This window comes from Canis lupus, chromosome 5 (genome assembly GCF_011100685.1).
Source record: "Canis lupus familiaris isolate Mischka breed German Shepherd chromosome 5, alternate assembly UU_Cfam_GSD_1.0, whole genome shotgun sequence".
NCBI lineage: Eukaryota > Metazoa > Chordata > Mammalia > Carnivora > Canidae > Canis > Canis lupus.
Window position 1 is genome coordinate 19,786,127 of NC_049226.1, and position 122,326 is coordinate 19,908,452.

General features: G+C 51.1%; 3 protein-coding genes and 1 long non-coding RNA gene across 10 annotated transcripts; 2 read left to right on the forward strand and 2 right to left on the reverse strand.

The window, feature by feature from the left end:
• The first annotated feature begins 28,729 nt into the window (after nucleotides 1-28,729).
• Nucleotides 28,730-40,259, forward strand: DRD2 (dopamine receptor D2). Its single transcript, NM_001003110.1, is given in 7 exon segments — nucleotides 28,730-29,014; nucleotides 33,121-33,230; nucleotides 33,735-33,871; nucleotides 35,032-35,222; nucleotides 36,212-36,298; nucleotides 37,821-38,148; nucleotides 40,066-40,259. Coding segments are annotated over 7 exon segments (1,332 nt in total).
• A 7,552-nt stretch (nucleotides 40,260-47,811) lies between these two features.
• On the reverse strand, nucleotides 47,812-60,841 carry ANKK1 (ankyrin repeat and kinase domain containing 1). 2 transcript variants are annotated; one of them, XM_038536136.1, is made up of 8 exons: nucleotides 60,372-60,841; nucleotides 54,376-54,670; nucleotides 53,066-53,217; nucleotides 52,776-52,825; nucleotides 52,047-52,202; nucleotides 51,249-51,367; nucleotides 50,590-50,626; nucleotides 47,812-49,685 (listed from the first exon to the last, which is right to left on the reverse strand). In XM_038536136.1, the coding sequence occupies exons 1-8, from the start codon at nucleotides 60,773-60,775 to the stop codon at nucleotides 48,379-48,381; spliced, it is 2,520 nt and encodes an 839-aa protein (XP_038392064.1). In that variant the 5' UTR covers nucleotides 60,776-60,841; the 3' UTR covers nucleotides 47,812-48,378. The 2 variants fall into 2 exon arrangements, with proteins under 2 accessions (XP_038392064.1, XP_038392065.1); XM_038536137.1 differs by having other exon boundaries at nucleotides 47,812-49,682; nucleotides 60,372-60,839.
• On the forward strand, nucleotides 60,130-72,043 carry LOC102156066. Of its 2 annotated transcripts, XR_005359275.1 has the most exons (7): nucleotides 60,130-60,236; nucleotides 65,657-65,739; nucleotides 65,898-66,046; nucleotides 66,364-66,475; nucleotides 66,575-66,651; nucleotides 68,981-69,095; nucleotides 71,529-72,043. It is a non-coding gene; the product is annotated as an uncharacterized LOC102156066 (long non-coding RNA). The 2 variants fall into 2 exon arrangements; XR_005359274.1 differs by lacking the exon at nucleotides 68,981-69,095.
• Nucleotides 72,044-76,166: 4,123 nt separating this feature from the next.
• Nucleotides 76,167-121,229, reverse strand: TTC12 (tetratricopeptide repeat domain 12). 5 transcript variants are annotated; one of them, XM_038536143.1, is made up of 22 exons: nucleotides 121,165-121,229; nucleotides 119,374-119,440; nucleotides 113,895-114,058; nucleotides 113,150-113,171; nucleotides 112,442-112,516; nucleotides 111,296-111,417; nucleotides 106,581-106,640; nucleotides 100,427-100,498; nucleotides 96,013-96,073; nucleotides 95,393-95,581; nucleotides 94,219-94,288; nucleotides 93,373-93,461; nucleotides 90,661-90,829; nucleotides 85,215-85,307; nucleotides 84,132-84,192; nucleotides 83,234-83,371; nucleotides 82,668-82,766; nucleotides 82,125-82,196; nucleotides 79,661-79,762; nucleotides 78,268-78,367; nucleotides 77,316-77,541; nucleotides 76,167-76,330 (listed from the first exon to the last, which is right to left on the reverse strand). In XM_038536143.1, exons 2-22 carry the CDS (start codon nucleotides 119,423-119,425, stop codon nucleotides 76,255-76,257), a joined length of 2,112 nt encoding a protein of 703 aa, XP_038392071.1. In that variant the 5' UTR covers nucleotides 119,426-119,440; nucleotides 121,165-121,229; the 3' UTR covers nucleotides 76,167-76,254. The 5 variants fall into 5 exon arrangements, with proteins under 5 accessions (XP_038392071.1, XP_038392070.1, XP_038392066.1 ...); XM_038536142.1 differs by having other exon boundaries at nucleotides 82,125-82,193; nucleotides 112,442-112,519; XM_038536138.1 differs by having other exon boundaries at nucleotides 112,442-112,519.
• Nucleotides 121,230-122,326: the final 1,097 nt, after the last annotated feature.

Below are 122,326 nucleotides of genomic sequence, written 5' to 3' on the forward strand. Positions count from 1 at the left end.
TTTTACAGTGCAGAAAGAGCTCAGAGGCAGCTCTGGCAGGAGCTGCAAAAGCAGACAAATCCAAGTCTTGGCAAGTGATTTCATTGCAAGTCAGTACTCCAAGCTTCCTTCTTCTCCCTTGTCATCAGATGCAAATGGGGCTTTTGTCCCAGGGACTTCCTGGGTGGTGTGGTCCTGGTGCTGGTGATGGTGGGAACTCCAGAATGGCCCTGGGGACTCAATTATTGAGCCTGGCAGAGGGGCAGGAGGTGTTGAACTGTCAACTGAGTGGAACCTTAAGGACTCTCAATCCTGTGGATTCATCCTCAAGTTTCCTGCCTAGAAACATACAGAAACACCCAGTCCACCGAGATGCGTTACACAGCACAGGGTTGTTGGTTTTATTGGTGGGAACACCCTTTCTTTCTGTTGCCTGGTGGCTTCTTATGATCGAATGAATGTTCACCAAATAAGGCAACCCACTGTGGTCAGCCCACTGTGGTAGGCATGGGTCCTCCACAGATTTTATTTACTTATTTGACATAGAGAGTCAGAGAGAGAGAGGGAGAGTGTGCACAAGCAGGGGGAGTGGGAGAGGCAGGCAAAGGGAGATGGAGAAGCAGGCTCTCTGCTGAGCAGGGAGCCCCATGCAGGGCTCGATCCCAGGACCTCATGACCTGAACTGAAGGCAGATGCTTAACCCACTGAGCCACCCAGGCGCCTGCAGATCCTCCAATCGCCCAGACCCACTGAGGGAAGAGATTCTATCTCCACTTTGCCGATGCGGTCGAGCCTCACAGAGGTGGAATGATTGGTCCAAGCAATGGCATAGTCAGGATGCAAAAGCAGCTCTTTCTGACCTTTTGCACGGCTCCCTGTCTACTGTCTACCTCTCCCACTCACATGTAAGCTTCGCAGGAAGGAGCATGTTATGTTTAGATCACCCCCCAGGGCCTAGCAAAGTGCCCACGGTAGGTACTAATGCATCTTTCTTAGAGGAAAGGAGTGCATTCATTTTTAGAATTCTTATAAAACTAGTTACCCCCATCCTAATTAGCTCTGGAGGCTGGTGCATGTTACTGACATCTTATGGGTCTCAGTTTCCTCATGGAAGACTCTTGGAGGATGGTCACCTCCCGCACTGGTTGGATCACACGAGATCGGCCTCCCAGCGCAGCAGCTTCTATGGAGGTGTCTGCTCTCAGGTGATGCCCATGAAGGCCCACAGTGAGCCCCGTGCTTTGTTCATTCTTTTCTTGAAGAGTGGGAGGTGGGGTCTATGTGGAGCCAGCATAATTTCCTTTTCTTTTTTTTATCGTGGTAAGAAACACATCATATAAAATTTACCATTTTTTTTACCCAACGTGGGGCCTGAACTCAGGACCCTGAGATCAAGACCTGAGTGGAGATGGAGTGGAGATGAAGAGTCGGTCGCTCAACCGACTGAGCCACCCGGGTGTTCCCCCATCTTAACCATTTTTTAAGTGTACAGTTCAATAGTGTGAAGTATATTCACATTGTTGTGTGACACACTCCAGAACTTTCTCCTTTTGCAACACTGAAACTCTATACCGATTAAACTCTAATTCCCCGCTTCCTCGCTCGTCCTTGAGCTGCCAGCCTTGACAGCCACCATCCCACTTCCTGTTTCTTGGGAGTCTGACCACTTGATACACCTCATATAAATGAATCATACAGTGCTTTTCTTTTCATGACTGGCTTATTTCATTTCACACAGTGTCCTCGAGGTTCATCCATGTTGCAGCATGTGTCAGACTGTCGTTCCTTTTAAAGGCTGAATTATATTCCATTGTATGTATAGATCACATTTAAAAAAATCTATTCACCCACTGATGGGACATCTGAGTTGCTTTCACCTCTTGGCTATTGTGAATAATGTTACCACGAGCATGAGTGTGCAAATTTCTCTGAGATCTGCTTTTATTTCTTTTTAAATATTTTATTTATTTATTCATGAGAGACAGAGAGAGGCAGAGACACAGGCAGAGGGAGAAGCAGGGTCCCTGTGGGGAGTCTGATGCAGGACTTGATCCCAGGACCCTGGGATCACACCCGAGTCGAAGGCAGACGCTCAACCACTGAGTCACCCTGGCACCCCAAGATCTGCTTTTAATTCTTTTGGATATAAACCCAGAAGTTGGACAGGTGGATTATATGGCAGTCCTATTTTTAATTTGGTGAGGAACCTCCATATTTTTCCACAGTGATTCCATCCTTTTCTGTTCCCACCAGTGATGCACAGGATTCCAATTTCTCCAAGTCTTCATCAACACTTGCTACTTTCTGTTCTTAAAATAGTGGCCATCCTTGTGGTGTGAAGTGATATCTCATTGTGTTTTCTTAATAAATATTTTATTTATATATTTATTCATGAGAGACACAGAGAGAGGCAGAGACACAGGCAGAGGGAGAAGCAGGCTCCATGCAGGGAGCCCCACGTGGGACTTGATCCCAGGACTCCAGGATCACACCCTGAGCTGAAGGCAGAGACACTCAACCACTGAGCCACTCAGGCGCCCCTCTCATTGTGGTTTTGATTTGTATTTTTTTTTAAGATTTTATTTATTTATTTGACAGAGAAAGAGAGAGAGTGCACACAGGCAGGGGGATGCAGCAGGCAGAAGGAGAGGGAAGAGCGGAATCCTCACTGAGCCCTGACTTTGGACTCGATTCCAGATCCTGGGATAAGAACCTGAGCAGAAGGCAGATATTTAACCCACTGAACCACCCAGGCGCCTTGATTTGTGTTTCTAATAACTAGTGACGTTGAGCCTCTTTCCATAGGTTCATTCATTCTTGGTGGAGCTGAACAAGGGGACCCCAAGCAGCTAATAAACAGGGCAGATATTGTGGGATTCCCACAGAAGTTGGCCTGGCATCCAAGGAGTCCTGATTTTTTTCCAGGAGATTGAGTGGACAGTGAAGCTTTTCTGCTTTCCCCTCCAGCCAGGATGAGGTACAGAGGATGCACTAATCTGCTCCTGATCCAGGCCACTAGGGTCTGACAGGGGAGGGGCAGCCATAAGTAGCCGAGGGAAGCTCCAGGGTGTTGGAGTCAGACACATTCGAATCCTAAGTCTAGCTTCTAGGTGTGACTTGGAATGAATTGCTTAACCTTTCTGAACCCTCATTTCTTCATCAGTAAAATAGATTATCGTGAGAGATCCATATGGCTGTGTGCTAGTAAATATTTTAACAACCAGACATCCAAGGACAAAATAATGCTGTTTGGTAGCATTTGCCAACTTCATTGCATAAATACTGCAACTGGGGCTGATTTCAAGCTTCCAACCCCACGTTGACTAAAGAGTCAGAAAGAGAGGTCTACACAGCTGGTTTTAGCACACCACTGGCCCCTATGTAAGGTGTCCCGCCCGGTATCGGAGATACGTCAGGTTCTCAGTGATGCTACTCCCCTCCTCTCCTCGCCCCACCAAAGGGACTCTGGGTGACCTAGGTAATAAAGGGAGGGTTCCTCAGTTTTCCATGTTTATTCAACAAATATACATAAAATATATACAACAAATATACATAAAACCCTGACTTGGGAACAGAGTATAAGGACCTAGAAGAACAGAGAGGGGATTTTTTTTTTAAAAGCATGTGACCTAGAGGTTTGCCTTTCGAGGCTCCAACTTGGTTAGGTGACCCTCTCATGTGCTGTTAGATCTGTCGTGTGACATTTTAAGCACCTCTGTACCTCTCTCTCCCACCGAGCTATGATTCCTGGGAAGATAATGACCATGTCCTACTTATTTCGGTGTCCACATTGCCTAGCATTTGGAATGTATTCAGTAAATATTTGTGAAATGATGTCATGAGCTTGATATCTACCCGAGGAGGCAAAAGTAACACATCTGAAATATTCAGAAAATAACATAGTAGTCGATCGTGATTATAAAACCTCATTTGATAAGAATCCTACAGCCTAAGGCATATTCAATTAAAAGTTAGCATTTATTGAGGGCTTCTGTTGTTCCGGCATCAAACTAATCACTCAACACATTATCTCATTTCATCTTCGCAACAACTCAGTGGGGTAGGTGCTGTTATTAGCATTTTCCCCTTTCAAATAGGAGTAGAACGAGAGAGAGCAATTAAGTAGATTTCCCAATATCTTATTGTTGATATTGTATGTGCAGAGCCAGGACGTGAATCTAAGGGCTTGATCCTTACTGTCCCATGAAGTAGAGAAAGCGGTTGTTATTCACATTTTATAGGTGAGAAAACTGGCTTTAGAGAGAGAACAAGAAGTTTCAGTGATGCCCAAAGTCACACAGCTAATAGGACACAGAGTCAGAATTAAGACCCAGGTCTCCTAATTCCCAGTACAAAAGGTAGCATAAAATGTAGCGAGGTAGGACACACAACAAAGGCTTGTGCAGAGAAGGGCAGCTAGCTACTGGGATGCCAGGTGGTCAGGGGAGCCTCCCAGAAGAAGTGTGGCTTGAGTTGAACTCTGGGGAACCAGGGTTGACCTGGATCAGCACATGTCACACCCCCCACCCTGTCCTCCAACACCCCTACCACACACACACCCCAGTGGCCTTGCCCTCTGCTCCCCAATGTGGAAAGCAAGCGATGGCCTTTGGACAAGCTCACCTCATCTCGTGGAGACCACAGGAGAGGTGCTTGGCAGCTGCTATCACATCTCCTGTTTATTTGTGGTTATTTCCCTAAAAGATCCACTGGCCTCTAGGCTGCCCGGCTGGCACTGGCATTTCCCATGGTCTTCCTCTCTGACTCCTGGAGTCAAGCTTCCTATTACTTGGAAAGTGCCCGTCTCCCACGTATAGTCTGGAGTCAGCTGCCTCACACGGAGGACAGTGGCGCAGCCCCAGCAGCCAAGCCTGAAGCCGTGAATCACCATTAGAGGAGGAAGGGTGTAGGCTGTCCTCCGGGTGGGGTGGGCAGGAGCCAAGTGTGCTGGTCTGGGGGGAAGCTGGGTACGGGAGAAGCCAGGAGCCAGCGGGGTTCACTTGGCCTCTTGACCCCCTGCCCCCACCAACCCTCACTGCTGAATCTCCCAGTGAAGGTTTATTTTTTGAGTCATGTACACTGTTAAAGTAATAATTTTCAAAAGGTTAAAAACATCTTTCTCAAACTATTACATGTCAAAGATTTATTGAAGTCATTAGTGAGGGAACCAGAGAGATGACAAAGTAGGTTCAAAAGAGGATACGAGAAATTGATAGATATCAGTGAAAGAAAGAAAGCAGCTGGGGTAAGATTGCTGAACTTGATACAAAGCTTATTAATGTCTTACAGGGCAATGAAGTCATAAAGTTTGGGATTATCTTCCCTACGGGATGGAAGTCCTTGTGTATTATCAATTTTCTCTCTGCAGCGTCTCTCACAGGGCTGGGTCCCTTAAGGATAGTAAACAGTAAATAAAGCTCTCTCCCCTAGAGAGTCAGATGAGCCTTAGGTGGCTTTGTGCTTTATTTACAGGTTTTGGATATATTTTCTTTCTTTCTTTTTTTTTTTTTAAAGATTTTATTTATTTATTCATGAGAGACACACAGAGAGAGGCAGAGACACAGGCAGAGGGAGAAGCAGGCTCCACGCAGGGAACCTGATGTGGGACTCGATCCCGGGACCCCGGGATCATGCCCCGGGCCAAAGGCAGATGCTCAACCACCGAGCCACCCAGGTGTCCCTGGATATATTTTCTTAACAGCTCAAAGGAATCCAGCTGGTCCTGTGCTAGGGGTTTTTTTGCCAGTTTCTGAGGAGCCTGGTCCAATTATGCATTCCAGAGCTGGGGAATCAACCACAGGAGGGGTTCAGGGACCCATTGGACCCACTGTGAGAAGGACGTCAGCTCAAAACCCCATTGGCTAGCCCTGGTGGGGGCTACGGTGATGTCGTGGGGCCTCTGGAATCATGTCAGTTCAGAGCCAGTGTATGCTAATCCCTGAAAACTCTGATTATTTCCGATCTCCAGTGCAGAGTCATCCTGGTAAAAGGCTGTTGATCCTTTTGGGAAAGGCTGGGAGAAAGATGAAGAGTATACAGGTTTGGCCGGGTGGCAGAGTTCTTCCTCAAGGGGACACAGCCTCCCCTTCCTTCAAGGCCTCTCAGTCTGTAAATCGGCTTGAGTCTTAGAACTGATTGAGGGGCCATGACTCTCCATTCAAGTGAGACTTCTTGAAGTCACCCACCCAGAACAACTCTTCCATTTGTGCAGATAGAGGAACAATCTAGGGGATGCTTGTCTATTTCTCATAGGGACACCTAGTTGATGCCAAAGTCTCTGTGTGTCAGACTGTTTTGACTGCCACTTTGACTCTGCTGTCCACTAGGGTCTGGAGGAAGGTGGGAAGTGGGGAAAGAGCCTGTGAGAAAGTGTTGAGTTGTGAGTTCTGATCCTGCCTTGGCTGCTAACTAGCTGAGTGACCTTGGGGAAATTAATAAGCCTCTCTGGGCCTGGTTTTTCAACTCTTAGAGAGTAACAACCCCATCCTGCTTGGTCAGAAGGCTGTTGTGAGCCCTTTGAAAACTGCAACATGTCCTGAAACACTGGCCCTTTGTTTAGCTTTGGTGTCTTAGATGATGTGAGTACAGGAGGCAAGCTGGGTCTGACCCACTGAAGTGCTTTGGCTCAAATAGTGACGCCTTAGTGGCCCACATTTTAAAATAAGGGGACTTCAAATTAAAGTTCAGATTTTAGTCTTGTTTTGAAACACTGGAAATTCTGGAACATTCTCTTATGGCAACAATAGGCCGAGGGCCTCCTGTAACTGGGACATGTTCTCCCCAGTTTCCCAGCCCCACCCACTCCATCACCCACAAGCACTGCATTTATTGAGAGTGCCCCCAGGTGCCAGGGGTGGTGCTCAATGCTGGGGATAGATACGCACATGAAAATGTGAGCCGTTCACTAACCGTGAGTATGAAAAGTGCAACCAGCAGGGCAGGTGCCAGCCTGAGCGGGAGCTCTGGGAATGGCTGGGTCTCTGCTCGCCAATACTGACGCCAGCTTCCTCCTGGGCTCTCAGCCACCTCACTCTGACTGTGGGGGTGACTTTTCACTTCTCTTTGTAGTCTCTCTGGCTTCAGGTTTTGGAAGACCCCAGCTGCCTCTGGGAGCATGTTCACTTGCCAGACATTAAGTCTAGTTCTGTCTTTTCTTCAGCTCCTGCTCCAGCTTAAAATCTCCACCTAGCCTCCGGGTAGCTCCCTGCTGCCAACACCATCGTGGTGCAGCATCTGGGAGCAGCTCCGTGTCCCAGTGTCGCCCTGCTAGCATGACATTTATTCATGTGGCCAGTTTCGCTGAGCACTCACTATGGGTATGTGCTCATTGGGAGAAACGTTATGCTTTTGAAAACCCAGCTTTGGCCCACTGTGATCTGTGCCTCTGGGAGGGACACCTGCAGAGCACAGCTCGTTTGCAGAGCACCAATGCCCACACCCAGTGAACATGAAACATTTCCTGTCTCTTCTGTCCACCTGCCCCTGAGACCTCCAACGCTCCTCAGCTCTATAATGAAAACTAGTTACGGATGTCATCTTGTCAAACTCTGGTAGTGCTGAGGGAAGAGGTCCCAGGAGCTCCTGTAGTCAGGGAAGGCTTCTTCTAGGAGGTAGGCTTTGCCCCATGAAGGGTCGGTAGGATTTGGACAGCTGGGAATGAGGGCAGGTAGGGAAATGGTGACATTCAAAGATGAGGGAAGAGAGAGGATGAGGCAAGTGAAAAGGTGGGGGTAGGGGAAGCCACAGGACCGATCAGCTCTAGCTAGAGTGTAGGCTCTCCATCAAAGAGCAGCGGGGGTAATTTAGGAAGGCTGATGGTAAGGGGCAATGAGCCTAGACTTTATCCTTCAGGGAAGTCATTGAAGGGAGTTCTGAGCAAGGCCGTGACGGAGCCTAAAGCTGTGGCTTCGGGAGGTGGGCTTGGAAAGCAGGTGCAGACTGGTCAGGAAGGGCAGAGAGGAGGGTGGGAGGAGAGGAGCCTGGGTTCCAGGCCGGTGGGCCTGTCTCATGACGCAGGCCGAGCTGGGCACAGCTCCTCTGCAGTGGCCAGGGACAGCTACTGGGCCTCTGGTCAGCCCTCCTCACGTCGGGAGAACCCGAATGTGGTCTGAGCCCAGGTCTCTCGGGAAGCATGACTGGGCTCGAGGAAGGCACAGGGCAGGCGGCTTTACCCTTGCCCATGGGTAAGGACAGTTAGCAACACCAGGCCCCTCTGGTTCTGCCTGCCTCACCCCCCCACACCACCACCCGGTTCCTTCTCTCTTGGCTGCGGCTGGGACTTGCGGGGTGATTAATGCTGCTGCCAAGAGAGCATCACGTTGCAATTACAGAGACACCAACTCCTTCCGAGGGGAAAATGTTGTGGCAGGGACTCCTGGGCTTATTAGAGTGGGGAGCAACTCTGAGGGGGTGCCAGGAGTCCCTGTGTTTCCAAGAATAGCCAGGGAGTTCCCCCAGAGGACGGGACACGCTCTCCAGCCTCAGCTCTTCTGGGCTGCAGTGCGGGCTGGAAACAGCCACTAGCCAGGTGCCTCCAAGGCTGAGCTACCCCCGGTTGAAGCCAGATCCCTGGGCTACCTCGGGGGTTAGGTGCACACGCTGGGCTCATCAGGGCTTGGAGAGGGTGTCAGAAGACGTCTGCGTCTTCCTGTCTCAAAGCTCGTTATCCCTGGTGACTCACCCACCAACTGTGTCTCCTGGCTCCATCTCATAGTGACGATGACTTCCCATCCTGAAGGTCCTCTGAGCATGTACTCTGCTGCTAGGCCCCACCTCTAGAGACGCCTCAGGATCCTTTTATGGGGTCTTACCCTTGTCATGACCATAGACACCTGCTCTAAGATGCAGTGGCCATAGCAGACAATTGTCCCCAGGCTGACAGGGGAGGATTCCCTGAGTGCTCCGAGCACCCTCCTTCCTCCACTGGCCCCTCAGCATGGGCCGGGCTGCAGAGTGCATCATCAGCGTGGGAGGGCAAAGCCTTGGTGGTCCCTGAGCCACATGTACTCATCAGAGGAGGAAACCAGGGCCCAGAGGTGGCAAGTGATTTGCTGGAGGTCACACAGCTGTGAATGCGGGGCAGGGCTGGGCCAGAGCTCTTCCTCCACAAGCCTCTGTGTCTGTGCATCTTGGTGTGGGTCACACTCAACCCCAAGGGCTCTGCCTTTGTCCCCATTGCCCTCAGAGCCCACATGCCCTTGCTTGGAAGCAAGGTGAACGGCAACTTTCCCAAGGCTGCCAGGCTCACGAGCTCTGAGTGCCCGGAACAAGGTGAGCCGTCTTTTTGCTTTTTTTTTTTTTTTTCCTCAGAGGGTGGAAGGGAAGCCTGGAGAAGTGGTAAAATTTCCTTTCTCTTGTTCTCACAGCCACTTCCATCCCCCCACACCAGGCATTCCGTGCAACGGGGAATGTGCCAGAAGTCACGAATTCGATAGGCAACCCGAGGGCGCAGGCCCCCGAAAGCGCAGGAGTGGGAGGGAATTTTATGATTTTAAAAAACAGCATCACAGAGCCTGTGTGACTGCCAGTGTGGCAGCAACGGGGACAGTGGGGAGCAGAACACGGCCGTGCGAGTGGGTCTCCTACCTCAGCTCAGGCCCCGGCCCAGGCCCCAGGTTTGTAGGGGCTGCTGTCCTTGGAGGGTAGAGCAGGACTGGGACAGGTTTGGACTTCCAGGGGCTGTGAAATGCTGCAGGGTGCATTTGCATGTGCCCCGAGGGCTCTTCCCCAGAGCCGCCTTGCTCAGCATCTGTGCCTCAACTTCCTGGGCCAGACCTAGGCCTGCTCAAGTCCAGGCTACAGTGGAGAGCAGAGGTGGCCAGTTAGGGCTTCTGTTACATCAGCCAGAGCAGGCAGGCAGGCAGATGGGGAAGTGTGCACGGTTCCCTTTGAACTTCCACTTTGGAAACATGGAGAGAATGGCTTGCCTGGGGTGACAGAGTCATTGTCATTGCCACAGACACCCAGTTCCCCAGTGGTACCAGCACAGCTCCACATCTCGGCAGGGCTTCTTCCGGATCGATGGTGCATTACCAGTGGGTGAGGCCAGCAGCTCCTGCCTTTGGAGGAGGCAGAAATCGAGGGTTTTGCAAAGCCAGAGAGGCCTGAGTGTGAGCCCCAGATCTGCCATCAACTAGCTGTGTGGTCACAGAGTCTTCAGCAGAATTACAGGTGGGAACAGGTGGCCCTTTATTCCAGGACGGTTAGCACAATGTCTGCACATATTAGCATGATACGTGGGTCAGGTTCTTCCCTGTTTTCACAAGGCCTTGCATCAACCTGCATTGTACAATGGGGTCACTGTACCCTTGTGAGGCTTGGCAGTGGTGCAGGTAAAATCTCTGAAGGTGTCATGCATTTGGGGGCTTCACAGCTCCGTGCGAAAGGGGGCACACCCAGGCTTCATGGCCACTGTGCCTACTGCCCACGAAGCCTCGCCTGCTCCATCTGCAGTGAAAACTCATTGTAATATTATTCATGTAATATTTACCTTTTACAATTGTTTTAAGAATTAGCAAAAAGGTGCATGTAAGTGTACAGCAGTGTTCAGTGAATGGCCAATAAGCAGTAGCTGCTGTTACTGTTACTATTACTGGTTTTGTTATTGTTAAACAGTTTTCTCTAGCACCAGCAGCAGCCCTGTGTCTGACCCTCTGTGCCAGGGGGGTGGAGACTGGTCTTCTCAGCAGAAATGACTGTAAGAGAAACTTGGATGGTGAGGATACCTGGGTAGTTAGGGGTGGGATCCACCAACCACAGGCTCAGGGAGCAGCTCTAGGGGCAGTCAGATCCGTCAGCAAGGACCCCAGAAAGTGGGGAGTGGGCAGGGGGAGCCCAAGACCTGGATGAGTGGCCAGGGGAGCTTCCTTTTTGCCTGGGAGGAGGAGTTCCAGCATCGTCACCTGCAGAAGGGAGCCATGGCCCAGCCCCTTCATACAGGCACCTGTGTGCCGGAGGTGCCTCCCACCTGACCATACTGGATGCCTATGTTCGTTGGAGATAATTTTAGACCTACTGAAGATGTGCCGAAATAGTTCAGCGAGTCCTGCCTGCCCTTCATTTAGGCTCCCCCCACCCGGGAGCTAACATCTTAGCTAGCCAGAGTACAGCTGTCAAAACTTAGAAAGTAGCATTGCTCCAGTGCTATTAACTAAAGAGCAAGATTGATTTTGGCAATTTTTCTGTTAATGCCCTTTTTAGAGTCCAGGATCTAGGATCCTGTGTTGTGTTTAGTTGTCCTGTGTCCTTGGTCTCCTCCAGTCTGGGACACTTCCAGAGTCTTTCCTTGTCTTTCAGGACCTAGAGACTTTGGAAGACTACCGGGCAGGCATTTGTAGAACGCGTGACACCTGTTTTAAACATTTGTGGTGGAGTGAGCAGCACAGGGCTGTACAGCCTTGCTTTCAAGCATTTCCACTTGCTTACATTTCTCTCGACGGCCAGAGCCTTTGCTTCTGCCAAAAATTCTGCCCAGTGGGATGAAAGATCCCATTCAGCTACAAGAGTGGCAGGCTGTTCATTTGTTTAGTGTGTCACATTTCCGCTGTCACCTCCTCTCTGCAAAAGCGTGTCCTCTTTCTGACTCACACCGTCCAGCTTGTGCTCACATCTGAGCCTTGGCTGTAGGGCTTGTTGCTCCATTGAGCTAGTGGACTGCCCAGGAACGATGGGGTGCCCCTGGTTCGACACCGCATCCCCAGTCCCCGATCGGCACTGTATAGGGAAGGGGCTCGGCAAGCATGCTGAATGAGGGAGCGACACCCATCAGCCCTCACTCACAGGTGGCCCCTGGAGTGCAACGCACAGCCATGCAGGTTATGGATGACTTGGGCATATCATTTTCTCAGAAGCCACATAGTTCTCCTGGTAGGAAGACTAAAAAGAGACAGACAGGGGGAGCCTGGGTGGCTCAGTGGTTTAGCATCTGCCTTTGGCTCAGGGTGTGATCCCAGGGTCCTGGGATCGAGTCCAGCATCAGGCTTCCCACAGGGAGCCTGTTTCTCCCTCTGCCTGTGTCTCTTCCTCTCTCATGAATAAATAAATAAAATCTTTAAAAAAATAAAAAGAGACAAAGCTAACATACTGGCCAGGCAACACAGTGGAGGCCCTCTTGTCCATCACAGTTGAGTGACCAGTTGAAGTAATTCATAATGAGAGGATTCATTTTAAAAATGATACTTCAAGCATTTCACTTCCTTGGAACATTCATGTGCTTCCATTAACCGAACTTTTGGGGATGTCTTGGGTCTTTTCTTTGAGTAGAGTCTACTGCTGGGAGTCTGGCCCCATTTATTTGTATAAGTGTTGCCATAATGTTTATCTACAACCTCTAGTATTTTCACTTTTAGAAAGCAAAGCAGATATTGAAACTTATAAAACAATACAAATGTAGACTCCTAGGTTTTCAGACTTTTTAGAATTATCTCATTCACAGAACTAGGCAGGATTTTTTTATTTTTTTAGCAATTTTTCTTTTTTTGTTTTAAAGATTTTATTTATTTATTTATGAGAGACAGAGAGAGAGGCAGAAACAGGCACAGGGAGGAGCAGGCTCCCTACAGGGGGCCCGATGTGGAACTGGATCCCAGGATCCTGGGATCACGACCGGAGCCAAAGGCAGATGCTCAACCACTGAGCCACCAAGGTGCTGCAGTGAATTTTCTTTATGAAATGCTTTCCGCAATGGATCCCACTTAGTCACTATGCAATTGCTATTTTGATTTTGAATTCATATTTCTTTGTTTATGAAATGGTGAACTAGATGAATGGCAATTAGAAGAACAGCTAGCATGAGCAGGTCTAGCAACAGATGTAACTGCCGGGTGGGCACACAGCTCTCCGGGTCTCCCTAGAGCGAGCAAGCTTGTGCCGTGGCCATCAGCAATGCTCCTTCCTGAGAAGGCAACTGGAGAATGATGGCTAATTCTACGTGCCAGCAGTGGAGGACATTGGAGAGCTTTTAAAGTGTGTGATCTTTCATCTCCACCTCGCTGTCATTTGTTAGGCTCCCACGCAATGCCTGGCAAGTACTAGGTGCTGTAGGAGCAAAAGAAGAATAAGGCGCAGACCTTGCCTTACGAGAGCACAGGGGAGGGGAAGAGATAGACAAATGAGAAGCACCAAGTGCAAATTGTGTGCTGTGAGATTGAGGAGAAAATCATGGAAGACTTCTTGGAGGAGGTGGCCTCAGCGATCATAAGTGAGTAAGGGATTTGGAAGAGGCAGAGACCACGGAGCATCATCCTCTCAAAGAACTCAAGATCTTGTTCTCTTAAATGGAAGCTGAAAGACCCAGAGGCAGCTGGGCCCACTTATTTATTGTCATCACCGTCCGTTCTGGAGGGGAGGATCCTTGGGCCTCCCCTCCACCAAGTAAACCCTGGAATATTTGTTCCAGGAAGGAGGAAGGGTGGGGAGTTGGTCTTCCCGCAGGGAGTCTGGCATCTTGGAGAGTGAGGAAGGCAGCCAAGAGCAGCAGGCCACCTCTCCCGGGTCCCCAGCAGCCCTGCCCCTCAGGCTGGTGCATGCAAAAAATTCCAGACCTCACTTTATGTCATGCCAGGAAGATGGGATGTTTTGTTTCAACCTGTGGTGTACACTCCGGTTGCTGAAGAGATTAGCACTTCCTGGGCGACAAATATAATTAGAGGATCAATCATAGAAAGGCTAGAGCGAAGGCAACCTTTGGGGAGAGATATTTGTTTTTACTGTGTCACTTTGAACATCAGCTGGCAGAAAGGAGCCCAAGGGAGGCTGTGTTTCAGAAACAGTAGGACAGGGGCCTCCCGAGGGAGGGCTGAAGTCTCCAGGCAGGGCTGGGGAGGGTTAGAAACAACTCTGCTCTGCTCAAAAGTTACCTGTGTGTTTCCAGAAGCCTCCCCAGCCTCCAGAGTGCCCATCTTCCTGCCACCACCAGCCTGGATGGTGAGGCTCAAGTAAGAGGATATTAGAGCGTTGTTCAGACACAGCCTTTGTAGTTCAGCAACGTATTAGCAGCTCTGTTACCCTGGATACTGTTACAAAACAGGGACTCAAGCTTAAATATATTCTGGGGCCTGGCAGTCAGTGTACACTGAGTGAAACCAGCTGAGTGCAGGGCTATAAGGATCAGTGGGGGCTGTGGCAAACTTGAAGGCACTGGGCCCCAGCTGACTGGGGCGGGACGTGGTGACAGGAGGAAGGGGCCTCTGCCAAAGGCTTGGGGCTTTGCCCTGTGCATCCTGGGGCACCCAAGGAGAACGAAGGGAGTGGGATGCTCAGGGTGGAGATGGGGCTCCTTCTCCTTCCTATTCTTCCATTCTTGGATTACAGACACAGCCCCTTCCCCATGAGTTGGGCCTCCCTCTGATCGGGGAGGGCCTCTGCCTTCTTCACTCGGTGTGTGCCCCGTGTAAAGGGGGCTGCCTCTACTTGACCCCAGCCTGGTGTTGAATGCCAACCCACTATTTCCCAAGCCTTGTGATTCTTTTTATAAGAGAAGCTAGAGATCTATTTTGATATAAGATCTCCAAATTTTAAATAGTGGCAATAAACTGCAATTTTTCCAACTATGCTCTATGAGCCCAACGAAAACGAATCTGCAAGCTCCGTGTGGCCCACAGACTGCCAGTTTACAACTTGGGAGGAAGGAAGGAATCCGTTAACCAGTGCTGTGTCTCTGTGCCTGGGCTGGTGGGGACCTTGGCAAAGTGGCAGGCAGCCTTGCCAGTAAGGATTTTACCAGCCTGCCTCGTCAGCCCCTCTTTCCCCCATGCAACAAAATGAATCGATTCTAGGTTCTCTTTCTTCCTTCCTTCCTTCCTTCCTTCCTTCCTTCCTTCCTTCCTTCCTTCCTTCCTTCCTTCCTTCCTTCCTTCCTTTCTTTCTTTCTTTCTTTCTTTCTTTCTTTCTTTCTTTCTCTTTCTTTCTTCTTTCTTTCCTTTCTTTCTTTTCTTTCTTTCTTTCTCTCTCTCTCTCTCTCTCTCTCTCACTCTCTCTCTTTCTTTCTTCTGATTCCAGGTTCTAATCAGCCCCAAATAGCTGCTGGCTTGGGGCTTATGGCATGTAACTCCTTGTGGGAAGGTAGCAAACTCTGTTTCTCAGACGCACCAGCTTGCACTTCTTGGATGGTGACTGTGTGTGTGAGAGCACAGGATTTGTGTGTGGGGGGGAGCCGAGGTGCCTTGGCATCGGCGGGTTATTTGCACAAAGCTGGCAGCTCGAGCTGATCCCTGCGAAGAGCTCCCCCCACCCCCCACCGCCTCAGTCATCACAGCTCCCCGTCAACCTGAGCCTCAGGGAGCTGTCACAGCCTCATTACTCCTAATTCATCTTCACTTAGTGCATCAAAAGGCTGATTTATCAAATTGGGTGGGCGCACAGGAAGTTTGATTAGCGACATTATGTTGTTTGCCATGACGGGCTCAGAAAACTTAGCTCATCTGTGTCCCAGGAGTCCCGAGATAAGACTGAAGTGTTTATGTTCTGCCTCAGAAATTCTCAGGATTGGAAGCCAGGGTGGCAGCTCCAGCCAGAGGCATTTCCTTAGTGACGCTCCCAACAGCCACCTTCTCCGGTGGGTGGGTCCCTCCTCTCCTCCCTCCACCCCACCACCCACAGGTGGGTCTCTTGGTCAGAGTTATCCATAGACGGCTGGGGGTGAGCGGGTCCCTGGGCCCATCCATCCTCCTCTGGCCAGCAGCTCTCCTGCCGTCTTTGCGGAGCAGAGAAGCCCTGGCCGTGGATTATTGGCCTCTGCTCTTGTCTCCACCACTGCCCCCATCAGGCTGCTGAGCCACAAGTCCAGAGGCTCAGTCCTTGCCTCAGGTTCCTGGAGAAGAAAGGGACAGGAAACCTTCCAAAAACATGGTCTCAGGCAGCAGCAGCCCATAAAGAAACCTAGCAGGTGCCCTGCATGTTGTGCACCATCCACGAGCATGTAACCCGCGGTGCGCAGGGCCTCACCAATATCCAGGGGAAAGCAAGTGTCAGGCCCCGAGCAGCCTTGTAAGGACAGGCCGAACGAGAACAGCGGTGGCCAGGCAGTGAGTGGGCTGGGTGGCGATGGCACATGTACATCTCTGCCGAGGACAGGGATGGGAGAGGTGTGAGTACCCAAGTTGGGTCACTTCAGGGGAGACTCAGGAGGGATACCCACAGGGCCCCCAGAATCGTTCTCCTTGAGCTGCCTTCGTATCTTGGAAGATGTGGTTGCTGGTGACGTGACTGTGACCACAGGGAAAGCTAATACCTGCCGTCACGGAGCCCCATCCACCAGCCAGGCGGAGAGCCGCGGAAAGCAGGGGAGACTGTCTAGAGACCTTGACGGCTATCTCGGTAATGAAAGCAACTGGCTGTGGGCACTTGGGTGGGTCCTTTCACTTTTCTGCATTTTAGTTTTTTATTCTGTAAAATGAAGAGATTAGATTTAAGGTTTCTTCCAGGAGTGAAATTCAATTCTCTGCATTTTTCCAGGCTAGTCTTCAAGAGAATTGGAACGAGTGCTGGCCTCCTCTGGGCCAGAGACTGTGCTTGATGTACCTCATTTAACCTTCAGAATAACCCCACAAGGAAAGTAGTCTCACCCTGTTTAGAGCTCTTCACAGCAGCACTGCTGCTCTCAATGCCCATCCGCGCCACAGACGCTCATTAACACCAATTAAGCTGGTAGCCTTCCCAGGAGGTGCTAAGGATGTGCACGGGATTGAGACAGCTTCTGCCCATCAGGCCTCATGGACTCATCAGAGAGACGGGGCAAAGTAACTACCAAAGAACACGGGCCAACAGCAGTGGGATGTAGCGAGCACCGGGGCTTTTTAATGAGAATGTTGGTATGATCAATGGCCAGAGGAAGGTCCCCGTGGAGGTGATCGTAATACGCTGTCTTATAGGACTTCGGAATTTGTAAGAATGGACTTTAGAATTTGTAAGACCCTCTGAAACATAAGCATTGTTTTGGTTCTTCTACCACTTGCTGAAATTAGGGATGTCTGCTCTCGTTATTAAATTACTGTTAATTATTAAATTGAGGATCAGAGAAGTGGTTCAGCAGAGGGAACTAGATTATCCTTCTGCAGCTCAGACATCTCCACGGTTAGATGAGATGACCAGTGTTGAGGCATCCTATAGCTGTGGCCGTCTTAGAATTTACCAGGAAGGCTACAGGCCAAGTAGGGCTTCTCTTTCTCAAAGATTCAGGGGGAAGTGTCGAGGTTGCTATAAATCCACATGGTACAGACTGAGAAGAGTTTGCCCAGGGTCACCTGCCAGGTACCCACACATCTCAGGGCTGGCTGGTGGGAACTTCATGTTCGGTATGACTGGGGTCTCTCTGGATTGTTCAGAGGGTTGGGGGCCACAGAGAAATTGGGGTCTCTATCCCCCAGGGCTCCTTACCACAGCCCTGGTGTGTTGCCTCGACCATCACAAGACTCAGCCTCACCTCTTTGGCGCCCACAGCCTCCATCTTAATGATATGAGCTGCTACTTATTGGGTATGTACCACTTACTGGCCCCTTCATGTGCATTTTCTTTTCTTTTCTTTTTTTTTTAAGGTTTTATTTATTTATTCATGAGAGACAGAGAGAGGCAGAGACACAGGCAGAGGGAGAAGCAGGCTCCTTGCAGGGAGCCCGATGTGGAACTTGACCCCAGATCCCAGGATCACGCCCCGAGCTGAAGGTAGCCGCTCAACCGCTGAGCCACCCAGGCATCCCCATGTGCTTTTTCTAAGTTAATTTCCCAACCACGCCATCGAGGAGGGAGTTACTGTTTCCATTTTACAGATGAGAAGACTGAGGCCCCGAGTGATGGCGTTGTCAAGGCCACACTGCTAGCAAGTGCTGGGGGTGAGACTGAAAGCCAGATCTGTCTGTATGATTAACAAACAAACCAACAAAAACAGGCTGCATGGACTCCTCTTTGTCAATTCCCGGGATGGAAAGAAGCGATTCTTCTTGATATTCTGGTCACTGCTACTTGGAAAAGCCTCAAATGCGGGCGACGGGGATGGGATGGGGGAAGGGTGTGCGGTGCTAGCGGGCACACAGCAGCTACCAGGACCCTGCCCATCACTTGGCTGCCCTTCCCGCACGCTTCTGTCATGTGGGAGAGGAAGTCGGGGGCTCTGTCCGTGACCCCAGCCCCTTGCTGCAGCAGGGAAAGTGTCTCTCTGTGGTTGTACCCCTGTCTCCCTCCCTCCCTCTGAGTGAGGTGCCAGGAGCCTGAGCAGGACAAGATGCCACCCCTGTTGGTGGGTCCACAGCCCATGGAATGGAAGTGGACACGAGGGAGGTGCAGGAGGAAGTCAGGCTGGCCTGGCCTGAGGGGGTGAGCCCAAGAGGCAGCCCCTGGGCTGACCCCCGTGCTCAGCCACACTCCTCTGCTGCTCCGCCTGGAATCCAGTACATCCCATCCTCCTCGGAGCTCACTTGGGCTGAGCCGCCTGATGCCCCGGAGACAACCAAAGTGTCATTTTCTGGAAAACATCGGTTGTCGGAGGGCACTGGGGACTCTGCGGAAAGTTGTGTGTGGCCCGGCCTTCCACTTCCCTCTTTATAAGACTGTGAGCGGTTCCTGTGGGGCCCTGTAGACACCGGTCTGAGACCTAACAGCCTGCTGGGGTGGGAGCCTGGACACGCCGTTGAAGGAACCAGGTCTGTGGCTGAGATAAAGGCCCCCAGTCCTGTAGGTGCCTGTTGGCCCTGGAGCCCAACGCCTTACCCCTCCACTGTCAGGGCTACGCCACAGCCAGACTCAACTCCTGGACCAAGGAAGGGTCTGGGTTCTGCAGGCAGATGGGTCTGTGTTCGGTGGGCTAATTACTTTCCTCCCTGTGCCTGTTTCTTCATCCGAGACACGGAAATAATGTCGCATGTCATAGGGCTGTGGTGCAGATTAAGAGAAATGAACTATGCACGGTGCTTCACACAGTGACGAGCAGGGAATAGGAGCTCGGTAGCTGTTGCATTTGTCACGACCTCCCGTCCTACCAGCTGAGCCACAGTCCTTGGGAAAGGCAGGACCCAAGGCTGGCGTGTCACCCAGCTTCCACCATGATCAGTGTATGGCTGATTTTGATTCATCTATCACCCCCTTATATTCTTGTCAAATAAATCCCAGGCATCGTCTACTTTCATCTGGAAATAGGTCAGTGTGCATCCCTAAGGACAAGGACTCTATGGAAATGGACCGGAATGCTACTGCCACACCTAAAAACTGTTACCAGTAATTCCTTAATATTGTCAAAATCTACCCTTCAGATTTTCAATGGTCTCGTGAAAGGTTGAGAGTCTTTAAAAGTTGGTTTCTTTAAAAAAAAAAAAAAAAAAAGTTGGTTTCTTTGAATCAGGATTCAGGTTAAGTTCCCCGCAGTATAATTGGCCAATTCGGCTTTCAAGTTTCTTTTATTGTATTTTTCCACAATCCGGATTTTTGCTAATTGCATCCCTGGCCGGAAGTTTTGCTTTCAATTGGTCTTTGAGGTACAGACACCAAATAGGTATTTGGGCAGGAGTCGTAAAGTTAAATCTGGTTGCTCCGTTGCACCCTCCGCCCCCCACCCCCGTTTAGGAAAGGGTTCCTTTCTGCTTCCCGGAAAAGAAATGTCCCCACAGCCCCCAGTGCCCCCCTGCTGGAGTGGGAGGGTGGTGGCAGGGTGGGGGGACATGGGACCCCAGGGTTCCCAGCGGTGGGATGGGGATGTCGGCTTTTATTTGGGTTCACCCGCTCTTTGTTTTTGTGAACAAGGGTGTCTTTTCATAAAGCAAAGCAATTTTCTGCCAAATAGCAAGGACTGTTTTTCCTCCTTCCAGAGCAATAAGGTTCAGGATTTGTCTCCCTCTTGGCTTTCAAGAGCATGTTTTCTCAATTCTTTCCTGAAATTAAAGTAAAGGTCAAGGAGGCTGGTCTGAGACCCGCCCTCGCTCCCCTCCCGGCCCCTGCTGGTGCGCAGGGCTAAGTGTACCTGCCTCCTGGGCTCCTTGCATGACCTGAGCTCAACGTCCCAATTCTTGTCCTCCTGGGATGGGGTCAGGGGATTGCAAAGGGAGAGAAAGAGAAAGTGGGGGGGGTGAGTAGCCAGTGCCAGCCTGCGGGCTCCCTTTTGAATTTAGATCTGAGCAAGTTCTAGAGGCTTCCTTCTCCCCACTGTGTCCCCTTCCTTGGGGAGGGGGCCCCGGGCCCCACGCCCTCCACCCCGCTTCCCACCTGCCAATTTTCTGCTGGCACGTGAGCTGCCCCAGTGATCTGCCCGTCCCTTGCTCAGTGTTGAGCTGCGAGGATTTTTAATCAAAAGGCAGCACACGCACGCAGGGAACTGTGCCGCCACCACCCCGCTTAGCATTACTGGAGCGTTCTCTCCCCACCCCCTCCCCACACTGAGTCACTCCCAGCTAACAGTTAATTAATCTGTGACACTTTGACAGTTGGTGAGGAGACATTTTTTACGGAGCCTTCAAAATGCACAGGGATGGGGTTGTCAGGCAGACGCCCTCTTGCATTCCCTGGGTCTCCAGACCCTGCCTTACCCCACCCACTGGAGACCCTGGGCCTGCCTGGGTGAGGTCTCAGGGCCCTGCAGCCATCCTCTGTCCCAGCCTCTTGGGGCACTCCACGCTCCCAGGGACACCTGGCACCTTGGGAAGAGGGAGAAAAACAGAGGGTGTCCAGGATGACAGCCTGAGGGGTGGAAAGGCCTAGGTCACGCTCAGGTCTGGTCTCTTTCTGCTCTTGGTGAAATCCCCATGCAGGGGCCGCTTTCAGAGCAAAGGAGCCGTGTGTGATCCTGCCTCTCCCTGGGACCCACCCTGTCTCAGCTCCCCTTGGGGTGCTCCCTGTGGTTGCTTTATGGCTGCTAGTGGGTGCTGCATGAGAGATGGCTCCAGCCTCCTTGGCCTCCTGGGGCATCACACCCATGGTGGGGTGGTAATCTAGACACTGCAAACTCCTGGGCCTCTTGGGCCTTCTGCGAAGCCAGAAGCCATCCCCACCAGCTCTCTGCATCCCGTCCCACAGGATTCACCTTACCTCCCCACCTCCCCATACACCTACACTCATCTTCACACATTCTCTTTCTTTCAATGGCTTTTAACCCCGTGTGCCCCAGTGATGGCACAACTGCAAAATTCCCTGAATGGACCCAACCCCCTGGGTATCCAACCCCATGACCTGGACCCAGAGGGCCAGAGAGAGAGAGAGAGAGAGATCTCAGAGGAAGCTACTGGTATCCCTTGAGAAGGACCCAGAGGAGAATCAGCAACTAGGGCAGGAAAAGACCCAGGGACTGGTTCCTTCACACTCAGAGGTACCAGCTCCCATGGATGCCTCTCAAACATTTACCTCCCGTCGCTACCACCATGCTGGAAAATGAGAAGACAAAAAAAAAAAAAAAAAAAAAAAAAAGATAAGCGTGATGTACACTGGTGTAGCTCACAGGCTGGCAAGAAGAATAGATACTAAACAAATAATTAGATGAGTGACTTAATTATACCTGTGATAAGCTCCACCAAAGAGCACAGGAGGACATGTGCTGTGAGTAGTACACAAGAGGACGGCTCTGAGCTGGAGCCCCAGGGAGGCTTCCCTGGAGAAGGGGTTGTCCTGAGAGTGGCCAGGAAGAGGAGGGCAGCCAGGACACTGGGATCTTGAGCCTATGTGGAAGGACTGGGCCTGGTTAGGGGTTGGGGTGCTGGAACCCAAGGTGGGAGCAGGTGACATTGTGGCTTTGGTGATAGGAAGCTGAGTGATCACCTGATGGCAGCTTCTCTTTGCTGTGAGGTAGGAGGCAAGGGACTGCCTGGCCAGGTTTAGCTCCAGGGAGCAGTGGGAGGCTTGGAGCAGGTGCCTGGGATACCGGCTTCAGGGTGGTCCCCCACCAGTGGTTCTTAGGACTGAGCCCCCTCTCCTGGCTCCTGTTGGCTGGTGCCAGGCACAGCCAGAGAGCCAGAATGGAAGAGGTTCATCCAAGCTGTGGCACACTTTCTAAGGAAACCTGGATAATTTTCCCCACAGCTAACAGATTGAAGTCCAGCCACCAAGAGGCCACCTGGCCCTGGACTTTGCTCCCTTGCTGCCTGTGCAGAATTCCAGGTTGGACTAAGGAAGCTGACCAGATCTGGAGGGAGCACAATGTGGGGGGTGTCTGTGTGTGGCCTACCCTCCCTTCCTGGCCCCAGAGGGCTGGTTTCCCCACTAGCCTAGGTCTCTTTAAATAGCCCAAACTGGCTTTCCCACAGCTGCCCTGAGGCTCTGGGTGGAGAAAAGCAGGAGCAGTGGAGGGAGTCCAGGAGGGAATAGGTGCCCCATCCCAGGCAGGAGCCCTAGGAATTTGTAGACCTGGGCCCTCCCCCACCACTGGGCAAAAGCAACCAGTGTTTCTTTCTTCTCTTAAGAATGACTACTGGCACCTGAGCCAGACCCACAGCCTTACCACCCAGTTCCCCCTTCATGTCTGGGAGGCCAGAGAAGATTCAGGGGTGAGGAGAGGGTGACCCTGGAGGTGACAACATCTGTTGCTCTGCCCTTCCTCTTTCCCCATGCCTGGGCTTCCCCTCCACACTGGCCTTCCCAAGGTCTGGGCCCTGAAGGCTCTCCCTTCAGATGCCTGGCCTCGGGGCTCCTAGGGCTCCCTCAGTTCCTCTGCTCCCCAGGGCCCAGTAAGTGAGGGCACTAGTTACCGACTTCTGGTTTCCCTCTGCTGTAGGACGGACTGGGGGCTCCTTCCTCTCCCTCTCCCGATCCCACACTTCCTGGAGCTGCAGGAGGTACGGGGGAGGTGCTACCCCCAAGTCTGGACCCTCCTGTAGAGGAGCCCGGGGTGGCTTGAGTTGCTGGGTCTCGAGGAGGAGCCCCTTACCCACTCCCTCCCAATTCCCCTCCAATTCCTGTAGCACCTCCAAGCTGCTTTTGAGATGCAAATACCACGTACTCCCCTCCCCACCCTCGTTTTTCATTGAAATGCTTCAAGTTTCAGAAGAGAGGGAAAATGATGTGTTTAAGACAGCAGTGTCTCACCCGCCATGGAGCCTGATAAGAGATTGTTAAATTTTAATTAGACAATTTGATTCCTTCAAATGCCAAACTTTCTGGGGAGGCAGCACCGCGGGAAGCAGGCTGCTAGAGTTTATGCTGCGCCAAGGGTTCCTCCCACCCCACTTCTGGGCCCTGAGCCCCGAGGTTTTGCTGCTGGATGAAATCAAACTGGAGAGAGGGGCGGCCTCCAGGGAACCACTCAGCCCTGGCTGTCTGCCTGGGCTCTCACCTCATTCCTCAACCGGATGGCTAGCTAATTTTCAAAGGAGGGCACAACAGGGAATGACAACATATATAAAGCCCAAAGGGTAAGTGGGGAGGTCCCTGAGGCTGGAAAAGCCTGACCCACTGTTCACTTGCACCATAACCCCACACACCTTGGATTTGCTCCAGACACTGCACCGGGAAGCTCTGCAGACAGCAACCATCAGAGCAGGCTGGAGCTAGGCTGGATATGAAGGAGAACTTGGTGGAAGGCATTCAGACCACCAGAGTGGATGATTCTGGAAGGTCTTTCAGTGGATGGTTGCCCTTCTGAGCTGAGGCAGGGTAAGGTACTGGAGATGGATGAAGGTCAGGTGATCTCTGGCTCTTAGATGGCCTGACGCTTGCAGGCCACCCGCTTGCAGGCCACCCACACTGGGGAGCTCCTCAAGCTCCTGGCTCCCTCCTCTTTCCCATACACCAGGGCAGCTGAGAAAGAAAAGCCTATAAGGCCTGGAGCCCATCTGCCAGTGTCTGCTGGGGAGGGTGGCATGGGGAACAGCAGATACACCCCTTTGCTCCACAGGGAAGAGGAAGGTGTGGGGAGTGGCAGGCCCTCTTTCTGCAGGGGTCTTTGTCAGCTCAGGCTGCCTTAACCAAGTACCCTAGATGGGGTGGCTTCAACAATAGGAATTAATGTCCTCATGGTTCTGGTGGCTGGGAGCCTGAGATCAAGGTGCCAGCCTGGTGGGGTTCTGGTGGGAGCTCTCCTCCAGGTTTGCAGATAGCTGCCTTCTTGCCATGTGTTCACAGGCTCGGATATTTCTTCCTCTAAGGGTGCTCATCTCATCACGAGGATCCTATCCTCATGTCATCTAGATCCCATCTCTGAACACTACCACCTTGGGGGCCGTGGCTTCCACAGATGCATTTTAGAGGCACACAGTTCAGTCCTTAGCAACAAGGTTGGATGATCCATCCCTGTTCAGGAGACAGGACTCAGTGGCTAAGCAATGGCAGTGACTATATATGTATTTTGCGTCCACTAAATGCTCACCAATTGGAACTGATTTGGAGCTTTTACACGAGACAGAAGCACCTGGAGAAGGGAGATGGCATCTGGAGGTTGGTGAGCCAGGTGATCATATTTTCATGATCCCAAATCAGTATTCTTGTTCTGATAACAAAGTTTTAAAAATAATATGAAATTTATTTATCTGAAAAGTCTTTTATTTTAAATACTTTTTTTTAAAAATTCATGAGAGACACAGAGAGAGAGGCAGAGACATAGGCAGAGGGAGAAGCACGCTCCCTGTGGGGAGCCTGATGCGGAATTCGATCCCAGGACCCCAGGATCATGACCTGAGCCGAAGGCAGACACTCAACCACTGAGCCACCCAGGTGCCCCATATCTGAAGAGTCTTATAAGAATAATTCCCGCTGAGGGGTGCCTGGGGGGGCTCAGTCAGTTAAGCCTCTGCCTTCAGCTCAGGTCATGATTCTAGGTCCCTGCTCAGCAGGGAGCCCCTCCCTCTGCTCCTCCTTTGCTCATGCTCTCTCTTACTCAGTCTCTCAAATAAATAAATAAATAAAATCTTTAAAAAAATAATTCTCCTTGAGTCATACATTTAACCATCTTCTTTTTTAAAAAGAACAAGAAACTTGAACCATCCTGGCAAATCCAGTGTGTCAACTGCTATTGAGCTAGACCTTTCCCACCTCCGGGAGGCACAGAGCGGGCGCTGACCTAACCTGGCTTCTCTGGAGCCAGGACCAGGCCAGAATGGCTGGAGCTGGGACGGGCCTGGTGGACACTGATGGGTTTTCTCCCCCAAGAAAGTGCCAGCAGAGAGATGACGGGAGGACACTGTATTTTAACCATTCTAAGACACACACCTCCCCCAGTTCCACACTTACATATTTTAACGTCTCTGAATTCAGAACACCTTTGATAGTTGGCCCCATCCTGGAGCTGTATTGGAGTCCAATGGCATTTTTTTCATTCCTAGTGGTGTGTAAAACAATGGCGCATCTTACATTCACTTCTATCGTAGAGCCTAGGAAATATGGCAATTGGTATTACATGGCTCAGGAATAGACTTCGCCTTTATTCTCCTTTATTCCCTCCTAGGGCTTGTTCGCTGCATCTGGGACCCTTCTCCCATCATCTCCACTCCCACATCCCAAGGATGAGCCATCGGAGGTAGCATGGTGTAAACAGCAGGATGCCAGGGCAACGCTGGCCCTAATGGACTGCACTGGGATAGTATAGTCACTTCACCTCCAGGAACCTCGGGCTTGTTGCCTGAGTGCTTGTTTGTTTGTTTTAATTCCTTTGCTTTTGATTTGTGAAGTTCACAATCCTAGGGAGTTTACCTGCGCTGGCCATACCTGCATCATCTTACTTCATCTGCACAACAGTAATTGCTATTCCCATTTTAGAGGTTGGAAAACTGAGACTTGGAAAAAGCCAAGCAGTCTGGCCAAGACCCTGGACCTAGTAAAGGTGGAGATACCTTATATACTTATACTTGTCTCTCACAGGCTAGAGTACCTCATCTCTAGGGCTGGGTTTGCTGAATTCCTGCTCCACTTGGTGTTGTGTGAGGGGTAGCCCCTACAGACAACCCCTACTTGTGAGCGATATCAGCCCCAGGTAGGAAGGGTGCTGAGGATATGGTAGGGGCTGTGGCTGGCTCTGGGGGTTGGGAGAAAATCCTGCACCAAGATATTAATAGGGTCTCCAAGGCATTTAGGATTTCCCAGGTTTTCTCATTCTTTCTGTAATGTATCAGATGGATCCAGGGCAGGAGGATTCTGTGTAAGCCTTGCTTTGAAGGACGTGTAGGGTCTAGGCAAGCATTGGGAAGAGAAGAGAAGTTTTCCAAAGACTTTTCCCCTTTGTTGAGTGGGGATAGTAATTATAAGCCTTGGAGGTTGTTTTGAGGATAAATGAGATAATATATCTATTTTTTTAAAATTTTTATTTACTTATGATAGGCACACAGTGAGAGAGAGAGAGGCAGAGACACAGGCAGAGGGAGAAGCAGGCTCCATGCACCAGGAGCCCGACATGGGATTCGATCCTGGGTCTCCAGGATCACGCCCTGGGCCAAAGGCAGGCGCTAAACCGCTACGCCACCCAGGGATCCCAGATAATATATCTATTATATGATATGTATATGTATTGGAGCAAGCTATCAAGTCCTCTGCAGGTATATGAAGCCAGATCGCAGAAAGAACCTTCAGGAACCCTGGGGGAAGTAGGCCTCCAGGTCTCCAGGCCCCCAGCCATGCCTGGCACATTGCCTGATGCCCAGCTGGCTCACTAGATCCTAACTGAGAAACTGAAGGGCAGGGGCAGCCCCTGTCACCTGACCCATGCACGTGTGCAGCTCCCCCACTCTGTGCTCCAACTGGGAAGAGGAAGGGATGTGTCTGCAGTGTCACTCTGACCCGCGCTTCACCACCTCAAGCTGGAAGATCTGTTGCACGGGTGTCATTTCACGTCACCTCATGTGGAATTAGGCATTTTGCCTTCCCCAGAGACTCCAGACTGGTGGCGCTGGGTGGGACACCATCCACACTCCTGCTAAGAGCTAGCGGAGCAGGTGCGTCAGACAAGGATGAGGGTGTAAGGTGGGCAGACCCGTCTGCAAAGGCCCCTCTGACCCGTGGCAGCTGGTGTGCCCCCCTCCGTGATTTGGACCCGGTACCACGTTCATCCCATAAACTAGTGGATTTCAAACCCCTGCAGGTAGCAAAGCACCTGGAAGTCACGATGCTTTGTGTGGAATGCCTTGAAATACTGATAAGCTTAATTCCGTCATGTAAAATAGGAACACTTTTGTTAGCAGGAAAGCCGGCTGTATTATCTGTGCATTATGTTCCAATCACAACCAAAACACAGGCTGTCAAGCTCATCAATGCCCGATGCATCTCGAGTCTGCCGCTCAGGCTCTCTGCTTGCCGTTCCCAGTGAGCAGCACCTCCAGCCTTGCAGAGCCCAAGGCAGAAAGGCAGTCTCCTCTACACCCTCTCTCCCCATTTCCCCCCAGCCTTTCTCATCCCACATCTACCCAGTGACCAAATTCCACGGAACTGACTTACAAGTTACTACTGATTCTGAACACCTCTCCATTCTCGTTTCTGCCACCCTCATTCAGACCGCCACCGTCTCTTACCTGAATTACAGCCACAGCCTGCCCGCCCCCTTAGGTCCCCCTACACTGCAGCAGCCACTTTTCTAAAACACCAGCCCAGTGGTCCTTCCTATGAACCTGAGCGGTCAGGTTATGAGACCCAATCTGGCCTATGAATTGTCCTCTAGCTTCATCCCCTTCCCCGCCTCGTGCCCTACGTTTTTAGCCAAACAGAATTGTTTGTTGTCTGGTACTGTGTTGTCCTCTCTCTAGTTGCAATGTCTCCCAAACTCCGTTGGCCTGGCTGATTGCTCCTTTTATGTATCTCAAATGGCACCACCTTCAGGAAGTCCTCGGGGTTTTCTTGCAGAAGCTCATCATCTCCTCCTTGGGCTCCTATAGCCACACCCTTCCATCCACTATACAGCAGTTGGAACCTTCTGTGTGGGAGCCATATCTGATCACAAGGTTCCCACTGCCCTCAGGGTCAAATCTAGCATGACTTATAAGGCTTTCTAGGATCTTGCTGTGGCACCCGCACCCGTCCCCCATCCGTTTAGCTCATGCCAAGTCCCTCTGGGCTTCAGCTGTCCTGGATGAATCTCTTCTAGCCTTCCACTGGGTGCCCGCTCTCTTGCTCTATCATTTGCCATGCTGCTTCTTGTGTCAAGACCCTTCCCTGGGCTCTCAGCTCTTCCCCTGGCTAATTCCTACACACCTCCGAGTGTCTGCCAAACTTCACTTCCTCTGGAAAGTCTTCTTTCAATTCTTAAACTAGGTTTTGTGTCTCTACTGCATTCCATTTCCTAGGGCCCACTGCTTAGAGGTGTAACTGCCTGATTGATTTACTGGCTGTTGTTTCTTTTAGAATGTGAGCGAGAGAACCATGTCTATTTTGTTCCTGCCCGTGTTTCTAGCACTACATAGAGCAATGCTCAGTAATATTTATAGAATCAAAAACGGATGGATGCATAGTCCCACTCGTGTCTCTAGAAGCTGGAAGTCCTCGCTAACTTGTCTCAGTTGTGTGGTGCATGGGATGTGCTTACAAAGTGTTTGTTGAATAAATAGATAAATGAGTGATCAGCTCTTTTCAAGCTCATTTATTTTATTATACTTAAAAAAAAAAAACACTATACTTGCTCATTTGTTTTGCCATCTGCAAGAACTTGCCAGTAGAATAGTGGCAGCAGGCTCTAATGTTTTGAGAAAATTGCTTGACACAGAACTGAAAATCCTGAGGCTGGAGAAGTCTACTAACTGCCGGTGGTTGATTTCAGCTCTGGAGCTTTCCACGGGAGGCAGCACGCTTTGGGAGGTCCTCCTACTCACTTCCTGTGTCCCCGTGTCCATTTTCCCTGACCAGAGCCTGGCCACCCAGTGGCCCCGCTGCCCCGATGGATCCACTGAACCTGTCCTGGTACGATGATGATCTGGAGAGCCAGAACTGGAGCCGGCCCTTCAACGGGTCCGAAGGAAAGCCCGGCAAGCCCCACTACAACTACTACGCCATGCTGCTTACCCTGCTCATCTTCATCATCGTCTTCGGCAATGTGCTGGTGTGCATGGCCGTGTCCCGCGAGAAGGCGCTGCAGACCACCACCAACTACCTGATTGTCAGCCTTGCTGTGGCCGACCTCCTGGTGGCCACGCTCGTCATGCCCTGGGTTGTCTACCTGGAGGTAGGTCTGCACCCCCGCCTGGAAGGAGCTGCCCGGGGGCCTGGAGTCCAGGCTCTGTGCTGGTTCCTGCCAACAAGTTGCCCGGTGCCTTCTCAGCTGGCCTGGCCTCTTCCTCCACTCTGGGCTCAGTTTTTCTCCTTATAAAATGGGCTGCTTGTTCCTTGACAATCGCAACTACCAGCTTGAGAGTGCTTGCTAAGTGCCACACCTCCTGCCAAGTCCTCCATGCCCAGCTTTCCCCGTGTAGCCCTCAGGGCAGCCCTGCGAGGTCACCATGTCACGAACACCAATTTCACAGGTGGTGACCCTGGTGGTCAGAGAGATCATGCCGCTGGCAATTCCCAGCTGGAACCCTGTTTGGCCCCGGTAGGTTCATTAGATCATGCTGGAAATGGGAGTAACTGAGGAGTATCCTCAAGGAAGGGAGATGTTCATGCTTCCAGACCAGAAGCTTCCTGTTCCCTCTTCCCACTTCAAAAGTGGAAGCTGCTGCTGTGTGTGCTCCTTATCCCTCCCCCCTTCCCCCATTTGGTCTAGAGCCCATGTCTGGGATCCACAGGCAGGGGTCTCCGTGTGGGCTGTGCCGCAGGCCCTTTGCTCAGCAAGGTCACCAAGGGCTGGCCCAGGACAGAGCCCAGCTCTGCATCTCCGAACAGAGAGTAGCTAGTCCCCGCTGTGGTCCAGGCACCACGCCAGGCATTTCGCAGACACGGACTCAGCACTCATGTTAATCCTGGGAGTTGAGACTATTCTCAGTGTACGGAGGAGGAAACAGAAGCTTTGAGAGGTTGCCTGTTTTTGCTCCGATCGCACAGCAAGGGGAGAAACCACTAACTGCGTCCCTAAGTGTGGAGCCACCTCCTGGTGGACACTTTCCAGAGCTGACAGGCAGATGTGGCAGGGGCTGGGGTCTGGGTCCTGGATCCTGCCCCTTTCTCAGCCTAGGACTCTGGGGTGGAGTTTGGGAATCGAGGTCACTCATCACTGGGCAGTTTACCTTCCCGCCTGGGCGAGAGAGGGATTTACCTGTGCCATGGAGGTAAATCCTGGCTGGGAGGGAAGGCTCCTCCATTTTTAAAGGAAAGCATGAAATTCTATAGGCTTGAGCAGAGGAGACATCTAGAAGGAGAAGCTGATGTGAGGAGGGGAGCCCAGTCCAAAGTGGTATCTCTCCCAGTCTCCCTGCCTGGGGGCTCCCTGTGTCTCCTCCGTATGTTGCTGTCATCACCCCCCTGGGTTCCTTTAGCACAGCCCAAACAGGCTGGAACACTCAAAACAGATGTTAAGGGAGAACCCAAAGGAAGCAAACAACAGACATACAATCTACAGATGCCAGAGGCCAGGGGTCCCCTTCCTCCATGACTCCCATGCCTGTGAGGGCCACCAGACTCCATCCATCCACGTCCTGTCTGACGGCCTCCCCGTGCATGTCTAGCACGGGACTGGATGTGCGTGATTTATTCTGCTCAGCATATGGAAAGCACGCTGGTTTGCAGTGGGAGGACCAGTTCCAATTCCCAACTCTACTACCTTCCATCTGGAGAAGGTCCCGAGAGAAAAGAACCAGGGTCACTTGTCTGCATTTCAGCCTCCCCACTCTGTGAGGTGAGGGTTGACTGTGTGCCTTTTCCAGAGGGGTAGATGAGACTGAGAAGGGAACACACCAAGGTCGCACTTGTTTACTCATTCAACAGGTATTGAGCACTTCCCTGTCCTATGGCATCCTCGGGGCACTGCCTGCCATCGATGAAGACCCGATAGGACTACTGTAGTGCAGTCTGATGGAGGTGACAACAGAGCAGTCCCCACAAGGGATGTGGGAACGCGATGGGGGTGACTGTGGAGACAAGGCGGTCCTGCAGGAAGAAGTGATGCTTTCAGAAGAATTATCCAGAGGAGGGAGCAAGGCGCTTACACTCCAGCCTGAGAAAAGAAGTGTGCAAAGCTGCTGAGTGAGGGGGTGTCACTGGCTGGAACTTTCAAGGGGTAGAAGCCTTATCGTTGGCCTAGCACCATCCATAGAGCTGAGTGTGAAATGTTTGGGACAGTGCCTGACACATAGTGCTTAATAGAGGCCAGTTATTAGGATTTTGCCGAGCTAGCTCATGGCCCACCCTGCAGGGCTCAGCTTCATGTGAACAACGAGGTCAGTAAAGTGGTGCCCAAAGGTGCAGAGACACAGCCCTGGAGTCACACCAGCAAACCTGGTGATCACCAGGTGATCATGGGAAGTCCACTTTGTTCTCTGCCTCCAGGTCGGTCCCTCTTTGCAACGACAATCTCTCCTTTCATGCTTTATGTACATTGAGTAATTTTGACATAATTATCTCCTCTTTTGACAAGCTAAATGATCCTTCCCAAGACAGTTTATGAGAGAGCATCGGATGTGCTACCTGAAGACCGTGCTTCAATCCCAGCCCTGCTGCACACTTGCTGGGGGAGCCCTCTGAGCTTCAGGTCCCTCGCCCATGAACGGGCACAGCAACCCTGTCTTGTGCGAGCGTGAGATGCCCACATGCCCATAGTAGGTGTAGGTGGCTGCCAACAATTTCTCTTGAGTCTTTGAGTCAGCTGCCCCCAGGAGTGTGGAGGAAAACCCTCCCTTCTTCTGAGCTCCAGAAAGGCCTCTGGGGGTGGGGATGAGAGCTCCCTAAAGGCAGGGACTATGCCAGTGCTGTTCACCACCGCACCCCAGAGTCTAGGGCAGAGCCTGGCACGTAGTAAACTGCTCGTGAGTGTCTATGGGAAAGAAGAAAGGCAGGGAAGAGGGAAGAGGACTAGGAAGAGGGCCCAAGTATCTCAGACCTGGATCCCCGGGGACATAGAAGCAGCCCTGAGGTCCTAGTCTAGGAGGGCTTCAAGGTGGAGGGTGGACCAGGTGGGCCTGGGGCCCTCCCAGCGGTGCCCTAATGGGAGGTGCTGTTTACACTGGGAAGCTCCCTACCCCCCCCCCCCCCCCCGCCGTCCAGACCTGCAACTCGGGGAGCCCTGTGTTGCCACGTGGGATGGGCCCTGGTATGGGCCACGGGAGCCCAGAGAAGGTGACTTCCTGTTGGGGCGAGCTGCTGTTTCTTCATGCCCGAGAACAACGGCCACAGTTCCTGTCACGGAGCTTAGGTGGCAACGTTTGGTTTCATGCCAGGGAGCAGAAAAGAAGGGGCAGTGCAGAGAACAAGCACGTTCGCACCAGCCCGCGCCGTGATGTGCGGCGAAGTGGGGCCTGCCCGGCCCCAGGCCCTGGGAGGCCACTGCCCTGCTCCTTTGTCTCCTGCTGGGAGAAGGCCCGGATGTATCTCCCCGTCTCGACTCTGTGCTCAGACCCAGGGTGCCCCGAACTTCCCCAGTTGCCCAGGGCCAGCCTGCCGTGTGAGTGTGTGCACCCGTGTGTGTGAACAGGAGGCATGAAGGTGTGTGTAAGGGGGGAGGGAGTGTGTGTGTGCAAGGGGGAGAAGGATGCAGGATGCTTTCGAGGGGAGCGGGCCTCCTCATTCCCATCATACAGGATATATGGGCACAGCACCCCTGTCCTGCCACCCCCCCCCCCCCAGTTCCCACAGCTCGAGTCCCCGTGTTCTGTCCCTCACTCTCCAGGTCTGACCAAGAGTAGCGCCGTCTTCTCGGTTTCTGAGCCTTGGTCCTCACAGCTGTCCTTAACAGACAGGTTTGCGCCCTGGCTCTGAGGGAGCTCCCCCAGGAACCTGGGCCCGGCAGGATCAGAAGTTGAGCTAAATGGCCTGGGGCAAGTCACTGCCCCTCTCTGAGGCTCAGTTTCCCCATTGGTAGCATGGGATTGCAGGCCGATCACTGGGCTGTTTTACACATGAAGGCGGAAAGTTGAGAGACTCAGTTGAAGGTGCTCATCTTCTAGCCCAGTCCTTGGCACAAAGTGGCCTTATGTGTCTAGGAGGAGAGGGGACCAGGAGCGAGGGCCTCGAACTCCCCTTCGCTGGCCCACTTCTCCCCCGGGCCCCAGCTGGAGACTCACAGATTCCCACAGCTGCCTGCCGAGCCTGAGGCCCCATCTGCCCCAGGAAGGAGAGCCCCGCTATAGGGCCTGGGCTCATCTCCCCCTCTGCCGTCCACCCATTATGGTGCTTTGTCCCCAGGTGGTAGGTGAGTGGAAATTCAGCAGGATTCACTGTGACATCTTTGTCACTCTGGACGTCATGATGTGCACGGCAAGCATCCTGAACCTGTGTGCCATCAGCATTGACAGGTGAGCCCAGCTAGGGTGGGAAAGGGGACCCAGGCCATTCACTTTTCAGGCTTCCCCGTCTCTCCTTCAGGGGCAGGATCTCTCTGATACTGTACGGCTGACCGTGTGTCCTCGGGCCCATGTGTTTGTGCGTGCATATATGTGTGTGAGTGTGCACACATATCTCCTCATGCATATCTGCACATGTGTGTAGGTGCACATGTGTCTGGGACAGTACAGACCTCCTAAAGAGAGGCCATCCTCCGGATGGAGATGCTACCAAAGGTACCCAGTGGCTGGTAGAGAAGAGAAAACTCAGTTCTGACAGCACCCTTGAAACTGCACCTGTGCACCCTGGCTGTCTGAGCTGGGGCAGGAGACAGGAGAGATTGACAGGAAGACCTCAGGGAGGTGACAACTGTCACTCCCCAAGGCACAAGGTGTCTCTGGTGTATATGTGCTGTGGAATGAGGGGTCCTTGGGCCTGCACCCAGACTTAAGGTCCCCCGCCCTGCGCCCCCGCAGGTACACAGCTGTGGCCATGCCCATGCTCTACAACACCCGCTACAGCTCCAAGCGCCGAGTCACTGTCATGATCGCCATCGTCTGGGTCCTGTCCTTCACCATCTCCTGCCCACTGCTCTTCGGACTCAACAACACAGGTGAGTCCTGCCTCTGTCTGCCTGGGGTTCCGCTGGCCCCGTGCACAGGGCCCCAAGGGAGCTGAGCCCCTGATGCAGAGATAGGGACTGAGGCCGGGCCCTATCCCCCTGGCCAAGCCTGACTCTGAGTGTACCTGGATGGGCCGGAGAGGAACAGTAGCTTGGGCCTGATAGAGTTGGGTGAGGAGTGGGGATAATGACTCGGGAGGATGTCTGGCCATTTTCAACTTTGTTTATTAAATTGAAGCAAGTCAGACAGCCGCACAAACCACATGTGTACGTGTGTGTGTGTGTGTGTGTGTGTGTGTGTGTGTGTACACACTCATGGGTGGCAACTACTGGGCCCCATCCACCACCCTCACCCCCACCCCCAGCAATGGTATTTGTGTAAGGAGGCTGCAGCCCAAGGGCTGGCCCTGCCCAGCACAGACCTGAGTTACCTGAAGCAGGAAAGGTAGACTCGAGCAGGAGCTAGCTCAGGGCGCCTGTCCTGTGCGTCTGAGGCAGAGGAGGGGTTGTGCCTGCCTGCCTGCTGGCGGGGCATAGAGGCCATGCAGGTGTACCTCGGAGACTGTTACAGGGCAGGACACAGGGAAGCCTTGCAATCTGACTCTGTGGGAATTTCAAGGAGCGCGAGTAGGGCCTGATATGCTCAGATCTGTCTGGAGAGGCCCTGAGGTAGAGGACAGACATCTGGTAAACCAGGAGGGCATTGGCAGTGCACTGGAGCACAGGTGAGTTCAGCAAACGGGACCGAGTTACCTTGTTCTAAACCTGGGAGGTGGTAGACGGCCCCCAAGTACACAGGAAGGCCTACAATAAGGGTTCACTCTTTGAAAATAATTTTCTTGTTATTTTTTTCTGAACACTCCGGCTCCACTTGGGTGTCGGTGGATGACAAAACTAACGCTGAAGTCAGGGGGGAATATGAGTGGGAAAGCTTGGACGCAGCTTGGCTTCTCGCTCAGGGTCTACTTTTCAGTCACCGGTTTACACCGTGGGTCCGTTTCCATCTAGCATTTCCAGGCGACCTCAGACCCCCAGGCGTACTCTGTCACATGGCTGGGCTGGGTCCCGCGGAGGAGGAGGGGACAGTCTGCGGTGGTGGTGGTGCCTGCACACCCCACGGCTGCTGACATCCCGTCTGGCTCTCCCCCCAGACCAGAACGAGTGCATAATCGCCAACCCCGCATTCGTGGTGTACTCCTCCATCGTCTCCTTCTACGTGCCCTTCATCGTCACCCTGCTGGTCTACATCAAGATCTACATCGTCCTCCGCAGGCGCCGCAAGCGGGTCAACACGAAGCGTAGCAGCCGGGCTTTCAGGGCCAACCTGAAGGCCCCACTCAAGGTCCCCAGATCCCTCCTGCCCTCCAGTGCCCTCCCTGACCCCCTCAGGACGGAGAGGGCTGGCCTGTGATGGGTGGGCCTGGTGGGTGGGTGAGGGTCCAGGGAGGGGGTTCCCAGCACCAGGGCAGGGCCCAGTCCAAGGCTCAGACCTCAGCAGAGGGAGTGAGTCTCTAGGAGTGGGAAGGGGGGGGCCAGAGGCGGATGCCACCTGGGGGGAGGAGAAGTCGGCTAGATCTGTGTCTGAAACCCTCCTTTCCCCATCACTTGTCCTTTCCTGGCTGTGGCCCCTCTCTTCTCCCTGTCCTTGCTCTGTCCTTCCCGCCCTCTCCAGTACCTTCCACCTCCTCCTCCTCCCCTCCATGCACACCTCCTCTCGCCCCCCCAACCCCAGCTCCCTGTCCTCCTCTCCATGCACACCTCCTCCCTCCTCCTGGGTCCCTGTCCTCCCCTCCATGCACACCTCCTCCCTCCTCCCTGGCTCTTTCACCCTCCTCTCCTCTGCCTTTCTTTCATTCTCTCCCCACTCCCTTATGTCTTGTGAATTTTCCCCTCTGCTCAGTCATCCCTGAGGAAGACAGTGTGGGGGCGTGGAAGGAACCAGAGTTTTGGGGTTAGACACATCAGGTTCAAGGCCTGGCACTCTCACCTTTTTGTTGAGTGACCTAGGGCAAGTTACTTAACTTCTCTGAGCCTCAGTTTTCTCATCTGTTAAATGGGAGTCCTAATGCCAACCTCTCAGCGTGGTCTTGAGGATTCAGTGTGAGAGGGATACGAGCATGCCTAGCACGTGCCCAGAAAACCAGGACCTCTTTGGCCTTTGTCCTGCCCACGATCTTTCATCATAGTACCAACCTTCACTCTTGCCTCCCCTGGCCCATACCCACCTACTCTGCCCTTCTGGGAGCCCCTGTGCCCAGCCTGACTACTGCATGTCGGGTGTCTGTCCCCGGCCCCTGCCCATCATGACCAGTGTCCTGGCTCACTCCACAGGGCAACTGCACTCACCCTGAGGACATGAAACTCTGCACCGTTATCATGAAGTCCAATGGGAGTTTCCCAGTGAACAGGCGGAGAGTGGTAAGTGCTCAGGTCAGGGACCCAGAGCCAGGTCTTTCTGCCCCTAGGGAAACCCACCTACCATGATTCTCAGCTCACCAGCTGGTCAAAGGGAGGAGCACCTCCCAGGCTCTCCCACTTAGCTTCAGCAGAGACCAGACTCCCCATGCACAAGTCACAAGCAGGCACGCAGCAAGATGGCTCAGTTCTGCAAGGCACAGATAGGCACTCCCAGCACAAGGAGGTGGTTCGGAGAGAGGACTCGGCCATAAGATAAGAAAAATAAGAAGAATGGCTATTACCATTCATTGAACACCCGCCATGTTCCTATTATTTCATCAAATCCTCACAGCGACCCTGAGAGATAGGTCTTATTAGGCTTATTGATTTTAATTTTAAAGAAGAGCAAACAGGCTCACAGAGGGAAGGTAACTCACCCAAGGCAAGACATTTAGTTAGTAAGATAATGTGTATTTGAGCCCAAACCCATGCGACTCCGAAATCCACACATCCGCCATTCTTCCCACTTGCCTGTGCTAGGCTCCTACAGGCGGTTTCTGGGGCTGGAGGCAGGGCATGGGGGGCAGGGTGGAAGGGCAGGGAGCTGAGTAACCCCAGGGCTGGTGGGGAAGTGCAGCCTGTAAGTGGAGCCCAGAGACGCAGAATCACAGCCGACCCCAGGCTCTGCCCAGCGATGGGAGCATCAGGGTTCAAGCAGCAGGGGTCTCATCCCTGGCTGGGACAGGGAGCCCACACAGGGCCATACACGAAGTCCAAGTCGGGTGTCCCCAGGAAGCAGGGCCCCCACTGTCCACCTGCAGGGCAAGGGCAGGACCCCAGGGAGTCATTTTATGAGATGGGTTCCCAACAGGGACTCGGGACTGGGCTAGGGTTACACCACCCAGGCACACAGCAAAGCTGCACTTTGGATGTTCAGATGGAGACCCCAAGGCAGGGAAGAACCTGGAAGCCCGTGAGTGGACCGCCAGCAGGGTCCCCAGGTCAGCCCAGCAGGAAAGATGGGGGGCTCAGGGGTTAGCTCTTTGGCACCCAGATTGGTCTAGGAGGAACATGTGGAACCCACGTGTGAGTGAGGGTGCAGGTGCCCTGCAGGGAGAAGAGGGGTGCCCTCTATGCAGCTAGAACAGGAGCTCCTGGAAGGAGGCACCGAACATCAACCAGTGATGTATTCCCAGCAGCCAGCTCGGTCACTTAGCTGGTGCTTGGTACGTGTTGCTCAGTTAACAAGAGAGGAAAGTGTTGTGGTACTAAGTTCCCACAAATGCTTATGGAGTTAATGAGGTTCTGGGACAGGGGCTGGGGATGACCTGCAGGCAGGGGCTGCCGTGGGTCCTGGGTCCTAGTCCCAGACTATTCCTGCCTCCCGGTGATTATCCTCATTGTCTCTCTGGCAGAGTGACCCGTGATGTTTGTAGGAGTCTCTAAAGGAGGATAGGGGAGGGCCAGGGGCACCCGGTGAGGCTGAGTGGCTAATGCCTGAGAACTTGCCTGGCTTTACCCAGAGCTCTCTGCCTCCGTGCAGGAGGCTGCCCGCCGAGCCCAGGAACTGGAGATGGAGATGCTGTCCAGCACCAGCCCCCCCGAGAGGACCCGGTACAGTCCCATACCACCCAGCCACCACCAGCTGACCCTCCCCGACCCGTCCCACCACGGCCTCCACAGCACTGCCGACAGCCCCGCCAAACCAGAGAAGAATGGGCATGCCAAAGACCACCCCAAGATTGCCAAGATCTTTGAGATCCAGTCCATGCCCAATGGCAAAACCCGGACCTCTCTCAAGACCATGAGCCGCAGGAAGCTCTCCCAGCAGAAGGAGAAGAAAGCCACTCAGATGCTCGCCATTGTTCTCGGTGAGTCGGGCCGGCCCAGCTCTGTCCCACCGTTACCGAGGAAAGGACCCATCACTCTGGGTCCCCTTACCTGCCATCCCCTTCCTAGCCATGGCCGGTGAGCCTCGGGAAGGGCACTTTCTCAGATTGCAGGCCACACCCATTGACGTAGGCCATTAAGTAGATTCTCTAATTAATGCTCATTTTACAGACGGGGAAACTGAGGTTTGGAGTGGGCATATAACGTGATCAAGGAAGACCTATGATTTAAACTCAGGGAGTCTGACCTCAGAGTCTGTGAGCTTGAGATACCATAGTGACCCCCAGAACCCCGAGATCCTAAGCAAGTCACTTTCTCTCTCTGAAGTCCCCTCAGCAGCAGATTAGCTCTCAGGGTTGTTTGCTGTGGTCAAAGGTTTACAAAGGTGAAAGAAAGCATTTCCTAAAGGGCAAAGCGGTGCACACAGCCAAGTGTTATCAGGGTGGTTTAGTTGTTGAGGAGTGGGAAATTCAGTTCACCCCAGCTCAACCAAGGCCCCGTGGGACCAGAGCTGTGAATAGAGAAACAGGGCTGGGAGGGGGGTCCCTCTGGAGGAGGGTGTGTCTCCATCAGCCAGCCAAGGCTTTCGAATAAAAGTCTCCTAGAAAACCAGGACTGGGGATCCCTGGGTGGCGCAGCGGTTTGGCGCCTGCCTTTGGCCCAGGGCGCGATCCTGGAGACCCGGGATCGAATCCCACGTCGGGCTCCCGGTGCATGGGGCCTGCTTCTCCCTCGGCCTGTGTCTCTGCCTCTCTCTCTCTCTCTGTGACTATCATAAAAAAAAAAAAAAAAAAAAAAAAAAAGAAAACCAGGACTGGAGTCAAAACACAAGGCTGGGCTGACGTGGGTGGTGGGCACAGGAGGGGCTGCTGTGACTCTCCCTGCCCTCTAGCACCAAGGTCTCATGGGACACCCTGCCACACTCACCATCCCCTTGGGCCTCCCACCAATCCTGTGATGTGAGTGGGACAGGTGTTACCTCCCTGCTTTTGTGAATGCATGCACTGAGTCATGGCAGGTTAAAGGACAGATCCTTGGTCACCGGGCTGGGGGTGAGAGCCGGGCCTGTGGCTTCTGTCCATGGGGTCTCGCTGTGGTCCTGGGGACTCCCAGGGTGCTTGTGGGGCACTCTGTGCTCACAATGCCTCCATACCGAGGGGCCCACTGGGGCAGCAGGTCCTAAGTCAGGCAGACAAAGCCAGTGGGGTGGGGGGTGGTCAGTCTAGGTCAGAGCATCCCGATGCAGGAATACGCAAGTGGTGGCCTCCAAGGCCTGGGGGAAGGTGGAGCGAGAGCATGGCCATGGGAAGGGGGGGGCGGGCTCGATAAACTGGAGTTCAGGTCTCGCTCGGCTGGCTTTGTCACTCATGAGCGGGGTGGCCTTGTGTACATCACAGAGCCTTCGGGAGCCCCAGTTCCCTGTCTACCCCACAGAGATGCCAGGGAGTCTGAGGGAGATGGGTACCTAACTCTTCCTTTTGTCACTTGGGCTCAAACCGTGCATCCCACGCTGCAATGACCACACGCTCCACTTCCAGGTGTGAAGGAAGACGTTCCCAAAGATGACCAGAGAGTAGAGTAAACATTTCCATTTCTACTGACTTGTGTCAGAATGTTAACCTTATGGATTTGTTTTCAAGCTCATCTTTCCCTAGAGGGGTAGGTGTGGGTGTTATGCCCATTTGGCAGATGAGGAAAGTAAGGCTGAGGGACGTAAAGTGACCTTCACTGCAAACGGGTGTCAGGGACAGCTCTAGAGTCTGAGATGGGGACTCCTCCTGCAGTGCTCCTGGGCCAGGGCCCGTAGCACCCAATCTTGGTGCCCACCGAGTATGGGCCTTCCCAGCCCAGCCTCCCCTGGCCCCAGGGGCCCGCCTGACCGCCGCCCTCTCCCCCAGGCGTGTTCATCATCTGCTGGCTGCCCTTCTTCATCACCCACATCCTGAACATACACTGTGAGTGCAACATCCCGCCCGTCCTGTACAGCGCCTTCACGTGGCTGGGCTATGTCAACAGCGCCGTGAACCCCATCATCTACACGACCTTCAACATTGAGTTCCGCAAGGCCTTCCTGAAGATCCTGCACTGCTGACCTGCTGCCCACCTGCACAGCAGCCTGCTTCCCGCCTCCCCGCCCAGGCCGGCCGGGTCTCAGCTCCGGGGAGCCGTGGACAGGGGAGGGGGCGCAGGGCGGACCAGGCCTTCTCTTTGCCCCGGCAGGTCCTGCAGTGTTAGCTTGGCTCTGCGCCCCTCCGTGCTCGCACACCCTCATCTGCCGGGGTAGTGCTAGGGAGCCAGGCACGCTGCCGGCCCTCGGGCCGGACCCCTGGCTCAGGGGCAGCTCACAGAGCGCCCCCCCCACCTCTGGGCCCTCCCTCCTTGGCACCAAAGACGCAGCCGCCTTCTCCGACCTTTCTGTGGGGTTCTGGGGTTGCCGGGGTCAGAGGTGGGGCTCAGAGACCGTGCTTTCTGGTAGGTTTGGCTTGGTCTTCACAGGCCGATGCCGGGGCGGGCAGTGGGTGGGGATGGACAGTTCACACCCCACGAGGCCCATGCCCGGGGAAGCCAGAGCTCTTGCCAAGGCCCCAGGCAGCTTCAGTCCTGGGAGACCCATGTAAATACCAGACCCACAGGCTGAACCCCAGAGAAGCCCAAGCCAAAAATCTTCACTTGCTCCCCGTCCTGCCCCCCAGGAGCCTCTATTTCCACAGCAGTGGGTCCCGCCCCGGCCCACCTCGCTCCAGCACCCATGTGCTTTCCATACCTGCCGACAGCAGGGACTCTGGTCTTGAAGGGCCCCCGGAAGGTCTGTGGGGAGAGGAGCCACCCCCAAACCCACCCTGCCGTCTCCCGACAGACTCTGCATCCCTTCTCGTAGCAATTGTTGGGCCTGCCTGGGAGCGGGCAGGGACAGCAGGCTTGTGACCACATCTGGGGCCTGGGTCGGGGTGCTGGAGGGCCTCTGGGGGCTGCCTCCTGCCACAAAACCACTCTCTCTCCCCCTTTGCCTCCTCTCTCTCCGGTCCCCTTTCCCTTCCACTGTCTCCGCCTTAGATGAGCCCTCGGCCAAGGGAGCTGCTGACCGCCACTCGGCCTGAGGGAGGAGGGGAGGCTGCAGCTTCGGGGAGCCCCTGGGCCCCAGACTCTGTAACATCACTACACATGCTCCGAACTAATAAAACTCTGACAAGAGTCCCATGCGAGGCCCCTTGGGTGGCAGGGCACTGCGCCCACCTTCATCCTCTGCGGAAGGTGTAGCCACAGCCCTGGTGTCTGTGCCGGGATCAGAGTCGGGGAGGCCTCCTGCAGCCCCCCTCCAAGAAAGGGTGACCCCGACCACGGCCGCCAGGGTGGACACTGTGGGGAAGGAGGGAGGTCGCTGCTCAGAGGATGACCCGGGAGAAGATGTGTGTGCGCCTGCCTCCCCCGCTCCCCCCCAATCCGGTCCTGGCCTCCCTCCCAAGTAGACAGGAACACTATCAGCCCTGCCCCCGGGGGATCCAGAGCCCCAACTGCCAACCAGGATGGGAGGGGAGGACGTTCCCAATGGGAATCCCACAGCGCACCCAGGGCTCCCCTCGTCCCTCTGCCAGGGAAGCCAGGCTGTCCCCACTTGCCACCTCCCCCCTCCTCTGAGGGTCCTTAGCCCTCGCGGCCCACCAGGGCAGAGACAGCTCTGTGGAAAAGGTGGCCTTCCAGGCGTCGACTCTGTCTGGGTCTGGTCTGCCCCTTGCCCTGACTTCCGTCTCCCATCAGGACCCCCTTGCTCTGGAGCAGGTTGGGGAGGCAGGGAGGCCCCAAGTGACATGGCCCAGGTAGGCCTCCCTTCTCTGGCCTCCATCATAGTCGTTGCTCCAAGCTTTCCGGGCCACAAGTTGGCACTGCCCTGAAAACAGAAATCTGGCTTTTAAAAAAATGAAATCTAAGTCAACCCAGTGAAGGAGGAATATTCTCACTACCTGGCGAATAACAGTGATGATGACAAACAAGGTGCTGGCACCCACGGGCTCAGCCTCTGGGGAGCTGTCAGGGCATAATTTGCATGCTAAATACAATATTTTTAGCACCAAAGTTTGGAGCACTTAACTTGCCCTGAACACTTAATTATGGACTTTGATCTTCTCCCTGAACCTGCCTGCAGCACCAAGCCCCAGGGAGAGGCTCTGTCCCTAGGAGCACCCAGATCCCAGAAGCTGGGCAAAACCAGGCCTAGTCCAGCTCAAGAGGCGTCACTATGACCCAGTGACCACCCCCTTGGGGAAGGGGCGGACACTCAGGGGGGCCAGAAACCCCAGGGACTCCTCGGCTGCTGCCGCCCAACCCACAGCCACCGCACCCGCAGGTGCACGCCTGGACACACGCCCCACACTCAGCCTACACCCCACACTCATCTTGCCTTGGACAGAAGCTTGAAAGCTCATCTCATTAGAAATCTTAGGAGGTCACACAGGTTTCTCAGCTGTGAGAACTGGAAGAGATGACAAAGGAGAGAGAAAGAGAGGATGCTTGGAAGGAGGGAGGGCGGGAGGGAGGAGGGACAGCAGGCAGGCAGGCCGAGGGAGAGGAGGCAGGTCCCTAGCAGTTTGGAAAGGGCACCGAGGGCGAGGGCGAGGAAGGGGAAGAGGGCAGGCAGGGGCGGGAGGCGGGGCCGGGGAAAGTTGCCCACAGCTGTCAGAAGCTTCGAGGCTTTCTGCCAGACAGCAGATTGACAGCTAGAGTGGGCAGGGGGAGGGCCGGCTCCACCCCCTCCCCCCTCGACTCTTCAGGGGCAGAGGGATGGGTGTGGGCCCGGGAACTGTGCGGTGCCAGGGGGGTGGCCAGGCTCCGCTCCCCCCCCGGAGGCCCCGACGTGGCTGCGGCCCTCTGCCCTCGCTCCCCTGCCTTCCCTGGGCTTCTACCTCGGTGCCCATCTTTCTCCGGAGAGTGATTTTTCATTGATACATGATCTGCCTTCAGAGCAGGTGGTGTCTAACAGCCGCCACCCCCCGCCCCACCCTGGTGACAAGCACCGGGCCAGGCACAGCCTCCCGCGTGTCCCCGTGTGACTGCAAGTCTTCAAAGCTTCAGGCCCTTACTCTTCCCCTAGTGGGTCCTGGAGGAGTCTGGCCACCGGCTGGGGAGATGGCCTGGGACCCCGGAGGCGAGTGGTGCGGGAGGAACCGCATTTCATCCGCCCACCCACCCACCCACCCACCCAGCCGTTGATGCCCTCAGTGCATCTTTCTTGAGCGACCCTTGTGCTCCAGGCCCTGGCAAGGTGCTAGGCAGGAAACCGGAGTAACGTGGATGTGATCCCCGTACTTGTGGAGCTCACGGCCCGGTGGGTGACAGGCGTTAATCCAACAATCACGCAACGACTATCAAAGCTGCACATTCCCAGGGGCAGAGTGCCGGCTGGGTGTGGGGCACGGGTCACGTAGGTGACAGCAATGGCGTGGGTGCCTTGGCCTGGAGCAAGTAGGCAGGGCACTGGTGCAGGCAGGAGGGCTGGTGGGGAGGTAGGGGCCCCCGAAAGAAGTGACTGCCTGTCCTGCTTCCCTGGTGGCTTCAGAACAGAGGCGGTCAGTCATCTGCAATCAGGGCACTGAGGACTGGCCTGCCTTGGGGGCAGTGTGTCCACCTGTGTGGGCTCCCTTCCCACACGTTCCCTGTCCCAGGGGCTGCGTGGCCCAGCCCTGGGTTGTACTGCCTCACTGCCCTCCGGGGCCCCAGGATGCAGGCTATGTCTGGGGCCAATGGCTCCCACATGATCCTGTCTTCCCTGTAACCCCGGCCTCTGTCCGTAGGGTCCCCCGTTATAGAGGAGGCCTCTCTACAGGGAGGCTGCTTGCCTGGATGGCAGGCTGGCCTCTGAATCCAAGATTTCCACATCTACATCTTGCATGGTCTGCTCTGCCTGTTTCCTGACCGGCCCCGAGAACAGCTGGAGGAGGCTAGTGTGGTGAGGAGAATTTTGCAGAAGTGGGGAGAGATGGGGAAAAAAAAAGCATTTGGGACCAGTCTTTTAGGATGTTGCCCTGGGGTGCCTATGAATAGCCTGAGAGCCATTTGGGCTGCGGAGCAAAGAGGAGGGGGCGGTGTGCAGAGCAGGGGGGTAGTTCTTAGAGGGGCTTTAGTAGGTGCAGATCAGTCTGGTCATCCGTGTGCCTGAGCGTCCTCTCCTGCCCATCAGATGCCCTGACTCTGGTTCTGGGGAGTCTAGAAGGCAGGAAGCCCGCAGGGAGGGCAGAGCATCTCTAGAAGGGATGGCTTCCACCCTGGCTTTGTGGGGCTACGAGGTACAGGGAGAGGAGAGAAGGTACCTGGTAAGAACAGCTCCCCATCCCAGCTCCGCCACTTGACAAACGAGGCAGGGCAGGTGCTGTTGGGTAGAGCCCCCACTGGGGTGGGGGGCGCCCAGAGGCCTTTTACTCCTGGCTGGAGGAAGGGCAGCTCCAAATCCCCAGGAAGTGCTGCACGGCCACCCAGCTTGCTTGTGGCTTTCTCCCAACCCTGCCCCTGGCTTCCTCCTGAGACCTGGGGACCTCGAGAGGGCAGAGAGAGGGAGGCAGCCTCCCTGGTGCCTCGGGGGCAGTGGGAGTCAGGTGCTGCAGCTGAGGTGAAGGATGGGGGTCAGGCAAGGGGAGGGAGGAGGTCCCCTTGGGGCCTGTGGAGGGGCAGGGGACTTCACAGGATCAGAGCTGCAGCTGGCACACCTGGGTTTCCTGAGCAGCCCAACAGCAAACGCTGTCCTCTTGGCCTCAGGAGAGCAGAGTCCTCCCCAGCAGAGGACCCCTTGCACCCCCTGCACACAGCTGAAGGGTGTTCACTCTGATTTGATCTTCCCTCTGCTCGGAAAGTGACAGCAGCTCCTTGCTGCCCCTTCCATTGCATCCAAGGTCCAAGTTCTGGAACCAGGGTGGGCATCAGGGCCCCCACCCCACCTGCGCTTGGGCTGCCTGTACCCCCAGCCTCTGGTGCCCTGGCTCCTTCCGCCTAGCCCAGGCACTGCCCCTTCTCTGCTGTGTCCCTATGCTTCTTCCACACACATACCTTCTGGAAAGCTCTTCCTGACTGACCCATCAGCCTGGTAACTGACCGAATGAGGGGCAGGGGCAGGAAGCTTAGGGACTGCGTGGTCTCCTAGGCACATGTGGCTACTTAAGTTGATTGAAATCAGACCTTTGGTCCCTTGGCTGCACGGCCACCTGTCAGGCACTCAGCAGCATGTGGGGCCGGTGGCCATCCTAGGAATGGCTGCAGACAGAGAAGGTCTCCACCTTCCCGGGATGCCCTGTTGGACAGCCCTGGTCTAGAATGACTCTCGGGTGAGGAGTTCAGGTGACTTCAACTAAAATGAGGGTGAGAGGATGATGAACAGATTCGTGGAGGGGGAGGGAATGGAACACTGAATGGAAGGGGTCTGTAAGACCTCCAGGTAGAGATGCCCAGTAGGAAACAAGGGAGTTCCTATCCTTGACCACCCCCAAAAACTCCCCTAAACAGGGTTTGGAATTCAAGTGGAGACCATCTCCTTGGGAATTTCAAGGGCCTCACCCAAATCCAACTCTGAACATCCCTCAGAAATCTCTAGAAGGCAGCTGTGTCGCAAGGGGATGCTGTGTGTCTGTGTCTGCCTTGCGTTGGCTTGAAAAGGGAGAAGGTGCTGGCAGGCAATGCAAGGGCTGTTGGCCAGAGCTGGCCTGAAACCGTTACTTCTATTAACTTTTGGAGGAAGAGGGTAGAGAAAGCAGTTGTCTGGGAATCTCAGTCTGGCCTTGGGACCATCAAATTGGTAAGTTGAAATGATTCCCAGGGATAGTCCTGACCCCATGTCTGTGGGATCTCTGCCCCTTATAGGGCAACAGGTGCAAAAGCATCTTTTATTTTTTCTAATTCCTTTCTGCAAGGTCTTCCCTCAAATTCTTTCCAGGAGGATAAGCCAGACGCTATGTGCCGTCCTCCTGGCCATTCCCATGGATTGAGCTGAGTTCATTTGGCTTTGAACATGTAGCCTCGCACCCCTTCTCTGGCGCATGCAGAAGAATCCCCCCTGACATGGACCTCAATGGGCGAAGGCCAAACACGGCACGGAGCCCTCCCTGCTCCCCCTTCCTGCTCTAGCATGTTCTGGGGAAGACACAACTCCCAGGGGTATTTTCAACTACCAGTTTTGCCTAAGGCCCAGTCTCAGGAAGAACAAGGAGAACGGACCAGGAAGCTAGCAGGGAGTAGGAGGACAGAACAGTCTGCCAAGTGCTGCCTGCGGTAGTCCCCAGGAGCCCCCACTCATCCAGCCCCCAGGAGCCCCCACCCATTCAGCCCCCAGGAGCCCCCACTCATTCAGCCCCCAGGAGCCCCCCACTCATCTAATTCCCAGGAACCCCCACTCATCCAGCCCCCAGGAGCCCCCCACTCATCTAATTCCCAGGAGCACCCACTCATCCAACCCCCAGGAGCCCTCACTCATCCAGCCCCCAGGAGCCCCCACTCATCCAGCCCCCAGGAGCCCCCACTCATCCAACCCCCAGGAGCCCCCACTCATCTAATCCCCAGGAGCCCCCACTCATCCAGCCCCCAGGAGCACCCACTCATCTAACTCCCAGGAGCACCCATTCATCTAACTCCCAGGAGCACCCACTCATCTAACTCCCAAGAGCCCCCACTCATCCACCCCCCAGGAGCACCCACTCATCCAGCCCCCAGGGGCTCCCACTCATGCAACCTAGAGAGGAAAAGCCTGTCACCCGGGGCTAAGGAGGGACACAGGGAGAGACTATGAGGCACCCCCTGGTGGTTGTTCTCAGGCCTGGCTGCTCTCCAGCATAACCAGGGCAATCCTGGTTTAACTGGTCAAGGGTAGGGTCAGTGTCTAAAAAGCCCTTCTCCCCCTACAGCTCACCCAGGAGGCTCTGATGGGCAGGCTTCATGTACAGCCTCAGTGCTGGGGCACATCCCAGCTCAGGGCTACCCCCAGGGCTCTCCGTGGTGGCCACAGGCTGTGGTGTGACGGGCGAAGCGCCCAGGGCCCAGGAGGTGGACGCCACAGCCCAGCGACCACAGGATGGGAGCTGCCACACTGCAGCGTGCGCGTGGGGTTAGAGGTTCCCTCTGCTCTGCCTCACCCCGCACTGACTGGGGTCCCTCACCCAGCCCAGCGGGGCCGCACAGACGTGGGCCTGCCAAGTGGCTGGGGGTCGAGCTGGCTGCTAGTTGGGGCAGATATTCCTTTCCTCTGACTATTACAGAGTCATAAATATGATTATGGCTGGAGGGACCTCCCCAGCAGTGTGCAGAGGCGGAGAGGGGCAGGATGGGACTTTAGGGCGCCCATGAGGCCCCACTCGAACCCCCGACCCCTTCCCCTCTGAGGTGGACCATTCCCGGCAGAGCCTGGGCCCTGTCCCACGAGGTTAGTGTGAGCAGCCCCAGCCCTGCCCCGACCTGCCCCACAACCTGTAGGACAGGACAGGCCAGCAGACAGGTGGCCAGGGTGTGGGCCCAGGAGAGAGCTCTGAGCTGCTGCTGCTGGGAAGGAAGTCCCTGCCCTGCGAGCTCCACACTGAGCCCCAATGAGCCAGCCCTCAGCATCACATCCCGGTCTGACTCCTCACCCCTGGCCCCGGCCTCCTCCTGCTGGACAAACTCACACACACCACATCCCATACTAACACGACTGGCCCCTCAGGTCAGCCCATCTCCAAAGGGGAGACTCGGGTCCACAGTTTTATTGACATCAGGGTTTGAAACTCGGCCATATAACTAGACACGGTGAAGGGGAGGCAGGGGAGGCCAGGGCGGAGTGTCCACAGAGGATCATGCATGGGCACCTGGAGCACACTGGTCCTTCACCCCGAAACCACATGGGAGAGCCAGGCGCTGGAGCCAGGTCCACTGGGACAGTGCGGTCCATGTGGCAACTGGGGACCAGACAGGGCTTCAAAGAGTGGGTGGAAATTTCCTCCCAACTTTTAGCTCCTGCCCCTTTTGAAAAGAAGCACGTGCCTGGCTGTCCTGTCTTGCTGGGGATCAGGGCCAGGTCACACAGGTCACACAGGGAGGGAGCATTTCCCTTCTCTGTGCCTCCCTTCACCTTCAGGGAAGGCTCCCGGGATGCAAGGGTCTCTGTGAGCTCAGGGGCAGGTGGCAAGTACAGGGGAAGGGGCCTTGCCAGAACCCAGCTTCACCTCCACCAACCCCTCTTCCTCACCGGTGAGAAGGCCCCTGGTTGCTTAAACTTCAGTCTGGGCTGCAGGCTCAGCGCCACCCAGGGTGGCCAGTGGGGGCCCCTTGCCCTCTAGGAAGGCGATCATGTTCTGCTTCTGGTTCTGGAGGGCTAGCTGCAGGGGTGTGCAGCCCACCCCATCCCGGATGTCCAGCTGGGCACCGGCTTCGATCAGCACTTTGAGGATGGACACGTCGCCCTTGAGGGCGGCCAGGTGGGCCGGCGTCCAGCCCACCTTGTTACGGGCATGGACGTCTGCACGGTGCTCCAGGAGGTTGATGACGCTCAGGAAGGCGCCCCTCTGGACAGCCAGATGGAGGGGTGTCCAGCCGGACTGCTCGGCGGCACTGGGGTCAGCTCCACACTGCAGCAGTGCTAACACCACCACCTCCTCCCCGTGGCGGGCAGCCAGGTGCAGGGGTGTCCACTTCATGCCTCCAGGAGCCCCCAGGTCTGCGTGGCTCTCAGCCAGCAGGTGGATGATCTCCAAGTGGCCCTTGTAGGCTGCTAGATGTAGGGGTGTCCAGCCCTGCTGGGTCGGCAGCTCGAGGCTGGCCCCATACCTGAGCAGCATCTTGCAGATAAGATACTTGCCCCTGGCAGCTGCCAGGTGCAGTGGGCTGTAGCCACTCTGGTCTAGGACATCGGGAGCCGCCCCACTCTTCAACAGGTGTTGGATGGCCCTCACTTTGCCTCGCTCCACTGCCAGGTGCAGTGGTGTCCTCAGGTTTCTCTGCTGGGCATCCAGCTCAGCGCCCTGGCCTGTCAGCAGCTTGACCAGGCTGATGTGGCCAAAGTAGGCGGCCACGTGGAGGGGGGTCTTGCCCTCCGCCTCACGCACGTTGGGGTCAGCTTGGCGGGAGACCAGAAGCCGTGCCACATTCTCGAAGTTGTTCTGTGCGGCCAGGTGGAGCGGGGTCCACCCCTCGTGCTCCTGGGCATCTACGTGGGCGCCGTGGTCCAGGAGCAGGCGGGCAGTACGGTCGTCTCCGTTCTGGGCCGCAAAGTGCAGCGGCGCCCAGCCCTCTTCATCTGCCAGGTTGGCGTCCGCCCCACGCTCCAGGAGCAGGGCGCAGAGGTCGGGCTGTTGGTCCAGGGTGGCGATGAGGAGGGGCGTGTAGCCGCAGGCTGTCCGGCAGTCCACGTGGACCCCGTGGGCCAGCAGCAGCCTCACCTGCTCCACGCTGCCCTGCACCACCAGGAGGTGGAGGGGGGTGACTTTGTTCTCGTAGATGCGCAGCCCCTCATCGCTTGAGACTGGGTCCCCAGTGTCCGAGAGCTGCAGGACCCGCTTCAGGTAGTCTCCCAAGTCTGCTGGGAGGAAGATGCAGGTTGAAAAAAGGACCTCTGACCCGTCCAGAGGTCATCTCGTCCAGCCTCCTGCCTCCTGGAAGTGCCATCGGGGCCCAGGGACTGTGGGAGGGCGGGCAGCCTTTCCTGCTGTCACAGATCTCTGCACAGCCCCCCTTGTCCTAGAGAACAGACCCTGGCAGCCCTTCCTGTCAGGACGGGGCAGAAAGAGGCCTGTGAGTGAACCCTGGCTCCACCCTTAGCACCACCTGACTTTTGCCAATTCCCTGCATCCTTGAGCCTCCAGAGCCTGATCCATACGTGGGCCGCAAACAATGCCCACCTCATGTTACCATTGTGAGGACAACCTGGGCAGGCAAGAGCTTTCAGGGGCGCGCTTGGCACAAAGTAAGTCAATGCCAGCAGAAAGTAGGCTCTATGGTGTGAACTCCTCCTGAAGCCACTAAGGCTTCCTTCTGCTCTATTATGATTAAAAGCAACAATTTCCAAAACAAACAAGCAGCAACAACAGAAATCCCTGCCCAGACCAACAGCTCCCCCATCCCCCACCCCCCGAGATTCTGATTTCATCAGTCCAGGTGGGCCAGGCACCCGGACAGCTTTCACCCCCCAGGTAATTCTAATGTGCAGCCAGGGTTGCAAGCCAAGGCTCCACCTCCGGGGCCAGGAAAGGAGGAGTCTGGCCTCCTGAGAACACAAACCTGACCCCTGAGGGCATGTGCATTTCTGGAACCTGGAGCTGGTGCCAGGAAAGGGACACACCAACTTCTGATCTGGGACAAGCTGGGCAGAGGGTCGGAGTGGGGAGGAGGGGGCGGGGTGGGGGCGGGGTAGGTGGGAAGGGTGTGGTTTGATTCCACTTTCCCCTCGGCTGTGAGTTCTGTGGTTCCAGCTGCGGCAGACTCACCACTGTCTGTTAGCTGTGGGCTGACCTCTTCACTGACCTGAGCAGGAGGGGATCAGAAGACAAGGGGGATTGACCAGCGGGCCCTTCTGCTCTCTACCCTCCCGCACTCCTGCCCTCTCTCCAGCGCTCTCCAGCACCTGTCGGGACTCCTGTCCCATGTGGGTGCTAGGAAGCCCCTCCCGGGTCATTCCTGCCAACAGCTGCATCTGCAGCAAAGTCCTGAGCAGGGGAGACCCTGCCAGAAAGAGGTGGTCCAGGGCCTCGACTTCCCCTTGGGCCACATGGAGTGCAGGGTGGCCGGCTCTGTGGTTGGGCCAGGAGCCCCCTGCCAGCCCACGGCTGGTTCCCACGTTAGGGACTATCACGTCACCATGATGACGCTGATGCTGTGGCCTGAAAGCCCGCAGGCAGGCCTCTGATTAATCCCACATATGCAAGCAATGGTGTGTCCTTCTCAGGGGCTCTGAGTCACAGCCACCACTGTGCAAATTAGGAGAAGCTGTCCCAGGTGGGCTGCCTGGTGTGGCCCGCAGTGTGGGCTGGCTCTCAGCCCCCAGCTGCTGCCTTAGTTGGGGACCTTGTGAAGGACACACCCATGCAGGCATCCCTGGGGATCCCCGGAGACCCCCCGAGCACCCTACCACCACACACACACTCACCTCCCCTGGCCGGGGCAGAGACAGCTTGCAGGACACCTTCCTGGCCAGAGCCTCACTCTCTGGGTCTGCCACAGGACTCTGGAGCAGGGACAGTAGCATGTCTGTCTCAACAGTGATGTCTGCCCCATGAAGGAGAGACAGAAAAAAGAAGCAACAGGCTGGCCACCAGTCCCTTCCCCATTTTAGATAATCCTAACATTCCCCATCTCCCCACATCCCCCAAATCCATTCCTGTGCTCACATACACTGTACATGCACACCAGGAGGCAGGAAAGCTGGGTCCCCGCCACAGCTCAGTGGGACCACAGTTAGCAGGTCACTGACCCTCAGAGGGTCGTCTTTTTCCATCAGTGAGGGGGCAGGACTAATGCTCACGATTACACATGTGTGCGTTTCCAAAGTCGCTACAGAGGTGGGCACCCTCGAGGTCCATCCATGCCCGTGATCTCATGGTCTGGGAACATTTTACAAATGCTGCTGTGGCCCTGGAAGGACCCAAGCTAACAGGGAACTCAGAAGCAGGAGAGCCAGGCCCAGACCCACCCAGTACGGGTTTTCTATTCTACATCCCACGGGGTGCATGGTAACCCAGACAGACGGGGCCCACCACAGTCATCAGCTGCCCTCCTCTCGGCACTATGAGGCAGGCTGTGCCCCAGTGCCCCGCGCAGAGCCCTCCAGAGGGGCCCAGGCTCCAGGCGCCTCCTCTCCAGCCCTCTCTAACCTCAGCCTGGCTCCTACGCCCTCCAGCCCCGCCCAGCTGCCCAGTCCCTTGGGCAGGTCAGACCCGAGGAGAACCTGGAAAGCAGGGCCTCTTCTTGGGGTCCTGATCCCAACAGCGCCTCATCAGGTTCACCATCTGCTGGGCCTCGCCTGGCCACTCATCGGAGACAGGCTGCAGGGAGGGCCGCATACCTGCGGCCACTCGGACAACAATAGTCACCATGTTGAAGCCTGTGAGGGGAGGTCCAGGCTGTGTGCACGCCGGGAGGCTGAGCCAGAGGGGCTGGCCCAGGCTGTGGGGGGCTCCGAGGATCCCCACCGGGGTGCACACAGCAGGGGCAACATCAATGCATGGTGAATGAACAGCTAGGTTGCAGGTGTGAGTTGAGGGTCCAGTGTGAGCCGCTGGGTCTGTGGTCCAGCCGCAGCCACCTCCACGTGACCCCACACTGCAGCCCTGTGCTGCCCAAAGGCCTAGTTTCAGGCTTTGACTTTGGATTCCTTGAGCTCATCCAGATTTCCTGGCACACTAGGTACCTGGCATCTAGGTGGCAGGGGTGAGGGCAGGAGAGGCAGGAAAGAATACTTTGGAAGCAAAGGCATTAGAGGCAGAAGCGTGGTCTGGGCTGACATGTGCTGTACTGTTAGGTGAGCTCCAGAAAGTAGGGCAGGGAGGAAGGGGGGAGGGGCATCCTTCCCGTGGCTCCCCAAACCAAAGCTGCCACTTCTCCTGCCCCCACAAGCCCCCAGCCTCGCACAGCACCCTCCAGGACCCCACCCCATGCTGCCATCCCCGCCTGATACCTGAATATGGTTTCTTCTGAGTGAGGAGCTCCCAGATGATGATCGCAAAGCTGCAAGACAGGACAGATGCCCCGAGTCAGTCACCTTCTCAGATCCCCGAGGTCAGCCGGGAGCCCCATGGACCGAACCCTCCCAGGCAAAGCCTCTCCAACCAGAGTGCCCCTCCACCCCTCCTCTTCCCTGTCGCCGTGTCCTTGGGACTGGGTGGGGGAGCAGGGGTCAGGCAGGGTGGTGATAACCAGCTCGCCCCCGGCCCCGGCAATGTGGCACAGAGTCCAGCCACCTCTCACCTGTACACATCGTACTTGCGCCCTGGGGGTTTGTTACTTTCCAAGAACATCTCAGGGGGGATGTAGCTGAGGGTGCCCCGCAGAGCTGACCTCTGGATGCACTGCATCCCGGTTGACTGTTCCATCCACTTGGACAGGCCGAAGTCTGAAATCTGGGAGGAAGTCGCAATAGTCTTGCCTCCAGAAACTGCCTTCACTCTCACCTTCCTGTAACCTACCCCTTCCAGGAGGGTGTAGTGGGTGACAACCTGGCACCCCCCTGCCATCTCTGCCACATGCGACCTGGTTACTGGTCTCCTCAGACCCTCAATGTCCTCATCTGTATACTGGAAATAATAGGAACTTTTAACTTGTGGTGCTTTTTTCTTTTTTTAAGATTTTATTTATTTATTTATTTATTTATTTATTTATTTATTTATTTAATTCATTTGTGAGTCACACAGAGAGAGTCAGAGACATAGGCAGAGGGAGAAGCAGGCTCCCCATGGGGAGCCCCATGCGGGACTCGATCCCAGACAAATGTCTATAGACTTACAGTGGGGGTTAGCGATACAACGAGACAGAGGTACCATGAGGATATACAGTGGGGCCTATCGGGGTAGACCAGGGAAAACCTCCCCGAGGGAGTAATGTTTAAGCAGAAAGCTGAAAGATGAGCACTACTTGCAAAATAAAGAAGGGAGTAGGGGAGCACTGTTCCTGGCAGTAGGCACAGAATGTGCAAAGGTCCTGTGGCACATTTTTCAGAACTGAAGCCCGTCATAACCTTTCCTAGGAATCATCTCATTTACACACATTCTCACCCAAAGCAAACAAGGGGAGGGATAGGGAATATTTTACACGCAGTAGAAACAGAAGACTGAGGCCCAAAGAGGGTTATTGCAGACATCCTGACACCCAAACTCATGCACCGAACTCCACTGCTCATCGGTTTTTGTTGTTTTTTTATTCTTAAAGATTGTATTTATTTATTAATGAGAGAGAGAGAGAGAGAGAGAGAGAGAGAGAGAGGCAGAGACACAGGCAGAGGGAGAAGCAGGTTCCATGCAGGGAGCCCGATGTGGGACTCGATCCCGGGACTCCAGGATCACGCCCTGGGCCAAAGGCAGGCACTAAACCGCTGAGCCACCCAGGCAGGCACTAAACCGCTGAGCCTTCCCCCTCATCGGTCGTTGTTTTAGGTGTGATTCTACCTTCAGTATTTGTCTACGAAGGGAGCTACTTAAAACTCCCAGCAGGCCAGTCAGGAGGCTCACCTGCAGGAGACTCTGGAGTGGAAAGAGGGCAGGGAGCTCGACGGGGACCTTTACCTTGACATGCATGTTGTTGTCCAGGAGGATGTTGCTTGGCTTGAGGTCCAGGTGGAGCAGAGGTGGCTTAATGCTGTGGAGAAAGTTCATGGCCAGGCTGGTCTCGTGGATGATGCGGAACTTGAGCTGCCAGGAGAGGCTGTGCGTGGGCAGCATCTTCTCCAGGGAGCCGTTGGTCATGAACTCCATCACAATGCCCAGGGGCTGCCTGCACACCCCGTAGATGGACACGATGTGCTGAAATTTGATCTTCTCCATTTTGGCGGCTTCTTCAATGAGGCAATCCACATCGGAACTGTGGAGACGCGGGGGTCAGGGATGGAGGGAGAGGGCCCGTTAATTCCAAGAGCGGTCGGTCGGTAGAGCAACAGGCAAGGCTGGAGCCAAGTGCTGGAGACCCAGAGAGGCCCGGGGGGAGGGGGGGGCCGGGAGCTTACAGGAGGAAGGAGAGTCCTAGCAGGAGGCCCCACAAGATGCAGAGTGGGGTTCCCACACGACAGGAAGGGGAGGAGCATGCAAGCCCAGGAGCGAGTCCATTCTACAGAGGCGGCCACAAAAGGCCTCCTGTTTACCCTGCCACTTGTCCCCCGCCAGATCGCAGACCCCTGGAGGACCTACATCACGCCTCATGCTTCTGTTTTAAGATCCCATCTATTGCCATTTGGTGATGAAAGTAATACACATCCTTGTAGAAAATCAAGGGACTACAGAGAGCTCTGAAGAGGAAAATTAGACCATCAGTAATCCAACCTTCCAGAGTTGGCCTCTGTTAATATTTTATTTTATTTTTATTTTTTATTTTTTTTAAACTTATTTATGATAGTATAGTCACACAGAGAGAGAGAGAGAGAGAGAGGCAGAGACACAGGCAGAGGGAGAAGCAGGCTCCATGCAGGGAGCCCGATGCGGGATTTGATCCCAGGTCTCCAGGATCGCGCCCTGGGCCAAAGGCAGGTGCCAAATCGCTGCGCCACCCAGGGATCCCTGTTAATATTTTAGTATATTCTTTTACATTTACATGTGCCAGGTATCTCTCTCCCTTGCTCTCTCCCTTCACTCCCCCTCTCCCTCCCCTCTCCAGCCTCCCCCCTCCATCAGGCAGTATGGGCTGCTGTGTGGTCAGCTTTGCCAGCTACTGTGGCTCCGCGCTTCCTCACACTGCTCCTCTGCCCTGAAGCCAGGTCTGCAAGGCTGCGTGTTGGGGATGAACTGGATTATTCACCCTGGGTCCCCCACGGCGCACATTGCCTTGCAGAGCACAATGTGTCTTTGTCAAACCAAACAGAAGTCAAGACTTAAGGGAAGGCCTTAGGAAAGAAGCCTTTGCCGACTGGCTCCCTCCTTTCACTGTGTGTGCCCCCTGAAAGGTAGATATGCAAATCAAGTCGTTGAGATTGTTTGGGGATTGTGGGGATGAGGATTAGGGAAAAATGACATTTTTAAAAGCACAGCATTTGCAAAGCTGTGTGGGCTCTGCGGTCGGTTGGAGGCTGCTGGGAGTGTGCGTGCAGGGCGGCCCTGGGAAGCCAGCCAGAGACGGCTGACCTCCAGAAAAACCCCACCTGCTCACCCTCACATCTGGACAGGGTGGCTTCCCGTCCCCCCACTCCCCAGCCTCCCCCTCTGGCCTCTGCATCGTTCCAGGGACCTCCCTTTCACCTCTGTGGTACTTCATCTGTCTCCTCTGGTCCTTTTGAGTTCCCAGGAACTGAGATTCCCTGTCTTGGAGAGGGGAAAAGCCAGGGATCTGCCCTGATTTCAAATAGCAGTTTTACCACTTATTCTCTGCATGACTCTGGCCAAGGAAGCTCTCTGGGCCTCAGTTTCTTAACTGTAAAATGGGAACGACAGCAGCTCGTATAATTGCCCTGGGGACACCCAGACTGTGCCCGATGCCCACCCCCCACCAGCCCCCATCATCAGGTGTCTGGTCTCCATGCTTCTCCGACCAGCTGTTCCTAAGGTGTGCAAAGACCCCCGCAGTGCTACAGCCGGTGGAAACTTCCCAAGTCTTGGTTTACCAGCCAGGTCTTGCACTCTTTTTTTCTTAAAGTATTCACTTCCCTGGGCCAGGTGCCAGGATTCTCTAGGACCCCTCCCTCTCCTGTCCTGTACTCAGCGCCCAGGCCCAGTCCCAGGCTGGCCCTTCCCGTCTCACTCTGCACTGTCTCTTACGACCTCAGTATCTGCTGAGGTCCTGCACGAAGCGTGTCTGAAGCAGAGCTCCTGGTTTTCCTCTTGCCACCTGCCCCTCCCTCTCGGTGAATGGGGCCTCCATCCTCCCAGTCCTCAAAGATCCGACGTGCTCCTTGGCTCCTCATCATCTCCTTCCTGAGACCAGTCCCTCAGCACATCCTGTCAGCTCTACCCTCAAAATAGAGCAACAATCTGACCACTTCTCACCACCTCTACCCAGCGCCATCTCCACCCCAGCCTCCTAATTAGCCTCCCTGCTTCTCTCTTCCCCTCTGCCATCCATCCTCAACCTAGGGGCCAAAGTGATACTTGTAAAATGTCAGGCAAAGTATGTCACCACTCTGCTAAAGACCCTCTGCTGGCTTTCTTCTCATTCAGAGTAAAAGCCAAACTTCTCACACTGGTCTACAAAGCTCCGCATGATCTTTCCCCGGCATAGCTTGCTGACCCTCCCCAACTCTGTTCCTGCCATAAGGGCCTCTTGCCGGTCCTCCACCATGTCAAGCATGTTCCCACATCGGGACCTTTGCACTTGCTGTTCCCTCTGCCTCTAAGAGAGCCACAAAGCTTGCTACTCCTTTGCTTCAAATCCTCTACTCAATGGTACTAATTAGTAAGGATTTCCGCCTATATTAAATAGCAACCCTACCCCAACTCTGGCAGTCCTTGTCCTTCCATTCCCATACACAAACAGCCGACAAATTAATATTTCCAGATCAAATGTTTTCTTGGAAGATCCAATTATTCAACTCTCTTGACATATTTTTTAAAAAGATTTTATTTCTTTATTTGAGAAAGAGAGAGAGAGGCAGAGATAGAGCATGAGCAGGGGGAGAGGAGGCAGAGGGAAAAGACTCCCCACTGAGCAGGGAGCCTCCGAGTTGTGGAGCTCAATTCAACTTTCTTTAGGTATCTTAACCAATAAAATGTCAGGTGGTTGTAAGTGCTACAGATAAAAATTATTTATCTATGTATAACTTACTTATTTTTCTATCTTCCATCCTTAGACTATAAACTCCACGAGGTCAGGACTTTGGCTTACTTACTACCTAGAGGGAACGCATGTCATCCATGCCTTAGCTCCAGTTACCACCTACAATAATACACTCACAAATTTTCACAATGGTTAACTCAGACCTTCACCTGAAACCTACTTGACAATTCTTTTTGGCTGTTTAAAGGGCACCTTAAACCCAACCAGTACAAAACTGATCTCACGAGTTTCTTCTCCAAACCTATGCCTCCTTTCACATTCTCTTTGTTAATTGTCAACAGTGTCATTCAACAGACACCAACGATGTGCTGGGCCCTGGGGACAGAGCAGTGAGCAGACACAGACTCGGCTCTCATGGAACAGACATCCTAGTGGAGCCTTTGTTCCTCACGGCAAGCCAGACATCAGGTTAACCCTTTTTTTTTTTCAAGATTTTATTTATTCATGAGAGACACAGAGGCAGAGACACAGGCAGAGGGAGAAGCAGGTTCCCTGCGGGGAGCCCCATGTGGGACTCAATCCCAGGACTCCGGGATCACAACCTGAGCCAAAGGCAGATGCTCAACCCTTGAGCCACCCAAGGCACCAACAGTCAAGTTTAAACTTGATACTGCTCTTCCTCACCCTGCCCCCCTCCCCCATAGACAACCCAGCATCAAGTCAAGCGATGTTTACCTCCTAAATGCTGCATAATCCATTCCTTTTCCTCTAGCATCCCATGCCAGGCTGGACTTCGATCACCTTTTGCCTAAACATGACAACCCCTAACTGGACCAGCACCCACTCTACCTTTCCAATCCCTCCTCCATCCAGCAAATTCGATCAATTCCTTTTCATCATACACCCCCAGTCTGGTTGCAAACCCTTTAGTGGCTTTCTGCTGCTCCTTCTCTCAACTCCAGCCACAACAGTTTTTCGCCACCCCCCACCCCTTACTATGCCCCTTCTAACACAGGCCCTTTGAACTTCCTGCTACCTCTTCCTGGAAAACTTTCCATTCTTCAATGACTATGCTCACACTCATCCTTTACTCTCCCATTCAATCTCCTCAAGGAAGCCTTTCCTGATCCCAGTGAAACTCTATTAATAAGCTCTCACAGAACCATAAATCTCCTTGTTGCTCTTCTCACAGCAGTGCATTTACATCTATACATGGAGTTATCTGATAAGTGTCTCTGTCCCCCCAGGCTGGAAGCTCCAAGAGCAGGGCCATACCTGCTGCACTCATCAATATATCTCAGGGTCTAGCATAGTGCCTGCCACTTAGTAGAAGAACAATAAGCATTCATCAAGTGAAGGAATGAATGAGGACGTGCAAAGAGTATCTAGTGAATACACACAAAGCTCCTAGAGTAGTACTCCACACTCAGCAGGCATTAATTATCATTAAATCCCGTGACCCATTTCCCTCAGAGAGTTCCCAGAACTCAGGAAGGGAAAGTAGTTGTCAATGCCTAACAATGCAGTCTCACCAATGCCATTTGTTTCTTTTCGACCTTCACGTCAAAGTCTAAGCCATGTGGACAAACCCTAGAAAAATCTGACTGCACTGCAAAGCCAGCATGAGGGTGTGGAAGGAGGAAGAGGGTCAAGTTGTGGGTTTGCTCACATCTTGAGGCAGGTGGGTGGCCCAGGAATTAGAGAGGAGGCTGTTTCTTTTTTTTTTTAATAAATTTATTTTTTATTGGTGTTCAATTTGCCAACATATAGAATAACACCCAGTGCTCATCCCATCAAGTGCCCCCCTCAGTGCCCGTCACCCAGTCACCCCCACCCCCCGCCCACCTCCCCTTCCACCACCCCTAGTTCATTTCCCAGAGTTAAGAGTCTCTCATGTTCTGTCTCCCTTTCTGATATTTCCCACTCATTTTTTCTAGGAGGCTGTTTCAAGTGTGTGGGACCTCAGGCTGTGTCTTGGGGTCTTGCATGGTGACCAGAGAACACAACATCTGCATAAAATGCCACCAGGAGATGCCCCTTTGCCAGGCCTTCTAATTGATGGCCCAGAAGCTTTGGGAGGATGACACAATCCTCACACTCAGACTTCATGTCCTAAGTGTCTCCTTTATGGATGTACTGGGGGGCCACTATGCAGCCACTTCAAGCAGACCCAGTGGGAAGGAGACTGGAGCTCCTCTCAATGGGAAGGCAGAGATGGGTGGAAGCTTCGAGAAAGAAGAAGCAAGAAGAAAAAGGAGGGCTTCCCAGGAGGGGCCACAGTGCACATGATGAGTGGGGAAGGAGCCAGAAATAAGCAAGGACAGAGACAGGCATTCCCAGCTTGACTTGCCAGCAGGCCCGGTGTGAGAGGCGAGCGGCCGTACAGGCTCTCAGGCCAGCAGGCTGGCAGTCTCGGACCCGGGCCCTGCCCCAGGCCACACCCGCTGGGCAGGGGCCACAGCCAGGGCCGCGGGAAGGGAGAGCCAGTGTGCTTCTCGGCAGGTCCCTGAGCATCGCTGGGCCGAGGGCAAGCCCAGCCCTGCCTGCCCTGAGAACTGAGGGGCGGATCCAGGCCTGGAGGAGGGCCACCAACAGCTGTCACCCCGCCCTGACACCCAGCAGGGAGGGAGGCCAACCAGTTTGGGAGGCCAGAGGGAACAAAGGCGTCTTTGGAAGTCAGTCCCGCTCCCCTCTGCCCTCCGCGGATTCCACAGATGGGAAGGGCCGTCAGGTAGGGAGACCAGCTGACCTGGCCACCTGGCCGCAGGCTGCTCAGGCCCCCCACGGAGTTTAGAGACTCAAGGAGTCTCAGCCCCAAGCCCCCCCCAGATCCCCCCCCACCAAGGGCCGGGGCAGCCACAGGTACCTGGTGGCCTCCCGCTGGCCGCAGGGACAGCACTTGACGGCGTACTCGGTCCCCCAGAGCCTGTGTCGCACCTGGAACACCTGGCCGAAGCCGCCGCTGGCCAACCGGTGCCAGTGGCCGTCGAAGTCGTCGCGGGTGAAGACGGCGGGGCTGCCCAGGCGCTGCTCCAGGCCCGCGGCCATGGGGTCGGCGCCCTGGGGACCCGGACTCCCCGCGGGGCTGCGGCCCAGGCCGGGGGAGGGCTCGGAGCCGCTGCCTGCCTTCCTGCTCCGCGGCCCCGTGGGGACGGGATGGGAAGGGGATGGGGAGGCGCAGGCCCTCCCACCTTCCATGCGGGAGGGGCCGAGCCTGCCCTGCGAGGGCGGGGACACCCTAACCCGCACCCTGGGGCCCCAGGCAGCCATGGGGCCTGGCCCGGGCAGAGGGTACGTCCCCAGGGGTCCAGGTGACTCAGAGCCCCTCCCCACCCCGCACCCTTCCTCAGCGTCAGCCTTCCTCCTGCACCCCGGCTGTCACCCTCCGGGCTAGGGGAGGTGCCTGGACAGGGAGGTGTCCTAAACGGGGAAGCCAGAGATTTCCACTGGATTTCCACCCGGCCCTAAGCGGAAGTCGATTCATTTATTCTCACTCACATGTACCAAGAGTCTGTGAGGGGTTGAGGACTGTGCGAGGGGTCTTTGCTGATGGGTGTGGGGACCTGGAACCCACCCCCTCCGCGGCAAGAATGGACTTTAAAAGTTGCAATGGGGATTTTCTGGTCTGAATCTCTTGGCTTGATGGGCTTTACATTGCCTTTATTGTTGGGATTTTTGTTTTGTCTCTTTGTCAACCAGTCTTGGTGTGCTGAAGGTCAGCAGGAGAGTAGAGTGAGAGGTCGGGTGCCTATCTGCAGGGAGCTCCCCTTCCTGGCATCACTCTCTGTCCCACCTTCAGAGGAACTGGAACCTGATTTGGGGTTGACCATGGGGAAGGTAGACTCCTTGGCCCAGTTACTGGGGTGGCTTGTTGGACAGGGATGAGGGATGAGGCTTAGGGAATAGCGGGAGCATGACCATGGCCTTGTCCCTGAGATGAGACCAGTACGGGGCAGTGTCGGGGCTGTGGAGGAATCTGGCCCAAGGGCTCAGTGCAGAAACTTGCAGAGAGGGGAGAAGAGGCACCTGCAGAGGCAGAACAGATGGGAAGTTTTCCCTGTAGGCAAAGTTACCTTGCACCGTGTCTAGGGATACAAGACAGGAAGGCTTTCCAAGGCTGAGCCTGGTGGTTCCCCCGGGTCCTCTGTCCATGGAGTTGCCCCCTCCCTGGAGAGGCCCATAGAGCAGGGAAAACTATAAGTGCTTGAAGAGGCAGGTCTCCCCAGGGACATTCCAGGGCAGGTGCTGCTGGAGGAGAGGCAGGTCTCCCCAGGGACATTCCAGGGCAGGTGCTGCTGGAGGAGCTGTCACAGGACAGGGCAGGGTAGGTCACTTCTCATCTGCTGCTGATGGGCTGGAGTGACCATCCCACCTCTGGAGGAAATGCCTTACCTCGGGCCCAAACCTATAGAGCCTCTCGCCATGCCCATTGTGAGGCTCCCAGGAAATAGTGGGGGTGTGACGGGTGAGTAGAGACCACAGGTGGAAGCTAGAGAACTCATTCTTTCCATAGCTGTTTCTGTGCGAACCCCAGGATAAGTTCTGGCAAGCAGGGTAACAACTGGAGGTGAGCCCAGGGACAACAGTCAAATGGACCAAGGACAGCCACTACTGAGCATTAACTTTGTTCCAGGATCACTATCAACTTTGCCTACTATCCATACTTTACAGACACAATCTTGTCTGAACCCACAACAATGTTATGAGAAAAACATCTCGTTTATAGATGAGGGGACTACCCTTAAGACAGCAAGTAGTCAGCAGCCACCTAGCTAGTAAGAGCCAATTGAGATTCAGAGCCAGGTCTGTTAGGTGCCTATGGAAAAGCATTGGCACAGGGGGAGCAGGGTGGTAGCCTTTTAAGAATATAGGGGCAAATAGGAGAATAGAATCGTGATCCCTGGAAGAGTATAGATATGATGGAAACTGCACCTTGAGTCGGACATGGACCTCAAAGACGTTGTCACAGGGAGACTCATGACTTGCTTTGGCCGGAGCAGGGCAGGGCATGACAAAACTCATTGTCCCCTGGGCAGCTCTGCTTGCCCCTGACAAGTCTCAGATCCTCCCACAGGGAAGCCTGGAGGATGACGGAGGACCTTATGGTCAGGGGGGTCAGGAGATCCATTGGGTGGATGAGAATGGAGACTGGGAAGGAAAACAGCCTGCTGGTCTTGAGAAAGTTTGCCTCAGGCCCAGATTTCTGCCCTTCAGCACCATTTGCTGAGGCCACTGGAGGAATGACCAGGGTCAAATGGCCTAAATCAGTTGAGGAAATTCCCCTTGGCTCCGTGAGAGCAAGAAGCCAGAAGCTGCTATTGGCCATACACAGAGACCATCACGGGAATGTTGAAGCATTGCCCCTCTGGGGGAGATACCCAGGGCTCAAGGCAGGCTGTCAGGATCCCAAATAAAACTCCTCTGTGAGTTTCTTTCCAGGGGTGGAAGTAGAGGGACATGCAGGACCAGGCTGTGTTACTGCTGACCTACTTGTTGAAACAGCCAAGCAGTGGGTTCAAGCACTCCTGAGACTTCTGAAGAATCTGGCAAAATAAATACATGCACATACTCATAGCAACTAGAGTCATTAGACTGGCTTGGGCCGCTACATTTATCTCATCCTTGTAGGCCAGGACCAAAGCTTAGCAGTCATTGGAAAAGTTCTGAGTGTAGGGGCAGAGAAGCAAGGAGCTCCTAGGTCTCTCATCAAGTGGGCTGATACTCAGGGATCTGGGAAGGAGCAAGTAGACCTAGAAGCTGCTGATTGCCTTCTGGGGGTCTGAGCGCAGAAGGTCCTGGGCCGGCCTGGCTGGGACATCTGCAGCCAGTGGGTGGAGAGGAGAGAGCTGGAGAGGAAAGGTCCGCCTTCAGCTGCCAGCTCCTACTCGTGAAGGACAATGAATGAGGCAGGTCTATCCTGACCATGACACTGCCCCACCGGAGGGGGCGAGAAGCATGTTCTGGCCATAGGAACCTTGCCTCCAGACGCCAAGTCATTCTGTTGACTTCTATTAACTGGATTTTATTTTGGCAGATGGGGGATGGAAATTTTCTGGACTTGGATTTCTGCACATTGATTTTATATTCTGGACTTGGAATTATTATATGAAGTGTGTGTGAGTGTGTGTGTGTGTGTGTGTGTGTGTGTGTGTGTGTTTGGGGAGCCTAAAATATTCCGCCTGCCACCCCCAGACCGGTAAGCTGATTGAACAGTTCTGCAACACTCTGGATGATGCTGAAAACTAGCACGAGCCTTTCCCCAAACTGGAAGGGCAAGCTCTTTGCATACAGGGAAGTTCCCAGTCTGTTGCTGTTCTCCACCCTGCAAACATGTCCCAGGCCACCTGGACAAGTTCTGGCAGGCTGCAAACTCTACTACCCTGTGTGCTGAAGTGAGGGCCAGGTCAATCAAAATGAAGGAATGTATTCAGGGAACTGGAACATTTGCCCAGGAAGCAAGGCTGTCCCCGAGAGGATGGGATAGAATGCAGCAGTAGGAGCAGGGGTTCAATGCAAGAGCCTATGAATCAGTGAGACCTGCCTTCAAACCCTGGCTTTTCCCTCACCACTTATGAGCCTCTTCAACATTACCAAATCTCTGTGGGGTTCTCCATCTAAAATGGGATGATAAAATGGGATGATAATATAATACCCACTTCAAAAGGTTGCTGTAAAGATTAATCTTTAAAAATACAGCTAAAAATACACCTGGGTGGGTAAGTCGGTTAAGCATCTGCCTTTGGCTCCAGTCATGATCCTGGGGTCCTGGGATTGAGCCCGGTGTGGGGCTGTGTGCTCAGTGGGAAATCTACTTCTCTCTCTGCCCCTCCACCTGCTTATGCGCTCTCTCTCTCAAATAAGTAAATAAAATCTTTAAAAAACCCCACACACCTAAATGAACACCTGTAGGCAAACAAAAAAAAAACAAAGAAAACTCCTAAAGATCCAACCCAAACCAAACACATGATCCAAAAATTAACACAAAAATGAATTGTGGACTTCCTTTCATATAAAATGTAAAACCATAACTCCTTCAGAAAAAAAAAATAGGTGAAATCTGGACCTAGGGCTAGGCAGAAAGTTCATTGGCTAAACACCAAAAGCATAATCCATGAAGGAAATGTGAAAAAATTGGAGTTTTTTCAAGCATAATCCATGAAGGAAATGTGAATAAATTGGAGTTTTTTCAAAGTTAAAACCTTTCACTGTATGAAAGATGCTGTAAAGAGGGTGAAAAGTCAGGGTATGGATGGAGAGAATATTTATAAACCAGACATTTGACAAAGTAGTAGTTTTTTAGAATACGTAAAGAACCCTCCAAACTCAACAGTAGTAAAATAACAAGCTTTACAATTAAAAATGGAGGAAAGACATGAACAGACATTTCATGAAGAGGATACATGAGTGGCAAGTAAGTACATGAAAAGATGTTAGCATTAGGGAAATGCCAGTTGAAACCACAATAAGATATTAACCGCAGTCCTATGAGATCGGCTAAAACTTTTTTAAAGTGACACCAACATCTTACAAATGGCAAGCTTCCATTCTTTTTGATGGCTGGGTAATATTCCACTGAGTATATTACATCTTCTTTATCCATTCATCTGTTGGTGGACATCTGGGCTCTTTCCATAGTTTGGCTATTGTGGACATTGTTGCTATAAGCACTGGGGTGCAGGTGCCCCCTATGATCACTATGTTTGTATCTTTGGGTAAATACCTAGTAGTGCAATTGCTGGATCAGAGGATAGCTCTATTTTTAGCTTTTTGAGGAAACTCCATACTGTTTTCTAGAGTGGAGGTGCCAGTTCACATTCCCACCAGCAGTGTAAGAGGAAGAACACAATTTTAAAGTAAAAATAAAAACATCCCAACTCAAATAGACTAACTGAATTGAGCTTCTGGACAGGAATTGTGGTCTGTCTTTTTCACTGCTGTCTCCTCAGCACTGGGCATGTAGTCAAGAGCTCGTGTAATAGCTGGGGGATGGATGGATGGATGGGTGGGTGGATGGATGGTTTGATGGTTGGTGGAAAGGTGAAACTTGAAGGGCAGAGGCTGATTTGTGGCAGTTCGTCCCACCTCTCTTCAGGGGCTTCTCTAGTTCCAGTGAGTTCCTCAGTCACTTACCATTTTCACATCTGCCCACAGGCCATAGCCAGGCTGCTGAGAGCTATAGGCAGTTAAACTTCTGGAATTAAGCATCCTGACTGCCCAAGGACTCCTTTTCCCTGGTGAGAACCCCTCAGATTCCCATCACTGCTGTCCTCGTCCCATCAGACTCCTTAGGATCATTTACTGTGCTTTGTGAATGTCTTTATAAATAGGTTTTTTTTTCCCCTAGCAAAAGGCTTTTCTTTTCTTTTCTTTTTTTTCTTTTTTCTTTTTTTAGCAAAAGGCTTTTCTAATGAAAGAGAAGAAAAAGATGGTGAGGCTTGAGGGACCAAAGCAATAAGACTTGTCGTTTACTGAGTCTTCACTTTGTGCCCACTCCATCCACAGTGATCAACCTACATTATCTCATTTAATCAATCCCCTGAGGTAAGTAATATTATTACTCCCATTTTTACAGGCTTAGAGGAGCTAAGTTACTTGCCTAATGGTCATGCAGTTGGTAATTAGATGCCCCAGGACTTGAATCTGGCTTGTTCCTTGCCAAGGTAAATGCTTTTAACACTGTTAAGACGGCCTTAAGAGCTTTGATAAAAATAAAAACACGGACCCTCAGACTTGAGGCTCATCCAGATGCTGTGCTGGGGTCAGGGGCCCTGAGGCCAGGTTTGAGGGATGGAGACCCCCTGGAGCGTAAATCATCAGTGGGTGTTCCCTGACACTCTCATTCTCCATCAACCCCTCAGGCAAGCGTAAGGATGGGTGGGCTGGTACTGAAGACAGAGCTTTGACAATACCACGCTGTCAGGACTCTGCCCGAGGCTAAAAGATATCTTTGGAAGCTGTGCCTATAAAAAGGTCTGTATTACCTCAATCAATTTCCGCTTCTAGAGTAATTTATGGATTATTTAGTCACAGTGGAAATGAATCTTTGTCTCTGCTTTTTTGGCTGGAAAGAAAGCAATGTGTCCCTAGGACTACGGAAAGACTTTTCCACCAGGAAGAGGGGACTATACCTGTTGGTACATTTGCATGTGAGTATGGAAACTTGGCACGTAGGGTGTCACAGATGGGGTCTCAGGCTGAGAAAGGGGAGCCCTTTGGCTTTCATCCAGCCCTGAGCTATCCTTTCTCTCCTGGAACAGTTACTCAGGCGTGTCCCAGAAGAGGAGTGATGGGTGGTCCTGGGAGCATTCAGTCAGGAGTAACTTGGAATGGAGTATGCCTTCTTCCCAGGCACCCAGTGGTGATGGGGTGAAGCACCAGTGCTGGCTTTTCATAGAAACAAGGATTAGTTCAGACCACAGCCTATGGGTATTTCCAGGTGGTGACTCTGAATGATGATGATGTGGGAGCAGGTGGCCAAAGCAGGCTGAGTCTTTTATGCCTTGAAACACAAGAGTAAAAGACCCCTCACTACCTGGCCTCACAAGGAAGAATGTGGTCTGGAAGCAGAGACTATAGATATGGGACTAGTGCAGCCATCTTCAGGGCGGCCTGGACAAGCAAAGGAGGGAAATCAGTGCACATTTTCCTGCCCAGCCTTTGGTGTAGTCTAAGTATCCTTCATTTCTGCCCTCTCCCCACTCAACCCCTGCCCATCCTCACTATGTCCTCCTTCCAAATTAGGAAGGGGCAGCTCGAATAGCACTCCTTCCAGGGAGGGGTCTCTGACCTCTGTGGCTCTTGCTGGGCTAAAAGCCCCTAGCTCTGTATTACAGGCCAGGCCCAATGGTACTTGATTTCGTATGTCCACCCCCATTCTCTTGAGCAGACCTCCCTGAGAGGAGAAACTGTGTCTGTGTCTGTCTTCTGTGTGTGCCCCGCACTTATCCCAGTGCCTGGCACATACTGGGCACTAAACAAATGAAAACTGTCACTTGCTGTAGTATTTTTACCCAAACCATTACCACCGCTGGGTGAGAATAACCAGACTTCACCCCACACTGGTCCTGGTTCAAGTCCCCTACTGTCTTTCCCTGCTAAATGTTATCATTCACACAAGTATTTATTGAGCACTTGTTATGTGTTAGCACTTTCCTAGGTCCTTGGTCACATTAGTGATCAGAATAAATAAAACCATGGACTTCACATTTTAGCAGGAAGAGAGATGGAGTGCAAGCAGTAAGCAGTATGTCCTTATAAGTAAATGATAAGGCATGCTAGTATGATACGTCTCTATATTAAATTGTGGAAAGAAAGGAGCTAGGAGAAATAGGGCAGGACTACTAAACATTCCAACTAGTATTTTCAGGGTAAGTAGAAGTTAGGCAGGATAAAAGGGACTAGGGGACAGGTAAGGGCTCTTCTGACAACAGTGACAACACAAACCGGCAGTAACAAAAGTGGGATTTATTGTCTCATAATTGGGAAGTCACTGGTAGCCTTGGGCACAACAGGATCTGGGTGCTCAAACAATGATGTCAGGGCTCTCAACTCTTGGGGTCACCCTTTCCTAGCCTCCTACTGCTGAACAAGAAACATTTCCCTGCCACCCCTGCAGATAGTGATTTTTCTTTTCTCAGTGACTGTGGTTACAGCAGCACATAGCCCAGCTACTTAGAAATCCTTATTTCAAAAATGCTATTTCTACTCCAATTCCTGACCCTAATTTCACATAATTCTACTAGTTCTGAGAAGCTGGAAAAATAAAGGCACATATTCCTTTATTGCTTTTTTTTAATGATCCAGAGCCTCTGCTGTGTGGCCCAAGCAGGACCCCAGACTGATAGCTCTTTAAGGGACAAGGATATCCCGAGCAAACATGTAGGGGAAAGATGAGAACAGGTTTCACTTTAGTTGTCAGACATTATTGATTGGTGCTCGGGGTACAGGGCCGGGGTTAGGAAAGGGGGTCATCCCCTTCTGCTGAATGGGTCAACAGGGTACACTAAATTTCTCCTGAAATATTTCCAAACTGCCTTTGGGGGGAAAAGTCACAGCTGAGTCAGGTAGAAAGAGACCCAGAAATACAGACCACGTAGGAGAGGGTCTGCTTCATCAGATGTGATCCCTCCCTTATAAACTGCTGTAGTACTGATCGCAGACCCACAGAAGCCTGGAGATTTCTAAGTGCTTCCCTTTGCTTGAAGGACATCAGGCACCCCGCCATACCCTGACTTTAGAGCGATAATCCCTGTAATCCAAGGGCTGGGGTTTGGAGAACCTCTGCCCTCAGCGGATGTTTCTCTAATTCCTGATGGCAGGTGCATGGATCAGAGGCCAAGACCACATTAGGGCCAAGAGGAGGTTTCTGCTGTATCTGATTTTTTTTTTTCAGCCCACTGCTGCTCTGCTATAATTATAATAGAAATGGTGAGGGGATATTATCTTGTTCACTCAAAGGTGTTTTATATTATCTAGCACAGTGCTCGGCACATAGCAGGTGCTTGATAAATATTTGTTGAATGAATGAGGAGCTCTTCGGGATCAAGCTGCCGTCTAAATGACCTTGGCTGAGGAGCCCCTTCAAGGAACGGTGGGTTCCGGACTCCCTATCGTCTGGGGGGGGGGGAGTAGCAGGCTCTGGAAACGCAAGCCTGTCACAGGGAAGGCGCCCTGGCTTCCACCACCCACCGTCCCACGCCCACGGGAGTGTGTGGCGCCAGATCGGCTGCGACAGTAATCCTTTGCAGGGGGCAGATTTAAGCTGTTACCTAACTGGCCGCTGATGGATTAGCGGGGCTTTCAGATAAAACCTTAAAGGAGTTAGGCTTTTGCTTTCCCCTTCACCCTCAGGGAGCCAGGGAGGACAGGCCACCTCTGTGAGCTGCAGATTGGGCCAGAAAGTCAAGAAGTTGAGAAGAGGAGAGGAGAAGAGATGAGATGCAGAAAGCCCTTTTGAGGGAGCTAGAAGTCCTTCCCTGTGGGTGGCTGTCATCATGGGCAGGGGCAGACTGCAGGCTGAGGGTGCTGCTGGAAACCCCAGGACTGTCTGGGTGGGGCCTCGAGTGAGGCTCTTGGCCTAGATTTGCTCAGAGAAAGTGTAGAGGGGACCATTGTGTTCCATGTCCTAGGGCTGCTATTAGGGACAGTTGTGGTCCTGGCCAGTTCTCTGAGGAGCTTGGGAGCCCCACAAGGGAATCCCATGACCCAAGGGAAGTCCCTGTCGCCATGGTGACTCACTCATGTGCCCTTGAGGACAGGGCCAAGCAAAAACGCAAGGGTGTGCCTTCTTTAGAGTGAGGTTACTAAACACCTTCTGTACACACCTAATGCTCTTTTGCTTGTCCACAAAACTTCTCACAGCAGACATCTTCCCGGTCTTCCAACTAGAATTTAAATTCTAGCAGTAGAAGAAAAAAAACCCATGAAGACACAGAAAATAATTCTATAAGAATAGGGTGTTTAAAAGTGCAACACAGGGGCACTTGGGTGGCTCAGTGGTTGAGCATCTGCCTTTGGCTCAGGTCCTGATCCTGGAGTCCTGGGATAGAGTCCCACGTCAGGATCCCTCCTCAGCAAGGAGACTGCTTCTCCCTCTCCCTCTCCGTCCTCTCTCTCTTTCACTCTCTGTCAAGTAAATACATTAAAAAAAAAAAAAAAAAAAAGTGCAGCACAGCTGTGCCAGACTGGGAGAAAGGCGGGCAGTGTGGGCTGTGCCCAGTAGGGTGGTTGTGTGCCTAGAGGGACCCCTGCAATCTTGGGCCAGCCCCTTGATCCTTAAGAGTTCTCATCAGTAAAGAGGGAATCGTATGAGCACTCACCTCTTTAGGCAGCATCTGAAACCTAGTGAGTACTTAATAAAAAGTACCTGCCATTTGTATGATGACAGGGCTTCGAGGATGGTAGGATTTGAAGAGCAGGAAAGAAAGGTGTTTTAAGTGGGGTAGGGTGCAGAATCGAGAAGATGGGAATGAACAGAATATATGCAGACAAATACTGGGGAACTGGCCCGAGGGAACAGAGTACTTGGTGGGGAGCCACCATTCAGCAATTGTGGCTCAGGCTTCGTGAGGTGCTGAGCCCCACTGCAAGCCACAAGATCAGCTAGCTGAGCTCAAGACAGAGCATGACCCTACAACCAGGTCGTTTTTGTTTGTTTGTTTTTTAAGATTTTATTTATTTATTCATGAGAGACACCGAGAGAGGCAGAGACATAGGCAGAGGGAGAAGCAGGCTCCTTGCAGGGAGCCTGATGCTGGATTTGATCCCAGGACCCCAGGATCATGACCTGAGCCAAAGGCAAATGCTTAACCCCTGAGCCACCCAGGTGCCCACCAGGCCAATTTTTAAGGCACAGTGAGATCACTGTGAGTGTGAATGGGCCGTGTGTGGTTTTACCAATACTATTTATAGGAAGAAAATAACTTTGGGGAGGTAATAATAGATATGCTTATTTTAAATTATGCCTAAAACCTATGAATCATAGCTCTTACTTATAGGCACTGTACAGAGTACATATAAATCTTACAGTAGTTCAAGTAAAATATTAAGAGTGCTTTATCAGCAAAACTTCCAAAAAGTAAAAAAGTGCTATGTTCTTACCATCTCCACACCCATATGCACACTCCCTGACACACATGCCCCACACACCAGCAGGGGGTTTGCCCTTGATCCTGTGGGTAGTTGTGTGCAGGTGACCGGGAGGTACATCACAACAAAGTGGTGTTTGAGAGGATTATTTGGGCTGCAGTGTGCAGAGGGGCAGAAGACAGAGTGGGGACAAGGGACTCAGCAAGGAGATACCACAGCACACCTGGCTTTTTCTGATCCCCTTCCCCCTGCACCCCAAAACTGAGGATGCAGTGCAGAGTCCCCATCGCATGCTCATCTCCATCCCCCAGGCCCGCCCCTGCCGCCTCCCCGGCCCACTCAGATTCCCACCCGCCATCCTCACCAGCCTCCACTTCTGTGGGCCAGTCTACATCCCAGGTAACACTTCTGTTCTCTCTCCACTGTCTTTGGGCAGAGTCACATATGAAGCCCTCTGACCCTGATGGGATCCTCATATTTAAGAACTCTGGAAGAGAGCACACATGATGGCCAGGCCATCAGGGGGTGCCTGTGGAAGCAGCTGACTCAGAATCATGACCACAACGGTGGCTACTACTTCCTACGGGCTTGCTTTGTGCTCAGCTCGGTGCTGAGAGCCTTCCAGAAATATTTCATTCAATCCTTACCCTCAAACCCATCCCTACCATCTATGGACAGAGTGACTGCAGGGCCCAGCAACACATGGAAGTTCTAACATGTGGAGCTGGGCCCTGAGCCCAGGCATCCAGACCCAAAACTGGCGCTCCAGCCGCTGTGCCTCCTGTGAGCCCCTGCACCCTTGGCTCAGAGGTTCTCGTGCAGGGAAGACACCTCGGCCTTTTGAGGAGTCTTGATCTCCTTGTTTGTAAATGATGGGGGCGTGGGCTGGACACTTTTGAGCGTGCCTTGTATTTAGCTAGTGACATCAGATGGATTCCAATAAAGCAGATACTGGACTAGATGGTCCCTGGGTTATTTGCAGCATGAACATTCTGGAAACCTTTGTCCCCAGCACGCGTTTCAGTATTTCTCACTATCTTGCATGCCTTTGCTCTGGCCTAAGTCCCCACTGCGTGTGAACTAACCCCATTTTTATGTGGAAACTCATTTCTCTGCAGCAGAGACGGGCAGACTGCGTGTGCGGGGGTGGACCTGTGGCTCGAGGGGGAGCGAGAGACCTAAATGAGCAGATGGAGCAGCTGAAGATTAAAAGCACAAATGGGAAGTTGGGATAGACATGTGACAGGGCAGCGATGCTCGGGCTGAGCTGAACTGGCACATCTGGCAGGCCGCCAGGCTCACGCAGAGCAGCTCCTCTCAACCCACCAGTGACCGGAGCTCGGCCTGGAAAGGCACAGACCTGAGGCCGGGGTGGCCGGGAACAGATGGCCAGTCCCTGCCATTGCTGCTCTGCTGGTGCCCGAGGGCCCTCTCTGGAAAAACCCGATCCTGGCTGCACGGGCAAAATCACAACACCCCCTGGGAGAACCCATTCTTCGTTCCGCAATTTTGAAATTGAGATCAAATTAGAGGTCTCATAAAAAAAAAAAGAAAGTCACCCAGGTGGTTTCAGATCACAGAAGCCCAGCGCTTTACTGGTGCCAGGTGGCCACAGGAACACCAGGAGCTGGTGATGGTCCAGAGGTGATGGTCAGCTGGTGCTCACGCTCCCTTGCCAGGGCCACCAGGATACCTGGTAGTATGTTGATGAGTACAGCCCTTGGAATCAACAGGTTTTCCTGATACTAAACTGAGGACAAATAGCAAGTGACAGGGAGCATCTGTATGGCAGGAGGCTTGGAGGCCCTTCCCGCGTCAGGGCTCCTAGCCCCCTGACATAAGCGCAGCCCGGCCCCGGGCGCTTGCAGGGCCTGGTCACGCGTTCCTGGCAGGCCGCACTGTCACAGCAGCCGTAAGCCCTGCTCGGAACCCCACCTGGCCTAGGGCAGGCCTCGGGGCCTCGGAGGGAGGAGAAGGCAAGTCCACAGCTCGGTCTTTGCTACGGGGCACGGGAGGGAGGGAAAGGCGAACGTGGCAGCCTGGTCACTGCTCACCTTCACGGAGATGGGGGTGCCTAGGGGACGAGCAGATTTTGATTAGTGTGGGAAGAGGCAGATAATGAGTTCACAGTAATTTCTGGCCTAAAAATTATAGTCACCATGAAGAGGATGCCTTCTGTCTTCCAGTCACAGAAGGCGGGCACCTCATGTATGCTATCTTCAAATCCAAGAACTCTGCAAGTAGGGATTGTGGCTCCCATTTTATAGAGAGGAAACTAACTGAGGCTCAGAGAAATTAGAAGACTTGCATCCAAGTGGAGGGATGCTGATGTGTGGAAGGAGTTAAAACCCAAGCTGGGGTGAAATACTGAGTCCCCTCAGTGATCCTTGGTAAGAAGTACTACCTTTATATCTTAGTTTCTTGACCCATCAAATGCAGACAGTCTCTGCCTCGCAGGGTCTTTGTGAGGCTTCCATGGGGCAGGATCTCCAGGTACCTGTTACATGCATAGAGCCCAGAGCATGGGTGTGACTCGTTCTCTCTGCCAGGCCTGCAGGTCGCTGGCCTATGAGGACCAAGAACCTCTTGTATGCAGAAAGGGAGTGAACTGTAAATGTTTTCTTCACCCCCAGTGACTCTCTCCTCTTACCAGGCACTCTGAAGAGCCCCTATTTTTTTTTTTTTAAAGATTTATTTATTCATGAGAGATACAGGGAGAGGGGCAGAGGCAGAGGGAGAGGGAGAAGCAGGCTCCTCACAGGGAGCCCGATGTGGGACTCGATCCCGGATCCTGGGATCACATCCTGAGCCAAATGCAGATGCTCAACCGCTGAGCCACCCAGGTGTCCCAAAGAGCCCCTATTTTGAAGGCATTTAGCAAATAGGGTGAATGTCATCTAGCTTTCCAAGCCAACAAGCCTAGGTAACAGATCCTCAGGGTGATTCCCTATTGGCCACATTCTCTTTAGGACAGATGATCCCAGCTCCTTTGCCCGTGGAACCAGCAGGCTGCCTTCCCAGAATAAGCCGTGGCCCAGAGAGTGGGGAGGATGATGCTCGCGGCTCCCAGCCCAAGATGAACCCCTTCTCCAACATGGAATTGTTTTTTCCACGCTTCCTGGTAGCCCTATATGATAGGGTGTGTCAGAGGTGACAAGACGAGGGAGGGTTGGCCTGCACAGGAGATTAAGCACCGTATGTGAAACATCTCTCTCCACCCTGAGAGGAGGGAGCTCCTCAGGTGCAGCCAGACCCTCCTCTAAAAGCAGGGAAGATGACTGCTCTCGGCAGGCACTCTGAAGTGGAGATAATAATATAATTTGACATTCCCCACTCTTTGGGGGAAGAGATTACACGTATAATAGCCATTTTCAAGAGCCAGGGAGGAGGAGTGCAGCCCAAGAGTGGGAGAAGGAGAGGCCTGAACTTCAAATCAGAGGAGCCGAGCCTGATGGTTATGTACACAGGCAGCCTTTTACATTTTTAAGGCTCCACTGAATTCTCTCTGGAAACAGCAAATTTTGCGGCCTCTGATTTTCTTCTCTGGGCTCTGTTTAGCATCAAGCCAACTCCCATGGCAATTCAGAAGCCTCTTGAAGGGTGTGTTTGTTTGCCTCCTGGGCCTGAGCGGGCAGGTCCGGACCTCACTGCTGCAGCCTGTCACTTGCCTGCCGCCCAGGGACAGGGACAGTGTGACAGCACCATCATCACAAAGTGCTCCGGTGAGCTCACTCCAGTCCCACACGGTGTACTGATCCCAGCACCAGGGTCTCAAGGTGCCAATTACCTTAGTGTCAGGAGCAAAGTTCTTCATTCACGCTGGGGGCTACCTCACTTGTGAAGAACCATTTCTTTGGGTGTATTGAATAAAAACTCTGAGGAGGGGGAGGATCTCCTTTCCTACACAGTCCAGAAAATATCCAGCTCTGATTCCATAAGGGACACGGGCTTCACCCTTGTTTGGGTCCCTCAAATTTAACCCAACTGAAGTCACGGTCAACCCTTTTGACCTCAAGATGGAGCCCGGTAACCTCTTTGTGTAGCACTTTATGGTTAATTCCCTGAGTGCTGTTAGCTCTAAAAGTTCATTTAGGCTTCACAGCAATATAGGTGATAGGTTGGACAGGTGTTCTAGGTTTTCCAGAACCAGCAATCAAAGCCCAGAGAGCTGAAGCGACTTGCCTGGAGTCGCGTAGCTGCCAGGTAGCAGACAGGACTGTAAGTCTTTGGAATTCTGGAACACTCTTGGCGTTCACTACAACGTGAGGGTCCTGCTGCCCACCCTAAAATGTCCATGTGACTGTGCTAAGCCATGGGAGTATAGTGTCACTTGTTGGACTTTTCACTTAGGGATTTGGGGTCCAGAGGAGGCAGTGGCAAGGGAGCAGTGCATCTGGGCGATGGGGTGAGAGTGTAGGGTGGGTTTGGGGAACAAAAATATGTCAATGTTTGTGACAGGTCAGGGCAGAGACAGGTGCCCCTGCTTGGTACTAAGCCGAAAACCATCTAACACGTGAAGCAGAGTGCTTACAAATCCCTTGATAGGCCGGACGAGGGCACCAGACAGCACTTCCAGCAACGATTGCCTGGACTGTCAAGAACACACGGCCAGGGGAGCCACCACTTACCACTCAACCCACTGAATTCAAGAGCACAGGGCACAGCCTGAGAGACTGGCCACCACCTCTGCTGCCACCATCCCAGGGCCAGAACTCAGACACTGAGATCCTGTTGTTGAAAAACCTGATGTTTCTAGCACGTTCCCTGCAGGAAAACAGCCACAGGGGCAAGATGGAAATTCAGTTAGCAGAATCTAGTTCTTGTCTAGAACATCGCTTACGAGGGAATCTGGGAAACCTGACTTTCCATTTGCTGGCGTCCAGCCCCTGCAGGACAGGAAGGGACAAGAGGCAACTGAGCTGCAGAGGGAGTTGGCTTGATGCTAAACAGAGCACAGAAGAGAGAGTGGTGGACGCTGAGCAGTTTCCAACACCATGGTCAGCCTGATGCCCACGCCCCCATTACCAGTGGAAACCAGAAGGCAAGCATCTGAAAACAAAATTCATCCCTGGAGTGGACATTCAAAAAGTCTTTATTACCACAGGGACCACCCACAGCACATAGTCCTGGGTTTGTGAAACCGTGCACAGACGCCACGTGTTTTAAGGATCGGCGACGTACTTCATCGTGGAGTTGAGAATCTCTATGCCATGCAGCTCCCGCAGCTGAGCAGCAAATCTGCCATGATCAGAACACAAAGTCCAGCACGTCGATGCTATGGTGACCAGAGCCACCCCCTCTCAGGTAGGGGCTGGCTGGCAAGGTGGAAAGGGAGTAGCTGATGCCCTGGGAGCCCTAGCGATCAGAGCAGGGAAGGTGCCAGGGAACCACGAAACTCGGTAAATGCTGTCTATGAGAGGCAGACGGCCAGGCTGATCCCATGGGGCCTTGCTCTCAGGGACTCCCCAGTAGGCTGCCACTTTGAGCTCATCCTAGCTAATGTGCCTTGCTTTCTACAGAAGAAAGATTTTATCCAGGCTTTCCATTTGAACAATCAGAACGTGAAAGGGCCTCAGATGTCAGCCACGCCAACCCTCTCATTCTCCAGAGGAGGAATCAGAAGGCTTAGTTTGTCCGTGGAAGGCATCCCCTCAGGCCCAGAGGTCACCTCCCAGGAGCATGAACGACTTGGGGCTTCAGCATGTCAGAACCCAGCCACAGCAGAACAGAGGCTAAACAAGAAGCAGTGTGCACAGCTGAGGCCAGGATCTCCTGCCCAGGCTGGCCAGGTGGTTGTGACCAGGCCATTCTGCCTCTGGCTTTAGTTTCCTCTAGCATGAGAATGTCACCCTCCTTGGACACTGTCCCAGATGCTCAGGACCCAGGCAACAAAAAGAAGCAGGAGGGATGCCTGGGCATAGCAGTGAAAAGCAGGAGGAGCATGAGGGAGGGGGACAGAAGGACAGCGGCAGGGAGCGGAAGGAACGATCCCTGTCCACGGAGCATCTTCCCTCTCTGCCTGGAGCCAAAGCTTCCCAGTTCCCCCCAGGGAAGTAGCTACTGGACCCAATGCCTGTCTGCACAGGAAGCACCAGGGCTCCCAGGGCTCCCCACAGAGTCCTAGGTGGCACAGTGGCCCGGCTGCAGCACAGCCACCACACAGCACCTCCACTGGCCCCGTGGCTTCTAGGGCATGACTGACATGGGCCACCCAGCCAGGTACCTGGGTTCGGCCGTGCACAGCTTCCCCAGAGCGATCCCCGCGTTCAGCTGCACGGCTGTCTCCTGCGCATCGCCACCGGCATGCTTTAACAACACCTGCACGACATCCGTCTTCAACAGGGAGGATGCAGCATAGGGCACCTCCATGCAGTTCCCCAGGCAGAGGGCGGCATTGCCCACCACCATCTCATCCTCGGAGCTGAGCAGCTTCATCAGAATGCCAAACTCTAGGGGGAGGAAAGAGAATAAGCACCTGTCCCTCTAAATCCCAAATAGGAGGCTAGCCACGGCCCTCGAGGGCACAGGGAGTGTCTGTGGACACTGGGTTTCCCCAGAAGCTCTGCCATGTCACTCTGCCACTCAGCAAGCGTCTGGGGAGTACTGTGAGCCTCATCAGGCCTTGCCGTGTCTCCCACGTTTCTCAGGTGCCCAGAGCAGTCCCCAGGGTGACACGGCTGTCGTGTGAATGAATGTTATGTGTCAGACAGGTCTGGCTTCCCTAAAGTCCCCAACTGTAAGCTCTACACCACCTGAGAGCCCAAGTGAGAGGCCACAGGCCTGCTTCCTGCAACTGCAGGGCCAGGAACAGGATCTGGAGGAAGCGTTCCTGCTTCCACGGTGGGGCCACAGGTGTGAAGACGAGCAGGCTGCCTCGCAGGGAACCCCTGCTACAGGTGCCTGCAGCCACTTTTGGTTACTGGACTGATGCTAGCTGGTCCCAACTCTGCTGTCACCAAGGTGTTGCCACCCCCACCTTGAAGGGAAAGAACCCATGACATGCTTCCAGACGGGGTGAAATAGCTATCCTACCCAGTAAACACTGCGAAAGCCTAAGGAGAGGGTAACAGCGCTATGCTGAGTCTCTCCCCACAACTCGTCCCTGTTCCCCTTACAGCTTCCAGGGTGGATTAACCTCTGAGATATAGGCTCTGCTTCAGGAAACGATCACTTACTTTTATCCAGTCTTATCACTTCTTCTCGTGCTTCATAATGGCTATTCGTGCAGACAGCTAGTGTTTTTATGGCATATCGTGATGCAGTCTGGCCCCCCGTCTGGGTTTCAGAATGAAATTAGAAAAATAAAGTCAATCCTATGATTGTTCTTGGCCAGAAACGAGCAAGCGGCTGTGCCTGTGTTTGTGTGGCTTCCTGAACTTCTGAAAACACTGCTCCCCTGAGAACAGCACACACTTCCTGGTGTGCGGGCCAGGTCCCTGCTGGGGTGGAGCCATTCACGTCCCCAGTCACACAGCCCACAGCCCGACAGGAATTCCGACAGGGATGCGGGCCTGTCATGTGCACCTGGGTAATTGCCCATAGAAGGCTTTCTGAGTGAGTGGCTGAGGAGAGAAGGATGCTATCGGGCTGGCAGATCTACCAAAAAGGGAGGCACGGCCCCCCCGCCCCCGGTGTCATTTCACCCCTGGAAAATGGGGAGTGACTAGCTGAGGCTGTCAGGCTGACAGGTCTGCATGGAGAACATCACAAATCTAGATCATTTTAAGAGGTGACAACTGTCAAATCATAACCCGCAAAATCACCCAATGCAGGCTCTTTCAGAGGCACCTGTATATCTTATACACATCATGCACATGTGTGTGCATGCGATCAACAGGCTCCAGCGGGTGTGCAAGAGCTGCATGGAGTGAGTGACGGCCATTATCCACCTAAAGCCTGCCCCCTGCCCCCCCCAAGTGATGCCCTGCCCCAGCAACACCACCCCATGATAGCACGCCTCCTGGCCCTGCTCAGCCTGGGGTTTTAGGAGAGGGCCTGCCATGGGGTCATCACAGTAAGATGGGTGCGAAGCATGCCGGGCAAGGGCAGTACAGCCACGGGCCATGGATGGCAGCCGTTACTCACCTGGTCCTTCCAGTGAGTCCACTCAACTGTTGCACTGATTTGCTCAGATCAGGGGAACTTCCCTTATGCACACAGTAGCACTGCACCGTCTGTATCTCATAAAGGGAGCTACAGCCAGCGCTCTCCAGGTAGCCAGAGAAAGTATGGTGAGCAGAACGTGTGCAAAATAAGGGGTGTGTGGGACCTTATGGAAAGCCACTCTGTCCTTTTGCAGGGAAAGAGGTCATACATTTTAAGTGAGGCTTGCCTGGTAAGCAATTTTTATGGGTGCTTCTAATGGACTTATTTGTTCAACACTCTTAGGTTGATGTTCAGAGTGCTGTCTGGGTGACAAGTGGAAGAAATCCTACGTTGAGAAGTGTGACATCGGGCAGGGGTGCAATGGAGGCCCCTAACTGAACACAGCCTCCTTAATTCTGCCCCCTGGACAGTCTGTGATGCTCCTGGGGATTCAAGCGCTTTTACCCAAGTTGCTCACTCTACCTTCAGGAACTTAATCATCTTCTTCACCACTCCAGCTCTCAGGGCCTCCTCAACCATCTTCCGGGAGGAAGAAAGGGTGCGGCTGAGGACGCCAGCAGCTCTCTGAGTGAGGCAGAAAGGAAAGATGATTCACTATTCTGTTCAGAAATGCTGATGACCTTGAAAAGTGAGCAAGTAGCTTGGGGAGGCAAAAACAATCATTAGTATGGGGAGCAAAACACACACCTTGGTTTTACAAATACAGAGTGGCCAAAGACGTAAGTAATTCGTTTTATAGCTGCGACTCCAAGGCCTGGAAACACAGCCCCCTGGCACACCGAGGCCTGGCTCGCTTCAGCTCTGCGCAGAACCAACCAGTTCAGCTCTGGCAAAGAACGTCCGGGACACTCCGCAGCACTCTGCAGGCTCTTCACCAGGTGGTAGACCTCTTGGATTGACCCTCGTGGTCTCATAGCTTTTCCTTCATCTTGTCTGAATCTTTGTCTGTTTGTTCTACTTTCTGGAAGACTCTACTTATGATTTCCCAGTTCTATTTCTGTTTTCTCCTTTTTTAAAAATAGCTAGCTGTTACTGTCTTGTAGATAGAGCACTATCTTGAAACTTTCCGAGGACGCAGACATTATTTAATTTTTCTTCTGTTTCCTGTATCATCTCTATTTCTTTTGAGTTGATTTTTCTGTTAATCTTGGTTTTTCTATTTCTGTGTGTGGCTTTCTGGAGATGTCCAGAGACCCTAGCTGTCCATTTGTGGGCACATTTACAAAAAAGCCGTACAAATACATTTGGGCGTGCTGAGTTTATAGGGGGTTTGTTCACTGACAAACAGTGGAGAGGAGGTGCTTCCAAACGCTAGAAAGCAAAACATTTTTCTCTGGTCTTTCAGTTCCTCAAAAGAATAAAAGCTCTACTTTTCCACCTGAGGGATAGATGCCTGGCTGCCACAGGCAGTCCCCCTATCTCTTACTCATGCCCTGTGTCCTACGTGGTGTTCTGGATTCTGGAGTCTCCATCTTCTCCAGAGTCCCACAAGGCAGACCTGTGTCCCCTGTATCTGTAGTCTGCACTGTTTCTTCGCCCTGCCTCATGAATTAAGACTTTTGCAGTTATTCTCCACCTTCCATAAATAGGTTACAATGATTGAAAAACTGACTGGTGACCTCCTGCCTGTCTGTTTTCTCGATGTGGATTTCTAACTTTTTTTTTTCCCCTAATGCTTTTAGTCTGATTTTAATGAGGTTTCCTATGGAGAAGGGATACATGTGTGTATTGTCATATTATCAGTTGTATCAGTTTTGTTTCTCTCAGCTACTCCCTGCACGTGCTACGGTGCTGTTATAGTTGACCCCATGGATCTCTTTTTAGGCCCAAGGCAGTGGGGGGAGCACTCTACCGAAGGACCACCTTCCCCTGGTGAAGCTGCTGCTCTGCTCCATAAGCTGGTCAGCCCTGGACAGTGGTACAGAATCCTGGGAAAATCCGGCCAGGAGAGTACGTGAAGGGTTAGCTCAGAACTACTGTAGACTGCACTCTGGTCTAAACAGTTCAGAAAAGCCCAAGCACCCAAGAACAGTGGTGACACTTTTGGGGGCATGGACTTTTTTTTGAGGATCTGATGAAAGCCATGATGCCTCTCCTACAAAAATGCACATACACTCAAGATTCTCTATACAATTTCAGGGGCTTTGGGGAACCTGGAGACCTACCACACATTCCTGGAGTTCACATTAAAAACCTCCATCCCATCATGTCTGAATTCACTTTGGGAAAGTTGTAGGCAAGCCAGCCCCAAACAGGATTCATCGGATCTGCTCAGAACTTTTGTTATGATCCTGGACCCCATGTCCAGTCTGTGTTTCTTGAAGGGCTGGCTTCCCAGGCCTGCTTGATATGCCCTAGTTGTTTCTCTAACAGCCAGGGCCCTGACCTCATAGTTGGAAAAGTTGGGGTGATTACTTATGTGAGTAAAGAATACATTCTAGGATGGCAGCAAATGTTCTGGTGAATCATACTGATGTTCTGTGTTAACCACAGGTTCTTCTCAGTTTTCTTATCCAAATGTCAGAAACAGAAACGAGAAAGCCAAACGAATGGCCAGGGAATGGCCACTCCCTGAGATGGCTTATCTAAGGGGGCATATATCTCTAAGGGGGCTAAAACTATTATGCATAAACAACCTCCAGGACATGGGCTTCAAAATATGGGCCTGGCTTTCTTGACTATGGAAAAAGAGATTCTAAATAAAATCTTGTGGCCTGTCCAATTTGTACCAGGATATCTTGGAATAGGACAAATCAGATAAATTACATTGTATAAGTTGTGAAGTTGCAAACTACACAGAAAAGGGATTCTTAACTTAGGTCCATGGACTTTAGGGGGTCCACAGATGGACACTGTGTGAGGTTGCCACTAAATCCCCAGTAACAACAAAGGAAGCTATTTCTGGATTTCCCTAGGAGACACTTACCGTCAGGATCCCTCCATCTTGGCTGTTCAGTAGAAACATGCACTTCCTGCTCACCTCCACAGCCCAAACCTGCTGTGACAGGGAGAGAGGAGGAGGAGGTGTGAATGGCCTGTTAATCTGAATCCTCCATGGAGCTTCTTCTCAACAAGCATAACTGCTCCTCTTCAGCACTGCCATGCTCTGTCCATATTTCCCTCACGACCCCTTCTTGTGTGACTCTTACTTCTTCCCGCTGCCATTTCCCTAACTACAGGGCAATACTTTGAGAGCAGAGACCACATTTTATTTGACTTTGTAAAAGCAGAACCTAGCACTGTGCTTAGCACCTTGTGAACACGCAGTCCATTTTCTGGATGAACACCTGACTGACTCATCTGTCTCTCAGAGGAGCAAAGTGACAGAGCATCTGTCCAGCATTCCCCATTCCTGCTGCCAGGGTTTGAATCCCCAGGCTACTCTCTTGGTGGGAATGAGAGCAGTTCTAGCAATGGCATGGGCTTGGGATGTTCCAGGGCTCCCAGCAGGGAGGAAAGAAGGTTGTACCTCATAGACGAAGGGGGACTGAAGACACAAGTTCATCACAAGTCCTAGGAGTGTGTACATGACTTCTCTGAAAAAGTCCATGTCCTCTTCACATCTGGCCTTTAGGAACAAAGCAATCAATGACCTTTCTGCCCTGCAGCTTTTCATGGCCATTTCATCTCCTTGACAATGGCCCCAGCATCACTTACACTCCCTGAATTGTCAATGTCATGAACCTAGGTGAGTTTGGAAGATCAGAGACCAGTTCCATGAATTGCAGGGAGTGTCCGGTGCCCGTGCAATGTGACTCTGGCTCGACCCAGTCCTGTGTTTAGACTGAGTGAGCTGCTGATATGGGGAATAAAGCCAGCTCCACCAGAAAATCCTTCAAACCTCTTCAGTGTGACTAAGGCTTGACCCAGAGGGCTCTGTAAGGCTGGCCACCCATAACATCTCTGGTTATAGAAGGGATAAACCACTGGCTCCTGTACCCTCAAACAGGATTTGTGGAAAATCCAGGTAATCAACAGGAAGCCAATGCTCCCAAAGCAGGGAAAAAATAATTCTGACTAGAGAAGTTACAATACCATGAGGCCCAAGCAGGCCTCCCTGAACTCTTCAGAAGCAAACATCTGTCTCCGGACGGCAGCCTCAGCACTGAGGTTCCCCATGAGGGCAATGCACCGGCAGAGCGCAGAGGGGCTGGTTACCATGGGATCTCTCTCCTGAAAGTGAGTCAAAAGAAAGAAAGTCTGTAGAGAGCAGGCAAACGATGCTAGAGCCATCTCTAGAGGCGTCCCTCACTCACGAGAATCCTTGGGAACCCGAGAGTGTAATGTCAAAACCAGGGGCATCCACGGGCCCACACTGGCACCAGGATGGAGGCACACAGAGGGGCAAACCCCAAAGCACTTTAGTCTGGAATAGGGGGGCCTAGGGCTTCCAAGCAGCTGGGAGGACTTGGGCAAGTCTTGTCCCTTCTCAGAGCTCCCATTTCCACATGTGTGGATATGCACCCAGGTCCCCTGAGACCTCTATGGCTCCCTGGGGACAGGTCCCCATCCCAACATGGTCTCCTAGGAGAAGCCTATCCTGCTATTTTCTGCTTCATCAGCTCAAATTACCACTTGCCTTCCTGATGGGAATGACTGCCATTGAGGGGACAGAGCTGCCTGCAGTCCTTATGATGAGGCTTAGGGCCAGAAGGGGACAGATGGGGACTGACCCCTTGTCTCCACCTTCACCTAAGATGCAGTCCACTTCTGCCTTTGTCTCCCTGTACCTGGCCCCCTCTATATGCCATCTCCACCTGTCCCAACTGCAGTTGTTTTAATAACTGAGAACTGTGTAGATTCCAGCTGTGAGTAAACGATTAATCAACCTGAGAGACGACAGGAGCTCTGGAGTGTAAACTGTGTTTAAATGGCTCTGCTCACGAGCCTGAGAATGCCTGTCACAGGTGATCAAAACAAGGGGCTTGCTCACCAGAACACCTGTGAGCACTGGGAGCACACCTGGAAGGTTGGCCTGGAACCAGACTCGGAATCTGTTGAGAAAACATCCCCGTGATTTATTTCTACACCGTACAAACTATAACATAGATACAGTGTCTTGGATAATGGAGCAGACTGTCACAAACTCTGGGCCCATGTGATTTGCAGCATGCATGGATGATTTATTCTCAACCAAAAAAAATGTCACTGGGTATTCGAGTGGCTTTAATTTTTCTAAATCTAGAGAATTGCCTTTGATGTTAAACAACAGATCTCAGATGGCAGCTTTCTCAATGCAGAAGTTGCAGAAGCCCTAGATTTCTGCCAAGTGGACTTACCACCACCCCTGCCCTCCCCTTGCTCCAAGCCTGTGTGTTGTGTGCCGTGCAAACAGGAAACATGGTGCAAGCAAGTTTACTGAACACAGTCATGAGGAAGGCCCAGATGCATACGCATCTGCACGTACAAGAGTGGCTCTTACCTGTTCCCAGCCCATGCCAATGGCCTACGGGCACAAACAGCTCTTTCTCATTATATGACCATTTCTAAGCAAGACACCCTAAAGTTCGTGAGGAAATTTAAAAAACAGACAACAGATGCACTTAAAACAACTCAAGAATTATGAAAATCTAAGACCTTTGCTGTCTTCTGCAGCAGCTAAGTGGAGATAAGGGAAGCTTACCCACGATGCCACTGGTAACCCAAGAGGAGGCTACCTTCTATTGTGCCTTCTCTCTCTCACATTCATTCAATACACATTTGCTAGGCAGTCCCATTAGGCACTGATTAAGGGAAAGAAGCTTCTCCAATATACAGGAGGCTTGTTCAACTGTGTGAGGTACTGTTTTAAGTCTGCTGCTGCTTCCAAATCCATCAAGGACTGGGTCCCCCTGCATACACACAGAGGGACTGGAGTGGCCAATTTCAGCCCCCTGCTTGGAAGGTGTCAGCCCTCCTACTCTGAATCTTGTGATGCTCTGTTGGCCAAGCCTCCCTGCATACTGCACATTTTTAAAGATCAGACAGTTTAACCAAGGTTGAAGAAGAAATGTCAATTTCTGGAAATAAAAATTACCTTTCATCCAGAGCCAAGTCTGTGAGCAGTGCCATAGCTGAGTTGGCCTCCTTATCTGAGAAATCAAGAAATGACACCAGGGCTTCCAACAATCTGCAAAAATCCACAACAACCTCAGAGTGGGCTGTCCTCCAGCTGACAGCATCCCCGACAAAGAGACCTTGCAAAGACACCAGGAAAGAATCTGCGTCTGGGTCAAAGAAGCTGAAAGGGTGGCCTTGCTCTGTCCTCCTAGGAAGCCCAGCTCCCTGCCCACCCCAGAGACAGAGACAACCTCCTGTGGGAATGACTCTGCCACTCAATGTTAATTCCCAGAGGGTTGAACAGTTTTAACCAAAGTTCATTGACTATCAGATGTCAAGTAGGAAGGAATCTCTAGTGCCTCTGCCATGTGACTCTGGCTCAGCCAAGTTCAATCACATAAGTGACATCTAAGTGGCATGCTTACTAATCTGCTGATGACTATAGTGGGAGGGAGGGCCCCCTAATGAGGGGAGGATGGAATAAGGTTTTAACAAGATTTTGACAGGCTGCCGAATATGTCAGATGAAATTTAATAGGGTTAAATTCAAAGTCCTCCACTTACAGCTGGAAGTTCTATATAAACAATAAAATTGGGAGACCTAGTTTATACCTTGTTCCTATGGAAAAGATTTAAGGGTTTTCAGCCAATTGCAGACCTAGTATGAGCAAACAGTTGCCCAAGAAAGCTAATGCAATCTTAGGCTACCTTAACAGACTGACTGGCATCACTTGTCTGTCCAGCCAACCTGTACCAAGCACCTACAGTGTGCTGAGTGCTGTGCTTGGTACAGGGGTGCAGTACTAGGCTCCTGGTCCCCTACAGTGACACACGTGTTAGGTGGTATGTTAGAAATGGATGCATGTCAAGTGTGCACAATGTCTACCTGGCGTCAGGTATGGGAGGACGGAGATAAAGAAGGCTTTAAAAAGTGGATGACACGTTAGCTGTCACTTGAAAGTAGAGTGTTCACTTTTGTTTGTTCATTCAAGCAACAGTATTTACTAAGTGCCAGGCAACGTGGTGGATTCTGGGGCCACAGCAATGAAACAGGACAATGTCTCCCTCAGCTCCAAGGGGTTTGCAGGCCTGTGTCGGGCAACATGGGGGCAGGAGCAGAGCCCCTCAAACAGAGTACACAGCATTCACAAAGATGAGGAGGCATAAAATAGCTGGGGCACACTTGGGGACGGCTAGCAGTTCCTTAGAGCTCAGGGCTTGAGGAGAGGACAGTGTGCAGCAAGGGGAGGGTGCTAGACCTTCTATGGCCTGCTGGAAAATTGTACTTCACCCCACATGCCTATGTTTTCCCAAGTGTGTTGGTGTATGTAGGGGGAAGCAGCTTCTAGGGTGCCCCAGTTTCTGGCAGAGGCTGCATTTTAGTGACCTCACCAGGTAATTCCTAGGCCCTGGATTTCTCAGTGTTGGAGAATTAATGCTATAGGCAGTAGAGAGTCATTTTGGAGTTTGAAGTAGGAAAATCACAGAAAGGATGTAGATGGTAGACAAATCCCTTTGGTGGGACAGTGGAGGCTACATTGAAGTAGGAAGTACAAGAGGCAGGGAATCCAACTGGGGAAGAACTGGGATGGTCCAGACAATAAAGATGGAGTGACTCGCTGAGGCAGGGGTGGAGTGAGACACACACAGTTGGGAAGAGAGAGGCCCCGTGGAGGCCTGGAAGGGGTGGTCACAGATGCCTGAGGAGAGCCATAAGGAAGGGGATCCAGAACCTAAGAAGGGAGAAGTGACAATATACCCTCTTCCTACAGATGTAGGGGCCCACCCAGAGGAGCCCTCAGGATTCTGGCGTATGCAACTCGAGGGATGGAAGTACTACCCACGAAGGCAGGAAGTTCAGGCAAAGGGTCTGGTTTGAAGAACCACCTGCGGTTTAAGTTAGTGATGCTTGTGACGTTGAGATGGACACGTCCAATAGCAGGGGAGGTTTTCTTCTACCACTCAAGAGAGGGACTTCCACATGATCATTAAAACCATGGATGAGAAGATGGTCAGGAGTAGGATCCTGGACTTGGAAGAGTGACAGCATAAGGGGAGTTTGCAAAGGAAGCCAAGAAGGAAGGGCCTGGGGTAGGAGGAGGTCCAGGAGGGTCAGTGTCCTGACAGCCACACTGTGGAGTTTCATGAAGAGTGGCAGCGATCCACAGGACCCAATGCCACTGGGCAGCTAACAACAGAGGCAGGGAAGGGACCATCAGATTGGCAGTTTAGGAGCGGACTCCAGTCACTCACATCTTTGCTACTAGATTTATTTGGCAGCTTGTTCTGGGAGGGGTCTGGAGGTCAAATCATCTGAAGAATGGTCCAGGAAACCTGGATGCTTAACCTGGAAAAGATGAGCATCTTCAGATGCTGCTAGCATGGGAAAGTGCGAGCTCTGATGTATTCCGGAGGCCTTCAAGAGACTGAACCAAAGCCTCCACATAGGAAGCATAGAATGGGGCATACAATTCGTGTCTGGTGTAAAGATATAACTTTCTATCAATCAGAACTTGCCCAGGACAGGATGAGCTGCCCTGGGAGGTGAGACCTGCATCCTTTCACTGGCTGGGAATAGGGTCACAGTCTTAGCTGTTATAGTGCCTATTGTAATCAAACGTAGAAAAATGATAATGCTGGAATCTTCCCTGGAGGGCATTGTGCCCAGGCCATAGTGGGGTACCCCCAAGGGGACATGGGCACTGGGTGGGGGGCAGAGCTGGACAGTTTCTGTGGTCCTGGGTAACTCCAAGCTTCTGCAAACCCCCAGTTCCTTAGAGGTGTGTTCTACTGTCCCTGTCACCAGAAATCATGTATTTTGCTATTACTTCAGATTCTTCCTTTACCAATTCAATCTGTTTTCTTGAAGATGAATGCTAATGAACCAGAAATGTACAGAAGAGGAGCTGGCAGTCTTAGATCATCTTGATTTTTGTCTTAGGAGACATGAACAACAAAGCTTCCTCTCCATGTGGAAAAGCACACATTCTAACCGGAGTTATTACCCAAAGAGGGACAGGGTGTCCCTTTCTACTCCCTCTTGTCTCCTTTCTCGATGGCAAATTTTCTGCTCTGCTGAAAAACAGCTGTCCCTGTAGATGGACCACAGGTCAGGAAATGCTCTAGTGACCCAACAAATGAACTTCCACCTCAGTTTAGAACTCTGAGCAATAGACCCTGAAGATAGAAAATGAAAACGATTATAAAAGTTACTGAGTTGACACCACGTGTCAGACACTGTTTGCTGGCCAATCCCACAGACACACGGCCAGCCCCCTTTTATCCCACCTGCCTCTACAACAGAAGCTGGAACCACTTTCCTCACCAGGGGTGGCATGTGACACAATCTTGACCAAACAGAAATAAGCAGTAGCTTCTCTTGATAAGAGGGACAGATCCAGCTGATGTCTGAAAGAGGTAGGTGATACATGGAGCTGCAGCAGCCTTGTGAGACCATGAGGGGATGATCAAGAGAGGGATAGAGACCTTGACCCCGATATCTTTAAGCCACTGAACTAGCTGTGGTCAACTGTAGTCTTTTTTAAAGTTATGTGAGACAAGCAAGACCAGCTCTTCCTGATCAAGTGTTCTGTAAAATCCAACAGAAAACATGTAATTGGCACACACGTATCACTTCTCCTAAGCTTCTGTGATACAGATGAGACACCGGAGCTCGTCAACGTTGAGCAGCTTTCCTGAGCCATGTACATAGGAAGCAAGCAGAGGATTTGGGCTCATGACTGCTTGAATCAAAAAACCCAGCACTTTCCACAAAGTGATACTGACTGTCGCTCGGTTCCTGTCAGTACACATTTGTCCCTTCGACTTCTCACAAGGGGAAAAGCATTTTAAGAGGCATGTGACACGTGTGCCTCTCTTGTCCAAACCATCTCCCTTCACTTCAGAGAACACATTCTACCTCTTTCTGGTTTAAGCTGAGATGGACATTAATGAGAACAGTGGGCATGAAGGGAATCAGCTGAGGTGTCTCTGACAGTCTGGAGACAAGAGGTGGGGCTGCATGCGATGCTCATAAATGCCACTCTCCAACACACTGGAAAAATTCAAATTAAAGCTCAAGCAATTCAAAGACAGTCAGGATTGGGGGTGGGGGGTGGGGGGTGGGGGGTGGAGGAAGCTGAGGACAGATATAGCTACATTTACTCAGAGAGACCAAAACCAAGTGAAAAACCACAAGGAAGGCATCGAGGAAGTGATGGCAGTCATCTGAAATGTGAAATGTGCTTTTGAGGATTTAACTCTAACAACCCATCTGCTTATGGGGGCTGAGCTTCGGGGGGTTGCCAAGCCTCTGTTTGTGAGCCACAGGGGCCGTGGCAGGGCTGAGAATGTGAGGGCCACAGCAGATACCCCATCCTGAGCATGATGGACAACCCCCCCCCCCCCACCCGATGTGGGATGGGTGCCGGAGGCCTCTGCTTGGTCAGGAAAGATCTAACAGGATCTCAGATTTGGCCGCTTTTCTTACTGGGAACAGAAGCAGGAGCTGGCCTTCAGGGCCTGGGGGACAGTGGGGTGAGATGCTCTGGTTAAGTGCGGCAGCTTCTCCTGCCCCATCTGTGAAATGGGGTCATAACACTTATCTTGCCTCTTCGCAGGCTGGGAGGAGATAAAGTGAGGTAATGGTGGAAGAATCAGAAGCCAACTTCTGTTTTTAGGTTGTGTATGAAACACGTATAAAGCAAGCTGTGATCACTGCTACTACTTTTACTGCGTTGAACCACCGAAACTGCCAACAGGCAGCTCTTTTGATATAAAAACTGGTATTTTCACATATGGAAACTAATAATGTTTCACCTGAAAAAGCACTGGAAGGAATCACTGGGGTTTGGTAAATTTTTCATAAAGTCTATTCAGAAGAAAAGGCATGTTCTGTTTCCTTGGCTGTAAGCCTCGGAAAGACCTACATGCAAGAGCATCCCAGATGTGTTTTATTTATTTGTACTCTGCCTGGCTCCAGAGGGGCTTTACGAATATGCTAAAGCAGGGAGTGTCACCTCAACCAGGAAGGAAAGAAGAAAACTTTGAGCAGAAAGAGGGTAGAGCCAGCACAGAGGCTAAAGAAGCAGGAGCAAATGACCTATTTTGAAGCAGGATTCCCAATCTGGTTTTGGTAGGGCTGCCATTTACACCATCTGTAGTATCTGTGAGGTGGAAACAGGTCAGAGAAGTGAAACTGCCCTCAGGTATCAAGTTCAGCCAGGAGTTCATCCCAGAGGTCCTCCAGAAGGAGTGCTCCTCCTTCCAAAGGCTCTTTCTGGTTTTGACCCTTTATAAAGCCTGACAGCGCCTCTCCTGTCCAAGGTCTCCTGTCCGAGGTGTGGGAAGGGGTATGGGCAAATCTTAACTTAGCAGGGGGTGCTCCAAGAAGCCCTGGGGAAGATCCCACCATCAGAGTCCTACCGGGTCAGGTCAAGGTGGCTGATGACCAGGCTCCGTCCATAGTCCGTCTGGGTGAGCTGCAGCAGCAGGGCAAAGCTCTGCTGGCGGACGGTCAGCAGCCTGGTGGCCAGCAAGGAGGGCAGCAGCCTGCCCAGGTTGGGACACAGGAGCAGCAGGCGCTGGTTCTCCTCTGCAAGACAGGGGATGAGTACCTTGAGCACGCAACAGTGGCTAAACCTCTTGTCTCCCACGAGCCCTATGGGAAATCCGACTCTTCTCCCCTTGTTTGAGAGGCAGAGTAAGAAAGTGTCTGAGCATGAGCTCTAGGAGCAGGTTGCTGGGTCCTGACGACCGACCGGGTGGATGGTCGCAGCTGAGTCTTGAACTCCTGGCTTCCTTCTGAGTGAAATGGGGAAGGCGGCTCATGTAGCCACGTGATGAGCAGGGTTCAGTGAGTGAGTGGAGGATGGCGCTGGGAACAGGGGCTGGCACACATGGGGACCAAGTGGCATCAGCTTTGTCAAAGGTGTGTGGGATTGTGAAGGGACTGAAATCAGCTGAACTGTGGACACTTGTGGATCATCTATTTTCATACACTGGCCAGAGCAACCACTTGAGTTCTTTCTAGAAAACTAGAAATCACATGAGAACATGCACTAATGGAGCATCCCCCCTTCCTAGATGTAGGCTACTTCCAAGGTAGTGGCACCAGCTCTGTTCGCTCTCACCTGGTTCATTGACTAACCAGGTGCCCAAATGTGTTTGAGAGGATGCAGAGGGATGGGCTGGGGCAGGAGGCTCAGCCATGAAAGAGAGCAGAGTTGGTATAGCCAATAGGTTTTCTTCTTTGTTGGAAAAGGAGCTCGTTGTAAACAATCCAAATAGTACAGCAGCATAAAGCTGACAGTGAACGTCCCCTCCTCTCGTGGCCCCTCCAGGTAAGCTCATTCCTTAAAGGAGCTATCCATGCCTCTCCTGTGAATAATGTTAAAAATATGATCCACCCGGGTCCCTGGGTGGCTAAGGAGGTTAAGCGTCTGCCTTGGGCTCGATCATGATCTCAGGGTCCTCGGATCCAGCCCCACATCAGGCTCTCTGCTCAGCAGGGAGTCTGCTTCTCCCTCTCCCTCTGTTCATGCTCGTGATCTGTCTCTCTCTCTCTCTAACAAATAAAATCTTAAAAAAAAAAAAAAAGTACGATCCACTCTGCCTTCTCATTGGCCTCTCTCTCCTACTTAACAGCATATCATGGATGTAGTTCTGCATCTGTAACTTTTTTTTTTTTAAGATTTTATTTATTTATGAGAGAGAGAGAGAGAGAGATTGAGAGAAAGAGAGGCAGAGACACAGGCAGAGGGAGAAGCAGGCTCCATGCAGGGAGCCCGACGTGGGACTCGATCCCGGGACTCCAGGATCACACCCTGGGCTGAAGGCAGCCCTAAACCGCTGAGCCACCAGGGCTGCCCTGCATCTGTAACTTTATAAGCATCCATCCCCTCGTCATTTTGAAAAACGTGTTTGTATTTACTGAGTTGGATATACACAGATTTCATGGATCTTCCAGAGCAGGTGCGTCACAGGCTCTACAAACAAACCATGTTTATTCTGCTGTTAAAGAAAAACGTGACCCCAAAGTTTACAGAAACTGAGGTCGGCGCAGGCTGAGGAAATCGGGGCTTGAGGGAGGGAGGGCTGTGTCTGGTTCACCCTGAGTAAAACAGGGTCACCAAGCCCTGCTTCCCTCACCCTGGTGTGGGGGATGTGCAAGACCACCCCCCGGGCCAGTGTAGAAACCCACGGAGCAGCAGGACACCTTGGTGATGGTACTCGTCCAGGCATAATTCCCTTCACAAGGGGTCCCCCTGCTTTGCTAGTCCTCTACAACTTAGGGTGACTCCTTCACTCTACTGTATTAGCTCATACTCAGCCTGGGAATTTACAAATTACCCCCCACAAGCTCTGTAGCTGGTTTCCCACAGGAGCCCTGTGAAAAGGAGACCCAAACGGCATCATTCCCATGCTCAGTGTCTGCAATCCAAGCTCGGGTTATTCCCTATGAAAACACTTTTAAAAATGTGGTAGAGCTTTTAAAAATGTGCTTTTTAAAAATGAGGTAGAGCACTCGGTGTTACACTATAGGTTGGCAAATTGAATTTAAATAAAATAAATTTTAAAAAATAAAAAATAATAAAATAATTTTTTTAAAAATGAGGGAAATACAATTTTCATTTACATTCACTGCTTTACAAAAGGGTAAGAGAGATTGTGCAAAAATGTAGCAAACCCCAAAAATGCCAAGAGGTAAGAAGATAAATGTGTTAACAAGGTGGATAAAAGTCCTATAGCGTCCGCTGGCCTAGTATTACACTGATCGGTGTCATACTATCAGGGACCAGGGCAAATCTCGCAACGCTGGGGGTACTTTGGTCAGCAAAAGGCAACAATATTTTAGGTGGACAGGAAAGGAACAGGTCCGTCCACTGCACTGCCGAGGTGCGAGCAGACGTCACGGGTCTGTAGAGCACCAGGTGGTGAGAGCGCCCGTTATGCTGCCGGCGACTCTGCCCACCATCAAGGTGGCTGCAGGGGTGGCAGATAGAGGACTGCAGGGCTGGCAGGGGAAGGTCTGGCTCCCTCAGGCCTGGCCTGAGGGGAAACAGTCACGCCTGGGCCCCGAGTGCTGCATCAACAGAGAGCATGTTAACAAGGACCAACAGGATGACCCAGGCTCACCGTTCCCGCTGCACACCGCCTGCCAGAGCCTGAGGACAGACACACACACCGTCTCTCCCACCACATCTTTTCCTGTTGCGGAAAAGCACCTAGAACAAAGGACAGCAACAGTAACACTGGGAAGCAGTCTTGATCTTCTGTTTGGTTGGCTTTAGTTCCTCAAATGCTGGTTGAAGAAAGTAATGTTATAACGCAGAGCTGCAGGTCATCAGGACGGTGGGCTGGCCAGCACTGGACTGGGACCCCCGGGACAGGGACAGGAACAGGCCGAGGAGTTGGGGCTGCACAGACGGGGCTGCTGAGCCGGGGTCCTGGGCCACAGCCAAGCGGTGACCGATGAACTGTGGCAGGCCAGCAGCCTCAGCTCCTGGGCTCCTGGTGACCCCGGCCCGTGTCACTGTCCTTCTAACCTGAGGAGCTGCACTCAAACAACTGAAATACAAAAATAAAATAAAAACAAATGTAGCAAACCACCTCCTTTCCTTCCATATGGGTCTCTCTTCAGATAAAATCAGAAATCCTGGGATCAGCCAGGACCCAGTTGATCTCATTTATTGCTGTTATCAGCAAATTCTAAGAACAAATGGCAATCTCACCAAAACTGTGGGAAAGCAGAACACATGGTCACTCCTCTGACTCTGCAGGGCCTGGAGGAGCCCTGGAAGCACCGCTGACCTTTTCTCTCTGCGGTTGCTACCTGTGGCCTCACTCAGTCTACCCAGGGTGCACGGCCCTGCACCCAGCCAGGCCCACCCAGGGAAGCCACTGCCCATGTCATCAGGGATGTCATGAGAAATTGGTCATCCCTCCTTGCTTTACTGTTGGCTCTCTCTACATACACCCTACCTTCTTACGACCTCATTCTCACTGATGATACTGAATCCGTTGTGTGTTCTGAATAAAGTCTGTTCTGTGCCTGGGAAGAAATCATAAAAACCTGCATCAGAGTCCTGAACAGTCTGGTTGCTGTCTAGCCATTAACAGAGCCAGCTGATGGTGAGAAACCCAATATGGAATGTCAAGGTCACCGAATTAACAGATTGGGCAGAAACAAATACCTCTATGTTCTGAAACCTGCAGCTGTCACAGGCCACTTATTGCCCCCAAGAGAGGAACATCCTGTCTAGAGAAGGGAAGCTGAGCCTGGGGGGGCCTTGCGGGTTATATGACAACTCATTGTTTTGTAATCTTCAGAGAGTCTCCAGGAGCTGCTTAACTTCTGGGAAGAACTAGCATATCCATCTGTTCTTAAATATTTATTTTGAAGCTGTTTCTAGGCTCTGGAGAGGAACCTATAATCTCCAAGAAACAACTGAAGGGGATATCTGAGTGCCCTTCATCGTGCACTGAAGGGAGGTCAGAGAGCCCATCTCTTTGTACAAACAGCATCCTGTCACTGAGTAAAAAAGCGGTTTAAGCCCTGATAGCAATGTTTACAAGAACCGGTAAGAGAGAACAGTAACGGCTCTCACTAGCAGGGGAGCTGATGTTTGCTCTGAAACTACTTACAGGCTCTAAAAAGCCATTAAATGTAACTGGAGTGAACTTTATAGTTTATCGTACAAAAGTCTGTCTTCCACCCCCCTATGGTTGGGGGCAGATTTGTGAGGGTGGTATATGGCATTTGGGGCATACATGGGGTACGCATGGAAACCCAAAAGGTGTGCAGGTATGTGTACAATGTGTGGGGCATGTGGGAGAGATGATCATGTATGGTGTGTGTATATGTGGGGTATATATATGTGGTGTGTGTGTATGTGTGTATTATTTGTGTTGTATTGTGTTTGGGGTGTCTACTGCATATGTGCTGAGTGCATGTGTGCTCTAGCTGGGGTGGGGGTATGTATCTTACGTGTCCTGTTTCATCCTGACAGTACAGTAGATCTTCACTATTTGTGGAAGGAAGGGACATAGGGATTCTTTGCCTCATCTGGGCTGACCTCTACCTCTAGTAGAGAGGTCACACTGACTATACACTGACTATATTCACAAGGCCAGGCCATACGCATCCCAGGCTTACAATCCTTCATCATCTCAGTCAGGATTTCAATCCCCCCTGCATAGAACAAGGGGTTCTGGTCAGGCTTGCAAAGAGTTTCCAGGAGATTCTTGACTGTCACAGCTGCATGCTTTCCCGAATCCAGCAATCGTTGGGCTTCCTTCTCTTGAAGGTCTGCTTTTTCCTGGAGATTGACTTGATTCAGAGAATCTATAAATCAAGAAAGAAGAGAAGAGAAACAAACAAAACCCTCACAGTCAACATCAACACACAAAGAGTAACCTCCTCTGAGAATGGGAGGTCAAGAGGCATGAAGCATTAAAATCATTCAAACCTGGCCTCAGCAGGGAAAATTTGAGGAAGGGTGTTCAGTCTAGATCCAGAATTTTAAACCACCTCTGGGGTTCAAGGACAGCAGTTTGCTCTGCCTAGAAGGCTCTAAGGGACAAGGGTGTAAAAAGGAGGAAGACAAAGGTCTGAGTGGGAGAACAGAGAGGACAGAGGAGCGGGCCACCTGCTAACAGAGAGGGTTTGATGTGGCTTTGAGGCCAAGTGCAGAGAAGGCACGCGAGGCGCCGTGGAGCCAGAGTGCAAAGTGAAAGTGGGATTCAAATGAAGGACACCAGCAGGAACAGCCTCACCTTTCACCTGGGTTTGCAGCTTGGGGCTTATTTCTAAGATCTTCTGATAACACTCTCTGGACTGGAAAAAAGAAACAAGACCTTGAAGAGTGGTCAGGGGGTAAAGTTGATTATAAGAAAGACACCGGGTACCACAGTGCTGGGCTTCATTATTTCCTCCAGGCCTCCTCCTGCTCCCAGCGTAGGAGGCAGGCATGGGGAAACACAGCATGCGTTTGACATTTTGTTTAGGCTTCTCTGGTTCTGTGGGACAAAAGGTATTATTTCAGAATTTATTTAAAAAAACCCGTGTTGTCAGATCCAGCCTGTGGTGGAAAAATATCCAGTCCTAGGGACCCCTGGGTGGCTCAGTGGTTGAGAGTCTGCCTTTGGCTCAGGGCATGATCCCAGTGTCCTGGGATCGAGTCCCACATCGGGCTTCCTGCATGGAACCTGCTTCTCCCTCTGCTTATGTCCCTGCTTCTCTCTCTGTGTGTGTCTTTCATGAATAAATAAATAAATAAAATCTTAAAAAAAAAAAAAAGAAAAAAAAATATCCAGTCCTAAATTCTCGTGGATCATGCCTGGCCGGGATAGGAATAATTGTAAGGTAATTATAAAATTTAGATAGGATATTTGCACCGAGACAGAACAGGAGGCTACTTGTCAGATATGCCCACAAGGAGTAAGGAAATAACTGAAGCTGGAGACACTGCTGACAGAGCCTTTTGGGAGTAGGAAAAGGGAAGTGCCTATTTAAATACACAGGGCTGCAAAGGGAGCCAGTAGGGGTGTCCATTCACTGGCCATATAAGACTTGTAAGAAAACTTAAGAGTGATGTACTCTCCATGAGGAAATTGTTAGGAAGTTTCTGGGGGGAAAAAAAAAAGATTCCAGCTTGTAGGGCATGTGACTGGGCTTAGGGCAGTATTGTCCTCAGGGGTATTAAGAACTCTGACCAGTCTAAGAGAAAAAGTACAGAAAACAAATGGCTCTGAGCTATCTTGAAAGCTCAAGGTTCATCTAGAAAATTAAGATTAAGAAATGAACTGAAGAAAAAAACAACACATTAAAATAGAATAGTGTTGTGGGACAGAAGTTTACTCTTCAAACATGATAACTGCTATAGATTGTTTGTGTTCCCCCCAAATTCCTATGTGGAAACCTAACCCCCAATGTGATGTACTTGGGAGGTAGGGCCTCTGGGAGGTGATTAGGTCATCAGGGTGGAGCCCTCCTGAGATTTGTGTCCTTGTCAAAGAGACCCCAGGGACCTCTCTTAACCCTCTGGCTGTCTCTGGACCAGGAAGTAGTTCTCACCACACACCAATCTGCTGGTGTCTTGATCTCAGACTCTCCAGCCTCCAGAACTGTGAGAACTAAATGTTTGCTGTTTAAACCACCTGGTCTCTGGTAGTCCTGACAGTGACCCAAGGAGACGAGGACAGTGAACCTGTATCCAACTTCTTTTGAACCCTAGATTGAGTCTCCGGGCAACTCCTGTTGGCTTCACTGTCAGCATGTTCAGAGTCCCATCATTTCTCACCACCTCCCTTGACACCAACCTAGTTCAAGTCATCATTACACTTCTCTTGGAGAGTCTATTACAATAGCCTTCTAGCTAGCTCTCTGTTCTTTGTTCCTATGTCAAGATATATTCTCGGTGCAACAGCAATCTTTTAAAATATCAGTCCCATCATTTCACTCCTTCGCTCAAAACTCTCCAATGGCAAAGCCAAAGTCCTTCCAAAAGCCTGTAACCACATCACCTATCTGACCCTCACTGGACCCCAGCTCCTCCCTTACACAGACACATGGCTTGCTCACTTCACTCCCTCCCTTCCTACAGAGAGGCCCTCCCTGACCACTCCATATAAAGTCAATCTCACCTTCGCTGCTTCACTGATTACACTTTCTCAATAACACATAACTATCCAACATAATACACATCTACTTATGTGGTTTCCATCTCCTGGCCACCCTATTCCAAGGACGTGACTTCCATTAAATCAAGGATTTTGTCATTTGCCACTGTATTCCTATTGTCTAGAGCAGTGCCAGGAACCTAGAAAGTATGCATACATATATGCTGAGTGAATTAATTATCTGAATGAATGAATGAATGAATGAATGAGTGAATAGAATTTGGTGGAGAGGGGAGCGTTAACATTTTTTTTAACTTTTCTATTATTTGACCTTAGTTATGATAAGCCTGTATTAGAATTATAATACAACAAAGAAAAGAATTTTTTTTAAGAAAAGAATTTTTAAATGTATAATAAGAGGCAATTTCTTTTTAAAAATATAGTATAAGTGAAAATATAGTATCTATATTATATAATATAGTATAAAATATTAAAAATATAGTATCTTATAAAATATATAAAATATTAAATATTAAAAATAATATATATAAAATTACAGTATATATATAAATATAGTATCTTATAAAAGAACTAAAAATATTAAATATAGTATCTTATAAGTGGAAATGCATGTTCATGGATCAGAAAACTTAGTATTGTTAAGATGGCAATACTCCTCAAATTGACCTACAGATTTAATGTAATCCCCATCAAAATTCCACCTGGCTTCTTTGCAGAAATTCACAAACTGATCCTAAAATTTGTATGGTAATTCAAGAGACCTACAATAACTAAAACAATCTTGAAAAAGTAGAGCAAAGTTAGAAGAGTCACACTTCCCAATTTCAAAATTTACTGCAAAGCTATAGGAATCAGGACAATGTGGTATAGGCATAAGACTAGACATATAGATCAATGGAATAAAATTGAGAGCCCAGGAAAAAACCCATGAAGTTATGATCGACTGATTTTTGAGAACGGTCCAAAATTATTCAGTGGGAGACAGAATAGTCTTTTTAACAAATGATGCTGTGAACACTGGAAATCTATGTGCGAAAGAATAAAATTACATCCCTTCCTCACACCATTTGCAAAAATTAACTCAAAGTGAATCAGACATCTAAACATAAAATCCTAAGCCACAAAACAGAAGAAAACACAGAAGTAAATCTTGGATTAGGCAATGGTTTCTTAGATATGACACTAAAAGCATAAGCAATCAAAGGAAAAAATAAATAATTTAGGCTACATCTAAATTAAAAAATTTTTTGTCCTATAAGGGACACAATTAAGAAAGTAAAAGGGCAACACAGAGAGTGAAGGAAAATATTTGAAAATCACTTATCTAATAAGGGACTTGTATTCAGAACATATAAAGCACTGTTTACTTCATATAAAAATGCAAATACCCTAATAAAAAATAGGCAAAGGATCTGAAGAGACATTTCTCCAAAGAAGATATACAGGCAACCAACAAGGACATGAAAATAGACTCAGCATCACTAGCCATCAAAGAAATGCAAATCAAAACGAGTTACACTTCATACTCACTAGGATGGCTATAACCAAGAAGAGATAATAAGGACTATTGCCCAGGATGTGGAGAAACTGAAGCCACATACTGCTGGTGGGCATGTAAAATGGTGCCACCACTTGGGAAACGCTTTGGCAGTTCCTCCCAACGGTAAACATGGAGTTTTCACAGGACTCAGCAGTTCCACTCCTGGGTAAATACTCAAGAGGACTGTACATGTATGTCCATACAAAAACTTGTATATTGTTGATAAAGCCTTGAGTGGAAACCACCCAAATGCTCATCAACTGAGGAAGGGATAAATAAAATGTAGTTTATCCATACAACAGAATATTATTCAGCAATAAAAGGAATGAAGTACTGATGCCACAACATGCACGACCCCTAAAAACATTATGCTAAAGGAAAGAGGCCACCGCAAAAGACTATATCTTGTATAAGTCTATTTATATGAAGAGTCTAGAATGTGCAAATGTATAGAGACAAAAATAGATGAGTGGGTACATCAGGTAGAGGGAAGTGGAGTACTACTAAAAAGCACAGGGCTTTTAGGGAGGTGACAAAAATGTTCTAAAGCTGAGTGTGGTGACGGTTGCACATCTCTGAGAATGTGCACAAACCCACTGAATTGTATACTTGCCACAGATGAACTGTTTGGCATGCGAATTCTATCTCAATCAAGCTGCTATTAACAATAATATAATATCTTAGTATGTAAATATAGCTGCATAGTCACTTTTGGGAGATGAGATTATAAGTGAATTTTCTTTATGCCTTTTGGTTTATACTTTTTCTCTCCAGAGACGCTCCTCCTGGGGCCGAGAGAACACTGGTAGGAGATACTGCAGCAGGGATTCCCAGAGGCTGTCCTGGTGACACTCACATTCCTTCCCAACTCAAAGATCTTAAGAGTTACCTTGGAAAATACTAAAAGGTGGATTACTATCAACTTGGAGGAACATGGTCCTTCTCTGAGGCAACATGAAGCATCGCTCTGTGATCAAACATGCCCCTTCCATTCCTCTAAGAACTTACCATGTTGTAGTTCTTCAGGGCCAGGTGGGCTTTTCCCATGTGGAAATATGCTTTTGTGCATTTTTCATCACACTGCATAAAAGAGAATGACTGATCAGATGAGTTCGGAAGGTTTGAAGTCATTAGCCACTCCCTTAACTGCCTAGCTAATAGAGCAAGGCAGCGCTTTGGTTCTCAGGACAGCTACCAGAGTTGACAATTAGAACTTTTCTGTGCATCTGTGACCAAACTAATTGATGCCTGCAAGGAGCCTGGATGCACAAGTAAGCTCTCTATCAAATTAATTAATGAGACTTGCCAGTTTTCATTTCCATTTAATGAGACTCAGTCAGGAGACAAACCAGAAACCCCTAGTTTAGGAGAGCTCTTGACTTTGCCCAAACATGAGAATCACTGGGGATGCTTATCAAAATCTGGAAGGTGAGGCTGAACTCCATACCAATTAAAAAATGATAATCTCGGGTAGGGCCCAGGCACCAATCATTTTGTAAGCTCTTCAGGTGACATAAGTACGCAGCCAAGCTTGAGGATCACTGGTTTATTAGACGAGACAGATATCTACTCTGGATAAACTGCTGAGGCTACTGTGACATCGTAGCAGGCCTGACAAGCTCCTCTCCTGAAATCAACCACACAGTATATCCCAGGAACTCATGTTCGTGTCACTTAGGATCAGGAGGGATGCCCCCTTCAGAAGGCAGGATCCAAACTTATGTGAGGCCACGGCCTTTGCACAGGGGACCCTGCACCTGCCTGCCTCTAATTATTATAACTCCAGGGGCAATGATGTGGTACAAAGATGACAACTACCACTTCTAACATCCAGTTAATTAATTGAACCCTTTTCTGAGTGAGGCATTGTGCCAGGGATGCCCTCCAAGGGTCTAGATTTAAAGAGGTTAAGAGTGCAAGCTTAGGTATCTAGAAGTCCTGGGGGAATCCCTAGCCTGCTTCTCATCAGAAGTGGGATGTTGTAACTTCTTGCAAGATACATCCATGAAGGCAAGAGAAACAAAAGCAAAAATGAACTACTGGGACTTCATCAAGATAAGAAGCTTCTGCACAGCAAGAGATACAGTCAACAAAACTAAAAGACAAACTACAGAATGGGAGAAGATGTTTGCAAATGACGTATCAGATAAAGGGCTAGTTTCCAAGATCTATAAAGAACTTCTTAAACTCAACACCAAAGAAACAAACAATCCAATCATGAAATGGGCAAAAGACAAAGAGAAATCTCACAGAGGAAGACATAGACATGGCCAACACGCACATGAGAAAATGCTCTGCATCACTTGCCATCAGGGAAATACAAATCAAAACCACAATGAGATATCCCCTCACACCAGTGAGAATGGGGAAAATTAACAAGGCAGGAAACCACAAATGTTGGAGAGGATGCGGAGAAAAGGGAACCCTCTTACACTGTTGGTGGGAATGTGAACTGGTGCAGCCCCTCTGGAAAACTGTGTGGAGGTTCCTCAAAGAGTTAAAAATAGAACTGCCCTACGACCCCACAATTGCACTGCTGGGGATTTACCCCAATGATACAGATGCAGTGAAATGGCAGGACACCTGCACCCCGATGTTTATAGCAGCAATGTCCACAATAGCCAAACTGTGGAAGGAGCCTCGGTGTCCATCGAAAGATGAATGGATAAAGAAGATGTGGTCTATGTATACAATGGAATATTCCTCAGCCATTAGAAACGACAAATACCCACCATTTGCTTCGATGTGGATGGAACTGGAGGGTATTATGCTGAGTGAAGTAAGTCAATCGGAGAAGGACAAACATTATATGGTCTCATTCATTTGGGGAGTATAAAAAATAGTGAAAGGGAATAAAGGGGAAAGGAGAAAAAATGAGTGGGAAATCTCCGAAAGGGAGACAGAACATGAGGGACTCCTAACTCTGGGAAATGAACTAGGGTTGGGGGAATGGGAGGTGGGTGGGGGGGAGGGGCTGACTGGGTGATGGGCACTGAGGGGGGCACTTGATGGGATGAGCACTGGGTGCTATTCTATATGTTGGCAAATTGAACACCAATAAAAAATAAATTTATAAATAAATAAAAGAAAAAGAAGTGGGATGTTGGCCAGAACAGCAGCAATCCGTTTTAGACCAAAAGGGCAGATTGAAAAAAAAAAAAAAGCCAGACAGTGATAGAAGAGGCAGTGATGATTGTCCCACGTGGAGAAGCCTTTTTTTTTTCCTTTTTTAAGATTTATTTATTCATGAGAGACACACAGAGAGAGGCAGAGACACAGGCAGAGGGAGAAGCACGCTCCATGCAGGGAGCCTGATGCAGGACTCAATCCCGGGACTCCAGGATCACGCCCTGGGCCAAAGGCAGGCACCAAACTACTGAGCCACTCAGGGATCCCCTGGAGAAGACTTTATAGGTGTATCTTCATGAGCGTTATTTCCTGACACGCTGCTAAGTGAATGGCATTAATGACAATAATATATTACTATCCAGTCTTTTCTAGGCAGTTCACGGGAACTATATCATATAAACTTTCTAACAACTCTGTGAAGTCAAGACAATCATTATCTCCATTGTACAGATGAGGAAACTAGGTGCTGGGGAGGTTCAAGGTCACACATAGTAAGTGGAAGAGCTGGGATCTAAAATCTGGCCATCTGACTCAGGCCCCAAAGGCTTACAAAGGACACCAACTCTCCTTCAGAAAAGTGCTACAACAGTTGAGTAGAGGGAAATCTACTCTGCGAGGCAGGACCTAAAAAGATCGTGCAGAGTAGGGATTTGAGCTGGGTCTCCAAGGATATGGAGAGGTGAAGACAGAAGGAAGGAGGAGAATGGGCTGAGAGCAAGGTCCTAGGCTGAGGGGAGACAGGATGGGGAGCCTCCGGCCAGGACGAGGGGCAGGAGCAGGGCAGGGAAGGGCCAGGCTAGAAGGGTGAGCAAGACAGTGGTCCCCGCAGAATGAGGGGTTAGCATCTGTCTGGTGGTGGTGGGAGGGAAGTGCAGATGCCAGAGTAGGTCACAGACAAATGGTAAAGAGGGAGGAGGATGTCAGGTCACAGGTTTGGGGCTCAGGGCCTGGAAGACAGCATATGTCATTAACAGAAAGAAGTAAGTCAGGGCCAGGAATGGGGAAGGGTGAGGGGAGGATGAAGAGCCCGTTGCTAGACACAGCATCTTTCCAATGGTGCCCGGACGGTCACACAGAGGCCTCCGGGAGGTAGCTCAAGTACAGCCCTGTGGCCTGGGGAGGAGGAGATGGGGAAGGGGGTCTGAGGGCCAGCTGGACCCAGGAGAGGAGACAGGAGCTCTGAGCGAGAAGCTGCAGAAAGAAGGAAGGCAGGGAGCTAACCCTGGAGAATCCATGAAGGATGAGGCCGAGGGGGTGGGAAGAGAATGAGGGTCCGAGGGAAAAGAAACACCAGTGTTCATGGAAGCCAGATGTCCACTCTCCCTTTGTTGGGCAGAGAATCGGGGTTATAATAGGGGGAGACTAAGCTGGGGCCCTCAGAGCCCGGCTCCTGCCATCATGCAGCATGGTGACCCTGCCCGCCTGGGATGCAGATGTGGAGGGCCGCTGACAGAGGTCTCACTGCTCCCCAATCTCCTCTGTCACCTGTCAGCGGTCACCAGCATTTTCTCAGGTGAGCCCCGGACTCCCTTAAAAGGAGCCCTGTTTTCAGAGAAAGATGGAGTTTTGTCATGCAGAAAGAATCTGCCAAGAGAGAAATGACTCTGATCCTAATTGAAACCAGCTTCACCACCTTCTCTTCCCTGACAGAGAACATCAATCTTGAAATATCATCGGGTGAGCTTGTCTCTACCAATTCAATAGTGTCAAAAATATTAAATTGGCATGAAAGTATGAATATTAATAATGGAATATCACTGACATGCATTATTGGTGCATTACTTTTAAAGAGAGTGAAACTTTTACATTTATAGCTTTGACACAGACCCAATCATCGTTAATTTTAGAGCTCCTTATGCTTTTCCCCCAACCCCCACAAGGGGTTACCCGAGCCTCTTCAATGGGGAACCTCGCTGGGCATTTCACAACGGCTGCTGAGGGTCAGAGATGTTCACTGTCAGCTCTGTTGGGCCTACTTTGCTCTGGTTTCAGTGCTAATTACATCGTGCTTCATTTAACGTCTGGGAATAGGCCAGTGTGTTATCCTGAATCAGCATGATGATAGTGTGACTCCCTCTTTGGTGTTTTTCAGATCAGAACGGATACTCCTGGAAACCCCGCCAGGAGATCCTGGTTCCTCCACTGAAGGGAACAAGGCCCACACTCAGGGATAGGGGAGTCTCAGGTTCCAGTGGAGAAGCTGTATGTAGGAGATGATTCAGAGCACTGCCCTACAGACCGACACTACCTCTGTGATCCTGCACAGGTTAATTAATCTCCGAAGCTTGGTTTTCTTGCCAGAAAAAATGAGGATAACAGTAGTATCCAAGAGAAGAGAATAGGATGTCGTGAGCCTCATGGCCGGCATGCAGCAAATGGTGGCTTGTGTGATCATTGTTGGAATAACAGAGCAAAACATCCTTACCTCTCTCTTCTCTTACAGAATGGTGGTACAGAAAATACCATGATCACATAAAGTGAGGAGGCAGGCTGGGGGACTTATGCAGGGGCTGTGAAGAGCCTGATGTCATTAGTGTTGGGCAGTTCTTGTAACTTTAAGACTGTATTGAAAAAAAAAAAAAAAGACTGTATTGACATGATGGGACAGGATTTGCTGACATGCTGTATCGGGATAAAGAAATCATGCATGCCACATGTCAGCTTTGGAGGATCCCTAGTGTTTTATAAAGAACAATAGTAAAGTGAGTTCCTAATTCACCCGTGTCCCTTGTTTATCCTCTCAATAAGAAATAAGGAAGGAGAGACGTCTGGGTGGCTTAGTGGTTGAGCGTCTGCCTTTGGCTCAGGGCATATCCCGGGATCCTGGGATCGAGTCCTGCATGGGGCTCCCCACAGGGAGCCTGCTTCTCCCTCTGCCTATGTCTCTGCCTCTCTCTCTCTCTCTGTCTCTCATGAATAAATAGATAAAATCTTTAAAAAAATAAAAAAGAAGAAAGGAAGGAGGTGTGGCCAGTATGCTGCTGTCAAAACGTGCTCTTACTCTGGGCCACGTTCATTATGCTGGGGCGTGTGTGCTGCACTGGAGAAATCTGTGCCAGAGCATAAACCTGGTATGTTCTCCTGGCACTTCAATTTTACTTGATTATAAGTTATAGAAAATAATAGTGATGTTAAGACAAACAGATAAATTTCATGGAGTACAATATAAAACTTGCAAGGATTTTTTTTTTTTAACTTGCAAGGATTTTTAAGATAAAACAGATCCAGCAAAAAAAAAAAATGTCATGCTCTCTGCTCGTAGACCCTGCAGGGGCTCACGTTCATTCCGTCAGCAGCCCTTCAGTGAGGAAGTCGGAGAAACACTGGTTTCAGGTATCTAGTTGGAGCCCCTATGACAGAGCGACTTCGCGGAACAGGATGAAGACTTATTTTAATATTCAATCATCTGAAGTAATGTCCCTGAGGAGTGATGATGACATTTCTCTTTTCAAAACGCTTATACTATTTCCACCAACACTTCTTACTTCACCTCACTTTAAATGATCTCTCTTGGCAGATTTCAGAGGAAACACCATGCACAGCATTCTGAGGTCTGCCCGAGTCCTGACTGGCAGTCTCCAGGCTGAACAATGGCAATTATGTCTTCTGATTATTTCACCATAAATGTGCCAAATTACTAGAGCAGGAGGAAAGCACAAACTGGTGGGGAAGAACAGCAACACTGCAGAACACGTTCCCATGGCTGGTTCTAGAAACTAGAAGGAGGCGCTCCCACCTCCACAGGAAGCAGAGCGCCCCCAAACAGCAGTAAGGGCTGAGCCCTGGCGATATAAACCTTGCAACCCCAGCATAAGCTCCTCTGGAGTACTTCCTGTGAGCCCAGTGCTCTACACACCTCACCAGGACCCTTCGACAAGTCTACGGGTCCTGTTCTACAGATCAGGAAGGTCAGGCCTGACTGCAGAGCTCACAGCCCAGCCACCAGGAAACACTGGTGGCTCTCCCGCATTCACTTCTGGACCCGGCCCCGCCAGCCTGACTCCATCATGTGGAAAAGGATCTCTCTTCTTACCTTCAGAGCCCACTCACAATCCACTATTGCCTTCTGGTAGTCCCCGAGTTTTAGATAAGCCTGTAACGACACAAATGGCTATGTTCACACACACTTCTGAGGCAAACGGTCTCCAGTTAACATAGAAAGAGCAGTCCAATGAGAGACAGGTGATGAGAGGTGACTGGCCACTACCTGTGCCGGTCGGGGTGCCAGCTGGGGACGGATGGCACCTCGACACTGGCTGAGTTTAATGAAGGAACTACTGAGAAGCTAAAGGCAAGGCTCAGGGAAACCAGCAGGAATGTTACAGAACCCCAAGGCTGGCAGCAGGGGATTGAAGGGGCGGGATGAGCCATAGGCGAACAGGAGAGGACAGCTTTGTGAACAGTGCTGCCGAGGGGAGCTGAGGTCTTTAGAGGAGCTGCAGGTGGGAGAATAAATACCCCAACTCTCACTCCCTTCCTTCCTTCTGATCTCACTGGCTGAAGCCAAATGCAAGCTAGAAAGCTGATAAGTCAGGGGACTAGTCCACAGAGTCAGCCCCCCAGGGTACAGAAGGCAGGGCAGAGAAGGATTTGGAAAGGCAAAAGAAAATACGTAGCATGTGAAATACATCTACAAAGAAAGAGCTGGCTTCTAGAGTCTACCTCACTGTGGATGTTCCAGAAGGAAATCAAATGATAAAGGGCATTAAAAAGATAGTAGCAAGCATTGGTGAGAGTGTAGAAAAATCAGAACCCTCATACATAGCTGGTGGGAATATAAAGTAGAGCCACTTTGGTAGGACAGTCTGGCAGCTCTTTAAAGGGTTAAACACAGAGTTACCAAATGATCCCGCCACTCCTCGGTGTATACATATGTGCACATAAAAACTTGTGCACAGGTGTTCATAGCAGCATTATTCATAGGAGCCAAAAGTCAGAAACAGTTCAAATGTCTATCAACTAATGAATTGATAAATAAAATGTGGTCCATCCATACAATGGTGTATTATTTGGCAATAGAAAGGAAGGAAGCACTGATATATACTACAGCATGCATGAGTCTTGACAACATGTTACAAGAAAGAGGCCAGACACAAAAGGAAAAATACCACATGACATCATTGATATGAAATGTCCAGAACAGACATTCTTTCTATGGAGATATAAAGCCAATTTGTGATTGCCTTGGGCTGAGGGTGGGGGTGGACGGGAGGAATGGGAGGGGTAGGGACTACTCCGAGGGCATGGGGTTTCTTTTTGGGATCCTGAAAATGTTCTAGAATTGCTTATGGTGATGGTTGCACAACTCCATGTGAAAAACACGGAGTTGTACACTTCAAATGGGTGAAATGCATGTTATGTCAATTATATCTCAATAAAGCTATTACTACAAAAAAAAAAAAAAAAGATAAAGTTCTGCTCTTGCCTCATAAGCACAGCAAGAGAGGATCCTTGGGTGGCTCAGTGGTTTAGTACCTGCCTTCGGCCCAGGGCATGATCCTGGAGTCCCGGGATCGAGTCCCACATCAGACTCCCTGCATGGAGCCTGCTTCTCCCTCTGCCTGTGTCTCTGCCTCTCTCTCTCTCTCTCTGTGTGTATGTGTGTGTCTCTCATGAATAAATAAATAAAATCGTTAAAAATAAATAAATAAATAAAATAAGCACAGCAAGAAGGCAGAGATGGAGAAAACGGGCTGACACTTAAAGGTCAGACCATCACTATGATCCATCGGTGCCAAAAGCTCCAGGGGCCTCTTTTGGGATCCCCTAGAATTGGGGAAAATCTTGAAAATCAAGAATTGACTCAGAATCCTGGGATCCGCTCAATCTAAACTGAATTGAGTTCATTTATAGTCTCAAAGAACTAATGGCACATAAAGTAACGAAGGGCTGTGTGACAGCAAGCATAACAGCTCCTCTACCTCTGGATTAATTATTGGACACACAGCGGTCAATCAGTTCTTATCAAGATGAACTAAATAGACTTTACGCACTCTTCTTTTGGAAAGTTCCCAGGAAGCAGCAATGATCACTCTGGTGTAAAAAAGGAAAACCAGGTACCTGGAGGATGAGAGGTTTTCCCAGAGCCCTCATGAGTCACCCCAACTAGAGCTGATACATGTGTAGGTTTGCCCCTGATCTAAACTGTCCTAGGGCACCGTGACATTCTCATCAAGAACTCTGAGATATTTACGTGGTCAAGCCAATTACAGGGGATCTAAGCATTCATCCTACGTGAGGAGAGAGCAAGCACTAGCCATACAGCTTTTCACACGGATAGAAAGGGAGCTGCTGTATAGTGCTTTCATTAACTCGGGTTCTGTACTAATTGAAGATAACCACTCTTTGAACTGTCCATTCCATAAAGCACCATCCTTTCCCCTGGGGCTTGGGATTTCATTTGAAAATCAGAGGATGCGAGGAGGAGACTCAGCATCCTTTTAGACAAACAAACGAAGCCACAGTTCCGTGACATTGCTATTCAGGAGACATACAGACTCTGAAAATGCATACGTGGGCTCCAACAATTTCTCTACACGGCTTTTTACTTTTTCTTTCTTTGTTTCTTTTTCTTTTTCTTTTTTTTTAAGGCTTGGATTCAAAACCCTATAAATTCCCTGTTCTCTTTGGCTTTTCCACATTTTAAAAAGAACTACTTTTCCAAATGGCAATTAAACTACTGATTTATCTAAATTACACCAGCAATCTATTGATCATAACATTAACTCCAGGAGAAAAACAGAGAGATGAAAGGGTAGGTTTTGGGTTTTTTTTTTTTTTTTTTTTTTTTGCTTTTTTTCTCTAGCAAGCAGCAACACTCAATTCACAGGCTCCTTATTAAGTGTTTTCTAACACTGCATACAAACAGGGGAGGCATTTTAAAAATAGTCAGTGGTGATTCGGTGGTTCATAACACCAGGCAGCACATTTTGCATTTATTTGTCTCTCAATAAGCTTTCTCTTCGGGGAAAGCTGAGAGGAATTACTTCCCCAAAGCTCTTCATTACATTTGCTTATTTTTATCCACACCCATTCTTAATGTGATTCTCCAGAATCTCATCAAAGTGCTGCTTAAACCTGAGTACAGTAAAAAATGTAACTAATTTAGACAGATCAGTGTGGAGACCATCTGAACTAGATATAAATCTGAATTATGTAACATTTTAAAAGCAGTTCAATTTTACTACTTTCAAATAACTTCGAAGTAACAAGACTGGAAAAGCCCCAGTAGGAAAATGCTTGGAGACCAAATCTGGGGAAAAGTAAAAACGAATTACAATTATCATATTAATTGCTTGCATTTGAATGCTTCTTTCAAAGTGTCAACAGAAACTTAGTTCCCTTAAATGGACTGATTGTTCCTTCAGTTTAGGTAACTTAACAAGGATTTATTAAACATCTATTATAAATAGAGCATGGAGGGGGAAAGTATATGGAAAAGTTTATAATCTCGTTAGGGGGATGAAATGCCAATGACCACTAAGTAAACCTCTTGCCATTTTATTTACCAAATTGACTCCCCATATCAATTTTTCTCCAGAAATGGGGCTAAGCAAGCGGCAAATCGACTGTAGTCTGATTTACCCAAACTGCCAAACTATTACGGTTACACTGTGCTCAGATTCATTTATCATTAAATCACTATCACCCTCAGACTTCTTGGCCTCCAAATGCCCTGTTTCTTGCTTTCCACCTTCTTCTTCGACCTCCCACAGCAGGACGTTCCTGATCCCGAGTTACAGAAATTGGAGCTGATGAGGGCTCCTCCTGTCAACGACATGGTGTCAAGTGCACCTCAAATGGGTCCTGCTGACATCTCCTGATTATGCCCATAAATCTGCCACTTTTTCAGGCCTAAGCCACAGAGAGCTCTACCACAGGCAGGCTCAGGTGCTTTTCAAAGATAAGGTCACATGTGATGTGAGGTTTTTGTTTCAACTGAGATTTATCAACCTTGTCCCTTCATTAAGTAGTAGATGATAAACATCTGCATGATGGTTGTCACCCGGTGTCCCACGAAACTGAGCTCATCTGTGATATAAAATGGAAGTATTAGGGAGTTCAGAAACTCAAAATTTCTGAGAATTTGGGTCTAGGGCAGCCTGGGTGGCCCAGCAGTTTAGCGCTGCCTTCAGCCCAGGGCCTGATCCTGGAGACCCGGGATCGAGTCCCATGTTGGGCTCCCTGCATGAAGCCTGCTTCTCCCTCTGCCCGTGTCTTTGCCTCTCTCTCTCTCTCTCTCTCTCTCTCTGTCTTTCATGAATAAAACCTTAAAAAAAAAAAGAATTTGGGTTTAGGCCTATCAGCTACCCAGCCAACCCCGGTCATGGAATCTGAATCCAACAGGGACTGAGACAATGAGTCTGAGAGTAACCCTGAGGAGTTCAGGCTACCAGCAAGAGGGGGATGGCCATGCCACGGATGGCAGGATCCGTCCTTATGGGTTGCTTCATTCCCTGGTTTTACCCTCAGTGATATGTGGGAGCTGGCATGTACCTCCCAGAGGACCGTTTCTATGTAGCTCTTCCCAAGTCCTCCTTCTGTCCATGCAAGTTGGCGGCTTGAACTTGGACGGTGGTGTCAGTGCTGGTCCCTGCGAATCAGCTTCCACCACACCCCAGCCAGAACCACCTGTTGAACACTGTTGGGCACAACACTGCTACCATCTAGTCTCATCTTTGGTTTCACAAGCTCTGTGGCAACTGTCCCCTGAGAGAACAGCCACGGACACAGTGCTGGCTCACTGACCTGGGCTCGGTTGGTGTACAGCACTTTCATGTCCTTCACCTTGTTCAGACCCTCACTGTAGCACAGGACAGCTGCATTGTAGTCGCCTCTGGCAAAGGCTTTGTTCCCCTTGTCTTTGAGGGCTAGGAGAACAGAAGTCACACAGGTGAGCTCTCCCCACGCACTGGGAAACTCTCTCATTCTTTATTCCCCTGACTTTGCCATTCTGCCTCAGAGGTCAGAGCTTCCATCAATCCAGAGGAGGCCTGTCACTTGTTTCTCTGCAAACATTTCAGGATTGGCCTCTTTAAGGACTCTTTTCTCCAAACCCATCCCAAGTAGCTTCTCAGAAAAAAAGTAAAGGTTTCTGCCTCAAAACTCAGAACCTTCCCAAGCGTGCCACAAAGACCAAGTTTACACACTCAATGTCTCATAAAGAGGGCCAAATGAGCCAGTTTCTGGCCCAGGTGGAAGTGTTCAAACCCACAGCATGCACACCGCCAGGAGGTGCCCAAGTGCCAGACGCATCCTGCATGTGTGTCACCCCACCAAACACATGACCCCCCCTTCTTTCACTTCTCTCCCTTCTCACATCTTTGTTTTCTTGTTTCATTTTTCATTTTCACCTCTTTTCTGTGCCTCAGGCCAGCCCACAGTACCTCCTGTCCATCCCTCCCTACTTTCCCAGGATTGCTCAGGACCCTCCACCCTCTGTCTGATCTGCTAAGTCCCTCAATATGCTTTATTTACTTATTTTTTCCCTTTGACTTGGATTTTATTTTTTTATTTAAAAAAATTTAATAAAAATTTTTTAAACTTTAAAAAAAATATTTTAAAAATATTTTTAAAATTCAATTTGCCAACATATAGGATAACACCCAGTGCTGATCCCTTCTAGTACCCCTCACCCCCCAGATGCTTTAGAGAGAGGTCTGTCAGTGGTGGCTGATGGAGGGCTCTATCCTGCTCCCTGCCTGCTGCACAGGGACGGGGACAGACACCAATCACTCGTCATTTGTGTCTGGTTCCAAGGCCTCAAGCCCATGACGAACCCCCCTCCTTCCCCACCAACCAGGAGTCTCTCCATCCTCAAATATCAGCAGGCAGACTCATGATCTTTCTTGCACAAATCATCCCGGCTCTTGAAAAGTGAAGACTGACAATTACCATCTGCTAAGACTCTGTTTTCCCTTCTTCTCCTGGCACGTTCTTTTGCATCCAACTCCATAGATGCCAAGAAGGCTTCTGACAGCAGGGTAATTTCAAGTATTAAAGAGAAAAATCCAAATATTATAATCAGTTCTTTAGCTCAAATTCAGAAGAAAGCTTCTTTAGAGCTTTAGAGTCGCACATCTCATGCATACATATGGGAGCACACACACACATATGCATGCACACACAGACACACACATGCACACAGATTCTGAGGCAAATAAATGACAATTTTCTTAATTTGACATTAAATGGTAATCTGTGTGATGTATTATTATGCATGATGGCTATGTCTATGCTTCACATTTGAATTATTGCCTTTTAAAGTTTTTCTTTAAAGGCAGACTTTTTTGTTCCCTTTAGCATAATGAGCTTCTGAGCTGGGCAACAGACAAGCTACCCAGATCCCTTGAGCAGCTAAGAGTAAATTGGATGATAAAAAAAAGCTGAATTCAGCTTACAAAAGCCTGGCCAGGAGAAAATAGAGAAAAGCCTCTGAGTGCTATCCCCTCTGACTAGTAAGAGAATTGGCTGATCAGTTGGTTTTTGTTCATGGGTTCTTTGTAAGCCCAGAGGCTATCATTTAAGGATCTGGGAGCTATAATCAATAAACACTGATCCTAAATAAATAACACACATTAGGAAGAGAGATGCTGTCCTTACCTGAGTTTATCTCATCTGCATTCTGCAGGGCACAGGTTATCATGAAAACAAAAAAACAGATTTCAAAAACCATTCTCTGACTTATACATAGACGAACCAAGAAGGCAGATCCCTTACAAGGGGGAAGTAGGGTCATTTCCTCTAACCATCAATACTGAAGGGCCCCAATTTCATAGGGCTTGCTTTCAACCAGGAGATCTGATTAAGGGCACAGCTGTAATGGAGTGAGCAGGTCAAGAGACCCCAGCTGTGGCTGTAGGAGTTGGAAATATGAGGCAGAACATATTACCTTTACAGTACAGCTTAAATATTGCTCATGAGCTCAGGGGCGGGGGGAGAGGCCAAATTTTCATTAAAATAAACCCATTGTTTAAAGATGACTCAGAAAGACAAAGAAAAAAAATCAGAGTTTATACTTCATTATGGAAAATAAATCTAGTGAGTCTAAAAAGCGCAAGACTGAGATCCCTGGGTGGCTCAGTGGTTGAGCAGCTGCGTTTGTCTCAGGGTGTGATCCTAGGATCCAGGATCAAGTCTCACATCAGGGTGCCTGCTCCTCCCTCTGCTTGTGTCTCTGCCTCTCTCTCTGTGTCTCTCATGAATAAATAAAATCTTTTAAAAAATTAAAAATGCGAGACTATTTCAGCCTCTCCAGATAGTTTGAGGTTAAACTAGCATTTCCTCTGCTCCAATGTAGACCTCTTCTCTGCATCTGCTTATATAACCCCATAATAGAGAAAGAAACCTCCATGGGAGCTTGTGAACGGTTGATCGTCGTCTTGTTCAGGGTGGTCCGGCACCCATCCTCCTCCGGGACCTCCTCTGTATACAGTAGCCTCTGTTCTGTCTCCAGGATAGCTTTCTGCTGTATGCGTGGGTCATCAGAATTCATCTCCTGGATTAAACTGGCTGGAGGTGTAGAAATCAGAAGTGAAACATCCAAACAAGGTCTTCAAAAGGAAACAACTCAGGAATGGTGCAGAACATTCACAGGGAAGAACTTTTGTTTCTCTGGCTTTGTTGCCATATGACTGACATGCAACATTGTGCAAGGAGAAGGTACACAAGTGAGATGATCTGATTCACCGGCCTATGGTGAAGTGATCCCACAATAAGGTTAGTTAGCACATCCATCTCCTCATGTAATTTCAATTTTTGCATGTGTGGTGAGCACATTTAAGCACATCAACTTTCAAGCATGAAATCCATTAATTTTTTTTTTTAAGATTTATTTATTTATTTTGGAGTGAGTGAGGGAGCCTGGGGGCGGGCAGAGGAGAAAGTGGAGAGAAAATCTTAAGGGAACTGCGCACTGAGTGTGGAACCTGATGAAGGACTTAAAAGCTCTCCTTCCCAGTCTTCACTTTATGGCCTGCTCAGCTCAAATCCCATGATCCATCACTCGGCCGGCCACCTGTCCACATACTGAACTCCCTCACCCTCCCAACCTACCTGCCAGACAAAACAACTCCAAATCCAACTTCCCACTTTTCTAGGCCTTTGTTATGGATGTGGAGTACAGATAAAGACAGATGGACACCAGTGAGAGCTGGTCCTAACATAACTGGCTCTGCAATGTTGTCCAGCAAGCCTACTGCTAGCCTAGTATGGTTCTGACACCAGTGCCCATGTGTGGTTTTCCCCCACATCACCATGCAATTCTGACCCCAGCTCGGTGTCTTATAACTCAACTCAATTCTGATACCATCTACCTGACGTAGTGTCACATCCCACGGGTCAAGGGCTTAGTGCCATGAGACCACCTACTCTCCACTTCCCACTTCACATGCCAGTTGCAAGTCCGGGTTGTCACCTATGCTTCTGCCCTAATGGCTAGCTCAGACGGTCCCACCACCTTCTCCGCCTCTGGTTTGATTAATTTGCTAGAGCAGCTCACAGAACTCAGAGAAACATTTTACTTACTAGATCATCAGTTTTTTTAAAAGGATACAACTCAGGAACAGCCAAATGCAAGGGGTGGATAGGGCTTGAGATGGTACATGAGAAGGTGGTGCAGAGCTTCCAGGCTCTCTGAGTGAATCCCACCCCCAAAATCTCCATTTGCCAACCTGGAAGCTCTCTGATCTTGGTCCTTTGGGGGCTTTATGGAAGCATCACTATATAGGACTGATTAAAATATTATTGACCATTGACAATTAATTCAACTTTGGGTCTCTCTCGCCTTCCCAGGGGGTTGGAACTTTATCACAGGGTTGGTTCCCCTGGCAACCAGCACCCATCCTCACTCATTCCAAAAGTCACTCATTTGCATGAGCTCAGAAGTGATTGAAAGGGGTTTGTCATGAATATAAAGATGACTTTATCTGTCTTATCACTTAGAAGTTCCAAGAGTTTTAGGAGTTCTTTGCCAGGCACAGGGACAAAGATAAAAATATGTATTTTTTATTATAAGTCACGGTATCACACCCAAGCAAGTCATCTTATCCTTCTCCCACGGATTTTAAAAAACTGCCTCCAACCAAGGGAGCCCTTGTGCATTGTCGGTGGGAATACAAACTGGTGCAAAAAATTAGAACAAGAATTACTCTGTGATCCAGTAATTCTACTACTGGCTATTCACCCAAAGAACACAAAAACTCCAATTTGAAAAGATATATGCAGCCTTGTGTTTATTACAGCAATATTTACAATAGCCAGGTATATGGAATATCACTGAGCCATAAAAAAAGAATGAGGTTTTGCCATCTGCAACAACATGGATGGAGCTAGAGAGAGAGTATGATGCTGAGAGAAACCAGATAAAGACAAATACCATATGATGTCATTCATGTGGAACTTAAGAAACAAAATGAACAAAGAAGAGACAAAAAAATCAGTCTTTTAAGGACACAGGATAAACCTGTGGTCACCCTCCTACCTCTCTGGCCATTGCTTTTGGTCTCCTTCGCCTGCTCCTGCTCCCCCGTCCCACCCACCTTCTAAACTGGGTGAGCCTTAAGGCACTGCCTAAGCCATCTTCTCTCTTCAAGGACCAGTTCCCTAGGTATTCCCATTCTCTGCCATGGCTCTAAATACCATGTATAAGCCAGGGCCTCCTCAATGGACATGCTCAGCTCTATTCTCTCCTGGGCTCAGACTTGCAAAGCCAAGTGCCCTCTGAACATCTTCGCTGTGATGTCTAACTCATCAATCCTGACCTGCCTGTCCTCCTTCCCCTCTGAGTGCACCCCTCTCCCCAAATCTCTAATCACCAGAATGTTCTTCCCCCAAATGTCCTGCATCTCAGCAGATGGCCACACCATCCACCTGGCATTCGACTCAAAACTTTTAAGACTCATTCTTGAGTCTTTGTTCTCTCTCTGCCCTTGTAGCCATCAAACTCGAAAGCTTGTCAAGTAAATCCTGATTACATCTCAAGTCCATCTACTCGTGCCCATTCCTTCTGCTACAACTCTAAACCCAGCCGGTCTCTTTTCCCTGGAGCGTCCTAACAGCCTCCTGCCTGGGCTTCCAGCATCTGTCCTCCTTCCCTTCCATGTGCTTATCTCTACATCCATCCTTGCCATGACCAGAATGACTTTTCTAAGGTGTAAATCTGATCATGTCCCCGCACTGAGTCAACCCTCCAATTGCTCGCAGGGTGAATATGAATTCCCCATTGTGGCTTCCAAAGTCTTCCCTGATCTCGCCTTTCTTGACTCAGATGGGACCTTCTCTCTGCTATCTCTTCTCACCAGCCTTACAGAGCTTTATATGCCTCCAGGTTCTTAAAGGCACTGTGGTCTTGAACTCCCAGTTTTCGTACCTACTTTCTCTCTACTTAGAATATCCCCTTGCTCTCTTCCCAGTGCCCCACTGACTCCTATTCACACTTCAGATTTTTGCTTAAATCTCATGCTTTAGGAAACTTATAAAACTTATAAAACCTTATAAAACTCCTGTAATGGACTGTAGTATGGCCCTCACTCCATTCATACACTCATACCTTAGCCCCCCAGTGTGACTACTGATAGAGAGCCTTTAAAGGAGTAATTAAGGTTAAATTAGGTCATAAGGATGGGGCCCTAAACAAACTGGACTGGTGTCCTTACAAGAACAGGAAGAGGCACTGGGATGTGTACAACAGAGAAAAGGCCACGTAAGGACTCAGTGAGAAGGCAGTCATCTCCAAGCCAAGAAGAGAGGCCTCAGGAGAAATCAAACCTGCTGATGCTTCCATCTTGCACTTCCAGAACCATAGAAAGGAAGTTTCTACTTGTGAGCCATCCAGCCGGTGGTCTTTTGTTACAGCAGCCCAACCAGACTAATACAACTTGTAAACTGAGTTAGTGTCTTGTACTTTGCAAATCTCTCTTTGTATCACACATCACACTAGAGATCATTTGTTTCATATCTGTTCTCTCCACTGGGCTCTAGATACCAGGAAGAAAGGGAGTTCTTGGTTATTGTTCCTGTAGTCTCCAGAGCCTAGCAATACTTAGTACATAGCAAGAGCCTAGGAAATGAATGTACAGAACCTGTACACGTGGCTACCAAATTTAAACTAATTGTAAATGAAAGAAAATTAGAAAGTCAGCTCCTGGGTAGCACTAGCCACCTTTCAAAGGTTCACAGCTGCATGGGGTTATGGGTTGCCAGAGTGGACCGTGTAGGTTACAGGACGTTTCCATTACCACAGAGAGTCCTAACGGCCGATGCTGCGATAGATGGTACCTGAAGAACGCTGAGCATGAATGAAAGCAAGCCAGGTAAAGAAAGAAGGGGAAGCAGAGGAAACAACAGAGGCAACATGCAGTGTGTAAACCATCAGAGGATGTGTGGGGAACCAGAAGCAGTTTGCTGCTGCTCAAGTGAGAGAGAGGGAGAGGCAAGAGGGAAGGACAAGGTCATGGGAGGACTTAAGTCCCCGATGAGAGCTTGAAGTTTATTGTGGCTGCTGAGAGAATCCAAGCAGAGAAGTGTCTGGGTCAGATTTGCATTTGAGATACATTACTCTGTGGGGAGCTCAAGCCTGGAGGCAGGAACAACAATCAGGGGGCTGTTGAAACAGTCTGGGTCAGAGAACCGGAACAAAGGGAAGGGCAGGGAGGACAGAGCTGGAGAAGCTGAACTGGATGGCGGATTGAACGTGAGGGTGAGGGGTGGCATGAATCCAAGGTGACTTGTAAACTTCTGGACTTGCCACCAACTGAGACTAGAATGAAGAGGAAGGTAGGAGAAGTAGGTTTTATTTGGGAGGAAGAGGGCAAAGGGGCAGAGCAATGATCACTGGATTTTGGACGCATTAAGTTTGTGGTGTTGGTGGGGTGCTACGGATAGGACAGCTGGTGCAGAGTCTGAGGCTCAAGAGAGATGTGGGGGTGGTGAGTAGACAGGCTGCAGGAAAATCCATGTCCCTGAACTAGAGCACCCGAAGACAAATGTGAGCAGCAAGCTGGCCAAGGCCAGAACTCTGCAGAACAACATTTAGGGAGGGGCAGAGGAGAGCCTGTGGATGATCATAAAGGATGCATTATGGATGTGTCTGTTATCAAGTTACCCAAACTATTTTTAAAACCATTTTAGTCCTCTGGGTTCAAACAGCCTGCCGGAAGGAGCAATTTCAACATATTTCCATTGGATATGTAAGGTTTGTTTGATTGTTGGTTTGCCTGTTTCCATCATCAAACGAGCTCCCTCAAGTCTGAGTAGAAACCAGTTGCTTGGGAATCTCTTGAATGTGATTTGTGGGATCACAGAAGGTCCTTTGAGATCCCACCTGTCTGAGCTGGGGAAGGAGAGGACTTCTTCCCTAGAGACTGGGGTATGACAGCCATGAGCCATCCATGTAATGAGATGGACTCTGAGGGAAAGCCAATTGATTTTGCCCCTGCAGCTCAAAATCAGAAATGGCTCTGCCCTAAAATAAGAGGGATTCCAGAATGATCTACAAGGTTCCTGAGTGATCTCAGAGGGAACAGCTAGGCTCCTTTGATGTGGATTCCACACAGAAGGGGACAAAATATGGAGGAGGGCTGTCAGTCTCAATTCCAACCAGAATGTTAATGGCTTCTCTAATACCAATTAACAGCCACAAAATACTACCCCAGGCTCTAATATTACTTGCTTCTCAATACCCCTTCTGTTTAATTTCAATTACATTTTCCCTTAGAGTCATAAACCTATCAGGCAGCCTGGGAACTAACTCAGAGTGATCATTTCTCTTCAGTCACTCCACCTCGCCAATGTAGAATTTAATTTGTTTATGATTTACTGGTACTTACTGATTTCATCCACATTTTTAAGAAATTTCTGCAAATCTTCCTCATCAGCCATTGTGAACCAGAACACCTGGGGGAGGCGGCATAAGTGATGAAATTAATACTAATAAAACACTAAACAGAATTTATCAGGCTTATTAGGCTTCTAAAACCAAGAGCCAAGTGATTATTTTTAAGATGGATTTGTGTTCATAAATGTCATGAATAACAGCAGGGTGATCTATTTCACTCTGATTGCTATTAAGGCCAAGGGATACTCATTATTTGTGGTGATGCTTCTGGAAAGCTGTCAACCCTCTCTTCCAGTGGGAAAATTGCTCTGCGAAATGTTTCTCCAAAGCCAACATTCTGGGGGGGCTGGGGGGGCTCAGTTGGTGAAGCGTCTGCCTTTGGCTCAGGTCATGATCCCAGGGTCCTGGCATCGAGTCTCACATCGGACTCCCTGCTCTGCCAGGAGCCTGCTTCTCCTCCCTCTGCTGTTCCCCCTGCTTGTGCTCTCTGGCGCTGTCTCTCTCTCTCTCTTAAACAAATAAATAAAATCTTAAAAAAAAAAAAAAAGAAAAGAAAAAGCCAACATCAACTGCTGTGATTCTGGGACCTGGTGTAAAGGAGGGCAGGAGGCCAGAGGCTGACAGGCTAGCAGGAATAGAGAAGGACACTAACGCTTGACTCTGGTCATGAAAGGCCCACCCAGCCCGAAGCCTGGACCTGGCTGTGCGACTAGTAATCAGGAACTGGAGTATTTGCATTTCACTGTCCAAACTTAGTTTAAAATATAAGCCTGTGGCTTGTTTCTGATGAGCGAAGAGAAGCTAAAAATGGGCCGAAGGGATCAGAACTCGATGCCGCCGTGCACCAGCATCTCTTCTCCTTCTGGGTACTTTAGATGTATTACTTCTCTGTGGTTTGTGAGTAAACAGGCTTCGTGGTATACCCAGTAGTTCCCGAAGTTCATCCACAGACCATAAAAACCAGGCAAAAACTTGTTAAATACACAGACTCCTCCTAGCACCAAAGCTTCACAGTCAACTTGCCAGGGTACCCAGGTATGGCTAATTTTAAACTCTCTTGGGCTGATTCTGATCTATGGCTAGGTTTAGGATTTATGGCTAGGTTTAGTGGTAGTGCCGTTGCGTAGGCCCCGCTACCTGGAAATCTGAACTCTGCCGCGAGCAAGGTGGGAGTTATGCGACCCGGAGACTCCATCAGTTGCAAGCTGTGTGACCTCAGCTCAAGCCACCAACCTCTCTCAGCCTAACTCAGTCTATGGAAACGGTAATAGGAACCGAGAGAGGGTTAACTGAAAGCACCAGGCGTGCAACGAGCGGTAAAGGCGAGGCGCCCTTATCTGCAAAACGGGGGTGGGGACGTGTGGCTTCATTAAGCGAGCTAGGGCTCCTTCCGGCTCTAACATACAGCACCGAGGCCTAGTGAAGCGAGCTGACCTGCCCCAGGTGGTCGGGGCAGAAGGAAGATGCAGCACTTGCCCGGGTGTAAGAACACGCAGCCCGCGCCCAGCCCTCCGCCGCCCAGGAGACGCGCCCCGGGGAACCCGGCCGCCCGCTCGCCGCCCCGCCCCGCCCCGCCCCGCGCAAGGGGGCGGGGCCGACGGCACCGTTGCCTGGCAACCGCTCTGCAGCGTCCACCGGCCCCCATGCCGGAAGCGGAGGACCCCGCCACGGCCGACACGGGCCCTTCTGCCGCCGGGTCCCACACAGCATCCTCTGCTCGGCGCTGACGGCCAGATCCGCACCACATCGCAGGGCAGACCCCGGGCCACGCCGCCACACTGACCTGACACGCCCCGGGCCGGACAGGAAATGGCGGCAGTGGGCGGGCGCGGACGGGCCGGGGGCGTGGCCAGGGGCGGGGGCGTGGCTAGCGCGGGAGTGGGCGTGGCTAGCGCGGGAGTGGGCGTGGCCGGCGCTGGGGTTCCGCAGCGAGCTCGCTGCTAGGTGTCCGCGGAGCTGGTAGCCGGGCCTCCCCGGGAAGCACAAGCAGGTCCCTGAGCCTGCGCCAGGGTTTCGCCTCTTTTTCCTCTAAGGTCGGGGTATCACTCCCATCAGCTTACTATCCCTGGCCCAAAGAGGGGGACAACCTGCGGTGGGCTTGGGAGAGACAGGCTTGGCTGTGAATCCGGTTTTGCTTACTGGTAAACGTGAGACCTACAGTGAGCATGCATCTTCGAATGCATACACCGTTTTAAAGAGATTCCAGTCTGTTTTTTTAAAACAAAAGTTCAGTGTTAGTGTGCTGGGTTGAAAAGGGGAAGAAAGCAAATTTTGGGAAAGGTTCCATCTTGAGCTTAAACTAATGTTCAGAAACACGTGGGACTTCTTGGCAAATTTGTGGGTCTGTTTCAGAAACCTGTTGGGTAGGGGATGAGGAGCCCCTGGGGTTGAAACTTACCAGGAGGGCAGAGGGCTCCAGACATGGCCAGCTGGATCCAACATGGGTTGAGTAGAGTCTGTGGACTCTGTGCTGTGGCCTAGAAACGGCAGGATGCATATTTCAGCCTCCTGGAGAACAGGGGGCTGCTTGATGGAAATCTCCAGAAGGCGTTGGTATGTGTCACTACTGCTTGGGAACACCCCCGGTGGAGTGGAGTACACAGGGGCCAGGGAGTTCACTTGGCAGCAGAGCAGGTGCAGCTTCAGTGGAGTCCTTCTTATATACTCAGCAGCGGCAGGAGGCAGTAGGGCCTGGGGCCCAGCAGTAGAGTCACAGCAGCTGCTCTCAGGGACTGACATACCCCCTGAGAAGTAAGCAGAGTGGAAGTGTCTGGCAGTGCAGGGTTGCTTGTGCCAGCCACACCCCGGACATTCTCAGAAAGACACAGCTTCCTTTCCAGTGACCATGGAGCCTGTGGGCACTGATGGAAACAAAAACCAGGGACAGGTTATTGCTGTTAGTATCACCCTCTTTTCACCTCAGGCTGGGAGTTCTTGAGGACTCA

Excerpts from the sequence above, each read along its gene's own strand:
- ANKK1 (XM_038536136.1), bottom strand. The coding sequence starts at position 60,775 with ATGGCTGCCTGGGGCCCCAGGGTGCGGGTTAGGGTGTCCCCGCCCTCG. Across the intron at positions 53,218-54,375 it reads ACAACAACATGCATGTCAAG|ATTTCAGACTTCGGCCTGTC; the intron begins GTAAAGGTCCCC and ends ACTTCCTCCCAG. Across the intron at positions 52,826-53,065 it reads CGCAAGTACGATGTGTACAG|CTTTGCGATCATCATCTGGG; the intron begins GTGAGAGGTGGC and ends CCTGTCTTGCAG.
- TTC12 (XM_038536138.1), bottom strand. The coding sequence starts at position 119,425 with ATGGCTGATGAGGAAGATTTGCAGAAATTTCTTAAAAATGTGGATGAA. Across the intron at positions 114,059-119,373 it reads TAAAAATGTGGATGAAATCA|CCAGTTTAATCCAGGAGATG; the intron begins GTAAGTACCAGT and ends CTACACCTCCAG. Across the intron at positions 78,368-79,660 it reads AGATGATTAAGTTCCTGAAG|ACGGGGGGCCAGACTGCATC; the intron begins GTAGAGTGAGCA and ends TCTGAAACCCAG.